Raw genomic sequence first — 121,896 nt, 5'->3', positions numbered from 1 at the left:
TCAAACCGAACGGCATAACCAAGAACTCATAATGACCATACCTTGTACGAAAAGCCGTTGTCGATACATCACAATCCCTCACCTTAATCTGATGATATCCCGATCTCAGATCAATCTTAGAGAATACCGTAGCCCCGTGCAACTGATCAAACAAGTCATCTATCCTTGGTAATGGATATTGATTCCGAACCGTCACCTTATTCAACTGCCGATAATCGATACACATTCGCATAGTGCCTTCCTTCTTTTTAACAAATAAAACCGGTGCTCCCCATGGCGATACACTAGGTTGAATGAAACGCCGATCAAGCAACTCCTTCAACTGAACTTTTAACTCAAGCAATTCAGCAGGCGCCATACGATATGGAGTAATAGATATCGGATTAGTACCTGGCAATAACTCGATAGTGAACTCAACTTCACGATCTGGTACGATACCCGGCAACTCATCCGGAAATACATCCGCGAATTCATTCACAATCAATATCTCTTCAAGCTTAGGTGCTTTCTTTTCAGTGTCAACAACGTAAGCAATAAACCCCTCACATCCCTTACTCAACAAAGTTTTAGCTTTAAGTGCTGAAATAAGACATGTAGAACTTACCACAGAATCCCCACAAAATTTGACCTCATCATTGTTCGGTAGATGAAACACAACTTCCTTGCAAAAACAGTCCATAACGGCATGATACCCCGACAAGAAATCCATACCCAGAATAATATCAAAATCGGTCATGTCTAATGGTAGCAAATCCACCAACAACTTCTTTCCCCCAACAACCAACTCACACCCCGAAAAACCCACGTTTATAACAACTACATCACCCACTGGTGTAGAAATAGCTAAAGCAATATTTAACACTCTAGCAGGCTTATCTAAATATTTAGTAAAGACATTTGACACAAAAGAATGTGTAGACCCAGGGTCTAACAACACACGTGCATAAGTACCAGAAATAGCCAAAGTACCTGTAACTACTCCTGGTGAAGACTGGGCCCCTTGTCGTGTAACTGCAAACACTCTACCCGGCGTTGTAGACCCACTAGCTCCCCTTCCTCTGCCTCCTTGAACACTACCCACCGATGATGCCGCTGGTGCTTGCTTTCGAGGGCATTGCGCCGCCATGTGTCCAGCCTCACCACACACAAAACACTTGAAATTCTTAACCCCCCTCGTACAGTCCCTCAATAAGTGATCTGTGGACCCGCAATTAAAACATTGACGTGACACTGTCGCTGTTGAACCACCTGCGATTTGCTTGCTAGTTCCTTGACCCGATTTCCCTTTCCACCACCCTGATGAACCACCTTGAGATTTACCAAAATTTTGATTTCCAGAGCCCTGTAATTTTTGTTGACCACCCTTGTCACGGCCACCTCCAGACTTTCCAAAAGTTGTCCCCTCGGTTTTATTCTTCTTATTAGACTGTCGACTGTCCTGAGAGTCCTGAATATCATTTCCTACCTTCCTAGCCATCTCCACCAAAGCAGCGTAATCCTCCGTCACGTAAGTTGTCAACCAGGGCACTATCATTGAAGAAAGTCCCAACCGAAACCGTCTACACTTCTTAGCTTCTGTGTCAACCAAGTCTGTAGCATATTCTGATAGCTCCGCGAACCTCGCCTCATATTCTGAAACAGTCATATCACCTTGTACCAGAAGAGTAAAAGCCGCCTCTTGTCTAAACCGGTAACTCTGCGGACAATATTGGTCATTGAAACCTTGAACGAAGCGCTCCCACGTCACAACCCGTTGAACCACCGGTGTCACACCTGGTAATGGTGCAGTCAACTGCCTTTGCAAAGCTTCCCACCAATTTCGTGCTGTACCCTTTAAATTGAATGTTGCTAATGTCACCTTCTGGGCGTCGGTCACACCCATGGCATCAAACACCCGTACCACAGACTTCAACCACTCCTTTGCTTCACCGGGACTCACAGAACCCCCGAACTCTGTAGTGAACAACTTCCTAAACCGCTCCAACAAGCCAGTACCCGTTCCACGCTCTGTTGCCTGTGCGGTCTGCAATTGCATTAAGACTGCTTGTTGTTCCGTATACTGAGCCATAGCTGCCAAAATTCTTTCTGTGTTCCCCACAGCTGGTGCTTGCAAAGGAACATGTGGTTGTTCCACCTCATTTCCACTAGAAGCAACATCCTCAGCATGAACCGTATGCTCCGAAGCCATTTCCAAATATCTGTTTAATCAACTTAAACAACCAATAGCAAACACAATTTCAAATATATATATCTCACACATTAGTCATTAGATAACTCTAATCCATAACACAAAACTCATTTGGTCCACTACCAAACCCCAAACGACTCTAAATTCAGAGACTAGAACGTACTAGCTCTGATACCAACCTGTCACGCCCCGCCCCGCAAACGGCACCCAGAGTGGGCCCGAGTCAGCGCGGCCACGTGAAATTCCACACAATAGACCACACCACACTCTACAACCAATCAGAATACAAATTAGCGGAAGACTTCTTACTTAAAATACAACCAATTCAACGCCCAAAACCTCAACTCACAAGTTATAATAAATATCCCTCGCTCCAATTAATTACAAACATTTAGGTTAACTTCTAGACGAATCAGCTACACAACAATCTAACCAACGACATCACCCGAGACTAGTCTCAGCACTCTCCAAAGCGTTGACCAGTAGTGGACCCACTCTAAGCCACCTGCTACCTGGCAGTCCAAAAAGGAAAGCCAGAGTGTGTGAGATATAGAAATGCTCAATAAAATGTCACAATACCCAAAAGAATATCAATAAGAATATTCACCACCAACATAACTGCAATACCCATATGAGTACATTAGTTATAACCATCACATCTGCCAAACATAGCAATATTATTCAATAAACAACCACATAACAATAACGGCATGAATGTAAATCACACGAAACTCAACATAAGTACTCAATCGTATAACCACATGTATAAACACCAACATACAGTGGCACGTCTGCCACATCCCATGTACCCAAGGAATTGTGTCCCGCACACCACACTCCCATTCACCGTTAATTAGACGGCACGGCCCACGATATGGTGTGACTCACTCCACAATCCTTTCGCGGGTACAATCAACATACAACAAGCATGCATACCATTAGCTAAAACAACATATAGCATGGTATACAAATTTCCACCACATATATCCATATCAATAGCTAAACCTCGATTAGCATGATATCATTGATATATAATCACCTCCACTGCATTATTTACATATCAATAATCATATTGAAAGCTAAAACACCATTAGCAAGATATATACATACCACCATGGCAATATCTTATTGAGAAGAACCATATCAGACACACTCACCTTTCATTCGACTGGAGTATGCCAAACTTACGGTTTCGGCACCTCCTAAAAGACCGGCTCGTTACCTAGCCACAAGTTAACCCATATTAGCATATAAACATCCAGGAATGTTAAACCAAATGCTAGACTAACAAATCATAACATGCCTTCTACATTAGCTAATGGGGCAAACACTACACAAAGTCACCAAAATCTCTAGAGGTGTCCGGGAGTACCCACGTACCCGGGAGACCTCACACATCTTTCCATACTCCAAGGTACTCCAACACACCCAAAAATAGCAAATATAAAGACCCATTAGTGTACAATCTCAACCAAACAGCCCAACGCAACAAAACAGTAAAAACTGGTGCAAAGGCAGAGTTTAGGTCAACTTTAGATGCAAATCTGTTATCGCTCGGACATACCCATGATGCATGGGATGTATCGTTGGAAAGCTCTATGTGTCTAGTTTCTAACAAAACAAACGGTGTGTCATTTTGAGTCCCGAGCTAGGAGTTATGGCCATTATACCAAAGTCTGTCGCTGCTGCCAGATTCTACACGGGAATAAGTAAAATTGATTGAAAAATCATAATTCTTTCATCTTAAACCCAAAAATATTGAAACCAACACCCAAAGTTGCACCACTACAAGCCCTACGCTCAGTTAAAATCCCAGGTTCAGAAACGAGAGGAAATTAACCCAACAATCCAAAGAAAACAGTTTCGCAACCATTTTCGCACCTATCACCCAACCCAGCCTTAGAAATTCACCAAAAATTGTATACTTAACCAAATTACTTGATTCCAACGCCAATCTCTTCTTAACTTAAATATGCAGCTCCTGTAAAAGACCCAAAGCCACCCAAAATGTTCATCATGCCCAGGAAGTTAAAAGAAGACAGCCACGCACAAAATCGCACATCCAGCAAACAGCCAGTATTCAAAAATTCATAACTAATTGTGTGATTATTGGTTTTGCATGATCTTGGTACCGAAATCTTCGTATTGAAACGTACTTTTACAGTTATGAAGACATCAAAAATTGATTCCTAACAGAAAGGCCCCCAAAAGGCAGATTACCAGAACCCACGAAATTTGACCCAAAACCAAGAACTTTGTCAATTTCCTTCCAAAACTCAATCCATTGAGAATCTAACCACACAAATATAAAATTAAACATAGATTACACTTCTAGAGTACAAGAACTTACTTGTCACCGAGTTGGATCGTCGAAAACGGACCTCTCCTTCCTCCCTCCCCTTAGCCGAGACCTCCTCCTCCCTTTCTCTCCCCCTCTCTCTCTCTCTCTCTGTCGGCAGAATGAGGAAATATCCTCCTGATGACTATTTAGTCACTTAGGAAGAAATCCCATGTGGTCACCTCTCCTCTCAACTTATGCTCCAAACCAATAACAATTCTCCATGTAAATCACACCAAAGCCCCTCATAGAATCCAACAAATACAAATTAAACCCCAAACCTCAAAATTAAATCGAAACCCTAAATATCCTGGGACGGGTGTTACAACTCTCCCCCACTTGGAATATTTCGTCCCCGAAATAATACCCGCCACAAAGTCAACAAAAAACCAACCTCACAAGGTTACCAACACCATCCCCAAAACAAACACCTTCACCAACTTACACAACTCATCCACATGTAAACAAAAACCAAACTTCAAAAAGAATAAATCCAACCTCTACCGAAATCTCACCTCAAAGAAAATAATCTCAAACATGCATACACTCAAAATTACTCAGCAACCACACAACACCCAACCTCAAACTCAATAACACCACCAAAACAAATCTCCAACTCTTGTCAAAGCTCCACATATCCCAACACCAGTAACTTCCTTAGCAAGGACAATTCATACTTCGCACCAGCCCTATCAATCACTTCTCTCAACAACAACTAACACACAACACGGTACCCAACACACCTACATGCCAAAACCACTTTCATCATTTCACACAATTCCACCGTAGGAAATTTATAAGCTTATCCTTTAATAGGGTAAATTCCAACCAAAACTCCCAAACTCTCGTTAAAATCAATATAACGCAATCTCAACATCAGCACCAACTTAATAAACTCTCATGACTCCCATACCACCACACACTCTCAAAACATGAGTATGACCTTTCAGGAAAACTAAGTTTTAACCTCATACTATCAATTAGCATAATCACACTACTTGATACACCAACAAACATCGATCTTCAAACAATATTATATGTATATTATATGATCATGGTCCATAAACCATTTTATCACTTAGGTACACCAAACAAACACATCCATCACACACAAACAACACCTCAAGAAGTTTGTATATACTAGTATACGATCCATCCCAACACATACTAACACGAATCAACAACCCACCTAATCTTCCTAACCTTCAACTCATCACAAAACTTACTACCATCGTATCTCAACTATCACTTAAAATTTCACATCTGACCGTAACAATCACCTATGCTTCACTTAATCTACTTCCTCTATGCATTTCCTCATAAACCCCAACGCCCTTTCCATCATTCCATCACAACCAAAATTTCAACACTGTTCCACGTCTCATTGTCAACCCAGTGCCACTCCCGAATTCTGTTCCAGAAATCCAAACTCAGTTCTGTTGTAACATGTCCCTTCAAAACAAGGTTAGTCCACAACATATATATCATTGATGGCATGCGAATATGACAATATGCAAGACATGTCGTGATTTAATAGACACATTGTTTATTTCCTCACAACACCACTGACACTCCAGTCGACTGGACTGACTTAGACACGAAGCCATAATGCATGAACATGTTATCAAATCAAACAACAATAAAGTTATACCTGTTCCATTCTCTCAGAATGGTTTTCAATAACACCAACACTCTGCTCCAGTTTCACTTCTGCGAAGTTATCCCATTTCCCATCTGACCACTGCAACTGCTTATAGGCATTGCCCATTCTCCCAACACAACTCAATCCCGACCTGATTTGTATTTCCCCAGACTTGTATCATTTCAACTTGTTAACCGAACAATCCCAACCATAGCTCACCCTTGTAGCATCCCGACATTCACAGTTACCATTTGTAGCTGATTTCCCCTTCTGTTTGATCTCTTTCGCCCAACATGCGATTCTCAACTCACAAATTCAACCATTAAACACACTATCACCCTTACCTACTCCACCTCCAACAACTAATACCCCAATTTTCTCATCTCATTCCTTATCGCTACATTCGACAACTAACTCACTAAAGTTTTCCAACTCATCTGTACATGAAATAAGACATAGAAATACTCACCAACACTTATCTCCCCAAAGATAACCACAATCACATACTAGTTCATCTAGAACCAATAAAACCATCTTCACGTAACACTAAACCATTATGTTTCACATATACATATACATTCATTTCGGTCATTTCCAACACCAAATATGAATTTATTTTCTATGACTATCAAATGTAGTTTCTAACATTTTCCAAAGAATACAAAACCCTTCCGTACGTGCTTTTAACTTTTCAACGATATACCACATATCACATCCATAATACCATACTAGCCATGTACACATACACAACCAGATGCAAGTAGTATATAGATACATACTCACTACTTATTCAAATTTTTCATAAGTAATCGTTATAACCAAATACACCAAGCTCAACGCAACACGAAACCACTATCTGTAAGATTTTTAACTTCCACCGTATTTGATCTTTTCAACTAAACAGAAGTATTCATACCGCCTTAACATTTCTTTAGGCGTTATGCCCAGAATATTACCACACTAGATGTGTACATACTCAAGTTATCCACTTCATTTAGAAAGTTTAACATTCTCTACACACGTTTAACACATTCCAAAAGTTTTCAGTTTTTACACATTTAACACTTTCCACACCATGAACGGATAACAATCATTTTAAACTTCTAGCAATACATATATCTCTATGTGAGTATCATCCTCTTAGCATGCACAAATCATACACGTACCCAATCACACACCAATGAAGCCATGCTACTGCCATACACACACACACACACCCCTTTTTTTTTTAATATCTTTCAAAATTCACCACAAAATCCACAACTTTGACACTAACCTTCCAAATTCAAAATGAACCATCTCTAGCGTGTACCTCTCAAACTCTTAAGAATCTTCCCACCGCCAACTTACGATAACTTACGATATAGCAAGATTGACATACTACATAACAATACAACCAAGTGCATATTATGCATTGATAATACAGTAAATAAGTTTAACACAACATCTACTGTTACTTACACCCAACCCAATGTATATGTATATGTGAAACATAATGGTTTAGTGTTACGTGAAGATGGTTTTATTGGTTCTATATGAACTAGTATGTGATTGTGGTTATCTTTGGGGAGATAAGTGTTGGTGAGTATTTCTATGTCTTATTTCATGTACAGATGAGTTGGAAAACTTTAGTGAGTTAGTTGTCGAATGTAGCGATAAGGAATGAGATGAGAAAATTGGGGTATTAGTTGTTGGAGGTGGAGTAGGTAAGGGTGATAGTGTGTTTAATGGTTGAATTTGTGAGTTGAGAATCGCATGTTGGGCGAAAGAGATCAAACAGAAGGGGAAATCAGCTACAAATGGTAACTGTGAATGTCGGGATGCTACAAGGGTGAGCTATGGTTGGGATTGTTCGGTTAACAAGTTGAAATGATACAAGTCTGGGGAAATACAAATCAGGTCGGGATTGAGTTGTGTTGGGAGAATGGGCAATGCCTATAAGCAGTTGCAGTGGTCAGATGGGAAATGGGATAACTTCGCAGAAGTGAAACTGGAGCAGAGTGTTGGTGTTATTGAAAACCATTCTGAGAGAATGGAACAGGTATAACTTTCTTGTTGTTTGATTTGATAACATGTTCATGCATTATGGCTTCGTGTCTAAGTCAGTCCAGTCGACTGGAGTGTCAGTGGTGTTGTGAGGAAATAGACAATGTGTCTATTAAATCACGACATGTCTTGCATATTGTCATATTCGCATGCCATCAATGATATATATGTTGTGGACTAACCTTGTTTTGAAGGGACATGTTACAACAGAACTGAGTTTGGATTTCTGGAACAGAATTCGGGAGTGGCACTGGGTTGACAATGAGACGTGGAACAGTGTTGAAATTTTGGTTGTGATGGAATGATGGAAAGGGCGTTGGGGTTTATGAGGAAATGCATAGAGGAAGTAGATTAAGTGAAGCATAGGTGATTGTTACGGTCAGATGTGAAATTTTAAGTGATAGTTGAGATACGATGGTAGTAAGTTTTGTGATGAGTTGAAGGTTAGGAAGATTAGGTGGGTTGTTGATTCGTGTTAGTATGTGTTGGGATGGATCGTATACTAGTATATACAAATTTCTTGAGGTGTTGTTTGTGTGTGATGGATGTGTTTGTTTGGTGTACCTAAGTGATAAAATGGTTTATGGACCATGATCATATAATATACATATAATATTGTTTGAAGATCGATGTTTGTTGGTGTATCAAGTAGTGTGATTATGCTAATTGATAGTATGAGGTTAAAACTTAGTTTTCCTGAAAGGTCATACTCATGTTTTGAGAGTGTGTGGTGGTATGGGAGTCATGAGAGTTTATTAAGTTGGTGCTGATGTTGAGATTGCGTTATATTGATTTTAACGAGAGTTTGGGAGTTTTGGTTGGAATTTACCCTATTAAAGGATAAGCTTATAAATTTCCTACGGTGGAATTGTGTGAAATGATGAAAGTGGTTTTGGCATGTAGGTGTGTTGGGTACCGTGTTGTGTGTTAGTTGTTGTTGAGAGAAGTGATTGATAGGGCTGGTGCGAAGTATGAATTGTCCTTGCTAAGGAAGTTACTGGTGTTGGGATATGTGGAGCTTTGACAAGAGTTGGAGATTTGTTTTTGGTGGTGTTATTGAGTTTGAGGTTGGGTGTTGTGTGGTTGCTGAGTAATTTTGAGTGTATGCATGTTTGAGATTATTTTCTTTGAGGTGAGATTTCGGTAGAGGTTGGATTTATTCTTTTTGAAGTTTGGTTTTTGTTTACATGTGGATGAGTTGTGTAAGTTGGTGAAGGTGTTTGTTTTGGGGATGGTGTTGGTAACCTTGTGAGGTTGGTTTTTGTTGACTTTGTGGCGGGTATTATTTCGGGGACGAAATATTCCAAGTGGGGGAGAGTTGTAACACCCGTCCCAGGATATTTAGGGTTTCGATTTAATTTTGAGGTTTGGGGTTTAATTTGTATTTGTTGGATTCTATGAGGGGCTTTGGTGTGATTTACATGGAGAATTGTTATTGGTTTGGAGCATAAGTTGAGAGGAGAGGTGACCACATGGGATTTCTTCCTAAGTGACTAAATAGTCATCAGGAGGATATTTCCTCATTCTGCCGACAGAGAGAGAGAGAGAGAGGGGGAGAGAAAGGGAGGAGGAGGTCTCGGCTAAGGGGAGGGAGGAAGGAGAGGTCCGTTTTCGACGATCCAACTCGGTGACAAGTAAGTTCTTGTACTCTAGAAGTGTAATCTATGTTTAATTTTATATTTGTGTGGTTAGATTCTCAATGGATTGAGTTTTGGAAGGAAATTGACAAAGTTCTTGGTTTTGGGTCAAATTTCGTGGGTTCTGGTAATCTGCCTTTTGGGGGCCTTTCTGTTAGGAATCAATTTTTGATGTCTTCATAACTGTAAAAGTACGTTTCAATACGAAGATTTCGGTACCAAGATCATGCAAAACCAATAATCACACAATTAGTTATGAATTTTTGAATACTGGCTGTTTGCTGGATGTGCGATTTTGTGCGTGGCTGTCTTCTTTTAACTTCCTGGGCATGATGAACATTTTGGGTGGCTTTGGGTCTTTTACAGGAGCTGCATATTTAAGTTAAGAAGAGATTGGCGTTGGAATCAAGTAATTTGGTTAAGTATACAATTTTTGGTGAATTTCTAAGGCTGGGTTGGGTGATAGGTGCGAAAATGGTTGCGAAACTGTTTTCTTTGGATTGTTGGGTTAATTTCCTCTCGTTTCTGAACCTGGGATTTTAACTGAGCGTAGGGCTTGTAGTGGTGCAACTTTGGGTGTTGGTTTCAATATTTTTGGGTTTAAGATGAAAGAATTATGATTTTTCAATCAATTTTACTTATTCCCGTGTAGAATCTGGCAGCAGCGACAGACTTTGGTATAATGGCCATAACTCCTAGCTCGGGACTCAAAATGACACACCGTTTGTTTTGTTAGAAACTAGACACATAGAGCTTTCCAACGATACATCCCATGCATCATGGGTATGTCCGAGCGATAACAGATTTGCATCTAAAGTTGACCTAAATTCTGCCTTTGCACCAGTTTTTACTGTTTTGTTGCGTTGGGAACTAATAAGGTATTAGACAATACCCAACGAATACAAATATGTCCATCTTAAGGCTTAGAAGTGCCCCCAATTCAACGTAAGAGTATAAATATGATATAACTCTTAAAATCGATTTGAAACCATGACCATCCTGTTGTATTTCGACCATAACTTCTTATAGGGTTAAAACCAGATTATGAAACCACCACCATTAGAAAGTACACCTCCGGTACATGAATTTTGATATAAAATTTGTCCTAAACAGAGTCTGAATGACCAAGATACGCTCAAATGAAGTTACATATCTAAAGCAGAATTCACAGTTTTCAGCAGAACAGTCTGCGATCGAAAGCTCATTAAAAATCACATACTCAATATTTTCCAATAATTCCAACACCAAAACATCACCAATTGATCCATGTTTAAGACTCATGAGAACCCATGTCCACCCAGCATGCTTAAACTTGAGGAATTTCATGACGAACACAAGCCAAAAGCTGTCCAGAATTTCAGAAGTACCAAAACCTGAACTTTAATTCAAAAACTGCTATAATCTAGAAAGAACCACGACACAACCCATGCATATTCAGAAAGATATACGAGTCTAGTTTCGGAATCAAGAAACAGTGCGTAAAACCGATACCCGAGCAAGAAGTTATGCCCGTTTTTCCAACACGTGTCTGTGCTGTCTGCACAGACGCGAATCAGACACCAGTTCAGTCCACGAATTTTGTAGGCCAAACCACTTCGAGTTATTTTCTGAAAATTTAACACGATGCAATAGACTCACAGATGAACCTTCAGGATTTTTTTCAAGAATTTATAAAATTTCTAGGTACCTTGAATAAAATGATTGTTAATAGTTTGATGATTCTGAAATTCTGGGCAGGTTTTATAGCTGTGTTCTTCATCAGTTTTCTCATAGTTGAATATGCTTACTGACTATGGATGCTGTTGAGTCTTAAACCTTGATCAGTTGGTGTTGTTTTGGCGTTGGAAATATTGGAAAAGATTAAGTGTGTGATTTTTAATGAGCATTCGATCGCAGACTGTTCTGCTGGGTCTGTAGTTTCTGTTTTAGACGTGTAATTTCAATTGAGCATATCTTAGTCATTCGGAGTCCAATTTGGGCAAATTTTGTATCTAGATTGATGTACTAGAAGCCTTCTTTCTAATGGTGGTGGTTTCATGACCCAACTTTGATCCTATAAAATGCTACAGTCTTTTAAAGACAGGCTGGTTATAGGATGTTTTGTTATTTTGGGAGTGTTGTTATGTTTGAACTTCATGTGTGTTATTCTTTGGCCATTGTTTAGTTCCTTATGAGCTTATTATTCTCGTGTTGATCGTTCGTTGAACTCATTACTAATACGGTTAAGCGTGTGGTTAGGTAACGAGCTGAGTAATCGGGAGGTGCCAAAACCGTAAGTTGGCATACTTCGGTCGACTTACAGGTGAGTGTGTTTGATATCTTATATCTTCAATAAGATGTTAACATGTTGGTTGTGCATCATGCTATGGTTGGTTTAGTTACTAGCGTGCATGATTGGTGTATGTTGATTGTACCCGTATAAGGTTTGTGGAGTGAGTCACACCTTGTCATGGGCCGTGCCGTTCTATTTACGGTGAATGGGAGCTTGGTGTGCGGGACACAATACCTTGGGTACATGGGATGTGGCAGACGTGTCACTGCATGTGTTGTGAACATAAATTGTAGTTGTTCAGTTGGTGGTTTTATGTTGAGTTTTATTGGATTTATTCTATATCTTACACACTCCTGGTTTTCTTTTGGATTGCCAGATGGCAGGGGTTCGTAGGATGGTCCACTACCGGTCGGCGTTTTGGGGTTGGCTTTAGGGTTGTCTTTTGTGTCGGTGGTGGTGAATCGTTTTGTACATATTATCAACTCGTTTTGTAAAGGATGTTTTGCACTTTAGTTTGCCAAGTATGTAAAGCTATGGGTTTAACGTCGACTCTTTTTATAATGTTAATGTTAAGTCTTCCGCTGGTTTATTCTGAGTTAATATCTCTTGTTAAGTGATTGTTTGGTTGGCGTTTGGGAATGCCACGTGGCCGCGCCGACTCGGGCCCCGCAAACGGCACCCAATGTGGGCCCGAGTCGACGCGACCACGTGACATTCCACACCAAAAAAAAAAAAAAACAAACCACACCTCACAACCTGTCAGAATAAACACCCAGCGGAAGACTTATCACCTTAACATAAAAATGAGTCGACGTATCGACCAACCAACCACGATCTCACACAACTAAACAACAATATAGTTTTACAATACTTTAAAAATTTTACACTTTAATACATCCATCGACGACTTATTTATAACTTACATAAATCAACTTTTTAGTTTACTACCTACAACCAACTCGTTCATCCACATCATCTAATGCTAGCCCAAACACTTCTCAACACGATGACCGGTAGTGGACCCACTCTACGCAACCTGCTACCTGGCAGACCAAAAAGGAAAGCCAGAGTGTGTAAGATATAGAAATGCTCAACAAAATATAGCAACAACCGAATAAATAACAACCAAAATATAAATTCTCAACATATCTGAGATACTCAAATGTACGTAACAGATATAATCACCACATCCTCCAATTACAACATAACAGTAATATCCAACAGCTAAAAGATAATCTCAACTTGTCAACAGTTTATCGAGAAATTAAGAACAACACCGGGCACATAGCCAATAATTTAAGGCATAAAGCCTTTTGGCATTAAGCCAATCACCGGGCACACAGCCAATAGTTTAAGGCATAAAGCCATATGGCATAAAGCCAATCACCGGGCACACAGCCAATAGTTTAAGGCATAAAGCCTTTTGGCATAAAGCCAATCACCGGGCACTAAGCCAACAATCAAGTTCAATTCAATATAGAACAACATCTATGAATCAAACACTCACATATCATAAGCTAAACAACAATAGCATGATATACACTCACCATTACAGCAATATCTCATTAAAGATAACCATATCGAAAGCTTACTACGGTTAGCAAGATATACATTCACCACCACAGCAACATTTTATTGGGAAGAACCATATCAGACACACTCACCTTTGCATCGACCGAGATATACACCAAACTTACGATTTCGGCACCTCCTATTTGACCGGCTTGTTACCTAGCCATAAGCTACCATATCAGCATATGAATCCCTTGGAATGTTTAAGTAAATATATGATACACCCCATAATACATTCACCATGCTAACAAGTGTCAAATGAGCTTAACAATGCCACCAACACTCCCAAACCATTTAACAATCATTTGATACCAAATTATAAAACTAATAAGGTATTAGACAATACCCAACGAATACAAATATGTCCATCTTAAGGCTTAGATGTGCCCCCAATTCAACGTAAGAGTATAAATATGATATAACTCTTAAAATCGATTTGAAACCATGACCATCCTGTTGTATTTCGACCATAACTTCTTACTGATTTAGAACCAGGTCGTCAGACTACCACCATTAAAAAGTACACCTCCGGTACATGAATTTTGATATAAAATTTGTCCTAAACGGAGTCTGAATGACCAAGATACGCTCAAATGAAGTTACACATCTAAAGCAGAATTCACAGTTTTCAGCAGAACAGTTTGCGATCGAGAGCTCATTAAAAATCACATACTCAATATTTTCCAATAATACCAACACCAAAACATCACCAATTGATCAATGTTTAAGACTCATGAGAACCCATGTCCACCCAGCATGCTTAAACTTGAGGAATTTCATGACGAACACATGCCAAAAGCTGTCCAGAATTTCAGAAATACCAAAACCTGAACTTTAATTCAAAAACTGCTATAATCTAGAAAGAACCACGACACAACCCATACATATTCAGAAAGATATACGAGTCTAGTTTCGGAATCAAGAAACGGTGCGTAAAACCGATACCCGAGCAAGAAGTTATGCCCGTTTTTCCAACACGTGTCTGTGCTGTCTGCACAGACGCGAATCAGACACCAGTTCAGTCCACGAATTTTGTAGGCCAAACCACTTCGAGTTATTTTCTGAAAATTTAACACGATACAATAGACTCACAGATGAACCTTCAGGATTTTTTTCAAGAATTTAGAAGATTTCTAGGTACCTTGAATAAATTCGTCAAAAACAGAACAGTTTCAATTTGGTTCAACACAGTTATGCATATTCATATCATACCCCGAATTTTCTGAAATTAAACCCAATTCCAACCTCAAAAACCCTTCTCCCATGAATTCAATTCACCTCTAACTAGATGCCAGGTAGGGAATTGAACAACAAAATCATAAATTCAAGTAAAGAAGATCATGAATTACCTTACAAAGTTTCCAATTCAACCTAGCTCTCACTTCCCCTTTCTCTTCTCCTTCTTCCACCGGCTGATCTCTCTCTCTCTCTCTCTCTCTCTCTCTCTCTCTCTCTCTCTCACACGTTGGAACCTCTCCTGATGGGTTTTCTTTCTTTTGTTTTGTTTTAAAAAGAAACACACACACACCACCTCACACAAACACACGGCACACATGCACCACTCTAATAAAAAAAAATCGCACTTTAGTCCTTTAGGTTATTAAGTATTTAGGGTTTCGATTTAATTTTGAGGTTTGGGGTTTAATTTGTATTTGTTGGATTCTATGAGGGGCTTTGGTGTGATTTACATGGAGAATTGTTATTGGTTTGGAGCATAAGTTGAGAGGAGAGGTGACCACATGGGATTTCTTCCTAAGTGACTAAATAGTCATCAGGAGGATATTTCCTCATTCTGCCGACAGAGAGAGAGAGAGAGAGGGGGAGAGAAAGGGAGGAGGAGGTCTCGGCTAAGGGGAGGGAGGAAGGAGAGGTCCGTTTTCGACGATCCAACTCGGTGACAAGTAAGTTCTTGTACTCTAGAAGTGTAATCTATGTTTAATTTTATATTTGTGTGGTTAGATTCTCAATGGATTGAGTTTTGGAAGGAAATTGACAAAGTTCTTGGCTTTGGGTCTTTTACAGGAGCTGCATATTTAAGTTAAGAAGAGATTGGCGTTGGAATCAAGTAATTTGGTTAAGTATACAATTTTTGGTGAATTTCTAAGGCTGGGTTGGGTGATAGGTGCGAAAATGGTTGCGAAACTGTTTTCTTTGGATTGTTGGGTTAATTTCCTCTCGTTTCTGAACCTGGGATTTTAACTGAGCGTAGGGCTTGTAGTGGTGCAACTTTGGGTGTTGGTTTCAATATTTTTGGGTTTAAGATGAAAGAATTATGATTTTTCAATCAATTTTACTTATTCCCGTGTAGAATCTGGCAGCAGCGACAGACTTTGGTATAATGGCCATAACTCCTAGCTCGGGACTCAAAATGACACACCGTTTGTTTTGTTAGAAACTAGACACATAGAGCTTTCCAACGATACATCCCATGCATCATGGGTATGTCCGAGCGATAACAGATTTGCATCTAAAGTTGACCTAAATTCTGCCTTTGCACCAGTTTTTACTGTTTTGTTGCGTTGGGCTGTTTGGTTGAGATTGTACACTAATGGGTCTTTATATTTGCTATTTTTGGGTGTGTTGGAGTACCTTGGAGTATGGAAAGATGTGTGAGGTCTCCCGGGTACGTGGGTACTCCCGGACACCTCTAGAGATTTTGGTGACTTTGTGTAGTGTTTGCCCCATTAGCTAATGTAGAAGGCATGTTATGATTTGTTAGTCTAGCATTTGGTTTAACATTCCTGGATGTTTATATGCTAATATGGGTTAACTTGTGGCTAGGTAACGAGCCGGTCTTTTAGGAGGTGCCGAAACCGTAAGTTTGGCATACTCCAGTCGAATGAAAGGTGAGTGTGTCTGATATGGTTCTTCTCAATAAGATATTGCCATGGTGGTATGTATATATCTTGCTAATGGTGTTTTAGCTTTCAATATGATTATTGATATGTAAATAATGCAGTGGAGGTGATTATATATCAATGATATCATGCTAATCGAGGTTTAGCTATTGATATGGATATATGTGGTGGAAATTTGTATACCATGCTATATGTTGTTTTAGCTAATGGTATGCATGCTTGTTGTATGTTGATTGTACCCGCGAAAGGATTGTGGAGTGAGTCACACCATATCGTGGGCCGTGCCGTCTAATTAACGGTGAATGGGAGTGTGGTGTGCGGGACACAATTCCTTGGGTACATGGGATGTGGCAGACGTGCCACTGTATGTTGGTGTTTATACATGTGGTTATACGATTGAGTACTTATGTTGAGTTTCGTGTGATTTACATTCATGCCGTTATTGTTATGTGGTTGTTTATTGAATAATATTGCTATGTTTGGCAGATGTGATGGTTATAACTAATGTACTCATATGGGTATTGCAGTTATGTTGGTGGTGAATATTCTTATTGATATTCTTTTGGGTATTGTGACATTTTATTGAGCATTTCTATATCTCACACACTCTGGCTTTCCTTTTTGGACTGCCAGGTAGCAGGTGGCTTAGAGTGGGTCCACTACTGGTCAACGCTTTGGAGAGTGCTGAGACTAGTCTCGGGTGATGTCGTTGGTTAGATTGTTGTGTAGCTGATTCGTCTAGAAGTTAACCTAAATGTTTGTAATTAATTGGAGCGAGGGATATTTATTATAACTTGTGAGTTGAGGTTTTGGGCGTTGAATTGGTTGTATTTTAAGTAAGAAGTCTTCCGCTAATTTGTATTCTGATTGGTTGTAGAGTGTGGTGTGGTCTATTGTGTGGAATTTCACGTGGCCGCGCTGACTCGGGCCCACTCTGGGTGCCGTTTGCGGGGCGAGGCGTGACAGGTTGAACACACAAAACACGGCCCACATAAGACACCGTCAGTGCCAGCACAATCTGCCATGGGAGAATTACCATTTGCTGCTCCATGAACTGAGCCATATCAATAACCTGCTTTAACAACTCAAACCACCAACAACAAACATAGTGCTAAGTATTAAATACTCCCACGATAGCCACCCACTAACTCCTTCTCGACAGTAACAACAACCTATGGTCCACTACCAAAATTCCCAATCGACTCTCAACACAGAGACTAGAACGTACTAGCTCTGATACCAAGTGGGGGAGAGTTGTAACACCCGTCCCAGGATATTTAGGGTTTCGATTTAATTTTGAGGTTTAGGGTTTAATTTGTATTTGTTGGATTCTATGAGGGGCTTTGGTGTGATTTACATGGAGAATTGTTATTGGTTTGGAGCATAAGTTGAGAGGAGAGGTGACCATATGGGATTTCTTCCTAAGTGACTAAATAGTCATCAGGAGGATATTTCCTCATTCTGCCGACATAGAGAGAGAGAGAGAGGGGGAGAGAAAGGGAGGAGGAGGTCTCGGCTAAGGGGAGGGAGGAAGGAGAGGTCCGTTTTCGACGATCCAACTCGGTGACAAGTAAGTTCTTGTACTCTAGAAGTGTAATCTATGTTTAATTTTATATTTGTGTGGTTAGATTCTCAATGGATTGAGTTTTGGAAGGAAATTGACAAAGTTCTTGGTTTTGGGTCAAATTTCGTGGGTTCTGGTAATCTGCCTTTTGGGGGCCTTTCTGTTAGGAATCAATTTTTGGTGTCTTCATAACTGTAAAAGTACGTTTCAATACGAAGATTTCGGTACCAAGATCATGCAAAACCAATAATCACACAATTAGTTATGAATTTTTGAATACTGGCTGTTTGCTGGATGTGCGATTTTAACTCTCAAGTTATAATAAATATCCCTCTCTCCAATTAATTACATAACATTTAGGTTAGCTTCTAGACGAATCAGCTACGCAACAATCTAACCAAAGACATCACCCGACGCTAGTCTAGCACTCTCCAAAGCGTTGACCAGTAGTGGACCCACTCTAAGCCACCTGCTACCTGGCAGTCCAAAAAGGAAAACCAGAGTGTGTGAGATATAGAAATGCTCAATAAAATGTCACAATACCCAAAAGAATATCAATAATCATAACCACCACATTCTCCAAACATAGCAATATTATTCAATAAACAACCACATAACAATAACGGCATGAATGTAAATCACACGAAACTCAACATAAGTACTCAATCGTATAACCACATGTATAAACACCAACATACAGTGGCACGTCTGCCACATCCCATGTACCCAAGGAATTGTGTCCCGCACACCACACTCCCATTCACCGTTAATTAGACGGCATGGCCCACGATATGGTGTGACTCACTCCACAATCCTTTCGCGGGTACAATCAACATACAACAAGCATGCATACCATTAGCTAAACAATATATAGCATGATATACAATTTCGACCACATATATCCATATCAATAGCTAAACCTCGATTAGCATGATATCATTGATATATAATCACCTCCACCGCATTATTTACATATCGATAATCATATTGAAAGCTAAAATACCATTAGCAAGATATATACATACCACCATAGCAATATCTTATTGAGAAGAACCATATCAGACACACTCACCTTTCATTCGACTGGAGTATGCCAAACTTACGGTTTCGGCACCTCCTAAAAGACCGGCTCGTTACCTAGCCACAAGTTAACCCATATTAGCATATGAACATCTAGGAATGTTAAACCAAAAGCTAGACTAACAAATCATAACATGCCTTCTACACTAGCTAATGGGGCAAACATTACACAAAGTCACCAAAATCTCTAGAGGTGTCCGGGAGTACCCACGTACCCGGGAGACCTCACACATCTTCTGCATACTCCAAGGTACTCCAACACACCCAAAAATATCAAATATAAAGACCCACAAGTGTACAATCTCAACCAAACAGACCAACGCAACAAAACTCCCAAAACAGGAACGACAACCACAACCAGCCTGTCTTATTTTGGCCATATCTAATTAAACAACATGAATTCCAGGGCGACACTTAAACCATTGAAAAGTAGACTTCTTCTTCTTTGAATCCATAGGTCATACATCAAAAACAGAGTTCGGGTAACCTAACTACGGCCTTACGATTATAGCTTCAACATAACAGTAAAAACTGGTGCAAAGGCAGAATTTAGGTCAACCTTAAATGCAAATCTGTTATCGCTCGGACATACCCATGACGCATGGGACGTATTGTTGGAAAGCTCTATGTGTCTAGTTTCTAACAAAACAAACGGTGTGTCATTTCGAGTCCCGAGCTAGGAGTTATGGCCATTATACCAAAGTCCGTCGGTGCTGTCAGATTCTACGCGGGAATAAGTAAAATTGATTGAAAAATCATAACTCTTTCATCTTAAACCCAAAAATATTGAAACCAACACCAAAAGTTGCACCACTACAAGCCCTGCACTCAGTTAAAATCCCAGGTTCAGAAACGAGAGGAGGTTAACCCAACAATCAAAAGAAAAACCGATTTGCAACCATTTTCGCCCCAGTCAACCAACCCTGCTTTAGAAATTCACCAAAAATTGTATACTAAACCAAATTACTTGATTCCAACGCCAATCTCTTCTTAACTTAAATATGCAGCTCCTATAAAAGACCCAAAGCCACCCAAAATGTTCATCATGCCCAGAAAGTTAAAAGAAGACAGCCACGCACAGAATCGCACATCCAGCAAACAGCCAGTATTCAAAGATTCATAACTAATTGTGTGATTATCGGTTTTGCATGATCTTGGTACCGAAATCTTCGTATTGAAACGTACTTTGACAGTTATGAAGACACCAAAAATTGATTCCTAGCAGAAGGGCCCCCAAAAGACAGATTACCAAAACCCACGAATTTGACCCAAAACATGAACTTTGTCGATTTCCTTTCAAAACTCAATCCATGGAGAATCTAGCCACACAAACATGAAATCAAACATGGATTACACTTCTAGAGTACAAGAACTTACTTGTCACCGAGTTGGATCGTCGAAACCGGACCTCTCCTTCCTCCCTCCCCTTAGCCGTGACCTCCTCCTCCCTTTCTCTCCCCCTCTCTCTCTCGCTATGTCGGCAGAATTGGGAGTCGGCAGAATTGGGAAGAATCTGATGGCTATTTAGTCACTTAGGAAGAAATCCTATGTGGTCACCTCTCCTCTCAACTTATACTCCAAACCAATAACAATTCTCCATGTAAATCACACCAAGGCCCCTCATAGAATCCAACAAATACAAATTAAACCCCAACCCTCAAAATTAAATTGAAACTCTAAATATCCCGGGATGGGTGTTACAACTCTCCCCCACTTGGAATATTTCGTCCCCGAAATAGCACTCGCCACAAAATCAACAACAACCAACCTCACAATGTTACCAACACCATCCTCAAAACAAACACCTTCACCCCACAACTCATCCACATGTAGACAAAAACCAAACTTCAAAAAGAATAAATCCAACCTCTACCCAAATCTTACCTCAAAGAAAATAACCTCAAACATGCATACACTCAAAATTACTCAGTAACCACACAACACCCAACCTCAAACTCAATAACACCACCAAAAACAAATCTCCAACTCTGGTTAAAGCTCAACATATCCCAACACCAGTAACTTCCTTAGCAAGGACAATTCATAATTCGCACCAGCCCTATCAATCACTTCTCTCGACAACAACTAGCACACAACACGGTACCCATAAAATTAAAACATAAATACCCCACCTACACACAACACCGTCCCAAAGAGCCACCACCCAATCTAGAGACAATGTTAGACCTCCCGCCGGAAACTACGTTGCGCAGACGCGGTTCCAACTGGATTTCAAACAAGTCCAAAAATCTTGGCGTAACACTTAAGGACACACACACACACTACGCATACATATACATCCTCTACTCAACAAGATATATATATTATCCACATAGATATACACAAAACACTCACTCACACTCTAGCATGGTATCCTATCATCAAGATACATTTATATTCTCTCCATTCCCTCACACTTTACCTTTACACAAGGGCACGAAAATTCTCAACAACTCCTCACACAAGCACAGTATCTTAAACGAAAATGCACACCCAACTCACCCATAAGTTATCCCAACCCCACACACAAGAATCCTCAAAAATTACTCTACCCACAACTCATTAACAAAACTTAAAAATACCTGGCACCTATTCGAACGAATCCATCGCCGGCTCCTGCACCCTTGAACACTGTGCCGCTTTGTGCCCAAACTCGCCACACAGTAACCCTGTATACTTTTCAACACCCCGAACCCTCTCTGACCAATTGCTCCATCGACCACAACGAACGTATCGACATTCACCGCCACTAACCACTGCCTGTACTCCTATCTCGTCTCCTCTGAACCCTCTTTGGATTTCTCAAAACTCTAACTCTCACTAAACTTGAAACCTTTGCTCCTTACTCTCCTCAGCACTATCACTACCATTCTCACTATCCTCACAATCATCCTCGTCATTACCACTATCACCTTCACTGCCATCACCATCACCCTCACCATCTCTCTGCCTCTCACCAACCTCCAACCCTAGTAACCGTTGTTATACTCAACTCCGCAGTACACATGCACCCTGTGCACCAAACAATACCATCAATATACAATTTTGCACACTTATCCGTAGTATAAGTAACCTCAACTGGTAAAAGATGTGTTGACCTCGTTAACTAACCCACTACAACCTAAGTAAAACCACTAGTTCACATTGAAATGATAAACTTTCCACAAAATCCAAAGTTCCAATAGGACACTCACCAACAGAATAATCTTTTAATCCATAATTTAAACACTAACGTGTCAATGTTACACAACCACTTACCAACCGCTTACTAGCTCACGCTCTGCTTCCCAAACCTTACCTCCCACCAGACTATAACCTTAACAACACATTTAATCTATTTCCCTCTTAACTCATCCACACTGATAACCACAACATAGAAACACTCACCCACAACTATCCCCTCATAGATTATCATAACCATATTCCAGTTCACGGAATGAACAAAACCATTCCCACAAAACTCCAAACTATTATGTTATTCTCTCATACAAGCTCAACAACTTAAAATCCACTAAAACTAAGCTCTCCAAAACTTATAACATCCACGTATTCACCTCATCAACTACTCGCACTGTCATAGGACTCACACACCACACAACCTTAAATCATTCTCCCCTCAACCCAAATCATATGCCACAAGCACATCACTACCCTAAATAAACCTTAACACAAAAATTTCCACAAACATGATCACCCCATAATCATCAAACAACCCCAACAGATACAACTCTTGTCAAAACCCCCCCGACACCACCACCTACGATACCGCCGACACTATGCTCAAAACATTTAGTTCTAGTACCACAAATCTCACACATCCTCCCGCAATGAAAGGGATACTAACCCCACTCAAACTGTACAAGGAAAATCACTTTAAACCTTTCAAGCAAACACGTACCTGAACCCTGTGCAAACTGCCAATGAACCACAACCATCTGCTACCCCATGAATCGAGCCATATCAATACCCTGCATTCATGTGAATTGTGCCACAACTACAACACATTGTAAACTACATCCGTTGTTCATCCCACACCGTCACCAAATATAACATCCTCAACACATACCGTATGATTCAAATCCGTTTATCAGAAAAAACCTGTTTCAACAATCAACATCAAACACAATGGTTATGGATATAACTCACACGTTAGTTAAATCCCTAACCGCTACTCGACAAACTCAACTCCTATGGTCCACTACCAACCCCCAACCAACTCTCAACACAGAGTCTAGAAAGTACTAGCTCTGATACCAAGCTGTCACGCCCCGCCCCGCAAACGGCACCCAGAGTGGGCCCGAGTCAGCGCGGCCACGTGGCATTCCACACAATAGACCACACCACACTCTACAACCAATCAGAATACAAATTAGCGGAAGACTTCTCACTTAAAATACAACCAAGTCAACGCCCAAAACCTCAACTCTCAAGTTATAATAAATATCCCTCTCTCCAATTAATTACATAACATTTAGGTTAGCTTCTAGACGAATCAGCTACGCAACAATCTAACCAAAGACATCACCCGACGCTAGTCTAGCACTCTCCAAAGCGTTGACCAGTAGTGGACCCACTCTAAGCCACCTGCTACCTGGCAGTCCAAAAAGGAAAACCAGAGTGTGTGAGATATAGAAATGCTCAATAAAATGTCACAATACCCAAAAGAATATCAATAATCATAACCACCACATTCTCCAAACATAGCAATATTATTCAATAAACAACCACATAACAATAACGGCATGAATGTAAATCACACGAAACTCAACATAAGTACTCAATCGTATAACCACATGTATAAACACCAACATACAGTGGCACGTCTGCCACATCCCATGTACCCAAGGAATTGTGTCCCGCACACCACACTCCCATTCACCGTTAATTAGACGGCACGGCCCACGATATGGTGTGACTCACTCCACAATCCTTTCGCGGGTACAATCAACATACAACAAGCATGCATACCATTAGCTAAAACAACATATAGCATGGTAGACAAATTTCCATCACATATATCCATATCAATAGCTAAACCTCGATTAGCATGATATCATTGATATATAATCACCTCCACTGCATTATTTACATATCAATAATCATATTGAAAGCTAAAACACCATTAGCAAGATATATACATACCACCATAGCAATATCTTATTGAGAAGAACCATATCAGACATACTCACCTTTCATTCGACTGGAGTATGCCAAACTTACGGTTTCGGCACCTCCTAAAAGACCGGCTCGTTACCTAGCCACAAGTTAACCCATATTAGCATATGAACATCTAGGAATGTTAAACCAAATGCTAGACTAACAAATCATAACATGCCTTCTACATTAGCTAATGGGCAAACACTACACAAAGTCACCAAAATCTCTAGAGGTGTCCGGGAGTACCCACGTATCCGGGAGACCTCATACATCTTTTCCATACTCCAAGGTACTCCAACACACCCAAATATATCAAATATAAAGACCCATAAGTGTACAATCTCAACCAAACAGCCCAACGCAACAAAACAGTAAAAACTGGTGCAAAGGCAGAATTTATGTCAACTTTAGATGCAAATCTGTTATCGCTCGGACATACCCATGATGCATGGGATGTATCGTTGGAAAGCTCTATGTGTCTAGTTTCTAACAAAACAAACGGTGTGTCATTTTGAGTCCCGAGCTAGGAGTTATGGCCATTATACCAAAGTCTGTCGCTGCTGCCAGATTCTACACGGGAATAAGTAAAATTGATTGAAAAATCATAACTCTTTCATCCTAAACCCAAAAATATTGAAACCAACACCCAAAGTTGCACCACTACAAGCCCTACGCTCAGTTAAAATCCCAGGTTCAGAAACGAGAGGAAATTAACCCAACAATCCAAAGAAAACAGTTTCGCAACCATTTTCGCACCTATCAACCAACCCAGCCTTAGAAATTCACCAAAAATTGTATACTTAACCAAATTACTTGATTCCAACGCCAATCTCTTCTTAACTTAAATATGCAGCTCCTGTAAAAGACCCAAAGCCACCCAAAATGTTCATCATGCCCAGAAAGTTAAAAGAAGACAGCCACGCACAAAATCGCACATCCAGCAAACAGCCAGTATTCAAAAATTCATAACTAATTGTGTGATTATTGGTTTTGCATGATCTTGGTACCGAAATCTTCGTATTGAAACGTACTTTTACAGTTATGAAGACACCAAAAATTGATTCCTAACAGAAAGGCCCCCAAAAGGCAGATTACCAGAACCCACGAAATTTGACCCAAAACCAAGAACTTTGTCAATTTCCTTCCAAAACTCAATCCATTGAGAATCTAACCACACAAATATAAAATTAAACATAGATTACACTTCTAGAGTACAAGAACTTACTTGTCACCGAGTTGGATCGTCGAAAACGGACCTCTCCTTCCTCCCTCCCCTTAGCCGAGACCTCCTCCTCCCTTTCTCTCCCCCTCTCTCTCTCTCTCTATGTCGGCAGAATGAGGAAATATCCTCCTGATGACTATTTAGTCACTTAGGAAGAAATCCCATATGGTCACCTCTCCTCTCAACTTATGCTCCAAACCAATAACAATTCTCCATGTAAATCACACCAAAGCCCCTCATAGAATCCAACAAATACAAATTAAACCCTAAACCTCAAAATTAAATCGAAACCCTAAATATCCTGGGACGGGTGTTACAACTCTCCCCCACTTGGAATATTTCGTCCCCGAAATAATACCCGCCACAAAGTCAACAAAAACCAACCTCACAAAGTTACCAACACCATCCCCAAAACAAACACCTTCACCAACTTACACAACTCATCCACATGTAAACAAAAACCAAACTTCAAAAAGAATAAATCCAACCTCTACCGAAATCTCACCTCAAAGAAAATAATCTCAAACATGCATACACTCAAAATTACTCAGCAACCACACAACACCCAACCTCAAACTCAATAACACCACCAAAAACAAATCTCCAACTCTTGTCAAAGCTCCACATATCCCAACACCAGTAACTTCCTTAGCAAGGACAATTCATACTTCGCACCAGCCCTATCAATCACTTCTCTCAACAACAACTAACACACAACACGGTACCCAACACACCTACATGCCAAAACCACTTTCATCATTTCACACAATTCCACCGTAGGAAATTTATAAGCTTATCCTTTAATAGGGTAAATTCCAACCAAAACTCTCAAACTCTCGTTAAAATCAATATAACGCAATCTCAACATCAGCACCAACTTAATAAACTCTCATGACTCCTATACCACCACACACTCTCAAAACATGAGTATAAACTTTCTAGGAAAATTAAGTTTTAACCTCATACTATCAATTAGCATAATCACACTACTTGATACACCAACAAACATTGATCTTGAAACAATATTATATGCATATTATATGATCATGGTCCATTAACCATTTTATCACTTAAGTACACCAAACAAGTACATCCATCACACACAAACAACACCTCAAGAAATTTGTATATACTAGTATACGATCCATCCCAACACATACTAACACGAATCAACAACCCACCTAATCTTCCTAACCTTCAACTCATCACAAAACTTACTACCATCGTATCTCAACTATCACTTAAAATTTCACATCTGACCGTAACAATCATCTATGCTTCACTTAATCTACTTCCTCTATGCATTTCCTCATAAACCCCAACGCCCTTTCCATCATTCCATCACAACCGAAATTTCAACACTGTTCCACGTCTCATTGTCAACCCAGTGCCACTCTCGAATTCTGTTCCAGAAATCCAAACTCAGTTCTGTTGTAACATGTCCCTTCAAAACAAGGTTAGTCCACAACATATATATCATTGATGGCATGCGAATATGACAATATGCAAGACATGTCGTGATTTAATAGACACATTGTCTATTTCCTCACAACACCACTGACACTCCAGTCGACTGGACTGACTTTGACACGAAGCCATAATGCATGAACATGTTATCAAATCAAACAACAATAAAGTTATACCTGTTCCATTCTCTCCGAATGGTTTTCAATAACACCAACACTCTGCCCCAGTTTCACTTCTGCGAAGTTATCCCATTTCCCATCTGACCACTGCAACTGCTTATAGGCATTGCCCATTCTCTCAACACAATTCAATCCCGACCTGATTTGTATTTCCCCAGACTTGTATCATTTCAACTTGTTAACCGAACAATCCCAACCATAGCTCACCCTTGTAGCATCCCGACATTCACAGTTACCGTTTGTAGCTGATTTCCCCCTTCTGTTTGATCTCATTCGCCCAACATGCGATTTCCAACTCACAAATTCAACCATTAAACACACTATCGCCCCTACCTACTCCACCTCCAACAACTAATACCCCAATTTTCTCATCTCATTCCTTATCGCTACATTTGACAACTAACTCATTAAAGTTTTCCAACTCATCTGTACATGGAATAAGACATAGAAATACTCACCAATACTTATCTCCCCAAAGATAACCACAATCACATACTAGTTCATATAGAACCAATAAAACCATCTTCACGTAACACTAAACCATTATGTTTCACATGTACATATACATTCATTTCGGTCATCTCCAACACCAAATATGAATTTATTTTCTATGACTATCAAATGTAGTTTCTAACATTTTCCAAAGAATATGAAACCCTCCCGTACGTGCTTTTAACTTTTCAACGATATACCACATACCACATCCATAATACCATACTAGCCATGTACGCATACACAACCAGATGCAAGTAGTATATAGATACATACTCACTACTTATTCAAATTTTCATAAGTAATGTTATAACCAAATACACCAAGCTCAACGCAACACGAAACCACTATCTGTAAGATTTTTAACTTCCACCGTATTTGATCTTTTCAACTAAACAGAAGTATTCATATCCCCTTAACATTTCTTTAGGCGTTATGCCCAGAATATTACCACACTAGATGTGTACATACCCAATAAATCCACTTCATTTAGAAAGTTTAACATTCTCTACACACGTTTAACACATTCCAAAAGTTTTCAGTTTTTACACATTTAACACTTTCCACACCATGAACGGATAACAATCATTTTAAACTTCTAGCAATACATATATCTCTATGTGAGTATCATCCTCTTAGCATGCACAAATCATACACGTACCCAATCACACACCAATGAAGCCATGCTACTGCCATACACACACACACACACCCCCTTTTTTTTTTTTCAATATCTTTCAAAATTCACCACAAAACCCACAACTTTGACACTAACCTTCCAAATTCAAAATGAACCATCTCTAGCGCGTACCTCTCAAACTCTTAAGAATCTTCCCACCGCCAACTTACGATAACTTACGATATAGCAAGATTGACATACTACATAACAATACAACCAAGTGCATATTATGCATTGATAATACAGTAAATAAGTTTAACACAACATCTACTGTTACTTACACCCAACGTAATTCAATATTGAAAATACCTCATAACCATATCCGACAAAGTCTGAGTTCCTTGACATGCATAAGCACATACTCTCCATAACGTCATGAACCCTCCAATCCCTTTACTTCTAACACACAAAACACGGCCCACATAAGACACCGCCAGTGCCAGCACAATCTGCCATGGAAGAATTACCATTTGCTGCTCCATGAACTGAGCCATATCAATAACCTGCTTTAACAACTCAAACCACCAACAACAAACATAGTGCTAAGTATTAAATACTCCCACGATAGCCACCCACTAACTCCTTCTCGACAGTAACAACAACCTATGGTCCACTACCAACATTCCCAATCGACTCTCAACACAGAGACTAGAACGTACTAGCTCTGATACCAACCTGTCACGCCCCGCCCGCAAACGACACCCAAAGTGGGCCCGAGTCGGCGCGGCCACGTGGCGTTCCACACAAAAGACCACACCACACTCTACAACCAATCAGAATACAACTTAGCGGAAGACTTCTCACTTAAAATACAACCAAGTCAACGCCAAAACCTCAACTCACAAGTTATAAAAAATATCCCTCTCTCCAATTAATTACAAAACATGTAGTTAACTTCTAGACGAATCAGCTACACAACAATCTAACCAAGGACATCACCCAACACGAGTCTCAGCACTCTCCAAGGCGTTGACCAGTAGTGGACCCACTCTAAGCCACCTGCTACCTGGCAGTCCAAAAAGGAAAGCCAGAGTGTGTGAGATATAGAAATGCTCAATAAAATGTCACAATACCCAAAAGAATATCAATAAGAATATTCACCACCAACATAACTGCAATACCCATATGAGTACATTAGTTATAACCACCACATCTGCCAAAACATAGCAATATTATTCAATAAACAACCACATAACAATAACGGCATGAATGTAAATCACACGAAACTCAACATAAGTACTCAATCGTATAACCACATGTATAAACACCAACATACAGTGGCACGTCTGCCACATCCCATGTACCCAAGGAATTGTGTCCCGCACACCACACTCCCATTCACCGTTAATTAGACGGCACGGCCCACGATATGGTGTGACTCACTCCACAATCCTTTCGCGGGTACAATCAACATACAACAAGCATGCATACCATTAGCTAAAACAACATATAGCATGGTAGACAAATTTCCATCACATATATCCATATCAATAGCTAAACCTCGATTAGCATGATATCATTGATATATAATCACCTCCACTGCATTATTTACATATCAATAATCATATTGAAAGCTAAAACACCATTAGCAAGATATATACATACCACCATAGCAATATCTTATTGAGAAGAACCATATCAGACATACTCACCTTTCATTCGACTGGAGTATGCCAAACTTACGGTTTCGGCACCTCCTAAAAGACCGGCTCGTTACCTAGCCACAAGTTAACCCATATTAGCATATGAACATCTAGGAATGTTAAACCAAATGCTAGACTAACAAATCATAACATGCCTTCTACATTAGCTAATGGGCAAACACTACACAAAGTCACCAAAATCTCTAGAGGTGTCCGGGAGTACCCACGTATCCGGGAGACCTCATACATCTTTTCCATACTCCAAGGTACTCCAACACACCCAAATATATCAAATATAAAGACCCATAAGTGTACAATCTCAACCAAACAGCCCAACGCAACAAAACAGTAAAAACTGGTGCAAAGGCAGAATTTATGTCAACTTTAGATGCAAATCTGTTATCGCTCGGACATACCCATGATGCATGGGATGTATCGTTGGAAAGCTCTATGTGTCTAGTTTCTAACAAAACAAACGGTGTGTCATTTTGAGTCCCGAGCTAGGAGTTATGGCCATTATACCAAAGTCTGTCGCTGCTGCCAGATTCTACACGGGAATAAGTAAAATTGATTGAAAAATCATAACTCTTTCATCCTAAACCCAAAAATATTGAAACCAACACCCAAAGTTGCACCACTACAAGCCCTACGCTCAGTTAAAATCCCAGGTTCAGAAACGAGAGGAAATTAACCCAACAATCCAAAGAAAACAGTTTCGCAACCATTTTCGCACCTATCAACCAACCCAGCCTTAGAAATTCACCAAAAATTGTATACTTAACCAAATTACTTGATTCCAACGCCAATCTCTTCTTAACTTAAATATGCAGCTCCTGTAAAAGACCCAAAGCCACCCAAAATGTTCATCATGCCCAGAAAGTTAAAAGAAGACAGCCACGCACAAAATCGCACATCCAGCAAACAGCCAGTATTCAAAAATTCATAACTAATTGTGTGATTATTGGTTTTGCATGATCTTGGTACCGAAATCTTCGTATTGAAACGTACTTTTACAGTTATGAAGACACCAAAAATTGATTCCTAACAGAAAGGCCCCCAAAAGGCAGATTACCAGAACCCACGAAATTTGACCCAAAACCAAGAACTTTGTCAATTTCCTTCCAAAACTCAATCCATTGAGAATCTAACCACACAAATATAAAATTAAACATAGATTACACTTCTAGAGTACAAGAACTTACTTGTCACCGAGTTGGATCGTCGAAAACGGACCTCTCCTTCCTCCCTCCCCTTAGCCGAGACCTCCTCCTCCCTTTCTCTCCCCCTCTCTCTCTCTCTCTATGTCGGCAGAATGAGGAAATATCCTCCTGATGACTATTTAGTCACTTAGGAAGAAATCCCATATGGTCACCTCTCCTCTCAACTTATGCTCCAAACCAATAACAATTCTCCATGTAAATCACACCAAAGCCCCTCATAGAATCCAACAAATACAAATTAAACCCTAAACCTCAAAATTAAATCGAAACCCTAAATATCCTGGGACGGGTGTTACACAGTTGGCCCTATCGGCATTGCCAGATCTGTGTTGCTTGGGGCCGGTGCAGTGGTAATAAGGTGTGCGGTTGTTTGGGGTTAGGGTTTCTTTGTTTTCTTATTTTCCGACTGTTCATGGCTCGGGTTCTACCGGCGGGTCTCCCCTATCTGGTCTGTGTCGGTCTAGTTCGCTAGGTCTGGTGGGTGTTGGGTGAATAAGTTTTTTAGTTAGGGGTTTGGTGGTTGGCCGGAGTAGTGGTTTCCAGTGGTTTAGTAAGAGTACTGGTTGTGTTCTGGTCTCGGCATCGACAGCGGTGGTAGGTGGCGGCTGTGTTGGGGTGTGCCGAGATCAAATCTGGTACTTTGGTTGGCTGCGGTCTCCCTATTTGGTTGGTGGTCAGTAGCAAATCTTGTGGAATGGAGTTTTTGTTCTTCGTCCACCGTGGGTGCGTTAGGCCTGCTGGAGTTCTTCCTTGGCATTGCCTTGGTCTTCACACTCGGTGCCTCGCGTGGCAGCGGAGGTTTGCCTTAGAGCCCCCCTCGGTGGACTCCACAGCTCTGGATTGGGTCTCTCGGTCTAGTTCCGGCAGGTGGGCGTTGAGGCGTGTCCTTGGGAATAGATCTTTCATTTCGTCTTGTGTTTGTTATTGAGTGAATACATCTGTGCTTAGTGTTTAATGGTTTGTGCTGGGATCCCGTTTTGGTATCTCTTTGCCTAGTCCTGGACGGGATTTCTAGGCCAACACTTGTGTCGGGTGCTTTTGCAAGGGTCCTTGAGTCTATAGCTTGTTGTGCTTAATGCAGTACTCGTGTCTCAAATTAGGTAATTTGGTGCACTCCTGTTATTGCAATGTAATCTTTGCCTTTAGGTATGAATTAATGAATTCATTGACGTCTTTAAAAAAAAAAAAAAAAAAACCCTCAACAATGTAAAAACTCTGGTTCAAATAGTATCACTATATGTTATCATTCATAAATCATGGTTCTATAATGATATCTTTTTTTCCTTTGTTTTCTGATAAAAAAATTGTGTCAGGTTTTTTTTTCCCAGAAAACCTATCATTACCGACAAGAAACGTAGGGAAATCGTACCCACGACCGAGCCGGGCCTTCTCCGGCCATCGGACGGCCGATCCAAGCCGTCCAAAAATTCTAAAAAAAAAAAACGAGGGGGTTTTGCTAGAGAAGCAACGGCATCCGATATGTGTAGGGTATTTGATCTAAACACCATTTTTTTCGTGTATGTATACATACACGAAAAAGGTGTTTAGATCAAATACTCTACACACATCAGATGCCGTTGATTTCTACATAGATCCCCTCGTATTTTCTTTTTAAAATTTTTGGACGGCTCGAATCGATCGTCCAATAGCCGGAGACTGCCCGACGTGACCGTTGATACTATTTCTCCACGTTCCTCGTCGGTACTTATAGCAGCTCTTTTTTGTTTGTTTGCTTGAACTCGATATTTTTGCAATGCAAACGTGACTTTTGTTTTTTGTTTTTTTTTGATCCGAAACGTGACTTTTGTTGAGATGCAGTGAAACTGGGCTTGTAGATGAGGAGGGGTGTTCGTGTAATTAACCCTTTTTTACTTTACCCTGTCATCTCTCCTCCTGCAATCTCTCTTGCCAGTCAGTCCCTCAACCGCGTTCACGCGTAGACTTTATCGTTTCTTTGTGGGTTGGACCACTATATATAACCCTTCATTTCCCTCCCATACCTCCAGCAGGTGCAGAGCCATACACCTTCCATATTGTTCTCTGCATCTGCTTCCATTCATCCCCCCCCTCTCTTCTCTCTCTCTCTCCTCCCCTATCTCTCTGCCCCCAAACCCAATCAATCTCCAAGAAAACGGAAAACCAAGAAAATATACACCCAGAAAACTACCGTAACCTAATTAAATTAATACATTATTATGCCGTCATTAGAGGAGGAATTGTTCCCATCGACGCCGGGCAAGGTCAAGATCGAGAGGGCCCGGCAACTCCACAGATGTTTCGCCTCGATGAGCACGATGTTCCTGTGGGCCCTCTTCTTGATAGCCCTGACGGCGTCCTACCTGAGCTTCCAGAGCTTCGTCGACTCCGGTAGCCGGTACTTCTCCGCCTCCTGGGGCGGCATCAACTGGGAGAAACAGGTGCGCAACTCCGCCCAGATCCACCGCTCCGGTGGCCTCTCCGTCCTCGTCACCGGCGCGGCCGGCTTCGTCGGCACCCACGTGTCCCTGTCCTTGAAGAAACGCGGAGACGGCGTCGTCGGGTTGGACAACTTCAACAACTACTACGACCCCTCGTTGAAGAAAGCCCGTAGAGACCTCCTGAAGTCGCACAACGTTTTCATCGTCGAGGGCGACATTAACGACGCGCGTCTTTTGGCGAAGCTGTTCGACGTCGTGGCTTTCACCCACGTCATGCACTTGGCTGCGCAGGCGGGCGTGCGATACGCCATGGAGAATCCGCAATCCTACGTTCACAGCAACATCGCCGGGCTGGTCACGCTTCTGGAAACTTCCAAATCGGCCGACCCGCAACCCGCTTTCGTATGGGCGTCGTCCAGCTCGGTTTATGGGTTGAACGACAAGACTCCCTTTTCCGAATCGGACCGGACCGACCAACCCGCTTCCCTCTACGCGGCCACAAAAAAAGCCGGTGAGGAAATCACACATACTTACAACCACATCTACGGATTGTCGATTACCGGGTTGAGATTTTTCACAGTTTACGGCCCGTGGGGAAGGCCCGATATGGCGTACTTCTCGTTTACCCGGAATATTCTGCAGGGGAAGCCGATAACGGTGTACCGGGGCAAGAACCGGGTTGACTTAGCCCGGGATTTTACTTACATTGATGATATCGTGAAGGGGTGTGTCGGGTCGTTGGACACGGCGGGGAAGAGTACCGGGTCGGACGGGAAGAAACGGGGACCCGCCCCGTACCGGATTTTCAACTTGGGCAACACGTCGCCCGTGACGGTGCCGACGTTGGTCAGCATTCTGGAGAAGCATTTGAAGATGAAGGCGAAGAAGAACGTGGTGGATATGCCTGGAAACGGCGACGTACCGTATACGCATGCGAACATAAGTTCGGCCCGGAGAGAACTCGGGTACAAGCCCACAACCGATTTGCAAACCGGGTTGAAGAAGTTTGTTAGGTGGTATCTGTCATATTACGGCTACAATCACGGGAAGACTGTAAATTAATTTTACTTTTTTTTTTTTCATAATTATTTTGTTTTCTTTGTTGGTTTAGATTTTGTTGGATTTTTTTCCCCTTTCTGGAAAGGGTAAAGAGAGTGGAAATAGGAAGTCAAATTATGGAGAAAGAAAAAAAAAAGGAAAAAAAAAAACCGAGAAAAAGAAGCTAGCAGATTCTTTGCTTGGGGATGAGGTGTTTAAATACTACTCCTACCCTTTATCCTCTGTTAAGAGATCTTTTCCCCCCCTTCTTTTCCAAATTCTCGATTTTACATTGTTCCCTTGTCTCATGGTGATTCTATTTGAACCCCAAGATTTCCTTTCTAGCTCCTAGTTTCTCCTGCACCCCTAAGAAAATCAATACTAGTACCCAAATATACTTATCATCGACAAATCTATAGTACTCACCAAAAGTCAAATTGTTACCATGACTAAGATTCATTTAATCTAACGTAGATGTGCAACTTCTTTTCAGCAAGTAGATTCTTCAAACTCTTTAAACTAATCACAGAATTGCCACCATTTGGAAATTACTGAATCCGATCATCTAGATTTTGTTGACAACGTGGGTTTGACCAGTCCTATATTTCTAAGTGTTAGAATTGTCTCGGAGAGTCATGAATACAACAAGATAGTTAGTGTGGTTTAGATCATCGTTGGTAGTGTCACGGGCAATGATCTAGTTCAAAACATAAACCTTCATTATCACTATGTAAGCCAAGTAATAGTAGGACGGGGAAATAATTGTGCACTCTATTTGTGTTTCAAAGAGTGTTTGATAGTCTATTTTTTGGCTTTTTATTTGTAATTTTTTGGATTATTATTAGAATATGTTTTGGAGTATGAATGAGTGTTTGGAAAATATGTGCAAAATGTATTTTGGAACATTAGTAATGTTTGGTAGATAAATGATGAAAATGAATTATGAATGTGTTTTTTACCAGATTGCCTTTGGCCTTATTATTGTGGATAAGAAAATAAAGGGAAGGCAAAACTGATAAATAAATGGAGGAGAATTGGGTATTTTGGTAATTCAACAAAAAATGGGAAAAGGCAAAACCTAGAAAAGGAGCTCTAGAGCTCATTCTCAAAATTTACTTCTTTTGTCAAAATCAGGAAATGGATTTTGTGAAATGAGTTCTCAAAATGGAATAGCAAAAACAACCAAAATGCAATAATGAGAATGTAAAAATGGGCTTGCCAAACACCCAATGGCAATGCAAGAAAAGTGATCATCTCCTCCCAACATTGCCGAACAACTCTTCACCCAAGTCCTTTTGTGTTACTCGAGATTAAAATCTAACACTTTCACAATTAGGAAAATTGAATTTTTTGTTATTCGCAAGTTACAAACAACCATAAAACCCATGATACGGGATACTTCTCCCACTATCCGTACTGTTTCGTATTATTTTATAATGCTTAAGGATAATAATTTTGCGCTATTTATAATGCTAAAAGAAAATTGGTGTTTAGAAATCTTAAAGGTGCTCCAAACTCTTGGACAACCACACAAATATGCGAGGTATGTTAAGCATGCGGATCCAATTTAATTGCATGGTGGGAGGGAGGGGACGGGCACCAATTAATCTCTGGATTCTCTCGTGCTATAGTTGATAATTTTGTTGTCATTTGAAAATATTTAATCTCTTCTATGTTTTCTTTTTTCATTTTTTGAGAGGGAATTTCTTCATAATCCGAGGGGACAGGTCCGAGTATTTATGGAGGGAGGGAGAGAGACGTGTAAAAAGTATAGAAGAGGGCATGAAATAGGGGTGAAATTGGTCCCACCCATGTGTGAGAGGCATAACTGTACATTGTACGCTAGCCATTGGATTCGGGTCCATTTTGATCCAGCTGTAAAAGTTCGGACGCATCACTGCTTCCACGAGATTGGCCCTTTCCTCTTTGCCGACAATCCCGGTGGCATTCAATCTCATCCTTTTCTTTTCTGGTTTTTTTTTTTTTTTTTTGCGTGGTGGGTCCAATGGTACTGCTATTGTACTAATCATAGTTGGTGGTGAGCATTTTTCTCGATATTGTCAGCCTACAACGTCCGTATCATCAATTATTGATTTTTTTACTTTACTTTATTTTTATTTATAATTGGAAATGCTGGTCTTTGAACTGATCAAAGGGGAAGGAATCCTAACTAGAAGCGTAGCTCGAAACTTGACAACTTTTTAAGCTCAAGTCGCAATAAATAAATTTTTTGTGAATTTATCTGCCAATTTCGATATGGATATCCTCTATTTGATTGGACCAAAAAGATGAATAGCTTGAAGTGTGCGTAAGTTGATCAAGACAATATTCAGAGTGAACAAAAAAGAAAGAATCCAAAGCAAAATATGTACACAAATAGACATCCGTGTAACCTTTTTTAATCCAATTTTTATATTATTATCCGTGAGAAAGAGATCTATTTGGACAACTGATCAATAATTACGACCAAGATTTTATTAAGTTGGACTGGGTTGTCTCTCGAACCCACCGACAATCCATGTGCATTTGGGTTTGGTATTGGCTGTTGATTAAGATGGTTTAATCTAAGTGGACATTTTATAGTACAATAGTATTTTTTTAGCGAGAGATAATGAAATGGAGGGCTAGAGGACAAAAAGTGGTGACTGTGAAAGCGTTGAGCGGGGTAGTGTGTGATTTGGATAACTTTTTAAAGCTCGCTTTGCTTTTGTGGTGTGGCCAGTGCAAATGCATTGTTAGGTCTGATATGACGTGTTTCACTTATTTTAGTTCTCATTCATCTCGAGCTCGCATAGGTTTCCTTTTTGTCTTACTTACGATTTTCCGAGCATGGTGAAAGTGTTTCATATAATGGTTATATATTCACCTTCTCTCGAGCTTGCGGAGGTTTCCTTTTTGTCTTTACTTACGGTTTTTCAAGCATGGTGAAAGTGTTTCATGTAACGGGTATATATCCACCTCCTCTCATAATGCAGTAGCCTCCCACTGCAGTGCGTGTATATTCTCTTATCTTACAATACAATTGTTCCTCAGTGCATTGTGAGAGGAGGGAGATATACGCCCATGATCCATTACATAGAATGATGGAATGCCCCCTCATTGAGCATGACATTGTTTTGCACGACGATAACTTCTATCAAACCATATAGAGCCTTTACATTGTTTTTGTTTTGTTTTAAGGTAAGAATGAGAGTTATCGAATTCGAAGGGTTAAGGTGGTCACGACCAAGGACTTTTTTCCTTTGTTAGATTTAATTTCGAAATTTTCCTTGTGCTATCAATTATCGTGAAAAGTCAGCTCATACAATACTTTGTTCCGGATTTAGTTGGGCTTTCCACTAGTAAACAGTGAGATTAGTCTTTCAAGAATTAGTCGATGTGCGTATAAACAGGTCTGAGTACATTTCGAGTTATCAAAACAAACAACAAAAGTAGAATGGGAGAAGTCGACTTCGATCGACTAGCATACTAGTTTTAGTTGGGCTTCCCATTAATAAACAATTAGATTTTTGTCTTGAAGTTATTTTTGCCGGACACACTTTCCAAACATATGTTACAAACTTTAAAAGATTGCAAAATAAAATAAAACGTGCGTGGCTTGTATCCATATGTGAATCACTGAAACTTGTACGTGATTAATAAGTGGTGTGGTCCTATGGGCCGGTACGTTCCATTACCAAAGAAAGTAGAAAAATGTAGCTAGTGTGCTTGGCAGAAAAAAAGTTTGAATGGCTGATAACTTGGTATGCTTACCATGTGCTGGCTATTTGCTTGACGAACTTGTGCATTTGTTTGGTTCTTGAAAACAATGGTTTGACATATTCTTTTGTTCTTTGATTGATAAACATGTGCGTTGATTTTGCTTCAAGTAGTGATAGAGACATTTGTTTGTCCTTAGCTCTCATACGATGGACAAATACTAGCTCTCTATCTTCAAAATGAAGGACAATTTCAAAATTTTGTACTAGTTTGAAGTGTAGTAATGAATTTTTTTCAACAATTGGATATCCAGAAGGACTTAAAATATGGTAGAGGAGTACACATGTAGGACCAACACAATAAGTGTTTTTTTTTTTTGTTTTGTTTGGGGTGAAAGGGATCTTCAGATATACCAGAGCCTCGGATATGACAACTCAGGAGGCAAAATGATTTCCTTTCGCCCAAGATAAATTTTACCCCTCCCCTCGCCTCGTCCATAATTAGTCCCCCCTTGTATTTTCGGCACCAATTTACAAAAAAATGTTAGTATTAGTTATGGAAATGTTATCCACCGTCATAATTATAGTCACCCACATTCCTCTTCTTGAAAATATAACTAATCATCTCTCCGACACAGTCCAAGCCTTGAGGGTGTTTAGCCGAAGCCCATAATCACGGGCAAGTCTGAATAGAAGTTGGACTAGATTTGGCCCAAGATGTTGAAGCCTGGTCCATCCCATTGACCGACCCACCAGCCCTCTTAAAAATAGAAAAATGACGACTCATAACGTATTTTGATAATTAATACCCGTCAAGACATAACGAGAACATTTGTTAATGCTGAAAATGTTCTTAACGGATATTAATTATCAAAACACATTATTGGCCATTATTTTCCTCTTTAAAAATTGAGTAGGGCCCGCTCAATTCCTCGGCCTCGTTTCGGCGCGATAAACGAGAGCGGCCCCACCTAACAGTCGTTTTGCGGTTCAAATTGGCGGCTACTATTTATAGACTTTCCTCGTGGTCAATGCCACAAGATCGCATGACGTATAAACCCTAACAACCAAGTTCAATTCAACGAACAAAAAATGCTCCCTCCATCTCCCATGGCCTCCCTTCGCCGGCTTCTTCCCCTCCGCTCTCTCCTTCTCGTATACTCTCTCTCTCTCTCTAAACGCATACGCACCTTTATGTGTAGCTTACACGATACATGTATGCCTGTGCCTATGTTGGAGTTGATATGGTTTGTGTTTTGTAGCAGGGGAAGAACTTGTCTGCCTCTGGTGCTTGCGAAGGTCCTTCTGTCCCTCCTCCCTCCCTCCCGCGCGCTCTCTCTCTCTCTCTCTCTCTCTCTCTCTCTCTCGTTTCTTTCTTTTGTTATTTCCTTTGTATATCCGAAAAGAATGCGAGGGAATTTGTTGACATTGTGAGACTTGCTTCGAATTCAGGGTTAGGAGGAGGCTTTCGTGGCTACAGTGTGAGCCTATCACCTGAGGAAAGGATACTCAAATTGGAAGAAGATGATCAGCTTGCCGAAGACGATATAGCCAAGATTCGGGCTCAATTCGATGCTGCTAAACAGAGTTTTTTCAAGATTCCAGAAGCTGTGAAGGAAACGCCTAAAATGCATCCCAAAGGTATTAGGGTTTATTTTTTAATTCACGTGAATAATTGTTTATGCTGTGTTTGGGAAGTCAGGTTTTGGGCTTTCTGGTAAGAGAGCCTAAAAGTTAACGTCTGAAAAAGAAGAGGCTCTACCACAATTTCGATATTGTTTGGGTTACTTAGACATCCCCAAAACAGCTTTACTTTGTGGGCTTACTACATTTTAAGCATATGCCAATTGATTGGCTCATTTGTGTTGACTCAGGAATATATGTGAATAAGAACCTGAAATTGGAGGATATTCAGGTTTATGGCTTTGACTATGACTATACATTGGCGCATTACTCTTCCAACTTACAGACTTTGATATACGAACTAGCGAAAGAACATTTGGTTAATGAGGTCTGTAGTTACTTGATGCTATTATATCGTGGCTTTAGCTTCTATGGGGCTTAGTGTTGAGTACTCAGGCACCGTTTTAATCTCGGTGGTCTATGTTGGGGTATTATCAGCTTAGGTATCCAGATAGTTGCTTGGAATTCAAGTACGATCCCACCTTTCCGATTAGAGGTTTGAACTATGACAAGCTAAAAGGTTGTCTTTTGAAGTTGGATTTCTTTGGTTCAATTGAGCCAGATGGATGCTACTTTGGTCGTCGCAAGGTACTTTTCAATGAACCGTCCTGTCATAGTTGTCTTCTACTCTTCTTTTTCTCTGATTCTTTCTTGGTATACATTGATTAGTTGGCAAAACTTTTATTATGAATGGAGGGAACTTGAACAAGGAAGTCAGGGTCATATGCATTGCTTACAATACGTAATTTGAAAATATTCGGCTTCGTTCAGGCTGATGTGAATTAGAAATAAAGGGTTTGAATTATTGTTCAATGTGATAGTTCAATGCTGCTTAGCTTATTAGGTTACTCTGCACATTATCAAATTTTATTCAGTATTATCTTATAGATGTCCATGGTTGAGCTATTTATTGAACAAAGCTATTTTTTTTACTGGTTTGAGAGTCTGAGACTTTAACCATATGCTTTTATAGCTTACCAGGAAGGAAATAGAACAGATATATGGGACAAGACATATTGGTCGTGATCAAGCACGTGGGCTCGTCAGTTTGATGGATTTCTTCTGCTTTAGTGAGGTTTGATGATTTATTGTTGCATAAATCTCTCTTATCAGTGTTTTTTGGTTCTTTTTGTCTTTCTTTGTATCCTATCTTAATGTGGATAACTACTTTCATGTTCAATCACAAATTTCTTTTTGAAAAACTTAGTTCTCAATATCCTTTATCATGTGATTGTTCAATTAGTTCTCAATATCCGCTATCATGTGAATGTTCAACAATCCGAAAGGTGCAACACAAAAATGGACAACTTTCTGATTGCTTTTGTTAAAGCTTTATTTCTGTTCTTTGTCTTTTATATATGGTGCATCTTTATAGATGCAGTAAGGATTCTGGTAAATGGGAGTTACATTTGTGGTTGTCTTTTGATGGAATCTTAATTTGTTTATTTCTTTGTCTGTTAAATGTGCCAGCTGCGAGGTAGTTTATCTTCTTCCCGTAAACAGTGATTTATCTTTTTCTTATGCAGGCCTGCCTTCTTGCTGATATTGTGCAACATTTTGTTGATGCTAAGCTGGAGTTCGACGCATCCCATGTGTATGAAGATGTAAATCGTGCAATTCAGCATGTTCACAGAAGTGGCTTGGCTCACAATGGAATTCTTTCTGATCCGCAAAGATACCTAGTTAAAAATGTGTGTTGTGATGGTATCTGATTGTTCAATTGTACAATTTGCTTATTGATGAGATATCCTGTTTTTAACTCACTCTTGGATTAGTTGCTCCTCGTAAAAGGGTACAAAAGCCATTGGGGGATACTTGGTCATTTTGAATCTAATATATTTTGAGACTTCATTTGTTCTTGTATGGCTGAAATTGCAGAATCAGCTGTTACACTTTCTCAGGATGCTGAGGCAAAAGGGGAAGAAACTTTTCTTGTTGACAAACTCTCCATATCATTTTGTGGATGGCGGGATGCAGTTTATGCTAGAGGTGATTCAATATTTGCATTCTTCTACATGTTTTGCTAGAGCTTCTGGATATTTGTTTTGCATTTCGATTTGCACTTTTTGATCTCTCTTACTGAGGTAGCCTGAAGTATTGTCATAATGCTTGTTTTGTAGTTCTGAAATGCACATAAATTCTCAACACTTTTCTTATGATCTTTGCCTCTTCTTGTCTTGTGTTACATAACTTACATTAATGCAAACCATATGCACAAAACTGAAATGATATAGAGAAACTTGCTTGTTGAAGTGTTCCTAAATCTTCAGTATTTTTCTTTTCTGATATTTGCTTATATTTGCCTTGTGTTGCATTAAATGCAAATCATAAACCATGTAAGAAATGTATTGGGCCAGAACCATATATACAAATGGTATTCACAAACTTTTCTATTGTTTAGCTGAACATACAAAAGTTAATCAGATCAATGCAGATTAAACTTAGAGTCCAAATTTTCTGGCTTTGGTACTCCAATGTTCTCTGGTTATCTGCACATTTGTAACATTTATAACTTTCTGAATACCTGATTTGCTTTCCTTCTATGCTAGGTGTAAGTTAATTATGCGTGACTGGCAATGAGTCTTTCCTATATTGTTTTTCTATTGAACCACAAGATGTTTAGATGACTGACATGCTATTCTCCCGTTTTCTATGGATTTAAGTGCTTTTTGGGTTGAACCATTTAAAGGGTGAACTATGTAGATGTTAGTATAGTCTTTGCTTCCCCTTTCCGAAATCTCTAATCTGACTTCGGTTACTGCGATGCCAATTTGTGAGTCAAATTTCTGGTCACGTTGCCATGCAAACCCTCTGTCAATGGTTGTTGCTAAAGTTGAAGGAACAAGATGTGGCCGTTAGATGACCATATTTGGTGCTACCCTCCAAGTTTCTCAAAAGACGTGGCTGTTACATGGTCAATTTCCATTTTATTTTCTTAATAGAAGGTAAAAGGGGTTTGACATTAAGATTTGACTGGAATTACTGAGGTGTGACTCATAATTGGCAGTACAAGGACCAAGTAGAATTTGAGGTGAGGTGCAGACGTGCAAAACATATTTTATCCATTACTACTTTAGCCTTCTAGACCCATATCTTTTTCTTTTTCTTGTCCTTCATTTTTTCGGCATTTGTTTGGTAAATTCCGGCTTTTGGTACATCTTTCCTTTTATGAATGTCTGCTGCTGATCTGCTCTGAAATTAAGTTCTTTAGTTTCATTTTTGTATTTGTTTTAGGATTCTTTGGGTCACAGAGACTCCTGGAGGGAGCTTTTTGATGTCGTGATTGCTCAAGCAAATAAACCAGAATTTTACACATCTGAGCATCTGTTCCGGTATTTTCTTCAACTCTAGGTGCTCTAGCTCTTTTGTTGCATGTCTTGTTTCCTACACTTGCGTAGTCCTTAACCTTCTCTGATCTAATTTTTGCTTTTGTGGTTATGTATTTTAAATGGTTTGTGTACTTGCCACTACATGGGGCTTGTGCCCTTTCCATAGGTTTCCTGTCATTTGCCAAGAACAGAAGTATGTATGCTGAGGTTTCTGAAAATTAAACATTTGTTACTATGTCAAACTTGTTAAAAGTGGTTGTGCTCTTCGGCATGTGTTCATCCTATTTTCATGAGTGTCTGGCAGTGCCCCTGTTAACTGGTGGGCAAGCATATCACAAGTGGTGTCAGGAAAGTGCTCGACATGTCAAAGATGCGGCAGATAGTGGCTAGGGGTGCCCTGATCTGTAGGGTACACAGTTCCTTCATGGAAATTTCTTCGTCTTTATTCCTCAACCTTTCCCAAGTGTCTTGTGTCCAATGACTAGAGAGGTTTGTGTAGCATAGAACAATATTTACCCTCATGTAAACAAGAAGAGGAAGAAAGGGGAAACAAAATTAGTATTAGGAGAAGGATGCTTGCAGCAGAGGGGGAGGGGAACTGGTGATGGGAGAAGTGTAGGTCTTGCCTTACGTTTCTGACTCATGCAAACAAACTTGATTGGAGTTGCAAACTACTTATTGAGTACTCACAATTTCATCTATTTAGTTCAATTTTCTTTCTTCTGTATCGTTATTTATTTATTTATTTATTCCTGAACTCTCTATTGGGCAAACCACTTTGTGCTGAACTAATGTATGATTTTTTGGTCTTTTCCCTTGTTTGTCTTGCAACTTCATTTAGTTGTTATGACATTGAGAAAGATACCTTGACTTTCTCAAAAGTGGACACATTTCTTCCAAATAAGGTATACTACCATGGATGCCTCAAGTCCTTCCTCCAAATTACAAAGTGGAATGGTCCCGAGGTAATTACCTTTTGCATCTTTGTTGGGAAAAGGATAATTGAAAGATTTTGACCACTTTTGCATACATATATCTGAATTAATCTCTTGTTTCCTTATCACTTGTAATGTTTCTTTTCTTCCTAAACAATAATTTAGGTCATATACTTTGGGGATCACCTGTTTAGTGACTTGCGAGGACCTTCAAAAGCTGGGTGGCGCACGGCTGCCATAATCCATGAGTTGGAAGTAAGCTCAATCCTATCAATTTCATTTGTTTTTGTATTGCCTGCCAATACTTCTCAAAAAATCATTTCATAGCTTTTGTTTGCGGAACTTGGAGACTTGTCATTGTACACTATCAAATACCAAATGAGTTGATCAACGGTGTTTTTGGAACTTAGATTCTTGTAATGTTTTCTTCCAGTATACTAGATGCCCCCAATTGCTGAATCTAATACTGAATATCCTCATTTCTATTGTATAGCTATAATATTTATCAAACTACGTAACATGTGTGGTATATGAACCTTGTAACATCTTTATTGGTAGAGTTCTGTCATTGTGTTCCAACTAATCATATTTGAAGACTGAAGGTTCATGTTCATCTTGGTGATTATGCAGAATGAGATACGCATTCAGAACGAGGATAGTTATCGTTTTGAACAGGTATGGTCCTGCAAATCGTAGTTAAAACCTTCTTGAGCTTTATTTTGGCAAGGATGGTTAGCTTAGTGAGTGGTGCTCTTACAATTTCTTCTTTGGTCTTTCGGAGATGGTAGAATGCATTTAATGAAAACCGTACTGAGCTTTTTTTTGGCAGTATCGTTAAAGCGTAGTAATGAGTGTTGCTCTGAAGATTTCTCCTTTTGTCTTCCAAAGATTGCAGAATGCATTTGTTATGCTATTTAGTTGTCTATTATTAAGAACGAACTTAACTTTACCAGAATCCTCCTCAAAGCTCTCTCTCTCTCTCTCTCTCTCTCTCTCTCTCTCTCTCATTTTTGCACTTGCCAGTGCCGAGATGCATGTGATAGATACATCGTTTTGGTACTTCTGGTTTAACTAGATTTGTAAATTCCTTTGTATAAATCAACCCAAGTTAGATATCATATAGCCATGATTTGCTGATATTAGTTTGGCAGAGAGAGTGAGAGAGTTGGAAAATTCTGACTGTTGTCTTTAATTTGGCTTGCCTGTTGCAAATGGATAGTTTCAAATTGAAATTTCTTATGTATTGGTCACCTATTGTTTCGGTTTCGGTTAAATAGAAGTTTGAGTTTGTCTTCATTCTGTTTTTATTTTGGATTTATCAAATCACCCTTGTTTGAGTTCTTTATTTCTTTGTGGACACAGGCGAAATTCCATATAATACAAGAGCTTCTTGGTAAATTGCATGCAACTGTAGCTAATAGTCAGAGACGTGAAGCTTTCCGGTCTCTTTTGTGGGACCTAAATGATGAGAGGCAAAAAGCACGTTGTGCAATGAAAAACATGTTTAATAGATCTTTTGGAGCCACTTTCCTCACTGACACAGGTCAAGAATCTGCTTTTGCTTATAACATCCATCGATATGCTGATGTGTATACCAGTAAGCCGGAGAATTTTCTATTTTATCCTTCTGAGGCATGGCTTCATGTACCATTTGATATAAAGATTATGCCGCATCATGTCAAGGTACGTTTGTTCTAGTTGGAAAGAAAAGTCTTTTCTTTTATCTCTTTTCCTCTCCTTAACCAATTGATATAAACCTATAGACAGTTGAAACTTGTGCGTTCTTTTATGCTTAATCCTTTTACTTGGCTTACTTGGTTGGACTCCGTCTGTCCTCCTCTTCCAAATTACAAGTTATGGTATATGATGTTCTTGTTGCACCTAAAAAGGGGCGTTTGGATTTGAATGTTTAATGTAGATTGTGTACTCTGGAATTGGACAAAACTCTTGATAAAAGCTATGGTGCTTGTTGGTTCACAATTTGACTTACTAGCCAAACTAATAAAAAATGATTGGGTACTTCGGGAGACAAATCAAAGTAAGCCATTGCTGTATTCTGTGTGTCCGTTACTTATTGGGCAGATGTTGAGATGTATTATGATTCTAAGGTCTGATGATGGTATGCTGTACAAAGAAATTGTGGCTGATGTCAGTACTGATGTAGTCAGGAGAATACTCAATCAAGTTTGTTTTGCACCTATTAGATTATCTCCTTTGTTATCTATACTGTGTAGGGAGTCTATGACCGGTTATGACATTTTTATCACCTTTTTTCCCCTTCGATATGCAGCTCCTCCGATGAACTTTGTTCTTTGTTGCATTTCAGGTTTCATCAAGCTTGTTCAAGACTGAATAGCTATTATAATTCGACCTTATGGTTGACAATGACAATTATTTGACGAAGAACAGTTGGATGCTGTTAGTCGATATCATTTCTCATTCTTTTGGGTTATAGTGAATGAAATAGGGCTAACCAAGGCCAAATAAAAAGTGATGACTACAGTGTAAGTGTATGAAAATTGATATTCATGTTTTCTTCATGTACATAAATCTTTTACTCGTATATGCGAACTTTCTTGAAATACAAACATGCTGTCAAAGCAAAAGGCCAAATAATGATTAAATTGTTGACATTTCCTTTTTGCATACGTGGTCATTAGTCTTCAACGTATGATGCCATTTTTTGAGTTCCACAATTGGGTTAAATTTCCATGTGGGATTGCGTTTAAATTTAGTGTTTGTGTTTGGGGGAAATGCTTTCGAATTTCCAAGAAAATTGATTATTTTCTGACCAATTGCCATTTTGCAAAGGTGGATGGGTGCATTTTGTTATTGATTCTGTTTGGTGAGATTGATTTATGTGCTGAGAGAGAGAAACAATGGAGTCCGTTAGACAACTGTTGCTTGTAATTTTCACTACCAGGATTCTATGAAGCAAGCATGTTGTTGAATCGGTTCAGCTACAGTTTTATTCTTCGAACTGAACTTGAGCCGAAATGCCATTGGAATTTGAGATGTTATGGGCAAATATTGAGGCAATCGTTTATCATATAGACGAACTGATGGTTAAAAACTGAGAATAATAAATGTAGGCTTCATAGGTATGAATTAAAAGAAAGAAATTGTGTGTGGGTGTTTGTTGAGTTCAAATGTGCTACTCATGTCCTTTCCTTTTCATAAGTTCTAAACTGAGCTGAAGTTTCAGGCTTTCAGGAATGCCGGGAAGGGTCACATTAAGAAAATAACTCCAGGACTCCGGGATTAGTTGAGGTGTGTGCAAACTAACCTGAACATTTGGTGAACAAATATAATAACAAAATAACAAACAAAATATAGGTGAATTTATGTGCCTCAGTGTAAATGCCCGGTTAATTTAAGTGCCTAAATGACCCATCAAATTAACAACCTACTGTATTTTCCAAACATACAAAATACCACTCCCTCGTTCCCAAATAAATGTCTGGACCGTAAATCTAGGCCTCTAAAAAGATGCATTTGTTTCGATTAAAATTGTAATTTTTTTTCCACAAATCAATAGATATTAACGAGTTTTTTCAAATTGTAAAAAAAGTTTCAATTTTTGACGAAAAATTGTATGTTTTTAAAGGTCTAAGTTTGCGAGCCGGACATTTATTTAAAAACGGAGGGAGTAATAAATTAGCATTTTGTAGCTTCGATTGCAATAAGTCTAGGTAGACTATACCAAACCACTACATTTTTTTTTGTGGGGCCCATTCCGAATCCCAAAAAAACACAAAAAAATGCCCGTAAACTTTAGAGTAAAATTTGATGGGATTTTGTAAAAAATAAGCTCCAACAGCTCGACGGTAAGTATTACTATTTTTATTAGCTTTCCAGCTTTTAATTATTTAGGCTTTTCTTTAAAAAGGACTGCCTAATAAGTCGAGAAAATACCTAGACTTTTCGCAACAGAACAGTCACCAACAGACAGCAGTAGCACGACGACGTTTGGAGGCTTGGAGCAATTAAAAAAAAAAATTTGGAGCAATTAAAAAAAAAAAAAAGGTTCTCTGGAGAGAGTTTTCTCGAACCGCAAGAAATACCCACCGTCTTCTTCCCATTCCTTTCAACTCGTGCAAAAGCGGAACATCAGAAACCCAACTCACTGAGTTGCCTGAGAGAGAGAGAGAGAGAGAGAGAGAGAGAGAGAGAGAGATGGTGGTAATCGAACCGAGGGAAGAAGAAGAAAAAGGCCGGGTCAATGTCACGCGGGAACCTAAATCAAAACCCTCAGCGAAAACAACATCAGTTGAGGCAGAGCCGAGCCACAGCGCCAAATCGGGCGCCGTAGATGCCGATGACGGCTTCGAAACAGCCAGCGAAAGCGACTTCAACGGCGGCGATGATGATCATGACCCCGAACAAAATCAACAGCAGGAGGAACCGCCACAACCTATGGCTCCAATAGATGACTCTCTCGAAGCTGTCTCCGACGAAGAATCGATTCAGGTTCTCTCTCTCTCTCTCTCTCTCTCTCTCTTTCTCTCTCTCAATCTGTATAATTGTTCCTGTACAATCGACGTCGTAGATTTTTTTTTCGTCTATTAAAGTCAATTTCGGCAGAGTGATTTGTTTGGCTGTGATTTACCACATCACTAGTTAGTAGTAACATAGACTGAACATTACTATGTTGGTGTAGTGTGTTGGTGGTTCAAATGCTGTTTTTTTATACCGATAACCGGATGTCCGCCCAGCTTGCATGCACCCTGACTAATTCCGGGCCCTATAACGACTGAGCAAACCTACCTCCACTGACCCCAAGGTTTGGAGTGTTTGACCTCTGTGGGAATGAAACCTGTGATCTCATGGAGGAACATTTATTGCTTTCTCATAACCACTTGGCCAAACCCCTTGGGGTTGATTCAAATGCTGTTGAGGTTAGATTTTTGTAGCTTAGATGTCTATGCATATGATTATGGTTATATGATCGACATGGTGCATTTGTTTTGTGTGTTTCTTCAACGTCATTTAGGTGATTTGTTTGGTTATGATTTTATTACATCTCAAGAATCCTACACTCAACATTATGTCATACTTGAGTACGTAGGGGCTTGTTCGTTTTGGTATTTGGATTTTGGATTTTGAGTGGAGAGAGATAGAGAGAGAAATGAGAGTAATGATTGAGAGAAAATTTATTGGAGACTGTTCGCTGAGGGAGAATCCAAAATCCCAAAACTCGAAATGAACAAGGTCTAGGTGATTCAAGTATTGTGGACGTCAAGAATCTTATTAGTGGATTTAGTTTTATGCCGTGAGTCTGGAGCCAGCGTCGAAGTTATGGCGTAAGGTAACAGGTCACCACTCCTGTTCCTCGAAGGCTCTAAGTGCAGTGAAGTTACACCCGAAAGGCACAATGGCCATGTTCCCTCAATGAATGCCGTCTTGTGCTCTTCTGTTACTTTTGTTTCTTGGGTCCCATTCAGAATCATTGTCAGAAAGGCTTATTATCGTACCTCCCCTACCATCACCAACCCAACCTAAATCACGTGTTCCACTAGTGTCTAGGGCCAGACTGCGATTACGGCTACTACGGGAATGGTCAGGGTAAGGAGTTTTTACCTTCTGTTTTTACTGGGAAAGGACAGCGCTTACTTTGACATGCTCCTCCCTGCCGATCAAGCAGCGACGCTGCTCGTGATAGGCTTAGCTTTAAGCCGCTATGGTTCAGTTCGGATAAGTCAAGTCCCCTCGGTTGGTTCGCTCTGGTGGTCTTCCCTTATCTTCCCTAACATTCATAGTTGTTCTGGTTTGAGAAAGGAGCACCGGCTGAGCGCCCTGAATGAATAATAAATGGACAGCAGAGGTAATCAATGATTTTTATTCGACTGAGTTGAAGCTAGCAACATATCGATTACACACCGGAGGTTGGTAAGAACTGAGGTGCATGCCCCCTAACCTAAGTGGTGGATCCATTGTTTATGCGGCAATGCAATGCAGCTGAAAAACGTGAGCCCCCTTTTATTAGTAAGGTATAGGTTGGGAAAAACTTCAAAACTAGAGTTCCAAAAAGCTTACCTTATGAGAAAAGTTTGAGAAATGTGCACCCCTACTATATCCTTAAACTACAAGCTAGCACGCAACGGCTTTTCAGCCGTTGTTGCTTGCTGCTTGCAGGCTCGAAAATCTCTCTTTCGCTTCTCCTCCCCGTCTCCATTCTGATTGATTCGCTTCTTCCTTCGTGCAAGCGCTTGGTTCGCCCCTTGTTGTCTTGCATTTTGTGATCCTCCACTTCAGTCTCTGTTTTTCGGATAGCCGGGATCTGACGTTGATTTCCGATTTCAATGTCAGCTCCAGGGCGACCCATCTGGTTAGTTCAGCTATCACTGCTGGAAGCCCCTACGGTTGTTCGGCTGAACTCGTTGGCTCCGCGCTCACTCCATTATTGCTTATGCGGAAGACTCACTCAATTCTTTATGAAAAATGGAAGAGAGCAAAGGGTTTAAAAAGGACAATTTGTGCATTTGAGGGGACTTATCGTACAAAGGGACCCCTTGAAAGTGATGCTTTTGATTAATAGACATGGGCTCCGAAAAGGTTTAATCAGCCAACACCAAGAAAGAGGGATGTGAGTAAGAGCATCTCCGGTCATTATTCTTATTTTTGCTCAAATTTTGAGTGAAGGTTTTACTATGAAGCTCTCTGATGAGCAAACCCAAATGTATGCACAAATTTGAGTAGAAGATTCATTGATGTCATGATTGTAAATTTGGGGTGTGGGAAGTAGCCTTGCAAAATTTCAGTCACCCTTGATTTGAGCAAAGCTCGATATGGTATAGGTTTGTTTCAAGGAGTGGAGTGGATGCTAGGGAGTTTTACTCAAATTTTGAGTTTGAGTAAAAAAATATTGGGCAAGGGCTGGAGATGCTGTTAGTCAATAAACTAGCAAATACATTTTTTTCCCTTTTGGCCTTCACTATGGATGTTCGTGAACTAGTGGGTTTATGTTTGCTTTAGTGCTTGTTCTTGTAATATGTGCTTTATTTTATTATTGCTGGATGTTCTTCACTTGGTGATGCAACATTTCTTGATTTATACTGTGAATGATTTTGATTCAGCCTTTGCTTTGTTTATATTGTGGATACGTTTGTTTTGCGAACATTCCCTTTTAATTTTGGATTATGACAAGGCTTCAAGGTTTGATAAACTTTTTCTCTGGCAGAAATGCCGTATTATAGTTCACTTCTATAAAATGAAAATCAGCTGATTGACTTCTGAAACTGGAATTTATGATCGAATTACTTAGGAATTTATGGTGGTTGTCTAAATGAGATTAAGTTGTTTTTACATTGTTATGAGTCAAAATCTCACTAGAAACAGGGGCTCATTACAGACACCATTATGCTCTCACATGGACGGAAGGTAGAAAATTTCTTTTCCCCTAAATTATATTTAATTCCAAGCACATTATGTAGGTCTGAGAATGCTATGGTTTCAGGAGTTCTGGATTTGTATCTCTAAGTACCAAGAGCTATGGTTTCAGGAGATCGGATGATGCTTGCACACATAATGTCACCCATTACTCATCATGTAACATAGTTTCCTGCATCATAGAGTGTCAACCTCGTTCGAGTATTGCAATTAGCATGTACTTACGTGTCTATGCTAGGGGAATCTGATTCGGTTGTTGCAGTGCTTTGGTAAATGGATTATGTCATGGATTTTGTGCCCTGCAGTCTGTACTTCATATCGTTGTCTAGACAACATTAAATTATAGGTTTTTGGGTATATGTTAGAGATATTTGTTGATATTTTTTCCCGTTGTCGTTTTGAATCTTTTGATGTATGTGCTACTCACGGATTGGAGCAGCGGATGTTTGGTACACTGCACAGGGTAGTAGCATAAGGTTGAATTGCTAATCTCGGCTTTTTTATTTTAAAAACAGAAAGCCTTGGCTGAAGCAAATGATGCAAAAGTGAAAGGTAATAGAATGTTTGGAGATGGGCAGTATGAAGAGGCATTGTCAGAGTATGGGCTTGCTTTACAAGTTGCACCTGACGTGCCCACATCTGTTGAAATACGTTCAATATGCCATGCAAACCGTGCATTATGTTACTTAAAACTGGTATGGTCCTATCTAGTACGGTGTTGTGTATCTCTCATTTTGGATTATCAAGTATTTCATTCTGTGTTGACTGCGTTAATTATTGGATATTAAAAAAGTAAAACGCAAGCAAGAAGCAGAATTTGGTTTTGAATCTAGGAAAATGAAGGATAATATGCAAAGCATGACATTGGTTTTTGCTAGCAGAAGAAAAAGAAGAGTAGAGGCATTAATGTGCCACCTGGAAAAGGCCCGACAGCCAATCAGCAACTGCCGAAAAGAGGTCAATTTATAGTGTCACACAATGCTTGAGTGTTGTGGCATCGGTTCCTTTACTCTGTCGTAATTTCACTGGCTGTTCAACGCTTTCCCGATAAGACTACGTTGAGCTCAAACTTGATGAGTGATTGTAGAAGTTTGGGTCAATTGGGTACAGATGTCTTTTGATGGTTGACGGATAATTTTTCCCTTGAAATGGATGCCTTGAAGAATCGTATAAGTCAAAGAGCTATTGGTTTTGTTTGAGCATTTGGAATCAGCCTGAGTCGTAGATAATGTTGATACTGTTGGGAATTATTTATGGCAATTCTTGTTGATTCCTGAATCAGCCCAAAGCCAAGTTTCTAGTCTAGCAAGCCTTCCTGCATGGAAAAGGGCAGAAGGCATCCTTTCTTTCCGATTGTTGTTCTTCGAAATGCGAGTATTGTTTCTCTAATTTTGAGCTTAAAGTTGTTATTTTTTCAATGATTTTCTCTCTCTTGGTTGGTAAAGGACAAGGAAACTGTTTTCAAAATCCATTTCAGTTGCAACTGGAGTCTCTTCAGCTGCCACTGCCTTCTTTTTGTTCAGTCCATTTAGCTTCATAGGGCATCTAGTCGTTTTCTATCTGAGAGAGTTTTTGTTTTCTTTGGCCGTGAAACATGATCTCAGGGAAAATATGAGGAGTCAATAAAGGATTCCACAAAAGCACTGGAACTAAATCCTAATTATGTGAAGGCTCTGCTTCGAAGAGGAGAGGCTCATGAGAAGCTTGAGCACTTTGAAGAGGCTATTGCTGGTACATTTATATTCCATTGATCTGTATTAGTGCCATAAGTGAAACGATAGCTACCTACAGGTGTCCATTGCATAAATATTGCAATTGCTTTTTCTCTCTGGATTCCCGTATATTTGTCATTCTTTTGTATGATTTTAGTTCTTTTTGATCATTTTCTTACCCTCTCGTTCTTGCGTTTTGCTTTGTAGACCTGAAAAAAGTGTTGGAATTGGATCAATCAGATGTCCAAGTTAGGAGAACCATCCATCGTTTGGAGCCGTTGGCTGCAGAAAAGCGCGAAAAAATGAAACAAGAGATGATTGGTGAGTACAAACGGTGATTTCAGTTCACTATGTTTCTTCATTTTGCTCCTCTCATGTTGCTCTCTCTCTCTCTCTCTCTGAGCGAATATGTTCTGCAACTAGTGTCCTCTGTCTCCACAATCTAGGATGTGTTCCTTATCCATCTGTGTACTCCTTTCATGATTTCACAAATTGAACTTCATGAAATCTTTATGTGAACAGATAAGCTAAAAGACATGGGAAACTCCGTTTTGGGCCGCTTTGGGATGAGCATCGACAACTTCAAAGCCGTTCAAGATCCAAATACCGGTTCCTATTCCATTTCATTCCAAAAGTAGTCATCGTGCTTTGTGGTCATCTCAACACAAGGAAAGTGGAGACAATGGTATGATGAATACACAGTGCTTGTATTTGAAGGACTAATCTTTATGTGGAACTACGAATGGGTTTTGGTGCTCTATTCTGCAGTGTTTACATTGTTAATGGATCGGAATAACACTAGGTGCATGTTTTAAGACGGTATAGCGAAATCACTCATTCTGCAATTATTTTTTGATTGGTTTTAAGTATTGTAGAGCTGTTTCTTGGAATTACTTGCTTAATTGTGAAATTATTCGATTTTAGTTCCTGTTCCATAATTACGAGGATTTTTTGGATGATGCATATGCATAATAATATGCATATACAGGTATGAGGCAATGTTTTGTGGGGAAAGTGGAGGCGGTGGCCGTTGAGAGTAGGAATTTTTCTTCAAGTTTTTGTGTTTTGGCATTTCTTTATGTTAATAAATTGCGATAAGATTGGTGCTTACCCTCTCCTTCCGGTCCTACTCAGGGCCCGTTGAGGTGTTAGTCTATTTGTGAAATCCGATTTATTCCCCAAACAGGTGATGGGGTTTAAGGCCTATTTGATTCACATTTTCGGCAACGAAATTGTATATCCGTTAACATCCAATCTCATGAAATATTGTAGTATCTTCAGGTCGCCTTTATCGTCTGATGATACTAGCGAGATAATTTTGAATACTACTAAGACGATGCCCAAAAAAGGCTAAGACAGCTAGAGAATTTTGAATACTACTAAGACAATGCCCAAAAACGCTAAGACAAACAAACGTGGAGAGAGAGAGAGAGAGAGAGAGAGAGAGAGAGAGAGAGAGAGAGAGAGAGAGAGAGACCAAAAATGCTTACAAACAAACTTGCTCGCACACAGTTTTGTTAACCTTCTTTCCATAATGAAGTATGAGAGGCAGACCAACGATATGAAACATTGATGCCAATCAACAAAAAAGAGAGGAGAGCAATATCAAGCGATGCCAAAAAAAAAAATATAATAATTCTAAGGCGCAGCAAAATTTGAATCAAGCAAAAAGTCGTCGATTGAAAACAAATCAACTTGCATTATTTTTGCTCAATTAGGTTGAAAATTTAAAAAATCATAAAATTTATTCAACTAAGAAATTATCTACTCCCCACTTCTCAATACATCGTCCGGCACAAAAATCCCCGCAAAGGGAGCTGAACCTAGTAAACTTATCAATACATCGTCCGGCTCAAAAATCCCGGTGAAGGGAGCTGAACCTAGTAAATGTGTGACATACAATGTTACTAACAACATTATTCTTCCATTTTATTATTATTAATGTATTTCTTGCTCTTCCACAAAAAAGAAAAAAGACAAAGAAAAGGTTACTAACAACAGTGGTCCACAGGCATTGGACAAATAGTCGAGTTTCTTCCTCTCTCACGCCTGTAAGGCATTCTCACTGCCATGTTCCGATGATGGATGCTTTTCAGCTAACATGGCAGCGTGCTGCTCTAAGTACTCACTGCTATTCATCTCTGTTAATCTGTATATATTTTGATCAATACAATGGTCAGATAAAAGTGACTATACAAACCAAAACGCGAAGTCACATAATGTTGTGTTTAGATCTTGAATTTGTAGAGTGATTCTTGGAGGACAAAGAAAATGAAACAAAGAGAGAATAAAGTAGGACTAAAAAGTTAGATAACTTCAAAGATGATGTTTTTTTTGGTTAGTTACCCGAAAAAAGACGTACACTAATCTATTGCCCCACAATAAATCAGGGATCTAACACAGGCTGTAGCTACTGTCTTTACTATTTCGAAATCAGAAATTGACGGCGAATTGGATCTTTTTGCTTTCATCATAATACATCTTTTTGCTTTCATCATAATACAGGGTCTAGATCCATTTTCATGACATAATACTCAAAGCTACTAATCTAAAACTGATCATAACTATCTACTGACATGTAGAAGTGCAGAAACCACTGATAGGAGTCTTAAAAAGTTCCAAAATAGTTTACGGTCTTGACCACATTTTTGTTTCAAGAACATTAAAAACCAATATTGCCAAGATATTATTTCTTAAAACAAATTTAGGAAAACCAGAAAAAAGGCGTTGGCAGAAGACCTTACCTACTGATGGTGCGATCTTTCGCAAACCCCAATTCATTGTCTACGCAAAGGTCCATATCATCAGTTTTCCTTGATCTTGAAGAGGTTCTGGGTGCCATTTGTTGAGCATCAGAGATGGTCACAATCCTTTGGAAAAGTTCAAAAGGGGACCCCTCAGCAGTACACAAAAATCTTGCTTTGTTCTCATACATCACCTGTAATTGAGGTAGAGTGAAAAGCATAAGCTTTTGACGCTAAAGAAACATCAGCTTCCTATCAACTTGCTGAAACAAAATAACTCCACAACTGAGTGCTCATCATATAAGTTCTGAGATTATAACTTCTGATTTCAGCCAGGTCCTTCTAAGAGGTAACATATTTCCCAAATAACAAGTACCTTCTTCTGGACTATTTAACCAATGAACAGTCAAACAATTTGGAAGGAAATGAACTAACATCAACTAGAGTGACAAACCGATATGCTGCTGTCCTGTTGTGGAGCGCGAAAATTGGTACACCTTCCAAAGCCAGTGTGTGAAATCTCTCTGCCAGAAAGGAACAGCATTGGCTAAAAATTTATTGTTACAGAAACTATTGTTTTTGGCAAGTTTAGTTGTACAACAATAAATGAAGTGGAGCAATTGATAGAAAATTAGAAACACAGCTTGTTCAACAAATATGTAATAATCAAACTAGCAAAAAAGTTTTACTTAGCATAGAAAAAAGTCAAGCTATGATGTACTGAACAATCCAAAATAGTCCACAGAACCAACTTAAGTGGTGACTTACTGAACAATCCAAAATAGTCTGCAGCACCAAGTGGTTTATCACAGAGTTCTTCAAAAGGGAAATACGCGCATCCGTTGGCACCCAGAGGAACCTGACTAGTGGAAGAAAACAGGAAAAATTACTAAGCAAACAGCTCTTCATACGTCTCAGTAGAGTGATTGAGGAATTTATTCTCCTATACCTGCAATGTTCTGCCCATTACAACTTCCACTTCTTGTGGACCAGCTGCATGTTTCCCAATTAACTGTTCAAACTTTTTCTTCAAAAGGGCAGACGATTCTTTCCCAGTGAAGTAGAAACCTTGCTGGGCCTACAGTTCAAGTAATAAAAAGAAAAGTCCGTATGACAAGTACAAGCTGACTAGCATGGATTTATATCAATCCCTGCGCGAGAGAGAGAGAGAGAGAGAGAGAGAGAGAGAGAGAGAGAGAGAGAGAGAGTCTTCCTACCGAAGTCAGTTTTCGATAGTCTGTCGATGAACCAATTTCATGAACCACGCATCTTTCCTACATGCAAAAAAGTTACGAACACAATTAAAGATTTTTACTTAAAATAACTATGAAGACATGGGCCTTGAGGCCACAAGTTTCTCAACACCAACTGGTCAAATAGACTTCTTTTTCTTTTGATCTAGATTATAGACAGTTGATCAAACAGGTTCAAGCCCATTCAAACTCGTCACTATCTCTCATCCACAAGGCATACCTTCAAAGTTGAAATAAATGGTAGAAAAAGATCTCTCTGTAGTCCACCTTCATAAAGTTTGTCTGGAGCACGATTTGAAGTAGAAACAAGAATCTACACTTCCAGACATACATGCTGTGTTAATTTACGAGTAGAGAATCCTCCGTGGACAAATGCATAGAAAGTTGAGTACAAAGAATATATCAGAGGTTTATCTTACCATGCCATTGCTAAATAATTGACTAAACAAACGGTTCAGTATCAATGCATCAGCAACATCAGTCACCTAAGAAAGACCACAAAATGAGGACAATTAACAATAGGCCAAAAAAAAGAAAGCTAGGACATGTCAAACACGATAAGTGCAACAGAAACCACAGTTCTAATTTCAGGTTCCAACATACCATAAATTCGTCAACACATAGCAAAATTGATTCATCAGATATCTCCCCAGCAACAACTTCGAGGGGATCTGCCACACCCCTATGCTTCTGTGATTAAATCCCACATCACATCACAGCATGAGAGTTTAGATTTTATAGATGAGTACCAGGAAAACCACCAATTTCCATGTCGATAAAAAAGAAAAGAAAACCCCATCAATTTCCATTGACAGTCGCCAAGAACAAGATAAAAACTGGACAAATTTGGAAGTTGTGAATTCTGAGACTAGAACTCACACGAAACTTGAAAAGTGGGTGAACCTATGGAAGTCAACGTGTTGCACCTTTTTTTGGGTCTTGAATATCTTCCCTAAACAAGTGCACGGAATTTTCCTCCACACAAAAAGTATGTAGATGCTAATGCTTGTATTATGGTTTTATTCTTTCCCTTACTTTTTGATAAGTTGGTATTTCAGTTTGCCTATTACATAGCTAAGAAACACGGATATGGGATACGGATACGATATGGATAGGCAGATACGTGATTTTTCCAAAAAGAAGAATACGATACGTTGTGGAATACGTTGAATATAAAAGTAAATAAAAAATATATTATATATAATTTTTAATTCCTGAAAATTTTCCATTACACAAGTTCACCATTTCACATGCCGAGAGATATATATTTACGTATAGTTAACTGTATCTACATAGTTATATGTATATTTACATACAACGAGGAGAGAGACTTATAAGGTTGTCAAGAGAGAGGATATCATTGGTGTGTTTCTGGTGTCAATTGGTGGGGGAAAAAGAAAAATATAATCCTACTCGCAATTTTGACATATATATATGAGAAATCTTCAAGTAAGGACCTTAAAATGAGGACCTTATATGCGGACCTCCCTATTTCTCACCTTTTCCGATCGGATTTTGATGATCCAAGCCGCTCAATGTGTTTAGAACGTGATTTTAAGGGTACCCACGAGAAATCGGCAAAAAAAATGATCAGGAAGGGCTTGATTTGAGCAGTTTTTATTTGAACCGTTCGATAAAAAACAAACAAAAACTGCTCGGATGAAGTCCTTTTTGGTCTTTTTTTTCCGCTGATTCATCGCGGGTACCCTTAAAATCACGTTCTGAACACATTGAGCGGCTCGCGCGTATCCAAAACGTATCCGAGCGTATCCAACACGTATCCGCACGTATCCAGAGCGTATCCGCGTGTATACAAAACGTATCAGGATACCAAAAAGTAATTCTAAAAGCAGGATACTTTTAAAAAAAAATGTATCGGATACGTATCCGGAGAGTATCGGTATCCGATACGGATATGATACGTGATACGGAGGCCAAAACAGAGTATCTGTGCTTCATAGTTACATAGCAACTGACGCTATCGACTACTCTGATCCAGTTACTAGTAATGTAATACTGCCCTCTTCACGTGTTGTGAACGACCAGCGACATAAAGAATAGTCCAATTTTAATAAGGTTGAGCTTTTTCTGTTAGTCCATAAGGATCGGACTTAATAATAATGAGAATATTTATTCGTATCGTAACAAGCCTTCTATTATATTTCACTGCGAAAAGAAAAAGGATGATTCTTACTTGCAAGCGGCTGTGGACATCTAACATGAAGTCATGAAAATGAATCCTCTTTATCCTCCAGCTGCAGGGCCTGGGATGATAAGAGTAAGGATTCAGAGGTAAAGCCAGTGAACGCTGATACTTCCCAATTGGTGAATAGGTCTCAATTTCACGTCAAACTACAAGGGAAACACTCACAATTGATCGAAAAATAAGTCCATCAGCATAGTTTTCCCAGTGCCTACTCCCCCATAAAGATAAAGTCCTTTCACGGGCGAGTATGAAGACTGAGGAATGAAGCGGGACCACAACCACCTACTCCTAAAAATAAGAAATAAACGGTGAACCAAAAACTTGCCAACTCCAGTTATCCTACCAGGAATGTAGTCCCAAAGCAAGTGAATCAGAATGCTAGATACTGGAAGCCATATAAAAAGTTTACCTGCTAGCTTTCTCAGAAGCTGCATACCGATCTAACCGGCAGGCATCAGCTGACCCAACAAGCTCATCATATAGTCTCTGAAGTTCTCTTAAGGTATCTACCTGCAGAATAACTGTCACTGTATGCTCTTATAAAGAAAACCAAATAAATTACACAATTAAATCCCTTAAAAGGTATTCTATGCATAGACTTTTGAAGTAATTTTGTTGCTTCAAGAACTAAAGTTGCATTCATTTCGGATCTTAAAAGCAATTTAAGTATTCAGAGAGTGCTAATCACACAGTACCTACTAAGGACTTAGGAGTGCATTTAGTGCAACCAGTACTCCAAACCAATTGATGGTAATTTGTACGGTCCGGTAATTTACTACTGGATAGTACAAAGAAGGAAAGTTTTTTTATTGACCATATGAAGCTTAATCTTCTGGTTTGAAAAAAATTCAGAAAACTACAATCAACTTCTTACTTCATAGAAATCCACATATGCACTTTGCAAAGTCCAAACTGTTCACTCTTTCCTTTGAAGACTTATAAACAAGTATGGACTGCAGTAATTACCATACCTGACAACTATCGCCATCCACAAGATCACCTACGGAAATTCTACGCTCATACTCGACCAGAGGCCCAGCTCTGCTTAAATCTTTGATCAAATCAAATAAAAGGAAGGAAAACGTGAACACTGTGCTAAGGATTAATGTTACTAGATTGGAAAAGCTACAAAGATTATCATAAAAAGACAACCTTCATTGGTTACTTTAGCAGCGTCAGCAAAAAGAGCTCTAGAGATCCTATGAGACGGATGAGTATATCTATAAATTTCAGCGTTGAAGGAGAGGTTGTAGGTGGACCCAAATCTTCTATTTGCCCAATAATATTCTCTTCTCCGTAACCCACTCAAGATATTATCTCCTTGATGCCGGAAAGCCGATCGAAATCGTCGAACATTGTGAAAAATTGTTCGCATCTTCAGTCCAGGGCTCTAAATAGAGTCAAAAAAGGACCACGGGTGTTGTAGAACAGCTTTTGGGGGTGGTTCAAAGGATCCAAATACACTGAAAACTGAAACAATGTCGGTCAACCAATTGCATTATGCTGTCATAATATTCCTAATTACACATAATTATTAACCTTCACACTGTTACGCCACTCAAAAAGGAATCAACCAAAAAGTATCACAGTGAAAAATACCCAATTCAATAAACAATTAACTCAAACTATAGGATATGGTAATCAAAACATTAATAAGAACTAAACTTTATGAGTAGTGCTATGTGTACATATGGAATGTACATACTATGTATATATAGATTTTGTGGGGTCCACCTTCTAAAATCCTTACCGATATTTGGTTGAGCTGATTTTTTACAAGACTTCATGAAAAAATGTTTTAGAAATAATGCACGGTTCGAATCATCTTTGTGGGACCCAAGATGGGCCCCACAAAATCCATATGTACATGTATGTACATTCCATGTGTACCTGTAGCTTTGCTCAAACTTTATACCACAATGAATAAAGAAGTAAATTTTATCATCAAAATCTAGATCGACCATACTTGTAACCTTGCAGCTAGATTAGGAAGACCCAATTGCAATTTCCAAAAGCGGAACAAGTATACCGAAGCAAAAATACATAATACTTCCATTCTTTTTGACTTATCAAAAGTCAAATAAACAGAATTAAAAGGTAAACAAAAGATCAACATTGGAGAGATCAACATACCCGTCCCTGCTGTTTTAGCCGATTTAGCAGAGGTTCCGAAATTGCAACACCCAGAGAGCTCTGATGAATTTTTGAAGAACACAAAAGGTAATCTTTCCAAGGTTGAACAATCGTCAATTGACTGAAAAGATAAGAGATTTCTTTTTCTTTTTCTTTTTCTTTTACCCCCAACAAGATAAGAGAATTTGTGTGTTTTTTCCACGACCCTGAAGAACGCGAGGAAGCAGAAAACCCTAATAAATCGCAGGAACCCGAGAAAAAAAGTGCGCCAGAGAGAGGGAGAGGGAGGGAGGGAGGGAGGGAAGACAAGGGAGACGGTGGACAATAATGCAATTCGTAACGATTATACTGGGATCCGGGACTACGATACCTTGTGGGGTCATTTTATCCTATCCTGTAGGGGAGTCTGACTGGATAGAAGTAACTATTAAAAGCACTATTATTAGGGCGTGTTTCGATTAGGACACTGTTAATCTAAAGTTTCCATAATTTATACGGTATGTATGCACCTATATATGATCATACATTTGCGTTCTTATAACTTAATTTAAATCTGATAATTTTATCTTTATTAGAATTTTTTTTCGCATTTATTAGTTTTGCATCGAAATTTTGACGGTTATTGATTCGTCCCGACGAGAAAAATCGGAAAAATTAATTAATTTTTACTTTTACCCAAGTATTTTGAAAAATAACCACTTTTTAGAGCAAAAAGTCTCAAAATACTTTGATAAAAGTGAAACTTTTTTACTTTTTCAATTCGTCTCGTTGACACGAATGAATAACCCACAAAAGTTTGGTGCAAAACTAACAAATGCGAAAAAAATTCAAATCAGAACAAAATTTTCAGATTTAAGTTAAGTTTCCCGTTTGGCTAAATAAGCCAACTGGCTTGTTTTTTTGTCTTTATTCAAATTTTTTTGTATTTATAAGTTTTTCGTCAATTTTTTGGGAATTATTGCATCGTTATGATGAAAAGAATTTAAAAAGTAAAAAATTAAGATCGAAATCTCTTTTTTTTAATAAAGACAAAAAATTGGCTTATTGGTTTATTTTTGTCATTATTCAAAAAAATTAGGTTTCGATCGTAGTTTTTTACTTTTTATTCCTCTTGTAATGACGATGCAATAATCCCCAGAAAATTGACGAAAAACTAACGAATACAATTTTTTTTTGAATAAAGACAGAAAAATAAGCTAGTTAGCTTATTTAGCCGAACGAGGCTTAACTCTCCATAAGAACGCAGTCGTCACAAACTCACAACGAGCTTGTGTTCTGTCACTGATACGGACTAGACTGTCTTCTCTGACAGTGATTAATTCGTACAACAATCTGTGCAAAAGATTTGAACGAAACCGCCGAACCAGTAATCAAAGTTGAATAGTAATATTTCACAACGGTAAGAATTCTGTTGGTCAAGCTCACGGAAGATTATATGCTGATCCCCCCTTTTCGTCCATTTTACTTGGACACGGTTGGTTTTATGTGGGGATTTGAAGTTTTCTCCTTGAAATAGCAATGCTTTTATTGGACCTTTTTGATTAGTTTTAGAGCATGGAGTGGGCCGTCTTATTTTATTTTGTTTTTTTAAAAGGTGACGTCTTATTAATCTCGGAAAAGGGTCACTTTAGAAGTGGGCCCAATTTAATTAGGAAAAGAGATCATTTAAAGTGCGTTAGTGGCCCTCACCAAGAATAATAAAAAGACGTGTCTTTTTAGTGGCGAAAGAAAAACAAAAGTACGGAGTAAATAATATCCTTTCTTTTGGTGTTAGTGGATTGGCAAATGGCAAGTGCAAGAAAGGACAATGATAATGACAAATTTTTTTTTTGTTGTTTTTTTCTTGAACATCACCAAACTTTGTTGGTTGATGTCGAAATTTTATTGCACAAAAGTTTTGTATCATACATCTGGTACAAGTCATTCATGCGCTATAAATTAAAATATTTTAAAAATCGTTAAGCGCTAGTCGAACGGAAAAGAGGCGCTAGGCAGGGACTAGGCGCCCGATTCGTCGGTTTTCTGATCCAAGCATTGAACCATTGTCTCGCCTAGGAGGCCGCCTTTTAGAACACTGATAAATTGTGATTTAACGAAAATAATTTTGACATTACACTTGGAAAATAAATATTAAAAAATTCTTAATTGAGCTTTATTTTATGTAAGAAGAAAGTATGAAAATATATGCTACATATCTTATGTATTTGTTCCGTCAACGAAAGAATGTTAGACTCACATTTTCCAAACATGTCTGGTAAAAAAGTATAAAAATTTAAATAATTCCCTAAAGTTTTTTTTTTACACAATTGAATTACTATGCATTAATTTTCTTACGAAACTTTGTCATAAAATACATGCATACAAATGCACATATACGGAAAAATCTACACCTAGTTTGAAAAAATATTTGTCCACTCCACCGAAAAATAATTTAGAGTTAATATTCTAGTGTGAAATTCTTGAAAAAAAGATGTATTTAAGGTCTTACAATTCAATTTCTTTAAATCAAACTAATTTTCTTTGAAAAACTCAAATACTCAAGGGAAAACTACATTTTGAACCTTCACACTTTCTCTAATTCAATGTACCCTTACACTTTCAATTGTGACAGTGTACGCCCCACGCTACTCAAAAGGGAAACGCAGCTGGATATCATAAACCCGTTTTAGGGACACCTTCTTCGTCATCGGAGAATACATATACTCGCCACCAAACAGACCGCAGCCGAGAGTATCCAACTTTGTCTTCTCACTTTCCGGTCTGAAATCTGAACCAGAGAGAGAGAGAGAGAGAGAGATCAGGCATGGCGAATCAAGGGGCCAAGAAGCGAAAGGAAGAGAACAGTCGTCACATGAAGAACCTACTTCGCCTCATCATCGCTTGCAATGTACCAATTCCTTTCACCCTCATGTCGTCCCACTACTTGATTCATAAATTAGCTCCACTTTGTAATCGATTCCTTGTTTGCAATTCTCACCTTCCATGTACTGATAACATACGAAAACAACCTAAAGTTCGATCCACACATTTTCCTTTTAGTCTTTGAAGCAAACGAAGCCTTTTTGCTGACATTGACCTAGAATTTGACTGTATCTCAGATTAGGTTTGTATAGCTGATATTCAATGGCTCGGTCTGTTTTGGCGTTGTGAAGTTCATAGTTTAATTGCGTTTGTGCTGAATTTCAAACAGAATTGAACTGAATCACAACCACTGATTAATTGCAAGAAATCAGAATTCTATGCGTATTAAATTAAGACTAGGTAGCTCTGAATGCTTGTCCTTGTGGTATCTGTAGTTTAAGTAGTTTTATGTAGAAATTTGAATAGCTCTGTAGCCTCTATTCAACACTGAGAAGATAGAGAACTTGAGGGATTTCTTTCTCTAGCCCTCACCAGCAAAACAGAGGTCCGCCACTGTACTATTCTGCTCTCCAATTGAACAAAAAGTGAATGACCAATATGTGGGGAAAATATTTTTTGATTATTTCTTATATCATTTTATCGATTCAAATTCAAAGGGGTGAAATCTCAGGGACAGGGATTGCGGACATCTATGATCTGGGATTCCCTCTGCTTGTCTTGGTTCTTAAGTGGAATTCAGGTCCACAGTAATGAACAAAGCACTAGCCTTGTATGGGAAAGTTTGATATCATCACAAGTTGTTTGGGATGAATCTTACCCTTTTGGACTACTATATGGGCATATCTATGTCTAACTAGTAACCACCTTAAAGTGTCGCTGACTTCATATTTTTGTTTTAGTTTTGATGGTCATTACACCAAATTGGCTTTCTAAGTAATAATCATGATTGGTCTGATTGCCTTGTTTATTCTTGCTCTCCCATTGAACTTTTAAAGGTTAGATATCAAAACAGGAAAAAAAAATTGTATACTGAGTCACTGACTACTTGGTCTCTTCCCAAATTGGTCCCATTCAATGCTCTTTGTCCTAAATGACAAATTGTGCTTGTGTAGGTCATATATCTTGTGGTGAGGGCAGGAATCTTTCATTCTACTTTCAAGTGGAAACAATGGGTTGGCTTCATGTTGACCTTTTTTGCGTACATCATTCCATATCAACAACTTGCCTCGATGGCAAACCCTGCATACACTGATGATGGGGAGCTTTTAGATGGTGGGTTTGATATGAGTACCGGTGGAATTTGTGGGTACGTCTCTCTAATGTTCTTTATTTTTCATTTGTTTCTTCTTGTTTTCAAGTTTGGATGTAAATCTTTATTCATTATATTCAGTATTTCGGGGTATGATCATTTTTAAAACAAAGAATGTGGAATGAGCCATTGTCGCTGTTAAGTAGGGCTGCAAATGAACAAAGCCGCTCGAGACTCGGCTCGGTAAAAGCTCGTTCGAGCTCAACTCGAGACATAAATAAATAAACAAGCTTAAGCTCAAATTCTAGGCTTGTTTCGTTATCAAGTTGAACACAAGCCAGTAGAGGCTCGGCTCGAGTTGGCTTGCAAGCCATGACTTAGTAGACTTTTTACGTTAATTACTATAATTAGCATTAGCATTTTGATATCATGATGCAAACCCTTACAAAAATATATTACATGTTATTATTATTCTAAAATTGAGATTATTTTCTTTTAGAGTATAGGAAAATGAAAGATATATACCTTTACAATCAATACATTTTTGGTTGTATTAGGCCTATGCGAGGATATATGTACGTTTTTTGTTGGCCCGTTAAGGCTCGTGAACAAGCTCGAGCTCGAGTCAAGCCAAGGCCCGCTCGGCTCGAGCTCAACTCGTTAAGTTTTCACTGAGCTCGAGTTTGTTAAAAACTTAATAAACAAGCTTGAGCACGGTAAAGCTTGGCTCGTTTGCAGCCCTACTGTTAAGTGGACTCAGTTAGGAGTATCAAGTGCTGGCTTGTGTCCAAGCGTCAGATCTGACTGAAGTTAAATCTTAAGAAATTGTGGTAAAGTGACGTGTTTTCAAAAGTTGGGTGTGAATATGGCAATTGGGGACATACCCTGAACACATATTGGTATTGTATGTCATTGCGTTGGTTCCAACTTAGCTAGAATTGTACGTGATATCAAATGAGATTAAGAAAAGGTATCAAGTTGCTATATTTCTTTCATGTGCACGAGTAGAATTATTTATTTTTTAGCAAATGTGAGCTTCTTTTTATCCAGAACATCTTAGAAATTAGACGATCCAAGGATCTAATGTTGAGACACATCCAACATCGATGCCATATCTGTAGGACACAAGTACTATACGGAAAATACAAGAGCAGTGTAACACTTGCCATGAGTCCACATCTTCGACCAGTAATTTGAACATTGAAGAAGCTGGTATTCTTAGAATAGAAATGACGAGGACACAACCAAGAAATATAGTTTCCTTCCATGGTTTCACAGGTGTTTTCATTACCAGTCAAACAGGAGCTCAGTGGAACTTTTATTGTTCAAATATATTGTTGATTTGATTGGAAACAGTCGATAGGCCTTTTGGTGCTATTGCTAATTTCGATAGGGAAAAGAGTTATGATGTCTCCTCTTGCTCAATGATGTTTTGCGGAAAACACTTCGATGACTCCGTGGGATGGTGATTTCTCTTCACGACTTCTCAGGGTTGTCCCTCCTCTGCTCTGCTGTGTACTTGCACCAAGGCGTGAGGCAGTTGACTGCCTCTCGCCCCTCTGTCGAGCAAGTCAGTAAACAGGAGAGAGAGAGAGAGAGAGAGAGAGAGAGAGAGAGAGAGAGAGAGAGAGAGTGTGTGTGTGTGTGTGTATTTCTTAGACATAGGGTTGCGTACCTTTCTTAGGGTTTATCCCTCTCCTTATATAAGCGAACGTACTTGCTCTCCAAGCTAGGGTAACCATGGCATATGGCACATGCCCACGACATCACAAATAATCGCCTTGCTTCTGAGACGTTCGAGGCCTTCCTAGAAACGGTAGGAAGCAACTCCATATGGCGTTTTCATGGGGCAAACCGACCTGAGTGGCTGAACCGACCTGCTAAGACCGACCTGAAGGCTCAGGCAGTGGGTCAGTGCATTGGGTTGCAAACCGTTGGTCGGACCCTTCGGTCTGGCCCAACTCCACTCGGCCTTCTCTCCTATTAAGCTGGACTCACACCCAGTCCAAGCAAACGAGGCTAGCTGGGGAAGCCCAAACTCTGGCTCCGTCCGCTTCCCATTCCTGGGCTTGTCTTGGGCCCATCCTCGGTTCGGCCCACCACAGACTCCTTGTCATCCTCCTGCACTAACTTCTAGGGCTAACAAGAGTTGGATACCCCGGGTGAAAAAAGAAAGAGAAACCAATAGTTGGGTAATGTGGAGGACTACAGAAGCTTTCTACCTCAGATGTGATGTTGCAGTAACATGCATGTTGTTTGTACAAGGATGGATTTGCAGTATGATATTGTCTGTTTTGAGCAATTTTTAAGATAAGAGAAATGCTTGTGATTTTACTCTCACTTCTCTTCTCCAAGTCCATTCTCCCTTTCCTTATGTTGATAATATGATTGACTTTGGTGATGTCATCTAGTACAGAAAAGATTTAATTGTTACAAGTCAAAGGATTTTTGAAGTTTTGATTTCACAACAGAGAATAACGTTTGCAACATGTATACTGGTTCTAGTGTTGTGGTCCCAACTATCGAGAAGATCTCTGACATCTTATTTGTAATTGAAGACTGGGAGTTTGATGCAGGGAAGCGTATGACAAACGAAACTTTTTGCACAAAGTAACTACGAACAAGTATGAACTAGAGAATCTATGTCTTGGAGAACAAGGAAAAAATTAAAAGGGAAATAGAATCAACCTAATTAATAAAACCTAGTTCTTGGCAATTTATGCTAAAAAGGAAAGATTGCTAATAAAATACTAATTTCAAAATAAGAAACCAAAATTTCTATATTTCTAGAATAATTAAATGTCGGCCTGCATCAGAGTACTTTACTAAGTGTTGCATTTTTTAAATGGGCTTCCTATGTGATATTAGTGATGAGGATTCCTTACATCTTTGAGAGATGTAAGACACTTCCAAGTGTTGCCTTTTTTTCTTTTATGTATTTTCCTGCCTTATATAAGTGACTTTCTCGCTATAACGTACATGATTTTTTTCTACTCATGTATAGGACAAAAAGATTCTTACTGCACCAGTGGTTATTCTTGCAGATATCTGCATGATGTAATCTACATTACAGGCTTCGTGCAGCTCGCGTCTATCATCTCTGAAAAATTTTGGTATATATATTTAGTGGTAAGATCCATTTTGTGAATTGGGTGCTATATGGGCATTTGCCTGTGTAATTCACAGTGGTGTCATGCTTATGAGTTGCTGATTAATTAAGAGTAGCCTATGCTAGGTTAGGTTTTCGGATCCTTAGGTGGAAGTCCAATCAAATAGAATACAGGAACCACCAGAAGGAAAGGATCATTCGTTTTTCCCTTTATAGTGTGTAGAGTTGAGGGAAGTTCATTTTTGCTTTGGTCTTCATCTATTTACCAAAGTGGCTCTCTACTTGTGAGGAAAAAGAAAAGAACAGAAAAGGAAAAAGAAATTGCAGCTCTCAATCAATTGGATATCACTGATAAATAACAAAATTTAGCTGAGTGGACCTCAGCCGTGAATGCTGAAGTTTTTGTACTTTTGGGTTGCAAACTGGTGTAATATAGCTATTGCCTTTTTTCCCCTGCAGATAGGTAAACGATGAAATTAAGAAAAGATAAAAATCACTGTTGGTGTAACTGTCATCTCTAGTATGAATGTGGAAATACTAATCAAAGAATAATTGCAGATCATGTTGTTGATTTTAGCAGTTTTTGTTTGGTAGAATTTGTTACATTGGAGCAGTGATTATCTGGCTGACTAGTTAGAAAATGTTCCAAGCGACTTTCTGAGTGCAAGTTATATATCGAAACTAAATTTTCTTCTGCTGGTAATAACATAAGTTAAATAATAAATTAATCATGCCATTTCTCTATAGAATGACGTCATATTCAGGGCTGTATTAGTAAAAGCACCTAGTTTTTATGAGCGAAAACAGAAAATGAACTCTTATCCTTTTGCTTTCCAGATACCAGCATTTGCTGCGTATAAACTCATAGGTTTGCTTAAAGGATTTCTACCCCATGGTTCAGAGGTACACTCTCTCACCTGGATCTGTTTTGTCTTTGCAACCAATGCAACTCATGTCTAAGGCTTGGTGCGATAAGTTTTTCTTACTATCTTCTATAATGTTTGACAGGAAGGTGAAGAGGATGAAAAGACGCGAAAGAAGAGAGAGAAGATGGAGAAGAGAGCTTCGCGACCCAAATTTGCAAAAACAAGAACTAGATGATATGTCCTTTGAGAGGAAAAAGAGTGATCATGTCTTGAGTACTTTGAAATTTGAATATGAGTACAGGTTTCGGTTTTCCATGAGTGGAACTGTATGTTGTGGATGCACGAACTCCGATTTAATTAGAACTTGATGTTCATGTTTGACGATTTTTACCTATCTACAATTCTACTCAATTTGCTTGAACAGATGGCTTATATTGTGATGTGATTCAGTCCAGGTCCATTGATTTCTTTCATATCTCTTGGTGATCTTCTTTTATCTCTAGGAATGAATATGTGAGTTCAGTTACGTGGAAGAAATTCATATGCTTGGGGGAGATTTTCCAGACCCATTGATTTCTTTCATATCTCTTGACCGGTTTGGATCAACAGAACCGTGACCAGTTCAACGGTTTAACGGTTCAACCGGTCCATTTTAGCGATTTTTTTTTTCTAAAATAGGCCGGTTTATAGAATATAGCAGTTACGTGATTTGTCGAATTTTTTTTTTCTAAAATAGGCCGGTTTATAGAATATAGCGGTTACGTGATTTGTCCAGACCGGACCGTGGTCAAGTTGGCGGTCCAACCGGTGCAATTTTTAAAACATTGCTCTACGTTTCTATATTATGGCATGTTTAAGCCATTGAAAGTCACTTAATTCCTTGCATTCATTCTTTCCCTCTTCGTTCGGATCTGGTTTCTGCTCTTCGTTCTCCCCTTTCCCCTCCGATCCGAGGTTTTTCAATGTGCATGCATGTCTAGTGGGCTTGTTTGTTTTGCAGGTTGATGAGGCACGGCTGTGATGTGTGTTATCCGGTCTCTTTGCAGCCGGAGTTGATGGTGGTTCGGTTTTCTCGCAATGGCTAACTGATATGTGTCGGCTGCCGTTAAAAATGGGCATGATCTGGCCAACGGTTCGGTCGCCTTCTTGGTTTGTACTCTTGGTTTTCGCTCGTATCATGTGTCTTTTTTGGGTTGACTGCGGCTTGTCGTTTGGGAGGTGTTTCACGTAGTTTAGTAGTAGTTTCACTTGTTTATGTTGTCTTTTGTGTAATTGAGGCACAATTTTCTACTCCTTAGGCCCTTGTTGGCTTTCGCTCATCTCCAACGCTTTTTCTATCTTACGGCGATAGCACTGTTGCTCTTTCTCTTGTATTATCTTTCTTTATATCAGTGAAGTTCTTTTTTGATGCCATTTTTTTTTTCCGGTTATTGGTGGTTTCATTACTGATTTGTTTTTGTTCCTGGATGGTAATTCGGGTTTGATTTCGCGTGTGCATCTACAATCAAATATCGCTGTAAACTAGTTATTACTTTGAAACATCGTACTAATGTCCTTTGAGAGGAAAAAGAGTGATATATGTCTGAAGTACTTTGAAATTTGAATAGAGTACATGTTTCGGTTTTTCACGAGTGGAACTGTATGTTTTGAATGCACGAACTCAATTTGCTTGAACAGATGGTTTATATTGTGCAGTGATTCTTCCTCTCTTTGGTGAACGATGTTGGAACTTTCCAGATTATGGTGAATGAAGTTGGAGGGAATTTAGAGGGTCTTCCGAGGCAACCGAAAGGCCTCCTATGATTCAATGATTATGGACATTACGTTAGTTACTTTGCAGCTATTGAAGACCCCATGATGGCATGAATTATGGCAGAATGCATTCTGGGAGTTTCCCGTATTGATTCCTCCACACAACAATAGTCACCTTGATGTATATATGTATGTATTTTGTTTTTTGGATCAACACGCCACTTCCGAGTTCCATACTACTTTTCTTGAGTTCATTCTTTGCGTGAGAGAGAGCTAGACACTGAGTCAGTTTGCCAAGACCACTCACGGTGGTGTTCCGTGAGTAGTGGTCCTAATTGGATAACTCCTGGGAGACAGATGCCGATAAACCTCAACACTCTCTGGTAGGTGGCAAATATGTTTTAAGGATATTGTGTGTAACTGATTTGATTTTGTATCGCTATTACAGTTTACTCATATTTTGAATCGGTTCTTGGATTCTGTAATATGTATTTCACTTTATCGTTTCTAATGGAACTTGTTTTCTAGATTTGCCGAATACATTGTATTTTTTCCAACAAAAAATATACGTCGTATATGCGCTATGTCTGGATGAATATGTTATATGTGTTGAGTTGCACGGAAGAAATCATATGCATGGGGGGGATTTTCCAAACCTACCCAGACACCGTGAGCAGTGTAAATAGTTCCTCATTACGTGTGGCGTTTCATTGAACGTGTTCAATTATGATACTAAAAAGAATTCTTCTTCATTTACATAGGAAATGCAATGAGGAAAATTCCTTGAATTTGCGTTTCCTTTCATAAATTCAAGATGCCAACCCAACCAGAGTTCTCATAACGTAATATTAATTGATCAACTTATGTGTAAAGAGCTTGAGAGATTAGTGACCAAGACCTTCTGATGTTCAAGAAAGATAACTTCAAGGGCAACGGCAGAAGGAAGTAGAAAGAATTGAAGCCTGAATCTTTCTTTCCCCACAGGATAGGTTAAATTCAGATAGAAAACCACTGAGATTCATGTTGAGAACCCACGACAATCACAATCACACCCCTATGTCGTCCTTGGTACAATGCTCATATGTTAGTAAGCTGAGATCCACATGCATCAAAATCAGCAAACAAAGACTACAGCCCAAGCATATACAGAAATCCATACACGGATGATGCCTATATTTCACGATATGTATATCTATAAAGCACACATCCCTTCTTTGTATGATTCTTCTGATGTCATTCTTTTACATAGCTCAACGGAAGTGAATACCTACGTGAATGTATACATATGCGACATATTGAATGCAACAATGTGCAATTGTCATCCCTTGCTTTACTAAACTATATGCCCGAAGGCTGAATCCATCCCGTAGACAGCTTCATCGTCCTTATTGTACCAGTGTTTTCTCTTATGTCTGTAAATAGTTAAGGAACATCAACGTTCCCAACCTCCAAGAAAATGTTGCATATTTGAGAAGTCCCTTAACGACAAGTTTTGAGGCCAAGAAACGAGATGATTCATGTCATTCATGAGTTGATGGTTCCCTCAGAGATCACTGTCAAAAGATTGAATTCACGCTCCAATATCCACGAGGATTCATTCTGATGGTTGATGCTTAAGGTATACTCCAGGAAGTAACCACTGGAAGTGATTATGGATACAGTGGCCCTGACAAATTTCAGGAACAGAAATTTAATACAAAAGGTAGATAATAGACCCGAGATTACGAGTAAAGGTCAACAAAGCATATGAAATGGTGAATTACATGAAGACTACCGAACTCCCTCTCACGACTAAAGCTGTGCAATCAATCATAGAAACAACCAGCAGCAGAATAGCATATATGCATGAGAACAAATTATGACGACGATCTTCCATAGAACAAAAGAGAGGATTTGCACAACGAGCTTTCAAAAATTACTCCATATATTGCATAGTTGATGACTTTCAATAAACTTTCCAAAGATTGGGAATACGATGCTATAAATAAACTCAAAAGTGGCAAAGCGAAAACATAACTTAGATGCAAAACCAATAAAACATAAAACGGCATAACTTATCAAGGGGTAATCACAACATCAGCGAACTTACCTACATGCCACAGATTCAGCTATAGAGTCAGCAACTTTATCAACCTTGCGAATCACTGCATAACTGCACCAGGCACATCATTGAGTGAATATGCTACAGAAAAAGATAAATGAAGTCTCTTCGTGACTGAAAAAATATGACTACAATAAGAAGTGCCATAAACATTAGGGTAAACCAGTGTTAACATTTCATAATGAATATGTTGAGTGAGAAGTAATTTTGTTGGTCATCAGTGGCAGCTCCCCTGGTTACAGATTAAAACTGATGTAACTAACAAATCAAGTGATGTTTCTCTGGAATGTACAACAATGCTTCTCCTTTTTGAAAAGTCAATGCTCCAAAATCTGCAACGTTCCATCTCCGCCCATTTCCTTTTGGAATTTGAATAGCTTGCATTAGTGAATGGCATATAGCTTAAAAATGTTGAAGGGTAGTTTTGAAAAGTTGAAACTTTGCAAGTGACTAAGTGCAATAACTAGGATCCCCTAAAAGTTGGAAAAAATGGACAAACAAAAGGGACAAAGGGAGAAGTCCACCATCATTTTGTAAAGGTTCATAAATGCTTCACCTTTTCACTCCCGCTGGAAAACCATTATGGAGTACATGATGATGAGCTGGATCCAAGGCATCATTAACTGATTCCGGCATTATCGATCCGAGGATACCAGTAGATCTTCTGCTTCTGTAAGCATTAACATGGCAAAATAGATTAATTGACTTTGCAAATCGTTAGATGCCACATCTGTAAGTTAGATATGCACTGAATGCAATTGTTTGAGTACATAAACATCAACAAAATATTAGGCAGTGTTATTGAAGAAAAACAAACAGAACACTAGAAACCAAAAGGTAACAATGAGAAGTCATTGGGGAATTCTCCCATAAAAGGGAAAGCACAAAATGAAGAATGGGCCCAAGAAAAAGAGCAGAAATGATATACGTACCAACCATTTGTAGGGAAACCATACCGACCAGCTGCGCCGGGCCGTCTCCGGCCACCGGACGGCCGATCCGAGCCGTCCAAAAATTTTAAAAAAAAAAACCGAGGGGCCTTGCGCGGGAATCAACGGCATCCGATGTGTGCATGGTGCTTGATCTAAACACCCTTTTTTCATGTATATGTAAAGGGTGTTTAGATCAAGCACCATGCACACATCGGATGCCGTTGATTCCCGCGAGGGCCCCTCGGTTTTTTTTAAAAATTTTTTTGGACGGCTCGGATCGGCCGTCCGGTGGCCGGAGACGGCCCGACGCGGCCGGTCTGTACGGTTTCCCTACAAATGTGTCGGTGCACATAGCATGACTCGAAAAAGAGAGCAGTAGAACACTCACAAGATGCTGTCTACAATAACAAGCTTCAGATTGATAGAAAAATAAGTAGGCTGAAGCAAGTTTAAATAAGAGTAGCAAAGTAACATATCTTACTAGGTTATGCATGTTTGTTGCCAATAGTAGTGAAGATTTCAAGCATAAACTAGTACACCGGACCAGAGTGCCCCACGACCATACGCCAAAAGCTGGTGGAAAAGCTTCCAAGGACTTTACAAACTTTTACAACCATCTTTTTGCACCTTGTCAAGGCCCAAGGTCACTCTAGTGCCAATGGCTGCATATAGAGATATGTATATATGTACATGATAGCCAAGTCAAGTGGCATACTAGGAAGAAGTTAGATTTAGTTCTTACCTTTGGTTTATATTGAATCCCAGAGAAAAAGCATGAACAGAACCTGAAGAGCTTGTGGCTACAAGAGTATCTGGATGTTGCATGGATGGCCCGAATGACAATGAAAATATAGTTGATGGGTATGTTCCCCTTCGGAAGTTATAAGACTGATAAAGATAGAATAGTTAGGTTCTGTACCTTCAACTCCAAGCATTTAAATAGAGATATGACATAAAGTGAAGTTGAGGTTGAAAGTGAAATTAACTAAGGTCAAAATGGTGCATCACTAATGGAATCAGGCAGCAACACAAAGATATGGAACATGGTCGAGCCATTTCATGGGCTTGCACTTGAAATCACTCATTCAAGAAATCTCAAATTAAGAAGTTCATCAAAGAAGAACCCCTCCATCCCTCCTATATTCTTAGCACGTCCATATGTGGGGTGTCAAAGCAAAAAGTTTGTAACTTTTCAAAATTATCCTTTGTAAATAGCCATAAATGCTTTTGTAGCGGAAAAAAGTAGGAACAAATTAAGAAATAATGCCCTTGGATTTCTATGGAATCAAATTAGTTGCATGCCCCTTGAAAAGTTCGAAATCCCATATATGATCAAGAAGATGAGACAGAGGGAGTAATAGGTAAGAGAGCTACTTGATATATTGGAAGTCCATTAAAGGCATTTGTGATGCTTCACCTTAGTCGCTTCTGAAACTAGGTGAACTCTGATTATGGTTCCCTGTTCAGATGCTGTTGCAATGTACATCCCATTTGAAGAAAGAACCATTGCAGCCAGTGGTGAGCGATGAGCATCTATCTGAAAGATAACTAGACTTATGATAGAAAGTTCAAAGAAGAAATTCAAATAAGCAAAAAATAGTAACAAGGCTACAATTAATCATACCATCAACTCATGCATTGAGCATTATATATTAAAAAGCATCATAAGATTAATAACCTCGCAGTGAGAATGGAGTTCCATGACATTGTAGACTAACACAGATCCTTTTGCAGTACTTGCTGGAAGAGCCAAGAAGCAACCATCCAAACTTGGGGAAAATGCACAAAGTCCTGAGGAGATAAATTAAATTGGAGATAGCAGAAATCAATCAGACAATCCATGCTCTTCAGCTCATGTAGTCTTAAAATTACAGGAAAGTGCAAATTAAGATCCAAGCACTATCATAAAGTCGGAAATATGATGGCATGCCACTATTCAAACAAGAAATTCTACCATCAGTTGGCAAATTAAGCTAACAACAAAACAGTGTTTGAAAAGCGTGTCGATAGAACAAAATCGTGAGTTCAGTCAAACTGTAAAAACAAGATATCTACTCACCTTTTAAATTTGGCACAGTATCTATTGTGTCCAAGATAGCGAGACTGTTTATGTCATATACGTATGTCTTTTCTTGCAAAACAACAATCAATCTGCACATTCAAATAAACTACTTCAGGAAGAAGAGATGAGCTTTTTGAATGAGCCAACAGTAACTTCCAGCAGATCGGGACAACTCAAACAATTAGACAATCTGGTTTACAGTATCAAAATCATTTGTATTACATTCACATCTCTCTCTCTCAACAGGGCAGCCACCACTACTTGGTTCATAGCATCAGTATCACAAAATTAACTGTTCCTGTCAACAAATCAGCCCCTCGTGTCTATCCTACTAAGCTTGAATCAAAATAACCTGACCCCTCCTTTAGTCAATTTAGCACCCAAACATACTAAAGTAATTGCTGCCTCACATTTTGAAAATTGTAATTGATGCCTTAACTACACTGACAATATTTTAAAATTTGGGATTCCCGCAATATGTATTTTGACTTCCAAAATCAAACAGGGATTGTCATACCAATTATTGTATTTCCACCATTCATAATACTGCAAGTCCCTTTATATTTACCTTTTCTTGTTTATACAAACAGCAAGGACTGAAGTCAAGAAATTCAGCTCTCGAAGGGCAGTCCCAGTTGTAGTATTGAATAAACAAAGACGACGTGGTGACAATGATGGCTGTTCCAGTCAGGTCATAATGAGAAACATAGAATCGGAATTCAGAAAAAGCCAACAGAACAATGAAAGTTTGCTAGAAGTGTTACACCATCTAAAAAAAAGTACTACACAAACATGTAACCTGTTCCCCAGCTCCCACAATGGCAAGAAGGCTTGAAGAATAGAGCATCTCTACGATGATGAATGCTCCGATAGCTGACAAAGGAAACATATTTGATGAGAATAGTGCTAATACTTGAAACCAAATAAGCTTTACGGCATCTAAGATGACAAACATAAACATAATTGATATATGCCTTCAAATGCATTCTCGGATTCTCCCCACCATCTCAATTTACTTCTATATCCTACATATTTGTTTTGTAAAAGGAAATCGATTTTATCCACACCTTTTACTCTTAGGAATAAGACTCACCCAAACTTCAATTAACCACTTCTAACCTAGGTCACATATTGTCCAGTAGGATCTGAGAGCGGGTGTTCCCACTCTCAATCCTCACTCCCACGAACTTTAGTGGTTTGGGATGTTTTCGAAAGGAGTTATCACGCTCTTGCTTCTGCTTTCTCTCCTGCTCATGCATCCGCATTATGTAACTTCATTTTTACAGACTCTATTAACCAAAGAGAAATTTTTTTTAAAAAAAAAGCAATAAATTCCCCCTTTTTTTTGTTGATCGGCAAGCAATAAATTCCATTAGCACAACTAGCAATTAACTAAGTAAAACACTTCCAACTTCCAACTTTCATGACATACTTGCCTCGTTCATAACATAGCCTTCCTGTATTGGAATCAAATATTTTGAACCCATCCCTCGTCCCAATCGCAAAACAACTGAGAAATTCAGAACTCAACAATTAATCACCCAAAAAAGAAGAAGCGAAAAACACAACCTTAAATTACTCTGTCCTAAATACGAAAATCAACAGATGCAATTCAAACCATGTATATGAACTGTACGCAGCGTACGCTACCTGTTATCCTGATTGAAGGAGGCGCAGAGGATCGGATATGTGGAGGAGGAGGAGGACTGATTCGCCATTTTTCAAGATTTCCAGCTACCCTTTTTACTCTTCTTATCGGTTTCCTAGTTCATGTATCATAGCGCTCATCAGAGATTCCAGACAGATTTTACAGGAAAATACAAAAGATTTCGGAGACTTGACAGTTTACACAGTTATCTTCCCTTGCACTTCACAGAGTTGTGGTTTTGTTTAGCTATACTACAGACAGGACCTCGTAATTTATGAAATTACACTTGTCTCCAGTTCTGCAGGCTGATAGCTCTTTATAGCCATCTAGTTGTACTCATTGGCTTCCAAACTAGTTGTACTCATTGGCTTCCAAACGGTGGTCTGATTTTGAGTCTATGCACAGACATCCAACCCCCTCTTGTTTTTAACTTACTATATAGACCCGTTCTAGAAATTTTCTTAAAAAATAATCAGTTTATTTTATATTTTTAAATTCAAAATTAATATAAATAAATAATTTTTTAATTTTTTTTTTACATTGTATAAAAGATCTCATCGAACAAGATCCATATTGCATATTTTTAGATTTCAATAAGCTCATAATTTTTGAGCTTGAAATTGACTTCTTAAAAAATAAAAACTTTTTTACGTTGCAGAACGGGCTCTAATTTTCAATAATTTCCCTCAACCTCACCATTAGTGTATACAATATTGACAAAAAAATAAAAATAAAATCACATATACGTAGGTCCACTGGACTCATCATGTTCCCAAACCACGTGCAAAGGCAACTAAGATAATAATAAATTTTAATTTTTTCCAAAACAAATATACTCCCTACGTCTCAAAATCTTTGATCTTTTTCGATATTCGTGTCATTCTTTAAACTCTTATATCTCCCAATTTATGATATTTTTCATAATTTTGAAAACTTTGTATTATAAATCTAAGAATTATCAAACAAGATTCATATTGTATATCTTTTAAAATTTATATTGAAAGATGTAAGAGTTTAAAGCACGACACAAATATAAAAAAAAAAGCCCAAAAATTTTGGACGGAAGAAATAGGACCCATACTTCTATCGATTGTGTTGGGCCAAGGTCCCATCTAATAGTACGATGAATGTACTTAAAAGCCACCTGATATTTCAATCAATGTGATTAAAAAGGCCATTAAAACTTAAAAGGCAGCTTTATTTCATTATCATAATCTTTCATTCTCCCTTTATAGATTTGACGACAACATGCACAAGCAGTAGATAAGTCTCACAACAAATCAAATTTCATCATTTAATTCATTTATGAACGTATTATTCATCGCACTCATGTGTCTTTTCCAGTTGTATTAGATGCACATACGATGGATTGTAAGTATTTAATATCAATGGTTGTATTAAATGCACACAATAAATTGTAAGTATTTAATATCAATGAATACCACTCGAAAGCCCTGGGGAAAGGAAATTGGTCGCTTCGTTGCCGTTGCTGGGGCGAGAGGGGGCATGTGGCCAGAGAACCCGTTACTGCACAGAGACAGATCCAAGGTCTGAATGTTCGGAAGAGCTCCAATCTCAGGTGGGATTTGGCCGGAGATATTTTGTTGTTCTGCAAGGAGATATTATTGTTGTTCTGCAACAAACTTCCACAATACATGCAAAACCCATGTCAGACCGCCGCAATCGAAGAGAGACTAAAAGAAAAGGAAAAAAAAATAGGGCGTGAAACTCGTGATTAAAGAACATAGAATATGATTTTGTCTAACACATGTACATGTAAAGTTTGAAGATACACACAATCTCCTCCAGCTAGCCACGATCTCCTGGGACGCTTGATCATCCATCTAATCACTATCCTCGCCCTAACACTTTTCATAATCCAACTTCCCTCAAACAACGTAGAGATCACATCCATAAGAATCTCTTCCGACTCCAGCGCAACCATTCTCTTGACCAACTTTTGTTTCACAAACACCGGTCATGTCTCTCTCAAGATCTCTTATATTTCTGTCACCACCACCACCACGACCCTGACAAACAATTCACGACTTAGTTTCTTTCTTGTTGGAATCAATGTTCTTCTGTACTATACTAATGTAGCAATATATCCTAATGAAAATGTCAAGACATGCAATTCCGAAGATCTCGGAATCCTTGAAGCCTTTCATACGATATCCAGGTTTGATGAACTCTCTCACGAATCCTCGCTCAAAAGAACCTTGCCCGTCGTCCCCACTTCAGATCATGTTCGCATCTATTTTTCAAATTGAAAATTAACCAAACCCTTATGGATCGATGGATGTTGTTACAGAAACCTACAATCCTAATAACGATACAACGAAAGACTATCTTGGCGTGGGAGGGGAAAAAAAAAAAAAAACCAATGGTCTTCTTTCTCCTAGCTAGCTTTGTTTTATGTTCCTTTTATACGATGTTGGTTGCTTCACGTCCCAACTATATATGGGACATACCTGTGACTTTGGTATAATACTTATCTTCTGCAGCGCACAACAAATTCAAATCCTTGGAAAGAAGAAGCACGGCCATCTCCCAACAAATTTTATGGACAAATAATGCATTGAAGCAACCAACATCCTATTAAAGGAACACAAAACAGAGCGAAGCGAAAAAAGACGATTGTTTTTTTGGTTTCTTCCATGCCAAGATAGTCTTTCACTGTATCGTGATTGAGATTGTAGGTATCAATATAACGTCCATCGATTAGAGGAGTTTGGTTCGCAATTTGAAAAAATAGACACCAAGATGATCCGAATAAGGTACGGATAGGGGTTTTTTGAGTGAAGATTCGTGAGAGACTTCATCGAACCTGGGTATGGTAAATGCTTTAGGGGGTGTTCCGGCATCTTCCGGAATGCATATCTTGTCGTTTTTCATTATGATGTATTGTGAGTCTTGCGACATAATACATGCATTGATTCAAACGACAAAAAAACTAAGCGTGAATTGTTTGTCAAAGGTCGCGGAGGTGGCGGTGACAGAAACATAGAGATGGTGAGCGAGAGATGGCCGTTGTCTATGAAACAAAAGTCAGCAAAGACAACGGTAGGACAAGAGCCAAAAGAGATTTCTACGGATGTCATCTATGCGTTATTAGAGGGAAGGTAGATTCCGATGAGGGTCAGGGCGAGGATAGTGATGAGATGGGTGTTGAAATGGGAATTTGGGGGCATTTTGGCGATATCGGACGTGGGCATGAAAAGTGGATGATCAGGCCGCGTCGTAGGCGTTTGTGGGTGGAGGAGATTGGCCATTCAGGGACGGAGGGGTCCGTATATATATATCACGTAGATGCTAATTTGAGCCAGACTGGCTAAAATTAACAAGGGTACAGTTGTACATTTTGACCCTCTCTTGGTTGTTATCTACACCACAAATCTCCTTTGTTAAATTTAGTATACCTTTGAATCGTAATAAACATCCAAACGTGTGTTGAAATTTCCGCTAAATTCTCAATGAAGATCCTATTTGTGTGCATGCAAGCCTTTCAGGCTGACATACACGTAATGTGGCTGTTACACTACACATATACGTAATGTGGCTGTTACACTACAACGTTTTTCATTTTTTGAAAAGTTATTGTAGAAAAAATAAAAGCAAATGGAATATTCATCACATTCTGGGAAATCTTGTAGTGCAAGGTCCTGCAAGGCGCGCACACGGGCTATCGATATTGACAATGAATGGTTGAGATATGATTTTTAATTATGACTGATAAGAACCATTTATTATTGGTCATAATTGATTTTTAATGTGTACCGTTGATTGATGAGATCGACGGCTGTGTGCCACCCTACATGTGCACTACACGGGGTTCACTACACCGGATCCCTCATCTTACACGATGAAATTTCTCAACCCAACGAAAAATATTCTGTTATTTTTTTTGCCGTGTGTGGAGGAAATCAAAGAGCAGTGGGGATAAAAAAAAAACAACATAAGTACAAGAAGACAGACATATATTTGACGAGGAACAACTAAGGACTGATGCATAATTTCAACGTCGGGGAGATGAATATTGTATTATTTTGTTTGTCGCATATCAATTTCTCACCATATTTATATCATAAACAGAGCGGTTTTCTTTAAAAATGTCTAGGTCTATAAACGTCGAACACAAAAAAAGACACTTTATCTCAACCATTGAAGCCAGCAAATGGCTGAGATTAGTAGTTCTCAACGAATTACTCTTAGCCACGAAAAATTACTACTGACCGCAACGAATTACTTTTGGCCGCGAAGAATTACTCTAGGCCACACAGAATTACACTTGGCTGTACAGAATGACTCTTGGTCGCAATTATTTGCAGTCAAGTGTAATTATGTGCAGATAGGAGAAATTTTTCGTGGCTAAGAGTAATTTTTAGAGGCCAAGAGTAATTCTTGGCATGCAATCTTGTCAAAAGAGAAAAGGTTAATAGTTTTGGTTATCCAAATGCCAAAATTTTGTTATTAGTTAAGGAATTGCTATGTTTGATTTGGTGAGCCATATTTTAGACCAACATTGCTAACTTTAGAAGATTTTAATTTTGGTTATAACATTCGATACACTCTAAGCTTTTTAAAATATTTGGTGTAGATTTTGGTTAGATTGAGGGTGCATTTTCACTAATCAACAAGTTATAGACCACAGACTTTTTCACTTGTCCTTATTCAATTTTTTCCCACATTTGCTAATTTTGCGTCAAGTTTTTATGTATTATTTGTTCGTCTCTATGAGAGAAATGGAAAAAATAAAAAATTATGATCTTTACACAAGTATTTTTTGAAATATCCAAGAAAAAATCCTAAAGCTGACTTTGTGAGCTCTCTCCAAGGTATTTCCCAAAAGAATTGGGAAAAAGTCAAAAAAAAAAAATTACTTTTCCGATTTCTCTCGTCGAGACGAACCAATAATACATAAAAGCTTGATGCAAAACTAACAAACATTAAAAAAATATGAATAAGGATAAACACAAAAATTGGAGTCTACAAGTTGTAGATCAGTGGAAACACCCCTGTATAGAATTTCAAATTGTTTGGTAAATAAGAGTGAAAAAAACTTATTGATATATATGTCCTTAATAGTTTTGTACATGTACTCTTTGAACTAAGTACTAATATTTTTCGTCTGTTGAAGTTACAAACTGTCAACTAAGTGAGATCGAGGAAAAACTAATTTTTGTATCGAATGGGCTGAAATAAATAAAGTCAACAACGCAACCAAAATAAATAAACTCTTTACAAAACAGCTTATTGCATTACATTCCGCATGACATTTTTAGCTGCAAGACTCTCAAGAAAAACTTGAATGATTCGGGCTTGTTTGTTTTGGATCTCAAAACCCATTCCAATAAAAAAACAATCTCAACGAGAATGGGCCTCGTATGCGTAGGCCCACTAGACCCATCATGTCCCCGAACCACTTGCAAAGGCAACTACGATCATAAAAAAATTTCCAAAACAAATATGGGATCCATACTCTATTGACTGTGTTGGGCCAAGATCCATCTAACACTACAAAAAAAAAAAAAAAAAATTTTTTTAGTACACCAGAAATGAAAAGCAACTAAACTCTCTCAAAGGCCACTTCTCGCTTGTCCACCTCCAGCAGTGGAATTAGATCATTCGGCGGAATGATATGAGACGCCATTTTCTCCTCTTAATCGACTCTCATATTGGCGAGTCTGTCGGCCACTTGGTTGTCTTTCCTGAGCGTGTGCCACAATGTGCATTCCATGGTCTCCACAAAGGCTCTGGACTCTTTAATCAGAACTATGTGTGGAGAATGTTCAGGTGGATCTCCATTAATCAAGTCAATTGCAGCAGTTCCATAGCCTCCATTCCTTGTTGAATTATCTCGAGGCCTCTAAATAGTCCCCATAGTTTGGACTCCAAGCTTGTACAATCATCTCTCTTGTAGATTTGACGATAACATGCACGAGCAGTAGATATGTCTCAAAACAAATTAAATTCTATCATTTGATTCATTTTTGATGTGTTATTCATCGCACTCGTATGCATTAGGTCTTTTTTCAATTTTATTAGATGCACACGATGAATTGTAGTAATATTTATTATCAATGAATTAAATTCTTACTCTAACAATCAAAAATATTAACTTACCCAAAAAAAAAAAAGGACCATATGCTGTTAACATTGTAGATTCGTGAAGGAATTTAAGGAAAATAAATAGAAACATAGAAAAGATTAAAAAAAAAACAGATGCAAAGATACAAAAATGATATCACGAGTGGCCGGAGAACCAGTTACAGGACTGAGACAGATCCAGGATCTGAAGGTTCGGAAGAGCTCCAATCTCCGGTGGGATTTGGCCGGAGATACTGTTGTTCTGCAACAAACTTCCACAATACATGCAAAACCCATGTCAGACCACCGCAATCGAAGAGAGACTAAAAGAAAAATGACAAATAGGGCGTGAAACTCGTGATTAAAGAACATAGAAAATGATTTCTTCTAACACATGTACATGTAAAGTTTATAGAAACACAATCGATCTCCTCCAGCCACAATGGCCTACGACGCTTGATCAACCATCCAATCACTATCCTCGCCCTAACCCTCTTCGTTGTCCAACTTCCCTCAAACGACGGAGAGATCACATCTGTAAAAATCTCTTCTGACTCCCGCCCCACCATTGTCTTGACCGACTCTTTTGTTTTACAAACAAAGGCCATGTCTTGCTTGCCATCTCTAATGTTTCTGTCACCACCACCTCCACGACCTTGAAAAAAAATTCACGTTTTAGTTTCTTTCTTGTTTGGAATATTGATGTTCTTCAATATTATGTCACAATATATCCTAATGAAAACGGTAAGATATCCCGGAATACTCCAAGAAGCCTTTTATACCATATCCAGGTTCGATGAACTCTCTCATGAATCCTCGCTCAAAAGAATCTTACCGGTCCCCACTTCTGACAGGGTTCCGGCGAGGGATCCCGCATTTTTTTAAAATGCGGGACTCTTCTTCCCGATTGAATTTCGATGATCCGAGCCGCTCAAAGTGATCAGAACGTGATTTTAAGGGTCCTCGCGAGAAATCAGCAAAAAAAATGACCGGGAAGGGCTTCATCCGAGCAGTTTTCATTGAACGGTTCAAAAAAAACTGCTCGGATGAAGCCCTTCCCGGTCATTTTTTTCGCTGATTTCTCGCAAGGACCCTTGAAATCACGTTCTGCACACATTGAACGGTTCGGATTTTCAAAATTTGATCGGAAAATGAAAGTCCCGCATTTTAACAAAGTGAGGGATCCCTCACTTGATAATTTGTGTGTATATATATATATATATATATATTCAAACTGTGAACTGAACTCTTCTGTATCGATGTATGTCTACATCGATACAGAGGGGTTTGGTTCGCAATTTGAAAAATATATACCGAAACAGTCGGGAGTGGGGATGAGTAAGATTCTTTTGATGGAGGATTTAGTTTCTTTCTTGTTTGGAATATTGATGTTCTTCAATATTATGTCACAATATATCCTAATGAAAACGGTAAGATATCCCGGAATACTCTAAGAAGCCTTTTATACCATATTCAGGTTCGATGAACTCTCTCATGAATCCTCACCCAAAAGAATCTTACCGGTCCCCACTTCTGACCATTTCGGTATATATATATGTATGTATGTATATATGTATGTATATATGTATATGTATATATGTATATATTCAAACTGTGAACTGAACTCCTCTGTATCGATGGACATACATCGATACAGAGAGGTTTGGTTCGCAATTTGAAAAATATATACCGAAACGGTCGGGAGTGGGGATGAGTAAGATTCTTTTGATGGAGGATTTATGTGAGAGTTCATCAAACCTGGATATCGTATGAGATGCTTTGGGGAGTATTTCGGGATCTTCAGCAACGCATATCTTGCCGTTAATATAGAAGAGCATCTATTCAAACGAGAAAGAAACTAAGACGTGAATTTTTTTGTCAAGGTCGTGGAGGAGGTGGTGACAGAACTTAGAGATGGCGAGCGACACATGGCCTCTTTTTGTGAGGCAAAAATCGGCAAAGACAATGGTAGGTCGGGAGTCAGAAGAGATTTTCACAGACGTGGTCTATGCGTCGTTTGAGGGTAGGTGGACTACGAAGAGGGATAAGGGCGAGACAATGATTAGATGGATGTTGAAATAGAAATTCGGGGGCATTTTTTGTCGATTTTGGACGGGTATGAAAAGGGGATGATCGGGCCGTCGCAGGCGGCGGTTGTGGGTGGCGGAGATTGGCCATTTCAGGGATGGTGGGGTGGACATATACATATATAGGAATCACAGAGATGCTAATTTTAGTCTTAGCAACGGTACAGTTCTCTTGGTTGTTATCTACACCGCAATCTCCTCTGTTAAATTTGGTATGCCTTTTGACTCGTGATAACATCCAAACGTGTGTTGAAATTTTCGATAAATTCTCAATGAAGATCCTATTTGTGTGCATGCAACCTTGAAAAGTTATTTTGTAGAAAAAGGAAAAGCAAATGGAATATTGAATAGGTTATGCTCTTCAAATCCTCACATTCTTATTTTCATCTTACATGATGAAATTTCTCAACCCAACGAAAAAGATTCCGTTTTTTTTTTTTATGTGTGTGTGTGGAGGAAATCAAAGAGTAGCGGGGATACAAAACAACTTAAGTACAAGAAGAAGAGATACATTTGACGAGGAACAACCAAGGACGGACACAGAAGTTGAACGCCGGGCGGACGAATACTCTATTTTGTTTGTCGCGTGTGAAAGACAATATCAATTTCTCACCATATATATTTTAAAAAAAAACTAGATAAATCATCGTACATATTTTCAATCAACATATAAGTTACGAAGATATAGAGATGTATGAAATCTTGTTTGGGAGAAAAAAAATTGCTAGTTTTGATTATCCAAATGCCAAAGTTTGGTTATTCTTTAAGGGGTTGCTAAGTTTATTTTTGTGAGTCATTTTTTAGACCAACATCACTAACTTTAGAGATCTTTTTAAAAAAATTAGTGTAGATTTTGGTGAGATTGAATAGAATTTTAAATTGTTTGGTTAAATGAGTGTGAAAATAACTTATTTCTAAATGATATATGTCCTTAATAGTTTTGTACATGTACTCTTTCAATTAAATACTACTATTTTTCGTCTGTTGTAGTTACTACCCACTTTCCCGATCGAGGAAAAACTAATCTCGTTTTTTTTATTTTATCAAATGGGCTGAAATAAATAAAGTCAACAACGCAACCAAAATAAATAAACTCGTTACAAAAACAGCTTATTGCATTGCATTCCGCACGATATTTTTAGCTACAGACTTTCAAGAAAAACTTGAAATATTTGGAAGAATTATAGATTTCAATTTGGATAAAGCTTGAAAAAAGATAGGGTAAAAAAAAAAGGTGAAAAGAGCAACAGAGCAACAAGCGCATGAACCTGCAAAAGCATCAAGTTTGAAAAAGACCATCAACAGCTCACGCTTTATTCACACTACCCATGTTGCTAAAAAAGACGGCCAAAAACAGTGGGGGTGCCAACTTTTTGGTCAAAAAATGTGGAATCCCCTTTTGCTTTCTGTTTTTTTTTTTCTTTTTTTGAAATTTTTTGCTTTCTGTTTCACTCTCACTCTTTCACACACACCTTATCATTCTCCTACCTCCAGTGTGCATTGTACACTCCACAAAAAAAAAAAAAAAAATACAGACAAAAAATTACTGGAAGGAAAGCATTGATACTAGTATGCTTTTGTTGTATTTTTGTATTCATGCTAATATGCTTATGCTTCCATCATGCCTATAATGTAAATGGATCCCCATTGGCATGGATTCTTTCCCAACTCGAGGGTGTTGTTGGGATCGAAGTCACATAATGGTACGTGTGCACGAACGGAAGTGTAAAAGCGCATCTCAAGGGCATACAGATACGCAGCCCCAACAGAATTCAAATCCTACTAAAAAAAGAAAGGTTCTTCTACCTTTGTCCTGCTATTGGAGGGACTTCAAGGGTATTTACACCATGAGTTGATACAAACTAATTTCATCTACAGATATAGGAGACTAAGTTTCACACTTCAACTGAACCCATCCAATCAAGAAGAGTGTCTCAGGCCTAAGGCACAAGCAACATATACATACCCAAAGGGAACTGCCAAAAGTAAGAGATGGGAAAGACAGAGTTAGCCCTATTTACCCTTTTCCTTCTGCTTTTCCAAGAACAAAGTTACTACTGACTTTGCTAAAGAATTTCAAAGAATCCACTTTCTTCTTCTATCTTTAATTTAGCCAACCTCCTCTATCTAGGACCAGAGAGCTCCATGGCATGAAAATCATGTTCATCACCACTCATCATGCCGAACGCGCTCGAAGAGTCATGATCATCGCCATCATCATGCCTTGCGGCGGGGTTTGAATAAAACTGAGCTTTGTTGTGCTTGTTGGAAAGGAAGAAGTTTGTGGTTGGATCAGTGGTGAGGTGGTGAGAGGCAGCCCATTTTTCAGCAAGCCCATCACCCTCGAGCATGCGGACCAAGTCGGACATCTTGGGGCGATGGGCCGGAAAGTATTGGGTGCAAAGTAGAGCCACTTGCAGCATCTCTCCGACATCTATCCGGTCGTAGTTGCTCCCAAGCTCTCTGTCCACCAGCAGCTCAAATTTCTTTTCTTGCTGCACTTTCCTCACCTGAAAAACACAGCATGCTTTGTTTGTCAATTTGAAGACGCAAGCTTCAAGTCACATGACTGAAATGAATAGATATAAGAGATCAAGACGCGTTAGAAAAGCAATAGAAAAAAGAAACTAGCTGCAGCAGTCCAATAACAACTACCTTCATGATCCCTAATAGAACATGTTAAGCTTATTTGTTTGTTTTTTTTGGATCCGTTAAGCTTCTTTGGTTGATGAGAAGAAACTGAAAGAGGCGCAAATTTCGAATCAGAAAATATAACGTCTTGAGCAGTACAGTATCAAGTTTATAATTTCTCCTCTATTCTTGATGATTTCATACCAAAGGGGATTCCGGATTGATGCTTGATCAGACAAGAACTTAATAACTATTGTTTGGATTCAAAAATGAAATGAAGCATCCAAGATTGAACGGGTTCACCATGAGATTGCGGAATCAATAACATTTAAGACAGGAAATAGCATAGTATACATCAAGTCAAAGCTGCAATGCGATGATCTCATGCAAGTATGAAAGATCTCTCTCTTGGTTTAAGATTAAGTCATTAGATAGTGTTCTTACCCAATCAAGCATTGCTCCTTTTTGATTAACTGTTTTGCCAAATTCAAGAGCTCTCGTCCCAGTGATGAGCTCTAACAAGAGAATACCAAATCCAAAAACATCCGTCTTCTCGGACGACTGTCCCGTGGAGAGATACTCTGGTGCAATGTGTCCTACAGTACCACGGACAGCTGTGGTGACATGGGAATCAGCATGGTCAAGGAGTTTTGCAAGGCCGAAATCACCTACAATGGCTTCATAGTAGTCATCTAGCAGTATGTTAGCTGCCTTCACATCTCTATGGATTATCTTTGGATCACATTGCTCGTGTAGATAGAGAAGACCTCGTGCAGCTCCTATTGCGATTCTCTTTCTAGTGTTCCAATCTAGAGCTGGTTTTTCTGCCACAATCAAAACCATATCGTGGGTTTTGTTAACATGCTAGAAAAAACTTCTGTATCCCATGTAAAGTCTTTCAAACCCATCACGAATCACTAATAAAGCTATTGCATGGAGTGAAAACACCCTGAATACTATTGAAGCAAGCTAGAAAGCAAAACAATGTGGCCACATTCAAATGCAATGGTTGCATTCAATTTTGGTGCCTCAAGCAGGCCCCATTGTTAAGTGATAAGTCAACTTAAATCCAAAATATGGTTGATTACAGTTAAATTCCATTTACTCTTACATTTTAACAAATGCCTTGAAGTTTCATTGAGACTAAGAAACTTAGAATCTATACCAAATATCGGGTCAATCTATAGTAAAATTCGGTTGAAATTCTTTTACAGGTTGAGTTGCAATTCCACAGTCATTTCGTATCTTAATCACAACCATATCAGTGGATAAGTGCAGAAAAGAATCCAAAAAAGTGAACAGATAAAATTCAAGACTCCATTTGCAAAACTTTATGGTAAGAACGCCAGGTCAAAAGAGGATAAAGAATATGCTAGATATGTGAAAGAGAACAGTCAGATCACTGCCATCTGTCAAAGCTCATCCACTAGACCAAGTTGGCTAGTTCAGATACTCAGTATTCCATTTGAAACGAATCAGAAGTACCAGAATTAGGAAATTTGTTCCAACTTCAACCCGAAATTGGCATCCTGGGAAAAGTTTAGGTAGGAACAAAAACAAATAAATTTCCGCAACCACAAATTCTTCTAAAGTTGTAAAGCATGGTCCAAGCTCCAACCTATAGGGATAGAAGCTCGAAATACAAACGTCTGGGGTCTTAGCCCATAGTGGTCCATAGCAATAAGCTAAAAACTGATAAAAGTACCACAATTCATAGTTCAGTAAGTACTCCTATGAGAACAGTAGAGGAATCATGCTCAAAAATTGTGATTGTTGACAAAAATGTACGGAAATTTTCTGTTTGGATCAAGAATTTGCGAAGGTAAAGAAACATGATAGGGTAGTCAAAATTTAGATTCTTCAAATTCAATATCTTCCTCACCCTTTTCCGTTCTCTTCATAAATTCATGATCCAAACGCAGGCTAAGAGTGACCATCTTTTTAAGGAAGTAAGAGAGTTGCTAACCTCTAAGCCTTGAGGCCACACTGCCATTGGACATGAAAGGATACACCAGAAGCCTCTCATTTGGGGTGGCACAATATCCAATTAAGCGCAACAAATTCCGGTGGACCGCAAGGCTAATCATCTCCAATTCAGTCCTAAATTGTGATTCCCCAGCCGTTCCAATCACATCCTTTAAGCGTTTCACGGCCACCAATGTGCCATCCCCCAACTTTCCCTTGTAAACATTTCCAAAACCACCAGCGCCAAGTATGTTCTTAGAGCTAAAGTAGTCTGTGGCAACATGGAGCTCTCTAAATGTGAAGTTTCTGAGGTTTCCTAAGCTCATCAGACCCTCTTCTTGCAAGTCTACAACAAAGTTAAACACCTGTTTAAGGTTCATGTAGAAATTGGGTCTATGTACTTGAGAAGAAAAAAAGAGACCGTTTGCATTGTTTTTGTTTTTGGTTCCGTTTTCTGGGAAACTCAACTTAGGTTAGACAAATGTTTTCGAAAACTCATCTAGCGGAAGATTTACCCAAGATAGTCCACTGGAACCACTAAAAAGATGTTTCTGAATTTTTAAAAACTATTTGCGTACATAAAAGAAAACTATATTCAAACAACAGACAACAGTGCTTTCAAACAATTCACAGTTTTCAATTCTAATGCACAAAACAAAACAAAACAACAAAAAATTGAACAAAACAAAAATAGTACTACTAAACAGACACCTAAATTTTACATATCAATCTATCTTTTGAAAGGTAATTGTCGGTAACTTACCAGTGATGTTAAGAATTGAATGTTTAGTCAATTTCTTTCTCCTCCAAGATATGAAGACAACCGCTATGAGGATGAGAGAGGCAAAGCTTAAGCTAACCCCAAGTGCAGTGGCTAGTTTCTTGGAGTTGTGTTTTCCTGAAAGAATTGTATAAGAAAAGTTTAGCAGAGTATAAATTGCTTGAAGTTAAGAGAGAAACAGATGGATAAAGACAGACCAGAGGATGAACCAAAAGAAAATGAGAGAGGAATAGGAAAGGCCGATCCGGAGCAACCTTCAGTCGAGTGGCTTTCACAAATCAGTGAGTTACCCACAATACTGTATATAGAACCAATATCAGATACTGAAAATTTTAAAAACACAAAGAGTGTGTGTGTGTGTGTGTGAGAGAGAGAGAGAGAGAGAGGCCATACTTGAATGTTCTTGCAGGAAATTTGGGCACGGGTCCACTGAGATTGTTGAAAGACAAATCCCTGATATATCAAAGGGAGTTTTCAGAAACAGAAGACCAATCATTCACATCTTGAAAAAAAAATATTAAAAACTCAGATTTGGTAAAAGCAACACGGAAAAAATAGTTTCGAATTTCAAGAACGTGAGGGAAAAAACAAACAAGATCAATATGATATAGACGGAGAGCAGAGAAAACCCAGGGGAAGCCATACTCACAAGAAAGCAAGTTGTGGGACTTCGGCTAAAGACAAAGGAATAGCTCCACACAAGCTATTGTTGTTCAATCTCCTACTCATTACATGACAAAAAACAACACAGTCACACAAACAGTGATACAGGAAAACCAGAAACATAAGCAATCAACTGAGAAAAGAAAAACCCACATCGAAGGTACTAATTATCCACTACGAGATAACCGAACCAAGTAACTTGAGTCTCGAGTCTGAACTCGTGTTTGTTCGTTAGAAGTCCCTTCAAGATCGTTAAGCTTTCAACCAAGTTTAAACAAGTTATTACTTGGTCCATTCATTTTATGATTGCAAAAAAAAAAAAAGCTACTCGAGGATGAGCTCGTATTCCGCTCGATTAAAGTTTGTTTGAGACCGGTTTGTCCCATAAACAAGCTAACTTTGAACATATCTTTTAAAGCTCGCGTTAAGATTTCAAACCCAACTTTAACAACCAGCTGCTCGCCTCGTCTATCAGTATCACCCCTATTCTCCACACACACACACACACACACACACACACACACAGAGTACTAACAGATACTGAAGACCATTCAATAGGCCCAGAGACTCCGGCATGTGACCGGAGAACTGATTACTGGACAGATCCAAAGTCTGAAGGTTCGAAAGAGCTCCAATCTCCGCTGGGATTGCGCCGGAGATATTGTTGTTCTGCAACAAACTGCCCCAATACACGCAAAACCCATGTCAGACCACTAAAATCGAAGATAGAGAGATAAAAGAAAAAACAAATAGGGCGAGAAACTCATGATTGAAAAACATAGAAAATAAGTACATTATTTTGTAACCCATGTATATGTAGATTGATGCACAAATAAATGCTCTGATTTCTTACACTTGGCGAAGATTTGTAAGATTGGCAATCATCCCAGATAATATCCCTGATAATCCTTGGCTTGGAGCTCCTCTGTTAAACCCAAGAAAAAAAGAGATAAATGCACAAAATCTACAAATACACCCAATATACATAATGATGTTGATGAAGCAAATAAATACTGACAGTCCAGTGACATGATTATCAGGGGAGCAAGTGATCATAGCCCAACTACATGGGTCTACGGAGTCTTCATCCCAGTTGCTTAAAACTCCCCGAGGGTCGATTAAACCATTCTTCAGTTTAATCAACGTTTCAACTACCAAAATCAAAAAAAAAAAAAGAAAAAAAAGAAAGAGAGGAAGATTAATAGCCAAAAAACAATTAAACAAGCGGGGAAGTTTGTTTTTCGTTGAATATTAGTAGTACTTGTTACCTTCGGGGTTTCGACCTTCAAATGAGACGGAATGAGTTGCAAGAAACAGAAGGCAAACCAAAACCCATACAATCGCCATGAGTGTGGGTTTGGTACTCTCTCTCTCTCTCTCTCTCTCGTTTTTTTTTGAACAGTCTCTCTCTCTCACGTTATCTACTCGTTTCTCACACTATTTTTGCTGGGGTGTACTGCAGTGAAATTATAGAGAGGAGAAAAGAAAAAAAAAAAAAAAAAGGAGGAGAGGGGACGAATCAGGTGAGGATGGTACGAGTTGTCAGTGAGGGGGTGTGGTGGGAAGCGCAGAATTTGAGAGTGACAGAAGTTGATACTCTCTCTCTCTCTCTCTCTCTCTCTCTCTCTCTCTCTACATATACACAAAATCCTCCATACAAATACAAGTAGTAGTTTCTCCCTCCATTGATACAATTTCTTGTTGTAGCCAAAACATATAGAGGAAGACCAGGAGGGGAAGGCAAGCAATTCAGGGAAACAAATTTGCAGGGGTGGGGGGGCGATTTTTTCTGAGATTTTGATGTGAAAGGAAGGAAGCGAAAAAGCACTCAGCTGTCTATTTTTTTGTTCCTTTTGATAGCCTAAAAGATATGAAGACTGGACTGGACTGGACTGGGGACTTGGGGCATGCCTCTCTCTGTTTCAAATCCTCATTATTATGGCTTGTGCATATGGTACGTAGTACGTACTGTGTTTTTTTGTATTTTTATTAGCACTAGTATTTTCGTAACAAAAAGCTTACAAACACAAATTTAAAATACAATAATTAGGCATAACTATGTGAATCAGTGAATCGAATGGCTTTGAATGCATTTGTGTGTGGAGTTATGTTTTAATATTGTGTTTGTAGCATTGTTATTTTCGTAATACTATTTCTTTTTAGTTTGTATATGTATCTCGACTATCATTTAAAAAATTAATCTCATTATTTACTAGTGGGGCTCATTTAAAATAGAATTTGGTAAATGATGAAAAAATCTATGAACGCATTAATAATTCCGAATGACAAAGTTCCCCAGAACAAAACATTCACCTTCAAAGTTTTCAATAAAGTTATGGGTACATATGAGAATGTACATACTATGTACATATGAATTTTGTGGATCCCACTAAAATTATTCGAACAGCCCATTATTTTTAAAACATTTTTTATGGAGTCTCGTAAAAAATCAGCTAAAAAAAAAAGCTCAATCCGATATCGATAATGATTTTTTTTGCATTTGTAAGGGCAATATTACTTAACTGTTCAGTTTAGTCCCTACGCATTCCAAAAAAATCCTTACGTACATCGGATTGAGCTTATTTTTTATTAGGCTCCATAAAAAAATATTCTATAAATAATGGGTAGTTCGAATCATTTTTGCATGACCCAAAATGGATCCCACAAAATCCATATGTACATAATATGTAGAATGCATACGTGCCTATAGCAGTACTGGAAAGTTTCGGACCACCAATTCAGAATAGAGCAAGCTCTTAAATTCTGGCTTTAGCTTCCTTTGGGTTATTACCGCTGTTATTTCACTATTTCTTCGCCTAAACTGATTTGCAAACTCTGATTCCAAAAATTTATTTTTTTTGGTTTTCTTGTGCAGTGTTTATCATGAATTGTTCAAAGTATTCTTTTCATAAAATTAATATTTAAATAAGATAAAGTACTGTAATTTTTTTTTTGGTTCTTGATGCAACCTTTATATATAGCACTTTTGGAGCACGAAAAATATCTTTCTCATGCTCTATCTCAATATAAGAATTTCGAAATTTTTTCAAAATTATTTTTTAAAATCCGCTAACTAGATTTTCTGAAAGCCGTGTTACAAAATTACTTTTGAAATTGACATGATTAGCTGCATTCCTTATCAGCATTCAATATTAGTAGGTCTTGATAGGCTCATTACCGCTCATAGCATCTCTAATGGTGAGCTTTGTTATTGTCCTTGTCGAGCGCGAGCTACTATTTGATTAGCTAATTTAGGAAAATCTCTTTATTGTCTCTAGCCTTTTTATTTAATGCTCAGAATTAATCGTCTGCATTTGTATGAGCAAAATAATACAATAATCGTAATATCCCTATACATCGATTGGGTTAAAATCCAAACTATAATTTTTTTTTTAATGTTGTATCATGTGAAATTATAACTTTTTGGTAATGCTGTAGTGATTTGGCATCTAGGTTTATCAACTTTACAAAATAGACCACATGAAGCAGACTAACAATTTTATTATCCAAACAGAATTATCGATATAACAGTGTTAGGGTTTTCTCATATTTCCACCTTAAATAAAATTTGCTTAATTTGTTGACTGTTTATCAACCCAACTTAATTACCAGGAAGGAATTTTAGGCATTATTTCCAAATTTATTAATTTCTATGTATTGGTAAACGTTTAATGTAATGTTTGAAAAAAAAAGGGGCAAATTTTCGTAGTCGTCCCTTTAGTTTTATAGTTGTTTCAATTTCGTCCCTCTAGTTTCAATTGTCTCAATTTCGTCCCTGTAGTTTATTTTACGTTCCAAATTGGTAAAATCGTTAACACCGTTAATAAAACTAACGGAAAAAGTATGATTAAAAAAATATGTGTTCCAATTTTCAATCCAATTGAATCGATGCGAAGATCTTTTTTTTTATTTTATCATTTTATCCTAGACGGTCGTAATAAATTTTTGGCTCTAAGACCTTTCAACGAGCACCCGAAGACTCGTTATTTAGTTTTTGGGCTCTCTTAGGGTGCTCATTGAAAGGCCTTAGAGCCAAAAATCTATTATGACCATTTAAGATAAAATGATCAGAAAAATAAGATTTTTGCACCGGTTCAACTGGATTGAAAATTGGAGCACTTAATTTTTTAATCATATTTTTTCCGTTAGTTTCATTAACGGTGTTAACGATTTTACCATTTGGAACGTAAAACAAACTAGAGGGACGAAATTGAGACAATTGAAACTAGAGGGACGAAATTGAGACAACCGTAAAACTAGAGGGACGACTACGAAAATTTGCAAAAAAAAAAAAAGGAACATTTTTAAATTTCTAAAAGAATACTAATGATTGAGTTATACTGTGAAACTAAACAGTAAAAAAGTATACTGATTTTATTTATTATTAATCAATTTGCACCAAAATTAAGAAACACAAAAATTAAGCACTACCTCAACCTTTTCCTATTTCTTTTGCTTTTGCTTCCTCCGCCGCTCCTTCTATCTTATCTTTTTTTTTTTTAAAATTCTCCTCGCCAAAAGGAACCACGTAAGTCCCTGGTTATGTGCACTTTTTATTACTACATTTTTGTTCTATATTTTTCCCGAAGACGAGTAACCCAAGGCAAGAAAAATTTTGAATTCAGTACTAAAGTATGTGAAGACAATAATAATGAGAAGGGTTAGGACAAAGAGACAAGATTAAGGCTTTTGTCTCATAAAATATTGGTATATATATATGGTATAAGATAAGGTGTAAATCGAGCTATAAGATACGCAGAGAAAGGAAATCTTTGTTGGGGTGCGTTTATTCCTTCTTCCATGCGGTGGAATTGATCCTTCCACCTTGGCTGCTTGCCCTTTCACCTCATAAAAATATTGTGGTGGCAAACAAGCCATTAAACTTTAAACCCATTACTTCTAAGGAGTTGGCTTTGATCTCAAGTTCGAAATTTTTTATATAATTTTTTTTTATGGTTGGTCCATATAAAATTTTGTTCTGATTTTAATTACAATTCTATCTTACAAGTGAGCGGTGTGATTGATTTCCGTAATTTATAGAAATACGCGTAAGTTGATCGAAACGCTTTGAAATATAAAAAAAAGCCATATAGCCATTGGGATTTGAAAAAGCAAAAGGCACCCACCACACACACCACCCGTGCCTCCACATTCTCAAGCCCCCCATCCCCTCACTTTCACTCCCTTCCCAAAACAAAACGTACATTAAATAGAAAATAGTTATCGTAATAGTAATAACCAATTATATTCATAATCCTATTCATAGATAGTGTAAGAGTTTCAATAAGTGAAGCTAGATTTCATTGAATTTAAGACTAGATGCGAGCTCACATGTTCACCTTTTATCTCTTGTTCAGAGTCTTTTTCTTCTAAATTGATGGCGACATGGCTCATGATCTAATGAATTATGATCCATTAATGTAGCAACTAGTTACATCGCCTTTTTCCCCTTTTCGTACTGGAGCTCATCTACTACATACGACGAATAATGCGCATAATATATAGTAGTATATGATTCACTGTACATTTTTTAAGACCATATAAGACCCTTCTTTTTATTTTATTTTATGATAACCGAATGTTCGTGAAAGCTTGTGTGCACCTCAACTAATTTCGGAACCTTGAAATTAAGGACCGGACAAACCCTCCGGTGGCTCCAAGGTTTGAATTAATGTTTGCCTTTCTTAGAATTCGGCCAAACCCCTTAGTTGATCACATAAGTCTGTTAAATGACATCATGTCTCGGGTATATGTTAAGGAAATATAATCACATCTTGCTTGAAAGTAGAATGGATGATCACTTAATAACATTTGAAACCTCTCCACTCATTGCCAATTGGTTTTGAGATGGATATAAAGTTTCCACAGTATTTTCGTAAATCTCAAAAAAAATATCTAGACTAAGGCCCCGTTCCGTTAAGAAAGATAAGTGCGTACTTATTTTTTTTAATTAAAGGTGATCATGTATTGTGAAAAAATGATCTATCTCGTAAAGCAAAAAATAAATATTTAAAAGGTGGATTATCATCCCACTACTACTTTTTTTTATCCGATCATCCCACTACTTCGAATGTCACTTTTAACACGATAATGGATTGCATCAATTAAGGTCTAATCCAAAAAAGGTGGTGAAGGCATTTGAACATAGACGTATTTGTTGTAGTTTAGCCCATCTTGTGCTGTTGGCAAAATGCCATTTGCTACATTTGCTTTAAAAAAGTGAATGCATAACGCAACATTCTAACTCCTAAAATCATCCCCATATCAATATATCATCATTTTCATAATAATAATTCTCAAAATCTTCCATTGGAGTATCTTTTTAGATTTGACAACAACGTGCACAAGTAGTAGATATATACATGTCTCATAACAAATAACAAATTAAATTCTCTCTGTATGTGGTTTAAGACCCTGTTAAAATTGCAGATTTGCGAAGGAAATTATAAAATCCAAAGATAAACGTACTTATCAAAGATTCGAAAATGATATAACAGAAAAGAAAAAAAAAAAGTTAAAGTCCATATGTATTTAAATTTTCCAGCACTGACTAAATTTGTCTGCAAATCTATAATTCAAGCAGACATTTTTATTCTGTAGCAAGGAATAGCAATACCTCATCTTCCTATCCCATAAAAGACGGATTAAAGAATATTATTACGACCACGTTGACAACTGGTGAAGGTTTGGCCACAATGATGCACCCAGTTGAGACATCAAATTGGCAAAATGATGGTCGGACTAGGCTGGCTCTGAAATTTTGGAGGCCTAAGACGATCTTCGAAAGCGAGACTCTTAATAATTGTAAACGAAAATCAAATAAAAAGTCGATAAATGAACTTTTCAAAACCAAATACATGTATTCAACATGGAAAACCCCACAAAAAATATAATATACCCCAATATGAACGTCACTCATCTTCTTCTTGATTTTTTTCTCTGGCTGTAGTCCTGCTTGTTCTTGTTCTTCTTTCTTCATTGTATTTGTTTGTAATGGAAATTACTGGAGTAGCGCTTAAGGGGAAAAGAAGCATCCATGCACCCACCACACTGAATAATTTTGAAAAGCGTCAGAGATTTACAGCGATCTTGTGACCTTCTATCATGTGCTAAGTCTGTTTACAGAAGCCCATTTAGTCCTTACCTCTGCAATTAAACGGCCCACTTTCTTTCTATAGGCTCGGCAGAATTATTGATTCCTCCAAAGCTCATTAAATAGGCCCAATTCCTCGCTGTGTACTGAAGAGAGAGAGAGAGTAGGGAAACCCTAGTGCAGGGAGAACATCTCGCATGCAATCGCTATTTCCACCGCTCCACTGTGGGGCTAACTTCGGACCCCACAAATAAAGAAAAACACTCATAAATTTTAAAATATTTTTGTATGGGGCCGTGTAAATATTTTAAAATTTATGAGTGTTTTTCTGTATTTAGTGGGGTCCGGAGTTAGCCCCATAATGGAGCGGTAGAAAACAACGGTCGAATGGAACTAGTGCCGAGAGTATTGGATGGTTCAAAATTTCAATGGAATGTATCTCCTCAAAGGAAGGAGACAAACGCTCAGGTCTAAACACATTCTTTCCATCCTGCTCATTCAGTAGAGCATACAAAAAGTCTACTTCCACATTTGTTTTCTCAACAATGAGAAATTTCTCCCTCGGATCGTCACACAGAGAGGGATCCACAGGGGGAGAACACTGGACATCAGGCTCAACATCTGGCACATCAATCCATTCAGACTCTAAGGAGCTGTCACAATCTAAACTAACATCATCAACAGAGATAAGCGGGTCAATGTCCTCTTCCATAGCATTTGAATTGGACTCTTGACAATGTTTAACAAAACCCTAGATTGCAAAATTGTAGCCAAACGATCAAAGAAATCTAAAACTTGAGCGGGTTCTTTTTCAAAAAAATTTCCATCGCACATCATGTCTAAGAACCGTTGACTTTTTGGAGAAAGTCCATCATAAAAATAGTTAGCAATTTGGAAATTATCATAGCTATGATTCAGGATCGCAATGAGCAAATCCTTATATCTTCCTCAACATGCATAAAATGACTCATTTACTCTTTCAGCAAAAGTTTGAATTTGGTTCTTGAGATCAAACCAATTGGTAATGGTCATACGACTTTTAAAAACATTGGTGTCATGAGTAGCTATGCAAGGGGGTGTGAAAATTTGATTGAGACAAAGATAATCCCGCAAAGTCTTGTGTGATGTGATGATTTGATTAGGACAAAGGTAATCCCGCAAAGTCTTGTGGGGTGTTTCCCAATTTGCTGCCGCCATTCTATTAGATAGATAAGACATAAAATAAACAGGCTAGAGGGGCTATGCCGCCACCTCTTTTCTCAAAACAGTTCCGTGGGGTTATGCCACCACCACGTTATATAGACAATAAAAGAAAAGACAATTGATGCTCAATCTAGCTTCGTTACACCTCAAGTCGAATTGGTGGCTCGGTTAGAGGTATCCGCTAAGTCGAGTTCAAATTACACAAAAAAAAAAAAATAAACGGAGTACTTACAGTGGTTTGTCGAACCTCCAAATAAGCTATATTAAGATTCCCCGGCAACGGCGCCAAAAATGCTTAGCCTTCAAACCTCGCCTTCAAATAAGGTTGAGAAAAACCCAAAGCGTAGGGCTAGGTCGTCGGTAGCATAATAATAGGAAAGTCCGGGATCGTACCCACAGAGAATCGGAAATAGCTTATTCGGAATGTAGGTTTTATATGGTGGATTGTGGCGTTTAAGATGGCCAACTTGGCTTTGCTTTTAACGGTGGAAAGGCTAAAGCAACAAATTAGATACGAACTTTATAAACTAAAAGAGGCAAGTCTAGGGATCGGTCAACCCTTGACTTAAGCCGTTACCGATTCTCAATTATAACTCAAGTGAGAGTCACGACCGCGCGCTTACACTCGGAAGATTTACCTTTAAAAAACTACGTTTATCGAAAGATGTGATTAATCGGAGCTAAACCAACCTATTTTTGCTAATGTATCTAACACGTAGGAGGCCACGAGTCTCTCAATATGCCACTTGCCAAGACCGCTTGACTAAACAACATACTAAGGAGTTAACACCCCTCGCTTAGACCAAAGTGGCTAGGTTAATGAAATTCTGAAAACCAAGATTTTAAACCCGAAGGTTTGAGAACCAAATAACCACCTAAGAATTGGAAAAGAGTAGCCCAAGACTTAGCCAAAAGACTACTCACACATATTGAAAAGACTAGAATTTATGCTAAGAATTGAAAACATGATTAACCTATAAAAACGGAAATAAACTTGATATTCACAAAGATCTAAAGAGTAGCTACAATTTTAATAAACGAGAAAACATCAAACTAGGAATTAAACCTACAAGTATTAACGCTTGAAACTAAGAATAACAATGGAGAAAAACTAGAGAGAAAACTAACCTAGAACATAAAGTAGTTATGAGATAAAGTGGGAGAGAAAGGTATTTATACAACTCAACTTCTCTCCTAACAAATATCCTACAAACATACTATAAGTAGCAACTATTCCATAAATGGAAGGTTGAAAAAGCAACAAATATCTGGCCGAAAGCTCCCCGTATCGATACAGATTATGCAAAGTATCGATACTACATCGATAAGCTGAAGAGACCAATTTCCCGTAATGCGCTCGTATCGATACGGTTTATGGCCGTATCGATACGGAACTCTCTGTCTACCCAATTAACCAATGCGTATCGATACGGCCCTTAATCCGTATCGATACGCAGAGCTTATCTTCAGAAAGGAAAGCTAGCCTCCAAAACTTGACACCCGACGGCTCCCAGCAGCTTCCACAGCACCTTATTTTCATTCTCTAAACTTAAGTAAAGACTACATTTTAAACCTTTCTTTTACCTTTTCTTTACTTTAAGTTTAGAGAATGAAAATAAGAAAGTACCCCCCATTTGAAAACAATGGGATTACCAGAATTTCAAGATTCCAATTAAATCAAAATGTCAACCCCCCACTTTTAGTGTAAAATGGAAAACTGCACATTTTTCTCAAGAGAAAATGGATCAAAACATGACCTTACTCTTCAAATAAAACCTTGTAACTTTGTAGTTACTCTTAGAAAAATTCAAGGATCAATTACCGCCATTTTTAATCTTAAAAATCGATACTTTTCCAGAAAGTCATTTTTTCATACTTAGACAGATTTTAAGGGGCCGACAGGATCTTCGGGTACTTGGAAGCATCCGGAGCATTTCTAGCGTTGAAATGCGCCTTATTTGCACGTTTTTATCTGAAAACACTAAAAACACACCTTACGTGCAGTATCAAATAAAAGCTAGATAAATGCAAGTTAAAACAACATAAAATGGGACTAGTCGCACCAAATATCTACAATATTGGGTGCTCATCACTACCCCACTTTAAATAGCAACAAATGAACACAATCCAACATTTAGGGTTTCAAATGAATACAAGTCTCTCTCTCTCTCTCTCTCTCTCTCTCTCTCTCTCCTCCAGTCAACCCCGCCACCATCAGCTACTTCTCCGTCGGTCTCAGCCCCACCACCGGCCACTCCTCCACCAGTCTCAACTCCACCACCAGCTACTCCTCCTTCGGCGTTCCACCCCCGCTGCCTCCATGGACGTCGATGCCTTCGTTGCCACCTCCGTCCGCTGCCTCCATGGACGTTGATGCCTCCTCCGCCTCCGTCTGGAACTGCAATCGCCATTCTTGCTGTGGTTCCTCCACCCTCGCCCCCGTCTAACCACTCATCTCCGCTGGCGACGACTCTTTGGGACACACGAAAACCGCATTCGATCGTGCTCCAGACAGAATTTGACATTGTTAATCGTAGCGGATTAACACTATTAATCTGGGTATTAACACTGTTAATTGGGGAGTGAATGTAGACGAAAAATAACACTGTTAATGTAACGACCCGGATTTTTGACCCAATTTTTTTTTCTAAATATAATAATATTAGAATTATTTTCCTTAATGCAATTCTTTTTTTTAAATATAATTATGCATACAATATATACATGCATTCTTTTTTTAAATTTTTCTACACACACATGCGTACATGCACACTCCTTCTCCTCTCTCACCTCAAACTCCTTCCGTCTCCCCGTCTCCTACTCCGTCTCTACTTCCTCCCTAACCCAAAAATCAAGCCCTATTCGTCCATTCCAAATCCCATGAATCCAACCCCATTAAATTAACTCTTATCATCTTCTACCAAAATTCTCCTATAAATACCCCACCCCCTTGACCCACGAAATTTACACCACAATATTCCCCACGCTCCACCAGTCCAAAAGAGAGAGAAAAACCAGAGAAAACCAAGTTTCAATCCATGGAATTCTGGAGAGAGAAAGAAAGAGAGAGAAAAGTGGGTTTCATAGCCCCGACGAACCGAGACCCGAATTGATCATTCCAATCACTTCCCTCAACCCCAAGCATCCCCAAGCATCATTCAATTCGAACCCAAGGTCCCCCGATCGCCAAAAATCGAAGTCTTCTTTCTCAAAATTCAAGATTCGTTTTTGAATCAATTCGATCCGATTAAAGGTATTATAATCATATCCAACCTCTTCTCTAAGTATATTAAGTGTTTATATGCTTAACCCTATGTCCCGAACAAAAAAAAATATAGTTAACCGCGCGTTTTCTGCTGTATTCACCAAATTGATATTATTTTTGAGCCCGACACTTTAGTTGTAATTATTTGCAAAGAAGATGACCTTTATGATATTTATTTTACAATCCGTCTGATATTATTATTATGAAAAACTACTGATCGGATATTCTTTTCTTACAATATAATATCAACTTAGTATAAAACGTATTAATAATATCATTTTAATTTATCTGGTAGATTTAGTTGTTTTTAAATGTTTCGAAACAACTTTTCGACCTTCCGAACATTGTTTTGACCCCCGAACTATTTTTTCTAGACTTTTCACACCTGAAAGATCATAACTTGTTAAGATCATATTTTTTTTTTATCTAATTATCTATTTATTAAATTATTTATTCGTTACCTATCAAAGTTTGCAAACGAAAAATCTTTGCGACATTCCAAACAACGTTTGAACACCCAAACTAATTTTTCCTAGACTTCTTGCATCTCAAATATGATATCTTGTTAAAATAATATATTTTTAATTTAATTTACTATTTATTGTTATTTCTATAGCGTTTTAAATCAAAAATTCTTTACGACCTTATAACCTTATTATAAATGCCCGAACAATTTTATTTAGACTCTCTATATTCTGAAGATGAAATCTTGTTAACAGTAGTATATTTTAATTTGCAAATTATTTATTATCTATTTACTTCACTTTCGGCCACTTTATTTAAACGTCTTTATTTAAATTAATCACGTGACCTTCCGGACCCAACTTTTGACTCTCGACTAGTTGTATAGGACCTGTAGGACTCTTATTTAGGTCATGATGAATGTTTCAATATTTTTATCCAATTAATGTATTTAATTAGTTTTTTTTAATCTATTATCTTAAAATTAATTAATGAAAGCCTAGAAAATTTTCCTTTTAAATTCCTTTTAAAACTCTTACTTTATTGTTGACATTATGACTATACAAGATTAAGGGCAACGGCCCGTTCATAATAAGTTGCGTGATTACATTGTTTATTAATTGTTTTAATTATTATTGATTTGTTGTATATTGCATCGATTTGAGTGATAGATTGGACCCTAGAGACATGGGATGGTATGCGAATAGAGTTCACATAGACGATACTAGATAATGGATGAATTGGAAAGTTTTATTTCTAGATTGCCTGCAGGCGTGATGTTGAGATTTGTGATGAGATTGAAACTGGCGGGTGTCCAGTGATAAATTGATAGACTGGCGGGTGTCCAGTGATGAATTGATATACTGGCGGGTGTCCAGTGGTGATTGTGATGTGGTTTGTGAAGTGGTACATAAGATAAGCGAACCCTAGTCGTGATTCAGGCATGATAAGCTTTCCCCTTGTTGTAGTTATTGGGATGCATACTCGGTACATAACTTAGATGCATCTGTGATAGCAAAGGGAAGTGACCTCATGGGACCGAGCATGGCTAGCGGTTGAGGGAGGAAAGATCCCGCGGAGGAGATCTTAGATTACACGACAAGTTAATGGATAGTAATAAACTGGTTTATGTGGAACAAATTTTGTCTTGCTTTTTCGCACTATTATTATCCTGCTGCTTGCTATCTGTAATGTAAGAGGGGTGGTTGGGTTGGATTATTCTATTGGGTGATTTATCACTCACGGATACGTCTGTATCCTGGCAAATTGTTTGCTTCGGCGATCAATTTGCTAGAGGGCGCAGGATTCACTGGAGATGATTCGAAGATGTTGCAGTTCAACACGGAAAGAATATCAGGAACGAAGATCGAGTATGTTTCGGATTTGTATCAAGCTTAGAGTCAGCTCTGAAATTAATGTATTTTGAATCAACAAATTTATCTTGTGACTGTAATAGTTAAACTTTATTTTGAAAAATTATATTTATTTAGCAAATTTTCTTAAAATTTTATTTTATTTTACTTCCGAAAAGTCGGGGCGTTACAGTTAATCATGGCGGATTAACACTATTAATCCGGGTATTAACACTATTAATTGGGGTGTTAATTTAGACAAAAATTAACACTGTTAATTGTGGTGGTGGAGTGGCGGCGGCGGCGGCGGTGGCGACATTGTGGTGGTGATTGTGGCGGTGGAGGTGGTGGCGTCATGGTGGTGGTGGTAGTGGCGGCGACGTGGTGGTGGTAGTGGTGGGGGTGGTGGAGTGGTGGTGGCAGAGTTGTGGTGGTGGTGGCGGCGGCATGGTGGTAGTGGCGGCGTTGTGGGGACGTCGTCGTGGTGGCGGCGATATGGTGGTGGTGGTATGGTGGTGGCTGGATCGTCTCAATCGTCTCTCTCAAATCGCCCTTTTTTTTTGCGAATGGTATTTTTGTCAACAAAAATAATGAAGATGACTTACTGAACTATGAGCTCTTTGGACAGGACTTAGTGGACTATTTTTCACCTAGACAGGACCGGTTAGAAAGTTGCTCAGGTATTAATTATCAAAACACGTCATTGGCCGTCATTTTCTTTAGAATTATTGATTCCTCCAGGCCCATTTAGTGCAGCCGTCCACTTCATAGGCTCAATTCCTTGTTATGTATTGGAGAGAGAGAGAGAGAGAGAGAGAGAGAGAGAGAGAGAGCCGTCATTTTTCCTAGAATTGTTGATTCCTCCATGTCCATTTAGTGCAACCATCCACTTCATAGGCCCAAGTCCTTGCTATGTACTGGAGAGAGAGAGAGAGAGAGAGAGAGAGAGAGAGAGAGAGAGAGAGTAAAACGTATGTATACACAATAAATGTATCGAGACATTTTTCCAATATTGTCATAGCACCAGCAACAGTCCCTCTTCTACATAATCACAAGTCCTAAGAGCATCCCCAATGGGGATGTATTTCCAGGTTGTATACCTATAATACAACATGGATGGAAAAAAACAGGCTCTAATGGAGATGTAAAATAGCACAAATGAAAAAGGAGATGTATATTTTCATCCCCTTTTGGCTGCAGCTATAAATTGACAGGTCATTACCCAACTGATTCTACCAGATTTTTAGACAGCCGGAGTTACCTGATTTCGTCGGAAAGTCGTCGGAATTTGCTAGAACATGCTGGAATTGCAAGAACACGCCGGAAGCTTGCCAAAAACTGATTCCAGGTCCGGAGATCACCGTCTCTGACTCTGATTGATGACGATCCATGGACAACACAGGTCCGAAGATCACCATCTTCACTGGCCCTCCTTCCGAAACCCTCAGCTGTGCTCCTTCCCTTTCCCTTGTCGAGTTCCAGCCAAGATTTCCCCAATCTTGAGAGAGAGAGAGAAAGAGAGGGGGGTTTGTGTTCGTAGAGAGAAAGAGTAAAGTTGGGTTCGGTGTGACATCTCAGCCAACGGGTCTTTGATCTGACCGTTGGCTTTGTTTTTTTTTTTTTTTGGAATAATTTTTTTTTTAAGTCATCGATTACCGAATACCAAAATTATTTTTCAACAGAAGTAGTACTTGAACTAGGGTTAAGAAAGTTGGGAAAAATTAAGGAGGAGGGAAAGTTAATTATCCATCATTTTTTTACATCTCACCATTAATTGGAGATGAGTGGGTTTTATTTTACATCTAACTAACTTTTAACCATTTTTTTTTTTATCTAAAATAACTATCCATCCGGTTATAAAATGCATCCCTATTGGGGATGCTCTAAAGCCATATAAACTAGGGTTGCTCGCGGTTCGGTTCAGATTTCTAGGAATCCGAGGACCGAACCGCTAGTCATGGTTTTTACAAAATGAAATCCGTGTCCGGACCAAAAGTCTTACGGTCCGGTTCCAATCCGATCCGTGACTCGCGGATCGGTTACGATTTTGTCCACGGATTTTAGCAAAAAATAAAGCTCAAGCATATATCCCACAATAAAAATGGAAGAAGGTTACATTAAGAATTAAGTTTAACACCACCAGAAAGTACTTGTTAAATAAACTACCAAAGACTTACTTCAGAAATCAAATTCAAAAGAATCTAAAACACAAGTAGGATTGATCATTATAGTACATTACATAACATAAAAGAACCGGAAAAGAAACGAACTACTGAAATTCAACTAGGGTTACCCGTAATTTATACGAAAAAACTACGATTTACTCCCTATATTTTATGTACATCTACACTATATCCCATCATTAAGATAAAATACTAAAATTGGTGGAAAAAAGTGTTAACATTACTAAAAATTTATTATATAAATACACACACACACACACACACATATATATTATTTATATAAAATAAATATCGCACGGTCCGGTTCGGTTAATCTATGGTTTCCTAATGAAAATCCGTGGACCGAACCGCGAGTCACGGTTTTCTAATTTTTCAATCCGTGTCCGGACCGTTAATCCACGGACAAAATCCAAAAGATACGAATCGGTTCTGCCCGGACCGGTTTCACAGTTTATCGGATTTTTTGAGCAGCCCTAATATAAACGAGTAGGAAGACTACAAAAGTTGCAAAGCTTTCTGAACTTGAAACTACGAGACTTGATCGAGAAATTAGTAGGTAGGTAGTGTTTCGTTACTCTCACTTTCTTTCTTCTCGAATGCAAAATTGGATGGTTGTTGCACAAAAATTATTCAATGGCCAAGAATTGTTCCCGAAGTCTATAGCGTCACATTTGCGCGCCTATAACACTTCTAAGACCACTCATAATTTACCGTGTCAGGCATGGTATTTCCGAATGACTAAATGGACACTATTAATTAAATATTAGTGATCATTTCCACTTATCTATATATCAATCATGAAGGCATAATCTTTGTGTCTACTAATGACATCACACGCATGACTAAGAAAGAGAGTCCCACAACCACAAATGGGAAAAGAATCTCATTTTCTTAATCATCTCAAGGACATTCAACCGCCCTCAACGCAACATGCATGTACAATTAAGGAAACAGCAGAGGCAACAGTGAATTGATTAAGTTAGAGAATATATTGGTGTTTGGAGATCTTAATTATTTATTCTGCCGAACTCAAATTCTAATCAATATTAACCTTTCTTCGTTAGGCACATATTTGCTTCGACAACTTTTTCAAAGGTACGAAAGATTTGATTCTTAATTGCTCACGTATTTCCTTCCTTTATTAAGGCGTCTGAAAATGAGCGCAAGAATATATATCTTTCCTTGTGGATATTACTGATTCTATTTAATCGTGCTATTCTCACCCCCACAAATAACCAACTCCATTGTTCGTTTCCACTTATAATTCAAAAGAGAATGCTAGCTAGGGAATGAGAAGAAGGAATGCAACCCTTGTGCAAAAAACGGCAAGAATCAACTTTAATTGTGGGCGTGAGGGCAAGTTTCAAAGGGCCGGTTTGGATCAGAATCTTATTCCTTGGAACATTATCGATCGTATCCGAATTAAGCAAATGATCGATCCAGAATATATATTAGCAGCCATCTTCCTCAAACGTTAGTTGCATCTTCTATTCCTTATGCCTATGGTCCCATATGTGGTGGAAAGAGAAAAGGAAATTGAGAATAAATGTAGAGCAAGAGCTAAACTATGTATTTTATTGGTTAAGGTTATCAATTAATGCATGTGCTTGAAACACATGCAGACAGTTGACATTTTCATAACACATGCATTAATCGTGCTATATATATGTACTAGGGATTGCCCGTGCCCAAAGGCACAAAGCAATGCGTTTTGAGCAAAAAAAAGTTTTTTATCATAAAAGTTTTTTGTTTTCGATCCCTCATCGCTATTTTCAATGGTAGTGTACGACAGTACCAATGATCATCCAAATCACATAAATTTGAGCCAACAAATTCAAATCCAATATCATGTTGCATGCATAAGATCCTATGTTATTTTCTTTATGTATATGACTATAGGAAAATCAACCTAAAAGGAAACAAATTAAAAACAAATATTAAATTGAATGTAAGGAAATCAACTTTAGACAGAAATCAATTATTGAGTTGATTTAAGGAAACAAGCTAAAAATAATCAATCGAAAGAATTTATCAGTCATAAAGTTATGAGGTTTATATTAGAAGTATGCTCTCGATCGGACGGCTATGATCTATTGAAAATTCGATCTAATGGTTGTAGAGGGTGTTGGATTTGTATGGGTAGACAAAAACTGCTATCTTTTATAACATAGACTAGTGTTTGCCCGTGCCTACGGCACTACCCACCCTTTGATGGCATTTTTGTAATAAATTTGTAAGAGTGTAGGTGTTTTCTTAAGAGAATTGGAGAACACATATCAACCCTTTGATCAAATGAATCTCAACCCTTCTTTCAACTTGTATTTGTGTGGTCTCCACGTCTTTGTGTTTTATTAGGTAGATAGTTTATCTTTAATATACTAATTAATATAGCAGTAATACGGCTAAATCAAGGCATGATCACATGCACCCCAACACATGGGAGTTTCCTTTAATTATATCCCTATGGAATTTGAGTACATCATTTTTTTCTGTCCCCCCTCTTATAAATAGGATCATCCTTCCTCAAACACTCCATAAACCAAACCATCCATTCCTCTCTCTCTCTCTCTCTCTCTCTGTACTCAATCGTCACTTGCTTTCACTCACTCTCTCTTGCTTGCTTTTGAAATGGGGATTGAAGGAGAGAAAAGATATGCTCTTTTACTAGCTTGCAATGACTCAGAGTATGTGAAGGAGGTGTATGGAGGGTACTTCAATGTGTTTGTGGCAGCATTCGGAGAAGAGGGAGAGAGATGGGACTTGTTTAGAGTTGTTGAAGGAGATTTCCCAGACATGGATGAGCTCCAAAAATATGATGGGTTTATTGTTAGTGGCAGCCCATATGATGCTTATGCCAATGACTTCTGGATTCTCAAGCTTTGCTTCCTCTTGCAAACCCTAGATGTTATGAGGAAGAAAGTACTTGGCATTTGCTTTGGTCACCAGGTACTTTATAGAAATAGAAATAGTTTCGGTATTTTTTTCGTCAGCGAAAGTCAGTATTGTTATTGTTAGAATAGTTAGATTAGCATCTTAGAAGAGTGTTTCAACTAATCTATAGATAGTATTCTTCTTGGTCTATCATAAGTGGTTTCTCCAGGAGTACTAAATATAGTTGCTCTAATTAACTCTTCTTTTTTTGTGCTTGGTAGAAGTTAGTACTGTTAATTGCATGTTGCTCTATCAAATGTTGACACTGAAAAACGGTTCGATTATTTGATAGTGTAAGTTCTCTTGGTTTTGTGAAGGTTTTGTGTAGAGCATTTGGAGGAAAAGTGGGGAAAGCTTATAGTGGTTGGGACATTGGGCTAAGGAAGGTGAGGATTGTGAAAGACTTCTCCCCATGTGGCTTCCTTGATGGCTTGGATCAAGAAATCCCACCAGCCCTTTCCATAATTGAGTGTCACCAAGATGAGGTCCCCTTCCTTCTCCCTCTTATATTATTTTTGGAGTAAAAGAAAGGGAAATGAATTGTAACACTAATTGCCCGGGATAGTTCTAACAGTGCCAAAATTTTGATGAAGGCAGGTATGGGAAGTCCCTGAGGGAGCCGAAGTGATCGCATTTTCGGACAAAACTGGTGTGGAGATGTTCAAGATCGGGGATCACATTCTTGGCATTCAAGGCCATCCCGAGTACACCAAAGACATTCTTAACAATCTCATTGACCGCCTTCTTACTAATGGCTGTATCGAGGTAAACAAGGGCCTCTTCCGGCCGGTGAAATTTGTCTAATCGATTCCCATATTGTAGTTTGGTGAAATTTGTCTCCTTCAAATTAAACTTTATTTTGCTTTCTTGATGCATGATTGACTTACAGAAAGGTTTTGCTGAAGACGTGAAATCCCAATTGGAGATGGCTGAACCAGATAGAAAGTGTTGGGAAAAGATCTGCAAAAATTTTCTCAAGGGGAGATCGAACCAGCTATAGTCTCTTTTTCTTCTTCAATGGGGGTTTCTTTTTTGCCCTGATTTTGTGTTACTATACTGTATTTAGACTAACCCATGAACGTGGCAGCAATGTGCATGCACACTATGAACCCATAATAGCTTGGATGTGTTCGATCGGCTACGTTTGGATGACCCCAATCCAAGTGAGAAATAAGAATCTCACGAGGAAGTACCATGTTTCAATCGTCTAATTCCGAGGCGATCCACTTAAGTGTACGTTGGGATCACGGTTAATTTCTAAATCTTATCAAGAAGTAATTTATGTGGAAATTTACCCGCGTTTTCCATTTCCTTGTCTTAGTAATCGGTATTTCTTAGTTTCGGCTTCGATAGGTAGTAGCAAGATCCTTGATATCTAAACTGATTCTAAACTCTAAATTCCTCGCTTGAGTCATCCATTCGGATCGTTTTGTCGATGAGAAGATGTACATCGATCAAATGCCTAAATAACATTTTTCCCTTGTACAAAATACCACTGGAGAATCATATATATGTGAGATACTCAAGCAAAATGATTTTAAAAATTCATCATATATTTCATTATAGAATCTTGAAAAACTTCCGAATTCGATCCCTACTTGTTGGGGAAATTAAGTTGAGAATTAAAATGACAAGAACGTGCCCAACTCATTCTGAGCTAGCATGAAAGGGACTTCACTAGCAAGCTTCATTAACTCCATTTAGATTATGTGTAGTATCCGAAAGAGGCAATTACGAGGGTTGGTTCAGTGCTTGAAAAAATTGGACTTGGTTGGATAAGACCCGAGTTCAAGTCCCCCATAGCTAACCATCCTCCTGACATCACTCTTAGGCTTCAGTCCCAATATAGGCGTGGTTATGAAATCCTCAATAGATAGTGGTGTGGCGTGACAGTGCAATACTCTCTAGCGTATTGAATTGAGCACATATACACTTACCTTTCTTTCTTTCTTTGTTTTTTTGTTTTGCTTTTGAAAAGGGTTGGAGTTGGTATGCTTACCTCAATTCGATAACTTATCCGTCATCTCGACGAGAGTCCTGTTCGATTTGGATTTTAAGGAAGGTTTTTTTAGAGTAATGAGGGAAGAGAGATAAATAGAGAAAATTTATTAAAGATCGTGTGCAGGGATTTTGAGACACCGAAACGAAAAAGCCAACATTACAAAATTAGGACGGAAAGATCGAAAATAAATTCACCATATATGAAAAAAGACTTGTGTACGAATCTAAACATAATCCATTAACAAAGAGCTGAGTGTTACAATGGACCACCCACGATGTGGAATTAATAAAAAAGACTCTATTTGAAAATTCTGTGCTCGTAGCACAACTCATGAAATCAACAGAACATCAAATTAAGATCACAAGTTTCCCTTCTTCTTTTTTATTATTTACCCCCAAAAAAAAAAAAAAAGTGTCCGTTTTATTTTCAATTTTTCATCTGCATTGTGTACACTTTTTTCTTGTTTTTTAAAACGTCCAACTTGTTTTCAAGAACAGAATCCAGTGCTCCAAATCTTCTATTTAGTGACCAGATACTGATCCAACCAACATAAGAATATAGGAACCATATTCCTCTTCAAGTATGGCGAATATTATTAGATCATCCCAAAACTATATTTGAGGAATTTTAAAGGCATCTGCATGCATCATCAACTGTTTAATTATTCTTTTTTTGTTTTGTTTTTCCCTTTTACGAATGAAGGTAGTTCAAGAAATTTGCACAGATGGTCCAAAGTCTGCGGAATTTTTCAGTGCCGGGTGAATACCATGTGGTGCCGCTCGGCGCATCCGGGCCGTTCAAAAGTGTTTTGGAGGATCTGGATTAAAAATAATCTCTTAATTGTAATAGATATCATTAAGAGATTGTTTTTAATCCGGATCGTCCAAAACACTTTTGGACGGCTCGGATGCGTTGAGCGGCACTACGTCAGCCGTGCCCACCCGGCATCATCATCATCATCTTCTTCACCTGCCCTCGTATTTCGATTATCTCTGCACCATGACAATTGGCTTAATCCGAGAGTTTTGGCATTTCTCTCCTGTAATCTGTTAATGATCCCAATTTTGCACTAAGCGGATAAATAAATAACGATGACAATATTTAAAGCTATTTTCAAAAAAAAATCAGCGTTTTGAAGCTCCATTTTTCGTTTATCAAGGTTGAAAAAGTACCATGACCAGGTTGGTAAACTTGTTCTGCCATCCTTTCCCTTACACTAGATAGGTTTCCACCCACACAGACTTGCTGGAAGATAATGGTGTTTGTGTTCAAGTGCCTGTGAATTCTTCTTTCTAAAAAATCTCGAGTAAAAGTAGCCCGCTTAATTAGTTGTGCCCATCTACTATCTGGAGCTTGAGCTGCAGCAGCACGATGCTACTCTTCCGCTCTCTTTGTGCGCTTGTCAAGGAGGTAGAGCCTGCGAAATTTCCTTGTCCCCTTCCTGCAAAAAAAGAAAAAGAAAAAAAGATTGATACCGTTGACAGCAAAAAGATATATAGAGTACATGAGAAGCAGAAGTGACTGCTAGAAACTGTACAAAAGAGATAGTGAAGTGCACCCAGGTGTCCACGATGCAAAAGACAAAGAGTCACTAAGAACGTGTTAGTTGAGGATTCAAAGAGGGTATATGGATAGGTGCTACAGGAGTAATTCACAACTCCCCTCAACACTTTCAAAGGATATTATGATCTTCAAATTGCATGCATGCCTTTACCACAGAACACAATCTGTAATTTATGTAAAAATAAAATTAAACTAATCCCAAAATTTGTGAAATCCACAGGAAAATTTGATCTTGTTCCAAGAACCATCACTAATAGCACATAAATCAAATTTTTTTTTAATGTGTGTGTAGAAACTAGATATACATTAAACACTTTCAGCTACCTCAAGTAAACCATAGCTGTACCTGTAATTTCTTTTCATTCATAGACAGGCATTTCTTCTCTAGCTCTACCGTTTCCAGGAGATCAAAAACCTGTAGTAAGAATTCATAGCGAGAAAAGTTTAATGAAGATCTCAAAATCATCATAAAGAAACCACTCGATCGATGAACATAGTACAAACAAATTGGGAAAATGACGGCTAAAGACGTGTTTTGATAATTAATACCCGCCAAGGACATTTGTCAAGAGTCGAAACAAACCTTAAAAATACACAAGGAGATGGTAATAACCAATAAGCCATGCCCGCTAAAAACAACCCCCCCCATAGTCCGATTTTAAAGGAACTAGAGAAGTTCAAGATGATAAAAAAATTCATACGTAAAAGACATTTTTCAGAGATAATAATTAACTAATGATTATCAACCAAAGGAGAACTACGATATTGTTTGCAATATAACTCTAGAGTAGGTCCAGCGTTTTTCCATAGCACAACTATAGCAACAACTAACCTTCCTTTCTTCCTGTCCATCAGCATGCAACACATCTTCCTCTCCCACTTCTGCAGGTGTAAGATAAGGCACCTGCATTAGTTGAACGCCCTCGATCGCTGCTCCTTTTGCTCCCTTATTTCAACCAGCTTTGACTCTGTAGCTCTATGCCATTTCAACCTTGCAATCTAAAACAGGGAATTACAATCAACAAACTGATATTATCACAACTTTCAAAGCCCAATCAATTCTATATCGCAGAAATAATCCGAAGCTCTGTGGAATTACAGCTAAAGATCAGCAATTCCACCTCATTAGCTAGCCCTTTGATCCACAAAAGAATTTGGACCAGCTTGGGTGGAACCGTGGAAGATTCTACTTCCCCTTCAGACACAAGCACCATCGCCTCACAAAATGAAATGAATTCCAACAGATGCAGCCATGTTGATGAATTTCAGTAACTACAGGAAACAAAAAGATTTCAAACATAAGTTTAAACATACTCTGCTGACCAGAAGAATTAAACAACACTAAATACCTCAAGGCTCTACGTAACGGGTCAAAGCTATTGACTTCACAAAAACCATAAGCCAAATGTCAAACACGTGGAAGGAATATACCTTGCATCAATTCTAATATCGTAAGCCGTATAAATTCGAAACCCGAAAAGCTATTAGAATGTGCGCCGATGGAAATTGAATTAGATGCAACAACCACCCATTGTACCTTAGATTGTTCCTCGTACAATATGGGTTCTTAGGCACAAATAGCAAACACTGGTTGTTGTCGAGAGAGAAGGGAGAGAGACAATGGATTTGGCCGTGTGGATAAGTTCACCAGCTCCGATTGCCCGAGTCACGAACACACCTCTACCGGCTGACTCAGTGATTGGAACTCGGATGGGTCCGACTTGGATTTGCAACGGTGTTAATGGACTACGACCAGAGGAGAGAAAAAGTCTAATAAGTTGTAATCAAGTGTGCACAGTTCACTTTTTTTTCTTTTTTTTTTTCGAAATGTTTCTTCTCTGATTAAATACCAGTAGGCATATGATCAGCTTGATATTTTACATAACTACACTAATTGATAAGTTTTACTATGTGAACTAATCGGATCATCAAATTGATTCCACTATAAGATCAAAATTTGCCAAAAACAGCAGAGAAGCCTCCTTCAGTCTACTTAAATGTACAAAGGTTGTAATTAAGTGTGCCCAGCTATCTATTTTTCGGTTTTTTTTGAAATATATCTTCCCTGATTAAATAGATTAAGTACTCGATTGATTTGATATTTTACAAAGTTATTTTAATTGACAATTCCTATAATGTGGATGAATTGGATTCATCAAAGTAAATAAAAATAAGTTCGAAAATGGCAAAAAATGCGGAGAAGTATTTTTCTTAGACTTCGCAGGTTTAAGGTGAGAAGTGTATTGAATATGGAACTCGCGTTTTGTACACCCGCATTACCTATTTTCCGGGAGTTTATTGTATTCGGTAAACGCGTTTTACCCGAACACGATTTCAGCAAACACGAAACTCGCGTTTATGGCACACGGTTTTGTAAAACATATAAATGCGGTAAATACAGTAAGCCTTTCCCTCAGATGCCTTTGTCCTCCCCAAAACGATCAAGGCATGCACTGCTCTATCCGACATCAAAGCTCGACGGCAGGTTCATGGCATTGCGTCGGTGTCCAGGCTCAATTCAGATTCCTTTGTTCAGTCTTCCTTAGTTCATATATATGTCAAATGCAATCGATTAAAGGATGCCCGTAAACTGCTCAATACAATGTCCAAACCTGAGGTGGTTTCTTGGAGTGCTTTAATTTCCAGGTATGCTCAATCGGACATGGAAGAGAGGCAAAAGAGGTCTTTGAGGATCGAACCAAATGTGGTATCTTGTAATGGGATGATTGCTGGATTCAATTAGAGTGGATGTTATTCGGAATCAGTGTTGATGTTTCAAAAGATGCATTCCTGCGGTTTAAAACCTAATGGGACTGGTGTATCAAGTGTTCTTCATGGACTGGGATATGAAGGATTTGATTTTGGGCAGTCAAATTCAATGGTATGTGACCAAGATCGGGATGGATCGAATTGGACAAATGCGTTGTTAGCACCCTTATGGATATGTATGGGAAAAGCGGTAGTAGTTCACAGATGTCACAAGTGTTTGCTGAAATGGACGCGTTAGATAAAGACGCTTGTAGTGCGCATGTTAGTTGGCTTTCATTTCGAGAAACGGCTTTGTGGATGAGGCACTGATGATATTTAGGGAATTCAAGGACAAAGTGATAGACTTGAATGTCATGTGTGGTACATCAGTGATTCGCTGCTTGTTCTCAAAATGGCAAAGGCATGTAGGCTTTGGACCTATTCAAAGAGATGCAGATTGTTGGGGTAAAGCGAAATTCAACAACAATCCCTTGTATTTTAACAGCTCGTGGAAATACTGCATTATTGATGCATGGGAAGGCAGCTCACGGTTTTTCTATCTGAAGTGGGATCTCTAATGATGTGTACGTGGGTAGTGAGTGCATTGATTGACATGTAGGCTAATTGCGGAAGGATCGCAATGTCTCGTCTTTGTTTTGATTGGATGCCTAATTGAAATTTGGGTAATTGGAATGCGATATTGAGAGGTATGCAATGCATGAAAAAGCCAAGGAAGTTATTGACATCTTTCATTTGATGCAAAGGAGTGGGCAGAAGCGTGACTTGGTTAGTTTCACTGGTATATTATCCGCCTATATAATCGTACTCCTTGTCGTACTTTATTTTTGTGCTTTAGCTCTGTTAAAAAGAATTCGGGCCAAGAGAGTAACATATGTTACTTTGACTTAGTGTAGTGAGTTCAGATTGAGATGCACAGAGCTCAATCTTGGTATCTAGGCATCTTGGTATCATTTTGTGCGTCTTTTTCATTGTTGTCAGTGAACCAATATTACCAGTACTAATATCAATCTGGGGTTGAGATAAGTTTTTCAGAGAAACTTAAAGGGCATTTCGCTTGTACTCGAGGAGTGGGCAGAAGCGTGACTTGGTTAGTTTCACTGGTATATTATCCGCCTATATAATCGTACTCCTTGTCGTACTTTATTTTTGTGCTTTAGCTCTGTTAAAAAGAATTTGGGCCAAGAGAGTAACATATGTTACTTTGACTTAGTGTAGTGAGTTCAGATTGAGATGCACAGAGCTCAATCTTGGTATCTAGGCATCTTGGTATCATTTTGTGCGTCTTTTTCATTGTTGTCAGTGAACCAATATTACCAGTACCAATATCAATCTGGGGTTGAGATAAGTTTTTCAGAGTAACTTAAAGGGCATTTCGCTTTTACTCGAGTTGCACACGAGTTGCTTTTGTTTGTATCTGAATTGGACACCATCGAGTTGCTTCTGTTTGTATATATGTTTCTGCTGAAATTTGTTTCTGGTTCTATTTCTAATCAAATTGTATCACTAGATTGTAATGTAGAAGCTAGTTTTTTGGACATGAAAGTAGAAACTAGTTTTTTGGACATGTAAGGCAGAAACTGGAAATTGGTCCACTGATGACAAACTAGTCACTGATTTTTTGGGTTTCTAAAACTAAATACTCCGTAGATTATAGATTTGGTGAAATTTAATCTTAAGTGCTATGTTGTTTCCTTATTTGTTGTTATGCTTGCATTAGGTTTGTAGGAAGTGGTTGAACATTCAGTCGCTGCCTTTTGTAATCCATGAAGAAAAATCTACAAGTTAAGGTTTTAATTTGCGTTGCTCTATGTTGTCAAATTGTTTCTGGCTCAGTAAGATCCATGCATGCATAATATTGAACCTATCATCCTAACTTCCCTATGTACACAAAAAAGGGGGAAACAGACACAACAACAAAGGGGACATGCACAAAGACCACGTGTGTCTACGTCGTGTCCCAAGCATGTACCCATCGTGTCCCACCATACCTAACACGCTATGTGGCTTGTAGTATCCACAACATGTCTGAGTAAAAGAAATACAGTAAAAACATTAGACAAGTATTTAGGCATGTCCAACACGTGTCGGACACGGATTGAGGCCGATAGACGTATGGTTGGACAAGGGATAGATGTGGTGGACAAGGAATCCATTCTTCTCTTTTTTCTGTTCCCAGAATCCATCATAGACAATGGTCAGCCCAACAGCCGGCAACGGGCCAAAAATTAACTTCATGGGGCCTATCATATTCTCCCTGGTGCAAACACAGTATAACTATTGAGAGGCAGAACTCAACAGCAGTAAAAGTTCATGGCAGAAGCTAGAGTATCAGTCTGGATGCAGTTCAGTGGTGCATTCGGAAGAACTACTAAAACGATCTGTCGATCTCTATCTTAACAGATGCCATAGTTTTGATTAATGCTCTTAAGGGTTCAAGTCCGGTGGAGTTATGGCTAGAATACTTAATAACTTTCTTAAGGTTGCATGCAATTCGTTAGCTAATGTCTCTAATTTTGTATCTGTGGCACATAACCAAGCAAACCCAGCCCTTGCCATGGGATGCTAACTCAATAATGCTACGGACACGTTACTTGGCTACACCCCGACCAAGTCACTTTCACATACGTGTGGAGCCCACATATTTAATTGTCGGATGGACCCTACATGTATGTGAAAGTGATGTGGTTGGGGTGTGGCCGAGTGGTGTGCCTGTAGTATTATTGGTGTTCATTTTGTATTATCTGTTATTGCTATTAATGAAAGTTTTCGTTTCCTCAAAAGAAAAAAAAAACAAGTTCATGGGTCAAGGCCCTATTTCAACTATAAACTCAATGGGCCGAAGCCCGCAATCCACTCATGTTTCCTCAGTTTGGGAGCATAATGTGTATTTTCACTCCAAAATGTCGCCAAGGACAAGCTAATAACATTTGTTAATGTTAAAAATATCCTTAACGGGTATTAATTATCAAAACATGTCATTGGCCGTCATTTTCCCAAATGCTACCAAGGCTACTCACATTTGGTACCGACTCTATGAGTGGGTCCATCTCGGGTCTGAAATAAATAATTTGAGACATTAATTATGTTCAAAAAAATAAATATTAATGTATCTCTCAAAAATTCAATTCATTTTGATATTGATAAGCATTTCATCATTTCTTATAATTTTTGGTTCAGAATTTGCACTCAGGAATTCTAAACTAGAAATTCAATGAATCAATCAAATATTTACAGATATAGAAATGAACTGAATTTTCATTAGGGTATGCTATTACTAAAAAGCTATTTTGAACAAAATTAGCGTCTAGAATTATCTTTTCGAGACCCGAGGTTAGCCCCACACAAAGAGTTTGTACTTTAATTGTACTTACCCATCAATACCAAATTGTCGAAATCAAGTGTGCAGAAGGGGTTAGGCCCCGTTCCAGAAACCTTCTTAAAAATAAGCAGTTTATTTCACATTTTCAAACTAAAAAATAATGTAAATGATAAATAAATGTTAAATTTTTTTTGCACCGTTTAAAAGATCTTAATGAAATCTATCAAATAAGATCCATATTGCTAGAAAAATTATTTGTTTAAATACATAAATTTTGAGTTTGAAATTATCTTCTTAAAAAATAACCAGCTTATTAGGTCATCCACAGCGGTATAATCAAAAATGGATAACCAAAAGTTGACACATCAGCTTTTGATTATCTATTTAAGAGGTTGCTAAGCTTAACAATGTTGAGGTCCACAATGGTCACTTCTAGTCCATAACCAAAATAAGGGATCCACTACAATCTCTCTCTCTCTCTCTCTCTCTCTCTCTCTCTCTCTCTCCTTATGTTTTCCACAATTGATCACTTCCCTTCATTACATTTGGTGACTTTCATCCCTCATATTATGAATTTGGAAAAAAAATCATGTACTAAAAAAAATATATATATATATCAGATGTGCTCTGGAATTTGGAAAAGAATGCAAGATTCTTCATGTACTTAACCACGGGGAAAGGAACGAAAAAAGAATAAAATAGAAACGAAAAAAAAAGTGAAATACCTTAATCCAGCGACAATAAGTTGAATTGTAGATAATCGAAAAATACGAGCTTCACTTTTGGAGGGAAAGAAAGAAAAACAGTTTGTGGGTAAAGAGAATGAGATATAGAGTAGGCGAAGAAGAAAATACCATTTGAAACATGCGTGTAAACAATTTTGGAACCAATTAACTTATATGGTGTTTGATCCACAAATTTTGATTATTGAAAAAGGTTGGTAGTTTTGGTTATCCAAAGTCCAAAATTTGATTATTTCTAAGAATGTTGCTAAGTTTGATTATACCATTGTGAGCCATTTTTTACACCAACATTGTTAACTTTAAAAATAATTTGCTTTTGATTATACCACTGTGGATGGCCTTAGAGCTTTGGAATGGGGCCTTAGATTGCTTGGGCCCATACAAGATAGAGATAATGACAGCTATTTTGCTTTATCGCATGTG

The 121,896-nt window shown here is 38.5% G+C and overlaps 8 protein-coding genes and 7 long non-coding RNA genes across 28 annotated transcripts; 7 read left to right on the top strand and 8 right to left on the bottom strand.

The window, feature by feature from the left end:
- The first annotated feature begins 11,998 nt into the window (after positions 1 to 11,998).
- Positions 11,999 to 12,723, top strand: LOC131320866 (uncharacterized). Its single transcript, XR_009198385.1, has 2 exons — positions 11,999 to 12,153; positions 12,500 to 12,723. It is a non-coding gene; the product is annotated as an uncharacterized LOC131320866 (long non-coding RNA).
- A 216-nt stretch (positions 12,724 to 12,939) lies between these two features.
- On the bottom strand, positions 12,940 to 20,695 carry LOC131320859 (uncharacterized). 2 transcript variants are annotated; one of them, XR_009198378.1, is made up of 3 exons: positions 20,575 to 20,695; positions 19,143 to 19,254; positions 12,940 to 13,166 (listed from the first exon to the last, which is right to left on the bottom strand). It is a non-coding gene; the product is annotated as an uncharacterized LOC131320859 (long non-coding RNA). The 2 variants fall into 2 exon arrangements; XR_009198377.1 differs by lacking the exon at positions 12,940 to 13,166 and adding an exon at positions 18,337 to 18,593.
- On the top strand, positions 15,485 to 17,417 carry LOC131320857 (uncharacterized). The gene is made up of 2 exons (XR_009198375.1): positions 15,485 to 15,596; positions 16,477 to 17,417. It is a non-coding gene; the product is annotated as an uncharacterized LOC131320857 (long non-coding RNA).
- Positions 20,696 to 23,566: 2,871 nt separating the features above from the next.
- Positions 23,567 to 27,562, bottom strand: LOC131320858 (uncharacterized). The gene is made up of 3 exons (XR_009198376.1): positions 25,580 to 27,562; positions 24,387 to 24,451; positions 23,567 to 23,788 (listed from the first exon to the last, which is right to left on the bottom strand). It is a non-coding gene; the product is annotated as an uncharacterized LOC131320858 (long non-coding RNA).
- A 1,616-nt stretch (positions 27,563 to 29,178) lies between these two features.
- On the bottom strand, positions 29,179 to 31,465 carry LOC131320861 (uncharacterized). Its single transcript, XR_009198381.1, has 3 exons — positions 31,239 to 31,465; positions 30,046 to 30,110; positions 29,179 to 29,399 (listed from the first exon to the last, which is right to left on the bottom strand). It is a non-coding gene; the product is annotated as an uncharacterized LOC131320861 (long non-coding RNA).
- Positions 31,466 to 33,173: 1,708 nt separating this feature from the next.
- LOC131320366 (UDP-glucuronate 4-epimerase 1) lies at positions 33,174 to 35,055 on the top strand. The gene has a single exon (XM_058351062.1). It carries the CDS (start codon positions 33,452 to 33,454, stop codon positions 34,733 to 34,735), a length of 1,284 nt encoding a protein of 427 aa, XP_058207045.1. The 5' UTR covers positions 33,174 to 33,451; the 3' UTR covers positions 34,736 to 35,055.
- A 4,387-nt stretch (positions 35,056 to 39,442) lies between these two features.
- LOC131320365 (uncharacterized) lies at positions 39,443 to 47,023 on the top strand. Its single transcript, XM_058351060.1, has 14 exons — positions 39,443 to 39,564; positions 39,675 to 39,708; positions 39,862 to 40,050; positions 40,284 to 40,420; positions 40,531 to 40,680; positions 41,066 to 41,167; positions 41,619 to 41,783; positions 41,971 to 42,081; positions 43,327 to 43,424; positions 44,263 to 44,386; positions 44,522 to 44,611; positions 44,987 to 45,031; positions 45,719 to 46,039; positions 46,683 to 47,023. Exons 1-14 carry the CDS (start codon positions 39,502 to 39,504, stop codon positions 46,710 to 46,712), a joined length of 1,659 nt encoding a protein of 552 aa, XP_058207043.1. The 5' UTR covers positions 39,443 to 39,501; the 3' UTR covers positions 46,713 to 47,023.
- Positions 47,024 to 48,373: 1,350 nt separating this feature from the next.
- On the top strand, positions 48,374 to 54,380 carry LOC131320364 (uncharacterized). Its single transcript, XM_058351059.1, has 5 exons — positions 48,374 to 48,826; positions 52,261 to 52,440; positions 53,350 to 53,476; positions 53,665 to 53,778; positions 53,980 to 54,380. The coding sequence occupies exons 1-5, from the start codon at positions 48,533 to 48,535 to the stop codon at positions 54,093 to 54,095; spliced, it is 831 nt and encodes a 276-aa protein (XP_058207042.1). The 5' UTR covers positions 48,374 to 48,532; the 3' UTR covers positions 54,096 to 54,380.
- Positions 54,381 to 55,171: 791 nt separating this feature from the next.
- Positions 55,172 to 62,145, bottom strand: LOC131320363 (uncharacterized). 5 transcript variants are annotated; one of them, XR_009198204.1, is made up of 16 exons: positions 61,794 to 62,104; positions 60,813 to 61,130; positions 60,632 to 60,711; positions 60,070 to 60,170; positions 59,826 to 59,948; positions 59,649 to 59,718; positions 58,058 to 58,144; positions 57,874 to 57,939; positions 57,675 to 57,767; positions 57,419 to 57,475; positions 57,151 to 57,279; positions 56,970 to 57,060; positions 56,637 to 56,725; positions 56,202 to 56,395; positions 55,338 to 55,606; positions 55,172 to 55,280 (listed from the first exon to the last, which is right to left on the bottom strand). XR_009198204.1 is itself a non-coding variant. In XM_058351056.1 (15 exons), the coding sequence occupies exons 2-15, from the start codon at positions 61,033 to 61,035 to the stop codon at positions 55,501 to 55,503; spliced, it is 1,509 nt and encodes a 502-aa protein (XP_058207039.1). In that variant the 5' UTR covers positions 61,036 to 61,123; positions 61,794 to 62,145; the 3' UTR covers positions 55,172 to 55,500. The 5 variants fall into 5 exon arrangements, 4 of the variants coding, with proteins under 4 accessions (XP_058207039.1, XP_058207038.1, XP_058207041.1 ...); XM_058351056.1 differs by having other exon boundaries at positions 55,172 to 55,606; positions 60,813 to 61,123; positions 61,794 to 62,145; XM_058351055.1 differs by having other exon boundaries at positions 55,172 to 55,606; positions 61,794 to 62,119.
- Positions 62,146 to 64,454: 2,309 nt separating this feature from the next.
- On the top strand, positions 64,455 to 70,302 carry LOC131320361 (uncharacterized). Its single transcript, XM_058351054.1, has 5 exons — positions 64,455 to 64,680; positions 65,768 to 65,961; positions 68,949 to 69,033; positions 69,851 to 69,916; positions 70,022 to 70,302. Exons 1-5 carry the CDS (start codon positions 64,597 to 64,599, stop codon positions 70,112 to 70,114), a joined length of 522 nt encoding a protein of 173 aa, XP_058207037.1. The 5' UTR covers positions 64,455 to 64,596; the 3' UTR covers positions 70,115 to 70,302.
- On the bottom strand, positions 65,978 to 68,963 carry LOC131320362 (uncharacterized). Its single transcript, XR_009198203.1, has 3 exons — positions 68,032 to 68,963; positions 66,661 to 67,378; positions 65,978 to 66,112 (listed from the first exon to the last, which is right to left on the bottom strand). It is a non-coding gene; the product is annotated as an uncharacterized LOC131320362 (long non-coding RNA).
- Positions 70,303 to 72,739: 2,437 nt separating the features above from the next.
- Positions 72,740 to 78,585, bottom strand: LOC131320360 (autophagy-related protein 18b). 5 transcript variants are annotated; one of them, XM_058351048.1, is made up of 11 exons: positions 78,377 to 78,584; positions 78,163 to 78,236; positions 77,526 to 77,599; positions 77,295 to 77,404; positions 76,724 to 76,815; positions 76,343 to 76,455; positions 76,082 to 76,201; positions 75,407 to 75,552; positions 74,289 to 74,402; positions 73,721 to 73,783; positions 72,740 to 73,297 (listed from the first exon to the last, which is right to left on the bottom strand). In XM_058351048.1, exons 1-11 carry the CDS (start codon positions 78,442 to 78,444, stop codon positions 73,156 to 73,158), a joined length of 1,116 nt encoding a protein of 371 aa, XP_058207031.1. In that variant the 5' UTR covers positions 78,445 to 78,584; the 3' UTR covers positions 72,740 to 73,155. The 5 variants fall into 5 exon arrangements, with proteins under 5 accessions (XP_058207031.1, XP_058207033.1, XP_058207035.1 ...); XM_058351050.1 differs by having other exon boundaries at positions 78,159 to 78,236; positions 78,377 to 78,542; XM_058351051.1 differs by having other exon boundaries at positions 73,144 to 73,297; positions 73,725 to 73,783.
- A 9,746-nt stretch (positions 78,586 to 88,331) lies between these two features.
- LOC131320359 (probable LRR receptor-like serine/threonine-protein kinase At2g23950) lies at positions 88,332 to 94,446 on the bottom strand. The gene is made up of 12 exons (XM_058351047.1): positions 94,005 to 94,446; positions 93,857 to 93,966; positions 93,607 to 93,739; positions 93,442 to 93,513; positions 93,124 to 93,267; positions 92,575 to 92,646; positions 92,319 to 92,378; positions 92,123 to 92,223; positions 91,908 to 92,042; positions 91,146 to 91,490; positions 89,624 to 90,003; positions 88,332 to 89,058 (listed from the first exon to the last, which is right to left on the bottom strand). The coding sequence occupies exons 2-12, from the start codon at positions 93,933 to 93,935 to the stop codon at positions 88,672 to 88,674; spliced, it is 1,908 nt and encodes a 635-aa protein (XP_058207030.1). The 5' UTR covers positions 93,936 to 93,966; positions 94,005 to 94,446; the 3' UTR covers positions 88,332 to 88,671.
- Positions 94,447 to 110,686: 16,240 nt separating this feature from the next.
- On the top strand, positions 110,687 to 112,361 carry LOC131320358 (gamma-glutamyl peptidase 5-like). The gene is made up of 4 exons (XM_058351046.1): positions 110,687 to 111,092; positions 111,395 to 111,562; positions 111,675 to 111,842; positions 111,967 to 112,361. The coding sequence occupies exons 1-4, from the start codon at positions 110,775 to 110,777 to the stop codon at positions 112,075 to 112,077; spliced, it is 765 nt and encodes a 254-aa protein (XP_058207029.1). The 5' UTR covers positions 110,687 to 110,774; the 3' UTR covers positions 112,078 to 112,361.
- A 1,666-nt stretch (positions 112,362 to 114,027) lies between these two features.
- Positions 114,028 to 116,199, bottom strand: LOC131320357 (uncharacterized). 5 transcript variants are annotated; one of them, XR_009198201.1, is made up of 5 exons: positions 115,764 to 116,037; positions 115,475 to 115,641; positions 114,989 to 115,057; positions 114,252 to 114,520; positions 114,028 to 114,071 (listed from the first exon to the last, which is right to left on the bottom strand). It is a non-coding gene; the product is annotated as an uncharacterized LOC131320357 (long non-coding RNA). The 5 variants fall into 5 exon arrangements; XR_009198200.1 differs by lacking the exon at positions 114,028 to 114,071 and adding an exon at positions 116,180 to 116,199 and having other exon boundaries at positions 114,136 to 114,520; positions 115,764 to 115,914; XR_009198199.1 differs by lacking the exon at positions 114,028 to 114,071 and having other exon boundaries at positions 114,136 to 114,520; positions 115,764 to 115,914; positions 115,992 to 116,033.
- Between the last annotated feature and the right edge of the window lie 5,697 nt (positions 116,200 to 121,896).

The sequence above is a fragment of the Rhododendron vialii genome, chromosome 3a (genome assembly GCF_030253575.1).
Source record: "Rhododendron vialii isolate Sample 1 chromosome 3a, ASM3025357v1".
In the NCBI taxonomy this organism is placed as follows: Eukaryota; Viridiplantae; Streptophyta; class Magnoliopsida; order Ericales; family Ericaceae; genus Rhododendron; species Rhododendron vialii.
Note: the sequence above shows the minus strand (reverse complement) of the source record. Positions and strands in the feature narration are given on the sequence as shown.

Bases quoted from the DNA above. Each gene is read 5' to 3' on its own strand.
- LOC131320364 (XM_058351059.1), top strand. From the start codon at position 48,533: ATGGTGGTAATCGAACCGAGGGAAGAAGAAGAAAAAGGCCGGGTCAAT. The intron at 52,441-53,349 runs GTATGGTCCTAT...ACATGATCTCAG, and splicing joins CATTATGTTACTTAAAACTG to GGAAAATATGAGGAGTCAAT. The intron at 53,779-53,979 runs GTGAGTACAAAC...TTATGTGAACAG, and splicing joins AATGAAACAAGAGATGATTG to ATAAGCTAAAAGACATGGGA.
- LOC131320359 (XM_058351047.1), bottom strand. From the start codon at position 93,935: ATGGCGATTGTATGGGTTTTGGTTTGCCTTCTGTTTCTTGCAACTCAT. The intron at 93,514-93,606 runs GTCAGTATTTAT...TGGGTTTAACAG, and splicing joins GATAATCATGTCACTGGACT to AGGAGCTCCAAGCCAAGGAT. The intron at 92,647-93,123 runs GTTAGTACTCTG...TGTAATGAGTAG, and splicing joins TTGAATGGTCTTCAGTATCT to GAGATTGAACAACAATAGCT.
- LOC131320365 (XM_058351060.1), top strand. From the start codon at position 39,502: ATGCTCCCTCCATCTCCCATGGCCTCCCTTCGCCGGCTTCTTCCCCTC. The intron at 41,784-41,970 runs GTGTGTTGTGAT...CTGAAATTGCAG, and splicing joins AAAGATACCTAGTTAAAAAT to AATCAGCTGTTACACTTTCT. The intron at 45,032-45,718 runs GTATGGTCCTGC...TTGTGGACACAG, and splicing joins ATAGTTATCGTTTTGAACAG to GCGAAATTCCATATAATACA.
- LOC131320366 (XM_058351062.1), top strand. From the start codon at position 33,452: ATGCCGTCATTAGAGGAGGAATTGTTCCCATCGACGCCGGGCAAGGTC.
- LOC131320363 (XM_058351056.1), bottom strand. From the start codon at position 61,035: ATGCGAACAATTTTTCACAATGTTCGACGATTTCGATCGGCTTTCCGG. The intron at 57,940-58,057 runs GTATGTTGGAAC...GGTCTTTCTTAG, and splicing joins TATGTGTTGACGAATTTATG to GTGACTGATGTTGCTGATGC. The intron at 57,476-57,674 runs GTATGCCTTGTG...TTTTGCATGTAG, and splicing joins CATTTATTTCAACTTTGAAG to GAAAGATGCGTGGTTCATGA.
- LOC131320361 (XM_058351054.1), top strand. From the start codon at position 64,597: ATGGCGAATCAAGGGGCCAAGAAGCGAAAGGAAGAGAACAGTCGTCAC. The intron at 64,681-65,767 runs GTACCAATTCCT...GTGCTTGTGTAG, and splicing joins GCCTCATCATCGCTTGCAAT to GTCATATATCTTGTGGTGAG. The intron at 65,962-68,948 runs GTACGTCTCTCT...TTATTCTTGCAG, and splicing joins AGTACCGGTGGAATTTGTGG to ATATCTGCATGATGTAATCT.
- LOC131320360 (XM_058351048.1), bottom strand. From the start codon at position 78,444: ATGGCGAATCAGTCCTCCTCCTCCTCCACATATCCGATCCTCTGCGCC. The intron at 77,600-78,162 runs GCAAGTATGTCA...TTCCTTTGTCAG, and splicing joins AAGGCTATGTTATGAACGAG to CTATCGGAGCATTCATCATC. The intron at 73,784-74,288 runs GTGAAGCATTTA...TGCCTGGTGCAG, and splicing joins TTTCCAGCGGGAGTGAAAAG to TTATGCAGTGATTCGCAAGG.
- LOC131320358 (XM_058351046.1), top strand. From the start codon at position 110,775: ATGGGGATTGAAGGAGAGAAAAGATATGCTCTTTTACTAGCTTGCAAT. The intron at 111,093-111,394 runs GTACTTTATAGA...GGTTTTGTGAAG, and splicing joins GCATTTGCTTTGGTCACCAG to GTTTTGTGTAGAGCATTTGG. The intron at 111,843-111,966 runs GTAAACAAGGGC...ATTGACTTACAG, and splicing joins TTACTAATGGCTGTATCGAG to AAAGGTTTTGCTGAAGACGT.